The 144,179-nt window shown below is 39.6% G+C and overlaps 1 protein-coding gene across 1 annotated transcript; it reads right to left on the bottom strand.

Moving 5' to 3' along the window:
- Positions 1–76,476: 76,476 nt before the first annotated feature.
- rtn4r (reticulon 4 receptor) lies at positions 76,477–131,705 on the bottom strand. The gene is made up of 2 exons (XM_042488215.2): positions 131,121–131,705; positions 76,477–78,549 (listed from the first exon to the last, which is right to left on the bottom strand). Exons 1-2 carry the CDS (start codon positions 131,140–131,142, stop codon positions 77,168–77,170), a joined length of 1,404 nt encoding a protein of 467 aa, XP_042344149.1. The 5' UTR covers positions 131,143–131,705; the 3' UTR covers positions 76,477–77,167.
- Between the last annotated feature and the right edge of the window lie 12,474 nt (positions 131,706–144,179).

Here is a 144,179-nt window from a genome sequence, read left to right as displayed (position 1 = left end):
GATTACATGGGTTATATACGAATTGTGGTGCATTACTTTTTCGTAGATATACTTACAAACAGTACATAAAAATAGCCTGATACTGTTTAATGCAGTTTCTTAGATATATCTCAACAGACTTGACTATGTCTTGTAATAATGTTCTAAACATTTACCAAACACTGGAATTATTGACCTTACCACAAGCAAAGTCTACTTGTACTTCACAGTGTAAATCTCCTCTTTTTCAAAACTTTAGTCCTGACTGCAGCTCCATAGCAGCAGTGAAGTGACACTCAATCATGATTGTTATGATCTGAGTTTCTGCACCATTCGCTGAACCCTTTAGATCATATCAACCAGTGGAACTGCGGCTTCTGATTTCTGGCCGCCCCAAATTGACAGTGAGAGATAACCGTTGAAAAACTGCTTGAACTTCAATATCCAGAAATCCTGGAACGTAATGTCTGTAAACTGCCGGGTACACCGCATACTCCATTTTACCAACGATGTGAGACCGCATGATATCAAAGGACTAAAGGGCTTTAAGAAGAAAGGGAGCTCTTCTGTTGGAAGCTAGCTGTCCTGAATGCTGCTTAAAGCAGAGTTGGCTTTTTAAGTTTCAATGTGTTATTCCTGTGCAGAGATATGAACTATCAACATCAGAATTTCATTTTGGCAAATAAAGTAAGTCTATAGTGTCTCAAAATGGAAGGAGACGAGTCTGCAGCCCTAGGCTTGTTGCTTGAGGCTGATAAGGTGTATGCATTTTTAAATAAAGTGATGCCTAAAGCCAGAGGTCCACTCGCCACAGTTGCTTTGGACGTCATACTTGTATCATATTTTCAGACTGTAGATTTGGTCCTTAGGTAAGCACAGCCAAAGATGAATCAATGCAGCACAAAAAAAAGTAAAAAACAGATGAAAAGATAAAGCATGTTTGATAATGACTTAAATGTACCAGACAGGGTCAGGAGCAAGGGAAGAAAATTTAATAGGATTGCGCCTAGACTCTCTCAGCAGGGGGTGAGCAGGCTTCTAATAAACTGCGGATATGCAGACTCTCAAAATTCATCAGCGATTCATGTGGGACTAGTCCCATCATCTAATGAAGCCTTCATGTGGCAAAAATCTGAAGTCGATTGCTGTCCGTCAAATGTTCAGGGATACACTCCCATACGCTGTCTGGCGTTGTGTTGATTTTTTTTTTTTGGATAAAAATCAACACTCCAGACGCTCTGTGTTGTAATGCTGAGTGTGTTTGCTGTGATATAGTGCTGCAGTCAGCAACTACAGACATCTGAGAAACAAGGAGGCTGCTTCTGGACTCAGGGTTTAGACAGGTTTCACGCAATTTTACACATTTCATGCATTATTAATGTTTCTCTAGCAGAGAAACTTTTGGGTTCGTTTTGTTAACAGTTGCTGAATGTATGTTGCTCTTGTTGAATTCCAAAAGCAAGTTTACAAAACCTTGGAGCTGGCTGAAACACATAAAAAATTCAGTTAGGTACCCTTGATCGGAGGCATATTGGAAGCAGTGGGAGCCAGGGTCTGAAGCAGAAAGTCATCACTTAAGAGTTGGCCCACGTCACCACCCTGCCAAAGTAGCTTGAGTTCATAAGGTCAATTTTCTGCATCAACGCCATATTTGTTTGCACGTTGACAAAAATATCATGATCCCAAGCCTTGAGGCAAGGTAGATCACATGACCCAGTTTCTCCAGTTTATAGTGCAGGTCATTACAACCACCTAAGACTTTCTTCATGAAGCCTTGTCTTATCAAACATTCATGCTCCATTTTCCTCGCCCAGGTCCCCGGGCACAAAACGTCTAGACAACATGCTTCATCTGCAGCTTTGCTATGTGATTAATTATTACATAGATTTTAAGGATGCTCTGCAGTGCTTCTGTCATACCACATTCTTCAATTTTGAGCACTTAAGATTTTTTCTATATTACATTTTCTCTTTATTGGGCCTGCAGATTTTTTTTTTTATCCAGTTCCTTTGATTTGTAAATCCACAAAAAAAACTGACACCTCATTTATGTAGTCCAGTCCAACCTCAGCTACAGGACACTGTCAAAGAAAATGACTTTTCTTCAAGAGGAAGGAGAGTGCTTTAATTTCAAAGAAGTTGTTATTTGCCCTCCATCAATGAGTCGTCCTTGAACCAAAACATCATTCCTCCAAAGCTGTTTATCTATGTGGGTCATTGCCTCCTTTTTCATACCTCCCTGTGTTTATAGCCAGATTTCGCTCGGACAGATAACAGTCATGGCTAAAAGATGTTTGGGCTCTTTTTGAAGGCAGATTTGAGAGTTAAAGTGTGTGTATCTCAGAGTCCAAAAAATGCATGTGGCAGCAGTGATGTTGTTGACTCCTGTTTTAATGCCTAGAGTACGACATTTTGGCTGTACAACTTATTCTTTTGTTTGTTTGTTTTGTTTTTATTTGAGGCAAAAGTGACCATATTTGGACAAGCGGCTGGATCTGACTCATAGGCTGTGGTGATGCCTCACAGCCTGTCACTCAAAGCCACCGGCATACGCCCTCAGTTATTTGTAACTTTAAGTGTAAATTGTTTGGTTGGATAAAGTAGCTGTTAAGACCAAAACCCTTTTTTTTGTACCAGGCTGTTAACATGTTGATTTCTACTGTAAAATTGTATATTTTAATATGGGGGTCTGTGGGAATTGACTCACTTTCTGAACCAGTCCCAAGAAGCCCTTTGAGGAACTACAGTTTTTGGCACTTTGGTGTCGGCTTAATTTTTTTTAGCGGCCGAGATTGCAGCTTGATGTATCCAACTGACTAGCTTATCACCGTTATGTCCAGATGACAGATACTGCTGATAACACCATTGTCACAGAAACAAGCCAGTGTGGTCCCAAAGCAGTAGTCTCATAACAACCACAGAAAGAGAGAGGGGCTGACCGAATCAATACACTGTGTGCAGGTCTCCAATGAAACAAGGTTTTACCTGTTTTAAATAATAAAATTTGCGATAAAGTTGTGGTGATTGGACAAAATTGCAAGGTCACCTGGAATTCACGTGGATTGGCTAATTTTGTGTGAACTGTTGCAATAGCAACATTGCGACATCCTGGACCAACTGATTAGCACCGTTTGTATTGGTAGCACCCCGAGATGTATAATAACTAATTACCCAACCCCAAGAGTATAAAACTCATAAAAAAATCATAATCAAAAGAATCAGAATTGACCATGCAGTTGGAGATGTCCTGTTCCACAGACATCTCATTTAAAATTGTGGTCTATGGGGGAAATGCTTTTTGGCCCACAGGGGATATTTGTGTTGCAATACCACAAGTGGCCAATGGGCAAAATTGGGCCGAAGGTTTAGGTACTTTCTTCTGGGCCTGCGTTAGCTGCCAATTTGCCAGCTCAGCCACCTCATGTTGAAAAGCATGTGCAGACAATCCTGTCCCAGACTCTGGGTCATAAATATGCTCTAAATGTGGCACACAGCTTCTTTGATGCACGACCAACAAGAAATCACATCAACTGGCAGCAAGAGATAAATATAGGGACATAAAGATAGACAGACTCACTCTTGGCCTATCATCAACTTCCCCTTTTTCTACCATGATCATTTCCTGGTAAAAGAGCTAATATCTCCTCAATCATTGGATGACTATTATAGGCCTTCCTATCAGTAGGTTTTTATTTGAAGGGGAACAAATTACCTGAGAAAATGTGAAGATAAAAGTCAACGAGCTTGAAGGACCACCTGAAGATAATGATTTGTGTCAAGGGGAACATATTGTTTCACTGCGGTCTTGGAAAATTACTTCACTCATCAGGTAGGCGGACACAACACTGATAAAAGAACAAAAGTGCTTTACAGCAGTGCTCACATCTCTCATCTGTAAAGAATCTCATTAATACCTCCGGACGCCTCCTGCACTGTGTCATCACAGCCTCAGACCCAACTCTTCATCAAAATTCATCAGTAAATATTCATGACAGCATGAGCAAACAGGTCTTGATTACTCCAACATGAGAATGACCTCTATCAATATGTAAATCACTTAAATGAAGGAATTTGCCATGGAGTGGTACGAGGACGTGTGCAGTGTTCTGGCTCACAGGCGGGGTGATCCTGTTTGGCGAAGCCTAAAGTCCCCTCTGTCTCTCTCTGTCTGCCTCACTACAACAAGCCCTCTCAGCCAGAGTGCCTTGCATTATTTACATGTTTATGATTAGTTAAGCCTCACATGGAGCCGCCATCTGCTGGAAAGTGGCATGTAGAATTGGAGTGCCATTAGGCCTATTTATTTTTACTGAAGGAAAGAGAAAAATAAGGAGGATGTGCCATGTGGCCTCCAATACACACTCTCACAGAGGTCCATTGCCACGAGTACCCTAAAGTCCTAAAATGTGGTATTTATGCCTCATTAAGTGTTCGACTGCTCAACATTAGTGTTTAAAAATTAACCCCAAAACTAGAATAAACTACACAGATGGCGCTCAACAACCAGTGCCCCATCTAATGAACACCTAGCACAGCAATACTTACCTGGTATTGGCTGCTTAGACTAAAGAATATTAAGCACAAGAGGCCTATAAGTTGAATTGTGGCCATGTGTTTAAAGAACCATAGTGTTTAAAGTTTTAAGCTCTTGATTTCAGTAATTACTTTGCACTCAATAATGGACAACAAAAAATTAAGCTGTAGATGTGTAGGTGTTTTTTCTAACTCTAGACTCCATTCAATGTATCACTAAAGAAATGAGGGGTTGGTAGGATTTGGTTGCACCTACTTGTGAGGATTGCAGATTAAAACCGCAGCTTAAATTGCTCTTTCAGTGTTCATTGCTCAGGAGGTTTTAACCAGGAGCTGTATCATATGCAGAGGTCTCTTCATATTCAAAACAAATGGATCAGGTTTAAATTGGTAAATACACAGTAAAAAACACAGTTTTATGTTACACATCAGTGTTTCTCCGGCACCGATTGGCTCGTTGCAAATGTGCAGCTAGCCGGCACCGTGCTAAGGTGTGCTTGCCTTTTCTCTCTGATAACTTTAGAAAAAAACATTCAGGAAGTTTTTACCAAAGGCCGAATTATCTGCAGAGGTCTCATCCTCTCCAAAACAAACAGCCCAGGGATTTAATCAGAAAACAGAATCAGAGACACTTTATTGATCCTGGATGGAAAATTGTGTTTAAACTGGTTTAAACACTGAATGAAGTAATTTCACATTAAACATAGATGTTTTTGGCAATGCTGTTTACCAGCCCTGCACCTGGTAATGTGAGTTTACCTATTTTCTCTGAGTACATCCAATGTGAACTTTTGATGGGGAGCTGAATTATCTCCAAAACAAACAGACCCGTTGATTTAAACAAGTAGAACATGCTGAATAAAGTAGTTTCATGTTAAAATCCATGTTTTTTTTTTAAGCTGTTTGGCTCTTTGTTGAGGTACAGCTAACTGCAGCTATTGAAATAACATGAATGGTCTTATTTAGAATTAATGTTTGGTTTGTCCATTCTGGGCTACTGTAGAAAGATGGCGGGGCAACATGGCAGACTCACTGAACTAGAATCTGCTCCCTATGTAGATGTAAACAGCTAACTCTTAATTTAGAAAAGCATGACAGCTCTTGATTTCAGGTGATTACACACTAAAGAAAACACTTATTAAATTCTATATCTGTCAATATATCCTCCTAAATCCAACATACTGGACCATCACAGTTTACTTGAATTTAGTAATGAATACAGTGAACATGGAGTTCATTGGTAATGTTCCATTATCATTGTGTGCTAAAGCAGACTGAACTTGAAGTCTGCACAGCATTCCTCAGCCACTGGAGCAGTGTGTGAAAAGCCATTTGTTTTTGGCAGCCATATTGGTTTAAAACTCACGGGGTCAAAATCAATTGAGCACTTGGCCTCTGCATATATTTGCAAAATTTTGAATAATGTAACTTTGACAGACAGATGACTGCAATGAATTATATAATTTTAGCTTGAAGACCATGACCATGAGCCTTAACTGTATTTTGATTTGCAGAGATATGCCTGTAATGTTCCAAAATACCTGCCGGTGTTTATTGCACTGCTGCAACAGCCAATTCTACCTTCACCACTGACATATTCTAACATAAATAGAGGGCAGAACAACAAGGTCACTTTGGCTGGGGAAAGTTCTTCGCTTTGGAGCGCCACTACAACTTACTTTATCAGACTTTAGAAGTGCATTGCAGACAGAAAAAAGTTAATACTCAAGGGACTTGAACACTTAACATTTTGTAAAATGTTTGCAGATTCATATGAGACCACAGCTGAAGAACAACCCAGGTAGCATTAAAGTTGCTTAGGTGACATCGCCAGTCTGACTTGGCAAGTGGCCCGCCTGGCTGCCGTCCTGCTAGCCGAGCTGGAGCTGACAGGTACAGAGGACTGGTAGCATTTGTATGAAAGGGTTTATATGCTTTGGGATGATTCAGCTATTTTTTGTTGTATTCTTTGGCCTACAACAATGAAGAGGAGGTGTTGTATGAGTAGTATGAAGGGCTGGAACTTTAAAATTGTTCACTAGAAAGTGATTATATTTAGCTTCTTCTAATTGCTTGCTAAGAGACTCTTCGCTTTTTTTTTTTTGACCATCCTAAACATTTTTCCTTTAGCCTCCCTAAGTGACTGCAGTAAAATGCATGTCCCCTTTTAAGTAACTTTTTTTTTTGCTTTTACACCAAATAGGTAGTATTAGAGCCAATGCAGCAGGCAAACAGCACAGAGAGATTTATCAGTAACACAAACCAAATTTCTTAAGACAAATGCAAATCCTCCTCAAAATTGCATCATCCCACATGCTGTGTGCACTTCAGCAGAAAATGTGTGCATGACAGCCACCCGTCCTACCACACAAAACATTCAAGAAGCCCACACAGCACACACATCACAGCATGCATACATCCAGCATTAGCGACATGTGCATATTAATGACTGTTTTCCCAAATAAACTGTAACAACGGTGGCAACAGCAGCCAGAATAACAGCAGTAACTTGGCAAGGCTGCTATATTGATTTAAAGTTACTTTAAAACTTGGACTTGAAAAAAGCCTTGGTTCTCTGCACCAAATAAGTTGTGGTGTAGGTCTCCAGTTATGTCCAATTTTTCATTAAAGGTTCATCCTAAACAGCATGATTGTCATTAGCCATTGTCTTACTGCTAGTTTGTGATTCACAGTGCAAGATATGATTATGATTGGTTAGTTATACTGTCATCTGAAATTACTCGGCTCTCTAAAACAATAGCTAGACCACTAATCAAAGAGCTGAAAATGGCATTTTCTTTCCTGCAATTATAATACTTCAAACATTTTTGACAGAGCGTCTTTCATTTAATTTTTGGCATTCCAACACAAACTAAATATGTACTGTTGAAGGGTTTTTTTCCTCACAAATGTTTTGTTAAAGGAAGGGGTGGAAGATAGCAAAATGAACGTACCACCATACAGCAGTAAAATGCTTATTTTGAAAAGAAAGAAAGAAATAGAAAAAAAGTTGCTTAGTTGGTGGAGACCAATCTAGAGCTAAATGTTGGACTTGTATTGGACATGACTACAAATTAATGATAATATTACTGTTTTCTTGATGTTAAATAGACAACTTTTGATAATGTTAACTGATTGGATTTGTGTGATAAATATATATGCAAGTAAGGACAACTGAGGCTCTTCGAATTTATTTTATCATTCATCAAGAGTACAACATTCTCTGCAATACTGTGATGTATATGTGTGCGTGTGCATGGAGCCGGATGTCATGGGGTGATGGGCCCCTGTAGCACACTGTCATTAATAAAAGGGTGTCTTTAGACATGACGGTGTATGGTTACTGCATGTCACACTGTCAGATATGGTTCCAATAAATTATTAGTTGCATGTCTCACTATATGATATCAGTTTGAGGCATGTAAGACTGTTGAATGACTGAATGGTGAATCATAGCACTGACATGTATTATATATAGAAATAAGTGTATGAGAGGCGGAGGTAGGTCATCAGCTTGCGTCATCCACCTTATGTTTTGAAAGTGCAGCCTCCATTGTGTGTTTCAAAAAAAGTGATTTTTATATATATTTTTTTCCTTTTAAATGTTATCCAAAAACACCTCTTACAAAATATTGCATCAGCGGGTGTGTTCTGTGTCTTTATACATATTGTATTCTGATTGTTTGGTTTGTGGACATGGGTTGTAGAAGCAGTCATACTGGGAGACTTTAGTCATAAATTTCTGACACCATCAGAATTTTGCCTCTGGCGTGCCTCACAGTGCGATCTAACACCATTGGTTTTGGATTGATGACCAAAGATTTTTAACAAGTCTCTTTCTTGATTGTTAACTTTTGTCTCAGACAGACTGAAACTGCACAATGCAACTTGAGTCATAGGTCACTGCTGAAATAGGCCCAATATCGAAGCCCGTGTGTCCGAAAAAAACAAACACCTTATCCTTGATGACACCCCAGGAGGCAGACAAAAGCAGTGACAGACAGAGAGCCATCCTCGCTGCTCCCTGTGTATTTTTCTTAGTTGCTGTCACTCTGCAACATGCTTGACTAAAACCAGTTGTCAGTGCATGGGGATGGCAGCGTGCCTCCTGTAAGTGAATCAGATCAGATTGTTCCAGCACTTTGTCTTTGCATCGCAGGGGGTGGAGCTCCTTCTGTCAGACACAGGTGCACTATCAGAATGATGTAATCAGCTGTAGACGATACGCTTCAATCGCCCACCGAGGTAGATAACCCCAGTAATACATTTGTTCGTTCCTTGTGTTTTTGACAAGGGGGAGTAATACAGCCAAAATGAAGCAGTTGACAGAAACTCAAGAGTAGACAGATTGCACTTCCACACATTCTCAAAGAGGGATGTGTTCTGTTGGCAAGTGTTGTTCCTTATGCACAGCAGGTAAAAGTGAAAACAGTGGGATACCTGTAACTGTATTTTAGTGTGAACCACATCTACAGGAAGTTCTTCTAAGCAATATAAAATCTCACAGTGGGGCACAACAGCACACATTTTAATGTCTTTGGGATTCAATCATAAAACTTCTATTTATCTACTTCCTAAAGTTTGCACATATTGCATGATTTCTTTTTCTCAATAATAGGTACTATTTGAATAAATATTTGAGTTACCTTGGAGATTAAAGAAAGAAAATCTGGATACAAAATCCATTTATTTCAACTCTAAAGGTGTCAAATTTTAAAGGGTTTTATCCTAAGTGTCGGAAACTATACTTTTAACAGCATGATAACCATTAACCCTTTGAAATCTGAGCCAATATGCATGATTTCTTTGAAAAACATGGGGAAAAGGCAATGCGAAGACAGAAGAAATGACCAAAAATAATTGAAAGAAATTAGTTAAATACAAGAAAATTACCAGAAAACTGAAAAAGAGAGCTAATAAAAGAAGAAAGTGATCTGGAAGAGGTGATTTAAAAATAATAAGCCTGCAACATCATTTTAAATATGTAATTTTGATAATTAGAAATGTAATTTTTCCCTAGCTTTTCTATATTTTTCCTTAGCTTCTTAAAATACTGTTTTAAAAAATGACTAATTTCTTACAAAGCTGCTCATTACCTTTTCCCCCCATGTTTTTCAAAGAAATCACACCAGTTTTCTTAGGGTTCAAAGGTTTAAATACCTGTGAAAGGCTGAAAGCAGCACATGAAGAGTGATGTTGTTTCGGTTTAAATTACAAAAATTGATGTTGTGCAACAATAATGTGTGAAAAAGTGTGAGACAAAACACTTTTCTTCTCCTCTCCCATGCTCCATCACTGGTTGGAAATAGTTTGGTCGACTACAGCCGATCCATTAAAAGTCAAAGATTGGCTCAACCTCTCAGACGACGACAGAATCCTTCAAAAAGCCGTTAGGGTGAAATGTGACGCAGCCTCAACTCCACTCCTTTGAGTGTCATCGGGGAGCTGTACACATTGATTAGTAATTTGCCTTCCTCCTTCCCTGAGAGGCTGTTTGTCCCACAGGGAGGCAGCCATTACACCACAGCTGGCCACAGGGACCATTCAAGGGCAATCAGAGCAAGAAGACTCAGGCTAACCACTTAGTTGAGAGTGCATTGGCCTGGATTGGTAACGAGTAAAAAGCAAGAAAGTCTGCAACTGGATGGAGAGGTTTCACTGTGGGAATGTCACAGAGAGCAGCAGTGGCGCTGCATTGAAGGGCTTTTAAAAAGCTCTCTGGTAAGTAAGAGGGGTTTGGTTGCTTTTAGAGTACAGTGGATATAGTGGCTCAGTCCTCTGACCCTTCATCCTCTTCGGATGAAATGAGTTTTCAGGACAAATACTTCCCAGTATTGTCTCTGTTACCAAAGCTATAGCTTAGTCCTCTGTGCCACAGACTTCCAGAACTATTAAAAGGCAGATCATTGAACCACACGATTGGGCACGGTACTTCTGAGTCGATCCCACATACACTATCCTTGTTCCATTAATGCACAGTGATGCACTGAATCTGCAGCTCTAAACCGTGTTTGCTAAAAACCTACAGTGCCCAGCTTTATAAGGAAATGATTTAGCCTTTTTTTTTAATCTAAATTTTGTATCAGGGACTCATTTTTAAATACTATGTCATGCTTTTGTTTTTGTCTTTCCTTAAGATGAACTTTACCCCTTTCTTTCACAAATGAACATAATCAAAGTTGTAGTGTTAGTGCTGTGAGGTTCCTCTGCTTCAGAATTAACGAGTGCAATCAGTGTCATGAGACACAGCTGGGCCCGCTGTGCCACATACACATAAATGAGAGCAGCAGCAGTCACTTCTTGGCTGGCAGCACTCTTCACCACACCTTTTGCTTTCTTTGTTTTTGCAGTACAACATTCCTACAGGACTTTTTTTTTTCACTCATGCACTACTCAGCCCTATTTGCTCCTGTGTGACTCCCTCGTTTTGTCCAACCTAAGAGCTGGGATGTGACAAATTCTTAAGCAGCTATGGTCAACCCAGTCTTACCTATAGCTCATAAAATATCGATGCTTGGTCAGTGACCCTCAGTGTCAGACTCTTATGCACCCTGCAGTGGCAGTGTAAGACACATCAAAAAAACAATCAGATTTATCAGTAATAAAGTAATAAACTAGTGTGCAAGTATGTGTGGCATACTATGCCAGTGTCACATGTCACAATGTTACATTACATGATTAAAAACCGTGATGTTTTTTTCTAAACCGAAACCACATATTTTTGTTGCCTCAATCTAAGTCAGAACATAGGAAAAACACTCTGTCTTTAGATTAAGTATATTTTGAAAAGTGAGTGTATGAATTGGCCCCCAAGAAGTGCACCACGCTTTTTTACAATGGGGGGGGGGTCTAATATGTCATATTTTGATAAAGATCCAGTTGGCCATCAGCATCGCTAAATGTTTATTTGGTTGAATTTAGGCTGTGATGTAAGGTGACCAAAGTTCAATCTCAGGACAAGGAAAAATGCCAACATCAATTTGACAGAGTACTGATGACTGATGATGATTATTTTGTTGGTTTCAAGTTATGTTATATAACTGAATATCTCATGCCAATGTCATCTTGATATAGAACAACATTTGGTTATAATGTATAGACAGCGAAACCCAGTGCCTGCAAAACATTGGTCAACAGCCACACAATGTGAAATTCTAACATCATTAGATGTTTAATTTTGGTTGGAATGAACATCAGCATGATATTTTAATAACTGTCTGATGTAAGACCTCAGTGGCTCTCTGATGACATTTTGCTCTCTGGTGCCAGGTGGAAGGGACCACTGACCAAGTGTCTTTATTAGAAGAGTTAGGAGTAATAATGTTATGGTTGGTGTCCCAGAAACTAATGTTATGACCGTTTCTGCTCTCAAATGGATCTCATTAATCAGTTAATTAGCACAGAGTTCATTGCATGGTGGCTGTAATTATATTTGGTTGTGTGGCATGTGTGTTGAAACAGACTGTTACTGTGTTAGTAAAGTAATATGGCAGCACACCAAACTTTTAATTTCTTTTTCATTTTTCTTCTACTGTGAATTAACATCTTGGGGGACATTTACAGTAGTTATATACTTTAAGAATTCATAACCATACCAGAAGCTGTTCATTACTGATTTGTATGCCATGCTTGTTAGTGTGTGTACCATAAATCATATTAATGCAGTGTGCAAGCTTTATGATACAGCCAAAGACAGTGATTCCCCTGCATGCTTTTACTCTGCCATCCACCATTTATACTGCACTACACTGCTGCAGGATTCTTTTTCTGAACTGTTATGCAGTAGTATTGCACTATTACACTGTAACATAAAACTCTCCTGACTACGTTCTGATCAGCCCAAGCAAAGGATAAAAAGAGTATTACATGAATCTCTGAGATTATTTGTTTGGGGATGGAGCAAAAGTACAAGAATGTAGTAAAATGTGAATGAGCTGTGCCTACATCTGTGTATTCAGAATACTATATTTGTATGTATACTATTTTATGTCATGGGACATCAACTTCAGTGGCAGAAGGACAGAAGCCTTTGATGGCATTAAGATCATCAGGGTTGACAAATTAAGGCTGTAGTTCAGGGTGAACCATATATTGATAATTCCAGCATCAGTTTTTTTTTTTTTGTTTTTTTTTTTGGTGCACATTTCTTTTACTTTCCACCTTCCTCCTGTTGTAAAATATTAGAGAATTAGATGCATTTTTAGAAAGTGACATATTACAGATTCCCCAGCCTGTATTTTGAAGGCTGTAGCATTGCTGGTTGATGATTTATGGGTCCTTCACAACACAAAGTTGTAAATGAATATCTGTTATTTCCTCATAACAAATCATCTTGTGGGACTACCATGAAACCAAACCAAGACCTGAGAAAAACAACAAAGCAAAGAGTTGCAGATTTTTAATCCATTTTCATGTGAAGTACCTCCACTAGCAGGAAGAAATATTGCAAGCCTGTTGCAGTAATAAGCCATAATATATCCATGGGAAATCAATAAAATTACATTATATCCATTTTCATTGTGATCAAGTAGCAATGCTGACATTAGTTGGAGCCAGGAGTATCTGTCTGTTTCCCTGTATTTCTTATTTTTCTGTCCGTCTGTCCATTCATTCATCCCCACTGGGGCCAATATTCTGTAGGTGACCTGCTGTGGGTGATCTGCCCTCCCCAGAGGGAGGAAATGAGCTGAAAAATTTCCCCATGTAATTATTCAAGTATCAAACGATCATTAAAAGGCAGAGTCAGGACCAGGTGCCGATGAGTAGGTTAGTAATGTGAGCCTGGTTCATCACAATCTGGTCTTACTCTGAAGTCATGACATGGTGACGGTCGGTCAGTCACTTTCGTCCAGGAGGCTGGAGTTTGCGTCCCGTGATGGATGTGTGTGTGTTTTCTACACCTTACCATGTGTCTCCTTTCCCTTAAAACCTAACCATCTGTGGTAGCATGCACTTTTGTTGATGTTCCAGTGTTAGTTTCCATGTGCTTGTGCTTGTGTTGTCTAAACATAACCACATGCCAAGTCATCCCACCATGTTCATTTTATGACATCATGGCAACACTATCCCGGAACATAAAGAGCAGACAGAAAAATACCCAAAACATAATATGTAGATGCAGAAGTCTATAGCAAAGTGGCTTGTTGAATATATTTGGCATCAAATGCCTGTGAACCAACCTACATGTCAGTTTTACATTTTTTGCAGAACCAGAACTAAAATTATGACAAATTATGTCCTCAGAATCACCTTTTATTTCAACCCTATAATCTCTAACTCTAACCTTACCCATGGATACCCGACCCAGTGCACGACTTTGCACCATAGTTCTTCCAGAGAATCTCTCTACATGCACATTGTGGTGGTCCTTTATCATTTTTCCACAAACACACCATATTTCCCACACATCTACTCACTTACACCACTGACTTAACTGTCATCCACATCTCATCTCTTTCTGCAATTTAATGAGTTTGTATAAACAAACCATTTAATTTAAGTCCATTTTTTGGTGTCTCCCCCTTTATGTGCCATGGCCCTTCGAATTGGTCACAACAACTCATTATGATGCACTGTTTTGGACCATACTGCAGAAAGCTAAAATACCACAGAAACATCTCAGAAGTCTTGTCGTGACTCAGGCTAAAAAAATGTTGAAAAACTGCTATAACACTGTAGAGTTGTGGGAAACCAGCCCTGCTTGAGCAGTATATTGATCATCTTTCTGCGTAGTGTTGACACAATGTAACTCCACAGAGCGGGTTCACCTGCTCTGCACCAAACCAAATCATCGGAGACCCTTCATGTTTACTGCCCCTCGGCAACAAAACAATGAGACAAAAACAACAGCTCATCGGAGGAAAAAGACAGGGAGACGGCGACTGTTTGGGAACATCGTGAGGATTTATTTTAAATGAAGTACAATGGCTTAATTTCCCTTCACTCGTAGCCGGAAAAACTGACACATCTAGCCCTTTAGATTTTCTTCTCTGTGCTGTTGCAGATGAAAGCAGGGCAGGAATCACGCAGCTTCAACATTCTCACTTGCAAATTCAGGGATGACAGGGTTCCTCCGCCAGCTTCAATTATGAATGACAGCCTTTTATCTCCTGCCTGCTAATTAGGTGAGATGATGCTATATGCTCACACCAAGTTCTATTCCCTACTTTTTTTTGTTCTCTTAGCTACCTGAATCCAGCCTATTCTAGTGAAATGGATAAGTGAGGAGAGAAATGGGTCAGGAAGTATTATCTTGGAGTTCAAAAGAGTGAAGTCTGTAGTCATATAGGGGGAGGAACACGAAGAGAAACTATTTCACTGTAAATCAAGCTCACTGTATATCAAAGATCAAGTGAAACATTTTAAATGCAGCTCCTATATGGAAAATTGACAGTTGCTGCGCGTTCTAAGGGGAAGTTGATAGCGGTGTTTCAATAATTTGGCTTTATGGTGAATACATGAATATGAAACAATGCTCAAGTACCCTTGATCCTCAACTCGCTGTCTTTTTTGCGCACACTTAACTGCTGGGACATCCTTGTCCAACGTCACAGGGGCTGATTTGGAGCGGGTATCCACAACTTTAACAAGTCGTTTTTAGAGTTATATAGTAGCGTAGCATTTAAATACACGTCAAAGGGGTCCACTCAGAGGGATTAGGTCACAGTTGAGATAGGAAAAGGATCTAGGGTCAATCCGACTGGATCCAATTAGCTGCCTCTGACAGGAGGCCATGACAAGCCTAACACTGCAGCGACATCTCATTCTCTGAGCCGGGGTCTTCACTTGCAGAGGGATGGAGGGATGGAGGGATGGAGGGATGGAGGACTCAGGGAATAATAGAAGAACAAACAAGTCACGACTCCAAGAGAACACCCACCAGATACTCATTAGAAGAGAATCGCTGCCTCATCCCCTCCCCTCTTCTCTTCTGAATGTGTGCTCTTCAGATTGGACGAGATAAGAGGAATATATTTTTTTTTTTTCCGGGCTCTTGGACACTGACAGCATTTTTTTTCCCACTTTGCAGAATACACAGTGAGCAGTATTGACATCACTTTTGATAGCATTCAATTAAAGTTTTTTGAAATCTGCCTGAGGTGACAGCATTTTCTGTTTCAAAGAAATAACTCGAAGAGTTTTTTTGTTCTGTAGAAGAATCACTTCCGTGGAGTTTTGTGCTTTTTTTTTTTCTTTTTTTAAGTGATGTCAATTATTCATTTTTAAACTTTAAAAGTTGTCTATTTGATGTGGGTCATTAAAAGGAAAACAGTGTGAATGTTTAATGAGTGGTGTCACTGCTGGCAAAGAGCTTAGCAGATTACAAAACTGACTGAGTAAGACACTGGATTTGAAATAAGCCAACCTCCATTTGAGAAAAGTTTGGCTTATTTTATTGCATCCAGGCTTTGTAGAGCAGATCATCCTACATTTATACATATTAAACAGTTGCTTAATGAAGTGTTGTTTGCCCAAAACTGCACATAGTAATCCACGGCCCCCTTAAGACCTAAATAGTTCATTTCCAATGCATGAATCTAAACCTCAGAGAAAAGCAAGGTGATCAAAATGCAATCTTTTCAATATGGCATGTTCATTATTGAGCTGGAGAAAAAAAAAAAAAAGACAAACCATTTTCAACAGATAAAAGCAATTACTCACACAGAACACCGCTCCCAGGGACTAAACTCTTTTTAGTTGTCAAGACAGTAAACAAGTGGTGGAAATGGGGCTGAGGGGATCAGTGGTCCTTTGAAGTGTTCTCTCCTTGTTTAAAATAAGCACAGTAGCTTGTCTATTCCCCTTCACGGCCGTGGATAGAAGCAGCAGCTCAGACAGGAAGCTCTCCGGCCTTGGCACCCCATATCAGCGACCCTGGACAGCAGCCTTGGAGCAGGAAGCACCGCGCGATGGACTAATCGTATTCAGGTCCCTGAACAAGTGCCTTCTAGGCCAACTCCCGCACAGCTGTGTGTGCCTCTGAACCATCACCAGCTGGGCTGAACAGGCCATCCAGCTAGGGTTATACAAAGGGCAGGAGAGAAGCGGCTAAGATAGTGATTTAGATTCAAGGTTTGATAAAGGGAAGAGCATGTCCTCCATCATAAACAACGACAACCATCAAATTCACAATAAATAACCTTGTGTAAGGAATAGAAAGTTGTCTGATAGCAGCAAGAAAATGTTTGCCGGGTATATTTTGGAAAACTATGTCCATGTTGAATTTGTATGTTTATAAAGTGGCGAAGTATATAAGCTGACTTTGTCACCAGGAGGTGAGGAAGATGGTGGATGGCGTGACACCTCAGCCCGTTCTCTTTCCGAACTCATAAATTACTGCCACTTTAACAGTGCTTTTGGCGTGAGAACACAATGCCAAAAGGAGCCTTTGACGTGCTTGAAACGCCACTGGAGAGCGTCGGATGAGTGGCTTGACTGAACTATTTACCGTGTTATATGCCGCCAGACAGCCGGACGGCACCTGCTGCATCTGCAAAATACACGATAGGATGGTGTCAGGAGTCATCATAAGTAACATGGTGGAGGGGTGGTAGATGGGTCCAAGAAACCCTGGACTTTTACGCTGGAGTCCAGTGTTCAGTTCCCATCTGAATGTGATGTTTTTCTGCACCTTCATCACCTTACCATGTGCCTCCCTCCACTAATCCTTACCACCTGTGCCAACATATGAGTTTGTTGGTGATCCAGCGTTTGTTGCCATGTGCTTGTGTTTTCAACATAAGTACTTGCCGTGTCATTCCACCATGTGCATTTGTTGACATCACTGCAGTGCCATACAGGAACATAAACAGCAGATGCAGAAGGATATCTAAAATCTAATAGGTAGATGCGGATGCCCACTGCAAGGTGGCAACATGAGATGAATTGCAAAGTGGCAACATGTGACGACTGGGTTAAAACTGTGTTGGACACCAAGGTGAGATGCCTTCCAAGCTAGCAAGGGTCAGTGTCTTTAAGAAACCTATTTTTATTTTTCCTGCAGTTTTTTGGCCAAAAAACACGGGTGCTTCTTGGCATCCTATCACTGTTTTTTTCACTGGAGATAGTGGCATGAAGAGCAATCTAGTAAAGCACTTTCTGATTCTTTGGTACTGGCTGTAATTTCTCTCTTTCCAATTTGTTTTAACTGAATGTCACACTTCCCTTGAGTTGATTGGAGGGTGATTCAGATGACCTGTTGCACAGGGTGTGGAGACTGAGTCGTAAGTATGTATTGACAGCAGCTTTGTGCATTTTTTTCTGAGACAATCAGGGTGTGACAACACCCTTTCTGAGAGCTTCAGAGAGGTGGAAAAAGGCACACTCACGGCATTCTGATCCTTCCTTGACCCAATGCACACCAGAAACTCTGCACTCTAGGCCCTTTTGACACATCTTTGCTGTCTTTTGCTGTTCTGTTTGAAGGTGATGTTCATACTTAAGTTGAGGGAATATTAAAGAACGCATTTCCACGAGGTCACCTGCATCAGGACAGTTACCAAGAAGAAAGGAAAATTCAAAATCAAATCCTTTTTTGTTGAGCCTATGTCTCCTAGACATATCTGACATATCTGATCTGTATCTCATTATACACATCAGTATGAGATTTTGACCATTTTGTCATACCTCTTAAATTCAAATAAGAAGTTTTACTTCTCAGAGACAAAGACATATTGTTGTGAGAATAAACATTTTTCAAGTTTTGTGGAAGAGGCATTTGTTTTCTTGATATTATTATCAAGGAGGGATTCTTTGTGAAAGCTCTTGAAATATTTGTTTCTACCATTGAATAATTTTTGTATATCATGTAGTTAGGAACTGGCTCTCGTGCTTCTTTCAGACCAGCTGTAATCTGGAATCAGTGTTGTTACAGCAGTATATGAGCTGATCTTGTCACCTTGGTGAGATACAACCGCAGACTGCTGTTGAAGACCAACAAACAAAAAAGTGTTGTTCTTTAGTCATCATGTGGGGTTTTTTTTTTTGGGGGGGGGGGTGCAACCTGTTTTCTGCTGGGATAGTTCCACAAAAAGCTATTCTTTTCTACCAGAGCATCGCTGCATTTCTAGCAGGGATTGTGCCACCAAAGTTGGGGTTTTCAAGCCAAAACACAATCTTTTCCTGACCATTATTCAGTCTGTTTTGTGCCTAAACATTCACACAGCTTCTGTAGTTTCAGCATATAAAACCTACAATGCTACATTTATTCTGGTACTTGGGTTGCACATCAAGCATAGGCCTTTTATGGCCATGAATGCAGTCAATCACATGTTCCATTATGTTGACATTAAGTATTTGTGGGCAAGGCCATGCAAGATGAAACTGTATCAAATTCACTTTTATACCTCCCCTATATACCACATTCTATATATATGAAAGGTCACATACATTCTTTGCTAATAGGGATTTGCCATTCAATGGGACTGCCATTGGCAGATTAAAGCTGAGGCACATCATTTGCGCTTGTAATTACTCTCTGAAAGGGCTATTTGCTTGTGCAGTGCTCTTCTTGAGTGCTTATTTGTGACACAGCTTGATTTGAAGGAAATTCTTAGCGCATAGGACTAAAATATTATGCTTTGAGGTTAAGCAACTGAAGCACAAAAATGCTCAAGCGCCCCCGGAAAGCAATGCAGTGAAACTGAACCTTGGTGGGAGAGAATTAAAATAAAAAAAAAAACAAAAAAACATCAAAAACATAGATAAAAAGGAATATACGGGTTTTCTTGGCATGGTGACTTTAAAAATACATTTTTAAATCACTGAGAAAACACCGCAATCCTGAGGATAGCTGTCTTTATTATCCTCAGACACCTCTGTTTGAATTCATTTCCTCTTACAAGGTCTTCAGCTTTACCAAAACAAATAGTCTCTGATGAAAAGTACTCAGGGTCATAACTTAGATTAAAAAAAAGGAACTGAGAACAACAAAGTTGCCTGATATCCCTTTTTTTTTTTACAGGCCTAAGTATAAAAAAACATTGCAATGAAACGCATCTGTTCAAATTATTTTTATGAAGATAAAAGAAATAACTTTATACATTATTTAACTAACCTCATTATGAAGTCCAGAAGACATAAAGCATATTTGGAATTCAACTGATGACTTTTCAACACATTGCGAAACTTATTAGTCTTGAGCAAAAACTGACTCCTTTAAAGTTGTGCATAACATGTCATGTTCAACTTAAGAAGTACACAACCTTGGAATGTTATGTTATATATATTTTTTTTAACCATTTATCTGATGACAATTAGCCTGTGGGGGCAATGGCCAAATTTCAAAGATTCCAGTGCACCCAGCTGATATCCAGTCCAAGACTTCTCTTCTGTTAGTCGGTCATTTCAGTTAATCTCTATGAACAGATATCTGTATAAAAATGCAGATATTTTTCAAAAAAAGCTGACAGGCTTTTAAAAGCTGAATCACCCATAGACAATGGGTTCTAAGATTCATTCGAGCCAACACGTTCTGCCTCTCCACACAGACTGTTTATCATCTGCTCAAACTCAAAACTACTCAGACTATTAACGGAAACCAGAAAACTTACGCAGAGACCACTGTCAGGAGTGGCAAAATCATGAAGAAGGGGTCCCCGATGGCCGCTCATGGGCACATTTATGAAACCATGGGACCAGGCCCCCAGAAAAGCTGCTCAGCCTTGCTTCCAATTTTTTCCCAGTGGCCACTCACAGTATTGCAGCAAAAAATCTGATGCAGCCCAAAAAACATTTTTCCCCAAAGAAAACCATTTTAGAGGAGACATCTGTTAAACTGCTGACAGGACACCTCAATCTACAAATGAGGTCAGTTGTGACACAGTTATGAATGTTCAGCAGCCTGTTCTCATTCCAAACCCATCAAATATGGCTGCTCTCAGTGCTTTTGGTGTAGAAGCGTGACGCAAAAACCCACTTTCTGCATCCAGCCAGAACGAAGCTGGATAGGTCAATGAGAATGCGTTTGGACAGAACCCATGGTGTTGTTTTAAGTCAGCAGACTGCTGGACGGCACTAGGTGCGTCCACATGCAACATGCACTAACGGTGTCACTTGAGAACACAGCAACCGGTTGCATGCACATGCAGCGCTGAAAAAAAGCTGCAAGTAATGATGGGTGGGAAGGGAGGTGGATGGATCCAAAAACAACTGACTTCCATGCGGGAGTCCGAAGTTCGCTTCCAGTGTGGATGTGAATTTTATTTAGTTTTTTAACACCTTACTATCTGCCTCTTTTGCGTAAACCTAACCTCCATAACTAACCTAATCCTAGCCATGATGACAGTCCACATTGGTTGCCATGTGGAAACATGACTATACAGGGTCATCTCACTATGTGCATTTGTTGACATGATGGTAATGACATCTCAGAGTATAAAGAGCTGCTGCATTGGGATACCTAAAACGTCATATGTAGACGTGGAAGGTCACTGACAGAGTGGCATCATGTGACGAGTTGGGATGAGGACGTGATGGAATATTTGATCCATGGTGGTTTTATATTTGTAAAACTTTACTAAAGGTGAGAAAAGCGATTCAAAAATCTGTGATATGATCACAATTTGAAGTCTATGAGTGAAATAGGAACCCCTGGGCAGGGCCAGTGGGAGAAATAAGAATTTGCATATTTTGTGGGCCACACTCCGGAAGTAAATGGGTTTACCTGAAACCCATTCAGTTTTCAAAATTACACATTTAATGAGACAAACTCCAGAGTAACAGACAGAAGCTGTGATACTAACATGAAAAGAATGAGGGAAGAGCGCTGCGAGTCTGAAGTGAGTTGTAACCCGCTTAGCTCCCACTGACAGCAGAACGTCTCCCCATAACAAGGATGGGGCTTGTTATGCTAATTGTGGCGTATATATCCAAGTGAAGAATGAAGAGCTGGAGTCAAAGCTAGAGTTTGTCTGAGTAAAGTCGATTCAAATCTTCATTATACTCTTTGTCACATTTATTGAATTACAATGATGCACATCTGAATAGAAAACTGACATTTCCAGAAAAAGATTAATGCTGGATCTGGGCATGGGACCAATGTTATGGCTTTAGAGGTCTGAAAATTTTTAATTTAAGGAGGTAGTGTGGGGGTGGGGGAGTCACTGCTGATGGACACCATTTTCTGTGTCCAGGCCGAGGATTGCCGAGCCTTCAGAGGAGGAGATTGGAACAGTGTTCTCATCATCCCTGAGCCACTGGGTCATGGTTTAAACACTAATCCTGAAGGATGAGCGAGGTAGAAACATCCAGCACAGCATGCTCCAAAGATTGCACCCCTTCTGTCTGATCGCATGCTTGCAAAAAAAAAAAAAAATACTCGTGGTAGGGAAAAGGGCAGCTGCAGCTGTCAGGCACTCTCGCTCTGCCACTCTCAGTAGGGGACCAAACAGAACAGTTTATCCAACCGCTCTGACAAATATGTGACAGGGGTTGTAGGTGAACGTTGGTTAAATCTTGCAGTCGGGGCACGACTCACTCTGACATTAAGTTGCAACCAAAACAGATTTCCTCCACTATGTTCCATCACAGCAATCAATAACACACTTGCGGACAAACCACGGGCATTTGCTTGACATTCACAGCGCGGTGATACTGTACGACACTTAGAAATAAAAACCCAACAGGTGTAGTTGTCAATAGGAATTGAAAAAGCATTACAACAAAGACTACCACCAGTTCTGCCTGCCTGGAGGCATCACTGCCTGTTTAATTATTGTTTTGCTGTCACAGAGATAATTCATTGAAATTACAGCACTGTTGTGAAACATTCAGAGGCCTGCCAGCTTGTCTTGCTGGGCAGTACAAACAGGTACAGTGCTGCTTTGATTAAAAGAAGTGCACCCTGTTGTTGGCTGAACCCTTCCGTCTGTATCGTAGCCGCCATTATTACTGGAGTCGCAGTTAATGGTTCAATTACAGAACAACCGCTGTCTTTGTACTTAATTGCCAAGGAATCAATTAAGGTGTATTTTCCCCCACACAAGGAAAAAGATCCTTGATAAAAAATGTGGCCAATCTGGGATGCAGTAACTGGAGTATTGAGCAGACATTCGCCCATAAAACCTCAAGGCATGGATGCACCCCGAAAGAAAATTTCGACCCAGTTCAAACCTTACTGAGGCAATTATAGCAGCAAACCATAAACTCAATATCTTATTCTTGATATGATTAAATATCAGAATCTGTTTAAAGGCGTATTCATTATTGAATTTTAAGGTGAGGAGAAATGAAAACAGAATCAGAGATTTTACTCAGTTATTGCATTAAACATTTAAATATCAATACTTCCATTTTCTTTTTGAATAGTTTCTCAGACAATAGGGCTGAATCCCGCCACATTAAAACATCTGCTGTGATCCAAAAAACTGTCATGATCAAGAGCAATTCTCATTCTGTGAGAGCATGTCTTTGCATTTTTGTCAGCAACTAAGATCCTAATGTATACAGCAGAGAAAGACAGTATAAGACTTGAATTGATCTTTCGCTGCTGCTGCATAAGAAAAAGAGCATTTACATCACAGAGCTGCGAGCACAACTACACTGATGCATTGTGGGAGATATCCCCAGCCCTGGTGCACCTTGGACCTGTGAGAAAGGCATGAGTCACTTACTGCCAGGCATGCTGCCGCCGATCCCTGGAGGACCAATTATTCTGTATGTTTGCCCTAAAGCCTCATCATTAAACACACAGAATGTTTGAATAAAATATCAGGTGAAGCAAAAGATGTGGTTCACTCTATCGATGGCCTCACAGCTGCATCAAGGTGTAGGATGACAGTATTGTTTTTTTCTGTGTAAACACAATGGGAAGGGAATATTGTAGAAGCTAGGTAATAGATAAAAACTCAGTTTCAAGGGTAAGAATAAATATATTCTATTCATTATCAACAAACCCCATTAAATGATATGCATGAGTCAATTTGTTCAATATGAACTTAATGACCTAGTGTGTAGGATATAGGGGCATCTTTTGGCAGAAATGGAATACATTCATTCATAACTGTTTACATCAGTTTATAATCACATGAAAATAAGAATCATTTTGTTTTTGTAACCTAAGAATAAAGACTTTACCCCCTGGGATGAGGGGGCCCATAGAGAGAGTAGGCCCCCCAAAACAATAAGTTGATCAGAAAAACAGGCCTTGGTAAGTAATTCAGACGGCCATCTAAGAAATGTCTTTTCAAAGAAGAACTTGCATTGAACTAAAAATGATGCTATTTGAAAAATAATGCCATTCAAAAGGTAAACCCACCTCCATGTTTTTTCTCCCTGACTATGCTACATCTTATGTGATTGCATCTCTTATTTTTGTATTCAAGATGACCAAAGCCAGTTTTGTTTAGTCTCAGTAAGTGCAAGAACACAAAAACTCTCAGAAAAAAACCCCAATTTGTCTCAAAATGTGGAACTATAAAATTTTTACACTAGATTATTTTTTAAATCGAATTCACATACCGTAATTTTAAAATCATATCACGTTTCATTTAGGCCTAGTTGTTCTCAGGTAGATGACTTCAGTGCTGTCTATACTCAACTCCAAATGTGGCATTTGTATGTTTTGTACATAGACAGTATATAAAGATAAATAAACACTCTGGTTTATGTAAATTGTGTTAGTAAATTATTAACTTTTCAGATCTGGGATTTCATGTTTATTTTTACGCATTTTAAACATATACAGATAACCCTATTTTTAACCATGTTACAACAAATACGATATTAACTATGCAATTTGTCAAACAAATTTTATTGGGGACTCACTACATTGAAAATCTATCAAAATGACAGCATTCATATATGCAATCAAGAGTTCTGGATAATATGTATGTTGGTCTCATCCACTGTCAAGTCTCTATTTGATCATGCGACGAGACAATAAAAATGTATGATAGATAGTTTAGGCACATAGCTAGCCACTAACACAAAAGCGAGTCAGTAGTGTGTAAAGGGCCTCCATTGTCACTACCTTATGCCACTGCAATTACCCAAAGAGTAAGTATAGGGCTTCTGTGAAACATCATCGCTAGATGCCACTAAGACCTACATACAGGACCTTTACGCACAACGAGAATCCCAAAACCTTTTATATATGATAATAAAATCGAAAATATCCCATACACCATCCCAAGCTTGCCAAAATTTGTCTATTTTTCGATTGCCCACAGATTCTGCCTCATTGCATCAATTCAGCTTGTGGACAGATTGCAAACAAACTCTAATTCCCATCAAGTTAAGACAGGTGTGTGCATTTGCTCGAGGTAAAATGCCGTGATAATCCTCTGGAGTCAAAGCTGTCTGGCCCTTGGCAACCTCACAGCCTTGAAGGTCAGCATCTCAAAGGCAACTGATACCCCTGACTGCAGCTCTTTCTGCTCATCATCCAAATGGCAAGACTAGGCTGATCAATCAAGTGCCGTCAAAAGGCCAAATAGAAAAAAAGGCCAAACCGTAGCCCTGATCCTCTGTATCGACTGCTCAGATTATAGAGATCACCCTCTGGGCTCTCTACATGATTTGGCCATAACTCCAATGTTATCTTATGATGATAACAGCCAACTTAAAAAAACTAACCGTGTGCATCTGTCCTCCTACTTGTCTGCCAATCTGCAAAACAATTGATCTGTTTGAATGAAATAATGCATCTGTTCTGCATTATAGCAGTAGGGAAAATTTTGTCGAAGGTTCCAGCATCAAGCAAAATCGATGTATTCCAACATCAAACACATATTCAAAGAATTTGCTCTGGCAGACGGAGCAATAGCTGGAGTACTTAAACATGCATTCAATGATGGCTAATCTGTACCATCTAAATATTTTAAATCAACTAGTGTGCATCTGTCTGCAAATCTCTTCATTCATCTACCCCGAGGAGGTACCAAGATGGTGATGCACTTAGTAGATCATTAAATCAACCCCAGTATAAAAACACTCATTATTATCAGTCATGAGCCAATAGTTGTTATGTCAGTTGCTAAAATCTGCACACTTCCAAAATTATTACACACCTATCAATCATAGATTGTTTAAAGGTAGCCTGGCATTTTTGACCACTGGTGGCACTATGGAGTAAAGTTTCCATGGAGACGTTCCTGTTTTGTTTGTACCTCATTCTAATTAATGCTATCAACCAGTTGCTACAACCTGAATTTGATAAGAAATGGTGATTAACTATTGGAAACCTCTAAATGATAGGTGTAGTCTTACCTTTAGCATCTTTTTCCCCAAGCTATTTGCTCCAAATACTGGATGTCCTGATGGATTGCAACTTGTTAAGATAAAAAAAAAAAAATGAAATGCTATGAAAAGTGCAGCACAGCAAGATCAATTTCTCTAGAGAAAAGTTAGAACCTTGTTGGCCTTGTGGAAATATAAAATCTTACAGTTCACTTACAATCAGTTTTACAGAGTGTTTTTCCAGTTCAACATATCTTAGGCTAAGTAGAATCAAGAAAAGTAATTTTACTCTTTACTGTCACAAAATTAATGTGAATTAGCAATAGCCTATGTTATTTGATGCAAGAGATGTTTGTCATTTTAACTGTTGAAAGCAATGTTTAGTACTAGCTAAAGATAAGGATCCACAAGAAATTTTATACATCACTCTTGGCCACCAATGCAAACAAAGTTAGCTGCAAACTATTATTTTTCATGTCCCAACTGACTAGCCATGGCTGCCAATCTGCATGGCACAGTACTGGACAGGGCATGCACGAGATCAGTGCTTATATTGAGGTGCTTTTACAGGACAGTATGAGCATCTTCATATAATCAAAGTTAGCTCTGTCAGCACTTTGTTGTTGTTATTGTTATTACTGTTAGGCCCTTAGCACCACTGAAAACGCTCGTAGTTTTTCTGACAAACAAATGTTCAAAGAGACAAATGCAGAATACCTGACCTCCTTGGCAGAGGTAAAATTAATTAAAAGGACATCAGTTTTAGGCTATTCCACATATGTATATGAAAACAAAATCGACTTTGCAAATATTTTTAAGGAAAATTAATTTTGTATGTTTTTAACACTGATACAATCCACAAGGTACCTTCAATATTCCATATAAACACAGCACAACTATCTAGAATTCATAGATCTCAAATGTTGGATATGGATAATGATTGCATTTGCACAAAGGGCCATACATATTTAAAGTGGAAAATCATTCTGGCAAACATGAGTATAAATGTGCCAGTTCAGAATCACCCCACTGTTCCATCAAGTATTGCTTTTCACTCTTTGTTGGCTGAAGTATCACTACAGTCGCCTCCCCTAAAAGGAGCTGTCATCAGAGATTACAATAGAGTGCCAGTAACTTGTCAGCTGAGAGGCAATTTCATAATCTAATGATAATAATTTCACCTCAGCATTCAGCATCAACAATTTATAATCTGCAGTGGGAGTTCTGGGTCTGTTGAAGATGAATGCATAGAGGATTTTTGCAATAGTTACCACTGTACTTTGACATTTTGGAAATCCTTAAGATCAAACGTTGTGCTAACTCTTCATAGTGTCAGTCCTCTCTGGATCTTTCAGCAGTGTCGTGTAAGAGCTTTGTGATCAATACAGTCAAGAATTCTCCTTGAAACAAAAAAATTCTGTTTTAGTGAATAGGTTTCATAACGTTACATCATGGATCAAGACTGTACACGGGGAGAAACATGTCAAGTCTTCACAGTAAATCACCACATTCATTCCGAAGGCATTTAATACAGCTCATGCATTTTCCAATTACACTTCAGTGTCAGGCTGCTGAATTGTAAATGCATAGTTAGCAGTCATCCATTTTGTTTCTCGAAGGTTTAATGAAGTAATGAATCAACATAGGACTTCATTATTTTTCTGCCTACAGTAAATTCCACAAAGTACTACATACTGTGAGCTTTTGGCACAGGTTAAATTATTGAAGCTGAGACGGCCAATGATTTTACTCCATAACAATTCCTCCAAAGGCTTTTTGGATATGTGATATTAATGAAAACAAATAAACATGACAAATATATTTATAGACAATAATCAACACTAGTTGGCCAACCTGAAATACAGTTATGGAAAAACACAAGCCGAAAGGAACTGCTTTGAAATAGACATTACATTTGTCAACGCTCTGAAAGAAAAGTTCACCCCTGAATCAAAAGTACATATTTAATCCTCTTACTGCCAAAATACATTTGAACAGCTCAACAGCAATATGGCTTTTCGTAGAAATTATATGGTCACTCAAGATAATTCACAGACCTTGTTTTGAGCAGTTTTAAACTATTTTGTTTCTACTGAACTACTCCTGCCGACTGTATCACCCTGCAGACAGAAGCCAGCATCTTACTCATGGATGAAAGGCATGTGCTCGTCACATAGATTTTAAAATATAGACCAGGCCAAATATGGCATCTATTCATTCCAATAGAGTTCCCTGCCTGGTGAATACACCAAGTTTTACAGCTTTAGGGTTCACTTCCGAGGCATGACTGACTATACACAGTAGTTTTCTTCTTGCTGGCCTCACCAGCAAGCAAGAATATAATATGCAATAATAAAAAATTTTAAAAAATCATAACTGACCTTGTTTGAAGTTCAGTTTTACAGACGTCTCTTTTACAATGGTGGCCTATGGGAAAAATGCTTTCTGGGCCGATTTTTACTGCAATACCACGCGTGGCCACTGGGAAAAATTTGCTGCAAGGCTGAGCAGGTTTTCCTAGGGCCTAGCTTGTGACAATGACAGATGTAATAAATGGCATCCTTTTTGCCTCAGTTCTAACATTAGCTAGTCTCCAATACTCTGCAACTCACACCTAAACAATATAGATTGATATATAGCAATACAGGTAAAAGGGAATTGCATTTTTTATTCTAGAGTGAACTGTCTCTTTAATTTTTTGTCATCAGAAAAACATCTTCCTGCTCTAGCAGTAGGTTGGTATGATTGCAAAGAGCACCTTGTGGATTAAACTTGAAGTCTTTTTGCACAACTTAAGGCGTGCATGAAATATTAAGTGTTTTACCCAGACATGTTCAGCACAAGGAATGTCTAAATATGCTTCCATGCGTACATGCATGTATTGATGGGAACATACAGTAAAAGTAACATATATTATATGCATGATGCCAAAAAGGTATTTGCTGTGCTGTAAGCATACAGTTTGTGCTAGTTTTAAAACTGTGCTTTCTTAAAAGCTGCTTATCATATAATATCCCATGTTTGGAAATACGCATAATTACATCAGAGCGCTTTGTGGACACAGTCCGACTTCTATACTAAGAAATCTGGGGATGCTGCATTATTTATGAGGGTTTAAATTCCTAAGATGTAAGCCTCAGTGCTTGATTCAGAAAACAGGGATATTTCCTGAGAACGAGGCTGTGTTGCAGTATTGATCCAAATGCTGGATAACTACAGGCAATTTGTGTAATGAAGAACTTCTCCTGCCACAGTCTGTAGTGCTATAATCACAACTCCATTCATTGACATACCATTTCCCTCCATCAACCAAACAGCACTCAAATGCACCGATACACTAACCCCTTTGCTCAGCTTTGAGATTTCTTGGCATTTGCCAAGCTTCGGCCGGGCCTTGTCTGAGCAAACTTACAATCAATTTCACCTTCTTGTCTCCTGTTTCTAATCCCTCCAGCTGCCTTGGTTCCTTGCTCGATACAGTTCGGGTTTGGTACACTCACTCTGCTCATTGGTTTTTGCCCTATCAGGTGCGCTGGGAATCGAATGTCGGCACTGTCAGGCGGCTTGTCTCAGCTGCCTGAAGATGAATACCAGACAGTTACTCCTTCTCTTCATCCTGCCTTATTATCCTTGACCTCGTCTTACATTTGCTGATTGCTGCCTTACCTTTATGCAGCGCTCTGAAATTAATAGAAATCATAGCTATTACACACAAATCCAATTCCAAAGGCTTAATCATGCATAAAAGGCCCGATTACATTATTTTTAAACTCATTATCAGTTGAACACAAAGCCATATAAGAGGCCTTAGCCCTTTTATGATTAATCAAAAGCTCCTGAGGGTAAAAGCTTTATATCTGATACCTTTGAACAAATGTGTCCTATTTCACACAGATTAGAGTTATTAATTTTGATAGCTGGTGGAATATCTTACTCATTCTCCTCTTAAGATTCTGCCACAATGTCTCCTGTGATGCTTTTGCATAGGCTGTGAGTCCCCAACTGTGATGAAGGTATTTCACAGTTGGGAGTCAGGATCTCTGAAATCATACTCCAGGTCTGAATAAATATAGCCTCGTCAATCATCGCCAAGCTGACACATTGTAAAATGCCTCATTAATGGCTTAATGAATCACAATATAAAGGTGTTGCCATCTCTCCCGCCTGGCTATAGCTATATACGTGCATGTCACTTTTATTGATCTGGCCTGTACGTGTTGATATATAGTCTCAATCTAATTGCACTCAGTGAGGGTTTTTATTGGTGTTTGTAGGGAACGACATTTATACGGGGTTTGCTCGAGCTCACCTCTAGCCATGTGATTTTGTCATCAGGTTTCCGGAGACAAAACTGCACCTCTGTCATTAAAAATAATCACTGGTTAGGGAGAAAGATAGAAAAATGAAAGGGCACTGTATGTTTTATTAAAAAATCCTGCAACAATCACTCCAAAGCTGCAAGAGAGGTAACAGAGAGAGCAGTTTTAGAGCTGGAATACAGATGAGACAATTTACGAGTTTGTACTGATAGTTGCAGACAAAATCACTGTGACTATGATATAACTTCTTATGCGCTGAAAAAGCTATTTTTTTTCCTCTTTTGAGTTTACCTCACGTGAGTTTGCTGTAATGTAAAAAAGATCAATACTTCATCCCACAGGGAAGTACCAAGAAAATTGATGGTACAATGTACTGTATGTGAAATGCTCTCCCAGAGCAAACAGCTAGGGGTAAAATACAATCCCCAAAGTGGTACTGCCAAACATAACCTTCCCAAGGTCATCCATAGAATAACAGGATACTCTCAGGGACACAATGAAGATATCAGGTAGTTGTGGGTTAAATGACCTGCCTCGTTCTTACAGTCATTACTCCCCTGTCAGTCAGGCTCCCCACAGAAACTGTAGACAATAATGACTTTATTACTGATAAGAACTGCCAGTAATGTGAATGTACTCCATTCTTTGTACAAAGCCACTTATCACATTCAGTTATCAGTAATCTCCTTAGACCAATGTATGTGGCTATTACAGCAATACATATGAAATAAAGTTCTTATCTCAAGTGCATTAAGTGTGACAGGTGTGAGTGTGCACATATGTACAGTAAGAGTGTTCAGAACATTGTACCACAGTCTTAAGTGTAAATGAGCAAGTTATTATCAGTTTCTTTAAATTACCCTTTAAAAGGTAATGGACAATTTACCCTTTTCATTGCTGAGTAATTAGTCCAGAGGGATTAATTTTTTATGCGTCAGTTTTAAATGTCTGGATGACAACCCCATTTTATGTTCACCTTTTCTCACCACAAAGTAAAGGAAAAGTGCAACTGATGTGTTAAATTGATGTTCCAAAAGTAGCAAAATGAGGAAATATTCAAGTGATTAGCCTCAGGGAATAATAATATAATCACCTAACTTTCACAGACAGGTTTTCCACTTTTATTTTTTATGCATATTTCCATTGCAGGAAGATTAGCAGGTATGTACAGTGTTTGCCTGGAAGCTCTGATATACTGCCATTTTCTTTACTTTTGTAGAGATTGCAATGTCCATAGAGTGAATTGTGACCTTGTCCTTAAGGTCACATATGTTCCTAAGACATAAAATGCAAATGTAAGTCCTAATTTATGAGTAACAAGTTTTTCAAAAATATATATCAACTCTCCTCACTGAAATTCACTTTTGTATTGTAGCAAGCGTTTCAATGCATTGACTAGAGCTGTCAGTTTGTATAGACAATGCAATGTTTGAAAAGTTAACAATATGGCCCCTTGTTTGATTGATGTTCATATAAATGCAGGGTAAAGTTGATATATAAGCCGCTGAATTGAAAATGATGGCCATTACTTGGTGTTATTCCATTTAAACTTTTATTTTCTCTGGTTGTGTCCAGGGCATTGCACTCATCCTGACTTTTCAAATACACTTTGCTGCTCCTTTATGTCACTACATTACTATAAGATGGATGGACACACATACATACACACGCACTTCTATCTTTGAGAGGACCCTCTTTAATATCATGCATTCCCTAGCCCCCTACCCCAAACTAAACCATCCCAACTAAACCCAAACATTACCTTACACTTTGTTCTGAGCAAATGTTCTTAACATTTTATTAGAATTGAATTACAATGTTATTGATTTTACTCTTTTAGCCCTTATTTCCTATGGCTAACCTTCAGCGTGTTTTAGTGTGCAGTGTGTTTTAACACTGCTAATTCAATTAATGTACCAAGCCTACAGTGAGCCATACAACCAGTAGAGTTCTCAGTCTGAACCTGAGCCCAACCACTGCTTGTACCTGCTGTGTGGTGGTGCATAAGAAGCAGGCTAGGGCTTATTATGGGGGTTGGGCTTGGATCGGCTGGGGCTCAGTATTTCTTGTGATGACATCAGAGGGGCTGGGTTTAGGCTTCAGCTCACATGGGTTGGTTCAGGTTGTAATTTTTTTCCCCCATTGAGAACACTAACAACCCGGCCTTCCTCTGCCCCTCTTGTGAGTGGACCAAAAACGCTTTAATGGATAATAGACAACTACATAGGGTTGTTATATTCTTCCAGTACTCTTACTCACCTGGTTCTCATGTCCCTGTGACCTTCAGTCTCATTAGTGTTGCGTTTTGATCCAAACCTAACCCTAATTCTAAACATGAACCTTAATCCAAGTCTTAACCCTTGAATAGGTCTATGTAAAAGTGACTGGCTGAAATGTCCTCACTTTCCAAAAATGTCCTCACTCTGTTGGTTAAAGACACGGTCCTCACTACGTGGCAAGTGCAAGTACACCCACACACACACACACACACTCTAGTGGAGTTCAACGGTTTTCAATAACATCTGATACTGACAATTTAACACAGACCCAGCCATCTTTCTGCAAAGGTGACCAGGCAGGTCACCAACACAGAATATCAGGATCATGGACAGTTACATCACGGCTCTAAATGGAGGAGCATGTTTTTCACTCACACGGGAACACTCAGAGACACACAAGGGGAAAACTGTGCTAAATCCCCCCCAAACAGATAGTCATACGGGTTATGGCAAAAAATTGGAGTACAGAGTTGCACACAAAAAATACATATTTCCTGACATTTTTATACTTCCATGGATTTTTTTGTTTGAACTAAAAAGACATGGCATTTCATTAACATATATTGTCATTGTATTAGGTGGTTACTCCATTGAGGCTGAAACTATAACTGGTATAAGGCCAATTTTGTGACTTCTTTTTCCGGTTTTAAGTGAAATATGTTCAACTGCTGTAGAAACTGCTGTAGAATTAGTTAATGAGCCTGCCGCAGTGTGAAGTAACATTAACACTGCTCTCTTATTAGGACTTGAAACAGGAGCCTTTAATGGCAGGTATTTCCACACATTCATTTGTGACCAACACACTATGATATCATCTGTAGCCACGATTGATTTTGTATTTTTGGAGCTGGACTGTGCATTAGGAGTGCTATTAGAATATGTACGTCATTCCATTAATCAAAGCACCACACTCTCGGAGCCCAGAGTGTACTCTGGGAACAGACGGAGTAGCAGAATGTCAGGCGCAGTGGCAATGACACCTAATTGTTCATTTTGCTGGTTCTTAAAAGTTGCATTCACTTGCCACTGCAGCAGCTTCTCCTTTTGTTCATTTCATTGACTGACCAGTTAACACTAACACTAAATTTAGAATTCCGATGTGTCTGGTCACTCAAGTTTTTTTTTAAATTATATAACCAATGTGTGTTAATGATTCGACTGTAACTAATATACATTTTAATTGCAACTGTTCACTAACTTGCTGCAGCTGTGTTAAGCTCTGTCTGGATTTGGTTGTTGGCCAACAAACCACTGAGTCATTTGGCAATCAGGCCTCACTCCGGACATGTGGTAAAAATTCACACCATAAATGGATTTCCTCCAGTACTGTACATTCAATCAAGGTAGGAGGATATACAGTACACTTAAAATAGATCACAATATTATACCCCGTTTCAACCATCCTCTCTCCCCGTCTCAGCCCATCTCCGCCTCCTCCAGGGATGAGTAGGAGGCTGCTGCCTCTGCCCTACACTGAGCCAACACATAATGTACTCTTCTTAATGTTGTTCCATCATTTCATAACATGTTGTGAAATCGGAAGATGATGGATACTGACCAGCTAATGTTAGACACCGGACAAGCGTCAGTCGTGAGTGAGGCAGCCCTCTCCTGAGGAAACTGAGGTCACAGACAATTTAAGCTCTATGTAGCTTTTTAAATACAACATCCTTTTGTGTTGTGGCATGGGTATTAGGCGGTCAACAAAGCTATATTATTATAAAACGATAAGAAAATAGTAAAATACGGTGAGCTTTATTACAGTGTCCCTGATGAGCACCTATCACTGTCTCAACTGCCCTTTCTAAGTAAAAACTGGAAAAAACTGCTTACAATTGGCTAACGGGAGAGCTGTAAACAACTATTGACAGCTTACAAATGGACATCTCCCCCTCCTACACACTACAATCTCCAAATATCTTAATCCAGATCTACAAAGATATGTTTATGTCTAAAATCCATAAACACATTTGATTTTCACAGAAGCAGCATGGCTTATCTCACTGCACTGAAAGTGATTTTAGGCAGACCTTATTCAATGATTATTTGGTGGCAACATAGTGACTGGATGTCAGATACTGTGCTGTATCAGTGTGCCATTTAAAAAAAGTAATCACCAGGGCATTGCAAAGGAGAATGCCCGACACCTGAGGAATGGCTTTTTTGTTTGAGCATTTTTTAGTATGTAAGAAGGACACAGATGATAGAGCTGCTGGGTGATTTCCTTTAGTTTCCTGTCATTATACATTATATTATTACAAGATTAGTTAGTTTAAAGGAATTCCTTCAGGTCTAAAAACTTTCAGCCATTTCTATACCTCTCAAAAGTTATCTGTAGGTTTTGTAAATAGTTATTGCAAACTACCATCAGTTCTGAGGGGTAGTGAACTACATGTAATTAATTTAGTAGTTTAACTACATTTTACAGAGGCTTCCACTTTTTGCCACAAATGAGTTGAGTGGCATTTCTTGCATATGTGACACTAGTGTGACACTAGTGTGACACTAGTGTCACATTGTCATAATTTTGCAGGGGGGACAAATAGCTGAAGTTAACCAAACTTAGGATAGCTTGTTCAACTTCTTCCAGTCTGAAGTAATAGGTAGCTTGCAAAGCAACATGCTTCTGTTGTAGCTTCCAACACTAACATGATGATGCATATATTTTAGTTTTTGCCCTTATTCAAAAAAAGGCAGGTATTCCTGCTAAGGAAGTGGAATAACTGTTTGTACCAGGATTTTGTCAAAGTTTTCCCACTGGTGGCGGACTCATATCGCTGTGCAAACACAGCCTACCTCTTACATTCCGCCACATACCACCTTCTTGAAAAGGTTGGTGTGGCGCTATCTGTGATTTCCAAAAACCTGTTTATATCCAAGTGTTTCACCATGTTTAAAAGTAGACGTTTCTCCTTCCAACCAAAAATGTGGACTTCTCTTTAGGGCATGCATCTCTACCCCAAAGCCTTGCAAACTGTTGGCCACTTGGTTTGTGTACATTTGAGTACATTTGCATACACAAAATAGTCCAGTTTTTGCCTTTATTCCATAAGAGACTATTTTTTGTAGGCAGTTTACCTGGCAAATGAAACTGACTATTCCATCAGTATTTCATTTATGTGGAGCTGTGCATACTCCAATTAAGGACCCTAAACATGCTTTATATCACATGAAAATATGGAAAAAATGGAATAACTGTCAGTATAACTGGTGGCGAAATTCTTGGACGGTGGGAACACAGCCTCCTTCTTTCATTCATTCAGCCCCCTTCTTGAAAAGGCCGGCATTGCAATATTTGCACATATCCAAAGTCCTGTTGATATCCAAGGCTTTCGTAAATTTTTAAAAGCAGGTGTTTCTCCTTCCAGCCAAAAATATGTTTTTTTCTTTTGGGCATTTATGTCTTTCCCCTAGTCTTGAAAACTGTTGGCAAGTTGATTTGTGTACAATGTATCCATGACAATGCACAGATAAAGGCTATTAAAACCTGAATAATACTGGCATATCTCACATCTCTTAAAATGCTACATCTGGAATAAGGTATTATTCAGAATATTGAATTAAATATGCTTTTAAAATGACTTATTTTCATATTCAAAATGATAGTGGGAGTTGAGTGCATGTACACGTACCCACTGACAAATCATGAAAGCAATTTTCATTAAATTATTATTGGCACTCCATGGAATAGTTAGGATAGAATAGGATCCAGCTCAACTGTAAAGTGTTGAATTCTAATTTCCTCCCTCTGTCTTATGAAATGCACAACAGAGATTTATCAAAGCCTAATAAATTGCAGAGGTAGCACATAACATCTTGGAATCATATCAAAGATGAGGTCGGCACCCAGTGTGCAGAAATATAAACTAATCACATTGCATATGCTTTGTAATAAGCACAGCAGTTTAGCTACAGTTGTATGTCTGGCATGTACCATCCTCATTAATTTATTTTAAAGTAAAAAAGTAGAAAGAAAAAAAAGTAGGACGTGAGTATCCATTGCAGCAGGCATCTCTTGGAAAAGGAATCAGTTCAATGTAAATGGCTTCCGATCAATGGCACTCAGGGTGGTAATTACAGTATGAGAAGTGGGTATGTACACCCTGAGACCACTAATAAGGTGTTAGAGCTGCTCTTTTTGTCACTGGATTGTGCACAAACCTAAACTTAAACCTTTGATGCATGGAATAAATTAAGCCACCAAGACTTATTTTAGCATTATTTGATTATTTTATGCATGAAAACTAAGTCATGTGCATTGTTTTGATTGGCCAAACTGCACAGAATTTAATGAGTCATGCTTGTGCTCAGCATTTTCCGATTCAAATCGCTCAGCTGCCTTTTATTAGGCTTCACAAGCTCACCTTCTTGGTTTGAATATTCCGACAAAACTTTCAAAACCTACGTGTGTTCATGCTGAGCTAAATGACAGCAGTTTTCAGAATACTTTTGTCACATTTCTTGAGCGTATTGGGGGAACGATATGTGCCAGTGTGGTTGTCACATGTTTGTCACACTTTTACAGGCAGTGCTGAAATGTGACAACATGACTCTTCTGTCCCTTGGAGCATATTGTAGAAACCCAGAATGGCAAGTTTTTTTTTCAAACCATCAGACAGAGATATGGAACATATGCTTTAAATGATATGGGAAATGATTCAGTTACATGGGACACTGCATGAAGATGAACCCAGTAAAAATAACGAGGAGGGTCACAAGGCTTTTATAACTAATTGCAAGAATAACTTTATTATGACATATGTTAAAAAAGTGGAGATTATGAAATCAAATGGAACAATCTTCTTGCATGAGCACAACATTGATAATTATTTTCATGTTCCATTTTTAATTTTTTTTTAGTGAAGACAACTTTTAAAATTTGTGGTGGTATGTTAAGCCATGGACAATATTGCAAAAAAAATAAATAATTATTGCATCTACCCATAGAAACAATACATTTGCAAATTATTATATAGGATACATTGAAAGTTACATGTCAGCGCTTTGGTTAACATGTGGTTAGGTTTAGGCACAAAAACTATTTTGCTGTGGGTAGGAATAAGTCATCTTTTGGCGTAGCATACCCTGTTTAGGTGGCACAATCCCACACTCTTGGCTCCAAGAGTGTTGTGCAATAAATGACAGAATGTATCTATTCCAATAAAGCTCCACGTGACCAATCCAGCTCCAAAACTAAAATCACCATGTGATGGCAGATGTTTTAATTGTGCCAGACTGTCAAAAATAAGTGTAGGAAACCCTGTGGTATAAAAAATGCTTTTCACGTCCAAGAACCAGCTGGAAACACTGCAAGGTGACTTCAAAGAATCCATTTTTAGGGCCTTAAAAGGTTGTTGACTTGTCTGTTTATCATTTGACTTGCCTAGGGGTCATGCCATCCACCATCCCCTTTGCAGTCAGAAGACAGATATTTCCTATATTATATCACTTTGCATCAATGCTATGCAGGTATTGCAGATTGCTGGGATTTTACAAACCAATGCATTTCAGTTCAACAATTTACGATTTACGATAGCATCACCAAAACTAATAAAGAAGAATCTTTTCAAAGTTTTAAAAATGCTGTGTTTGGCAGATTGCTAGACTCTGACCAAAGACAAATAATGTGTTGGTAAAATCATGTCATGGCGATGCTGCTGTGAAGTGCACAGTGGAACACTTATGAAAGTAAATTGGGAAATGAATGCAGCAAAATGGAAAACTTCTGGAGAGCAATCTCTGCAGCTTGCAAAAGAACTGTAGTTTGGGAGTAATTTTATTTTACAGCAAAACAAAAACGGAAACTTCATGGCTTCAGAGGAAGACCATCCCCTCGTGTCCTCCATACAATGAGTTTAATAACATCAGTTGTTTTGCAAAGAATCGGGGGAAAAAATTTAATTCTTCAGATATGCAAAGTTAATTTAAAAGATGATAACTCTGAAGCAATGAAACATTCCTTGGTTTTTAATTTTACTTAATTTCAATCACTTTGTGTTCACTTTGACATAAACATCTTTTTATCTCTCAATGTCAAAAAGGCCTAATTGCACCCATTGCGAATTAATAATGTAAAAGAATAAAACATGAAGTCCAGCCTGGATGAAAAATGTACTATTTTCTATGCACTGTGAGACAAACAGAACCACGATGGTCTCATAGGGTCTGATGAGACGTCTGGAGAAACATTCACCCTAAAACACATTAGCACTATTTGAATCAGCTTTCGACCATACATGCTTCACTTCTGGGTCCATTTTGTAGGTTTCTAGTGCATTTCCCTTCTCACTGTGAAAAATTGGTTACAGTATCACAGCTGAGTTTAATTAAGTTGTTGCTGCAACCACTGATATCCAATTCTCTAGTCCCTTTGCACCAGAGATCTTTCCAGCGGAAAGTACCTAACTAGTCTAGAGTTGCAACAAATGTAATAAGATTTTTATCAGCATGGAGCTGAAGCACTTAAATTGTTTTAGTTGCAACGCATTTATTTAGATGTTGCTAGTGTATTTGTTAAAGTGCGTATATTTTAGAATATAAAAAGGTATCACCTCTAGAATATCTGGCAGTGAGACAGAAATCAAAGTTGTTGTGCATCCGGTGATGTGAACCCCTACAGTTGATGAAATTATTTGGATAAAATCATGAATCCATATCATGTAAAGAATATCTGAGAAGGGTCAGTTCCTTCAAGGCATAACTGGGAGATCTGGGAGGTTCAGGCATGGAGCCCAGGATGGGCCTGGATATCGATTTAAATGCAACAGCTCCTCCGATCCTTCTCACGTTAATGCCAACATAGCCTCACCGTTTTATCCCTCAGTTAATGACTCGTGACATCAAGATGTGAAAAAGCCCCTGGAGTCTGGGACCCCCCCTAATTGAACTGATGGAAGGCTCTAAAAAACAGTAGTGAGAAATCTGCAAGACAAAACAGAAGCTCACAGTGGGTATGGTTACATTCATTTTAATATTTAACTATCATTCCAAATATGATTCAGGTCATGTAAACAGCATATTGTGTTTGTGTATTCAGAAGTAGGACTCATTCAGATTGTAGCATTATCTGATAAAGACATGTGGGATGTTCATATTGTCTGCGATTTAAGAGCATTCTTTGGACCTGTATTCAGTGCACTCTGAATCAGCATCTTATTTGAGGGTTTTTAGTGCAGTTAGTGACGTATGGCATCCTGCTTTTTCATTGTCACCTTTGTGCATTGTACACAAACCAACTAGCCAACAGTTTGCAAGACTAAGGTAGAAATGAATACCAAAAAGAAAAGCCGATATTTGTGTTTCCAAGGAGAAACACCTTTTTTTTAACCATTAAGTCTTGGATATCAACAGGGTTTGGATATGTGCAAAATATCGCAATGCAAACCTTTACAAGAAGGGGGTTTAAAGAGGAAGGCTGTGTTCGCACAGTCAAACGAGTTTGCCATTTTATGAAAACATCCAAAAATCTCAGCAAAATGGCACAGGAGACTGCCATTTCACTTTTCCATCGTTTGATGTTGACATATTAGGGCACAGCAAATTGGAACATCAGTGGAGTGCTTTTTTTCTTAGTGGGAATGTCTTTTTTTTTTAGAATAAGGTTTAAAAAAATGTTTTGCACATGTAAATATTGTCATAGCTCAGGCATAGTTTTTTTATACCTTCTCAGAGAATTTTGGACTTGCTTCACATGACTAGAAATCACGTTTCACAAACTCCCTGCACAACAGCTTATTTTGAAACTTTTGGGTCTTGGGTGCAAAAGGGATGAATTTACCTTCATGTGAAGAAGCTGTCAAACAAAATAAGAGTGAAATGTCAAGGAAAAAGAGACCATTTTAATCCAAAGACCAAGTGTCAGCTCAATTGTAATCTCTAAACTGCTTGAAGCCATTGTTTGTTCAAGCCTCCATCAAACTGCTGAAGTCCAAAGCTAAATCTTTGTGCAATAGAGTCATGAACAAAAAAATACACAAGCACTTTAGCACTTAATTCTTCTTTAAGCTGTGGTGTTACCAGTGTTAGTTGTATAGTCTAATGTCTCTAATGTTTCAATATGTTTTCATGTTGTTTCTGTAAAGCAACAGACTGCAGCACAGAAGAATGCAATAATATATAATATAATTATAATATATATAATCATCATAGTGGGTGTGGCCAAGAGAGTCTCAGCAGATAAAAGTGACCTCAGTTCCCATTTTTCAGATGGAGGTGGACTGAGCAGGTAGTTCTTTTGCTTCTGAAGAGCATGCTTCTTTGTTTCCAAAAAGCCCTTTAAAAAAGAAACTTCAGCTTATCTTGTCTTGAAGATGTTGAGAAAACACCCACTACTGCCTAGATATAATTTTTCAATGTGGGAAAGATGTTAAGAACAAAAAATTCAGTTGCCTGTCATGAATTGTCAGACCATTTATCACCATTTTCAGAAAATGGATGCAGTGGCAACTATCTGAGCTTATCTTACTGCACAAAGTCAATGTGCTTCTTTCTCAGTTGTCTCAATAAACTGTTGTAACTGATCTGAAATATACTGACAACCATCTGCTGTGGCTATGTAATACCCTGAGAGGAAAAAGCTTAGCTTTTAACATTTGAGTATTTTCTTTAAAGGTAACCGGCATTTAATCAGTAAATCTAATCAGCGACCTCCTAATGGGCTGCGTGCAGCTAATTTCAACAAGATCAGTTGGAGAAAGTTATTTATAGGTATGAAAAATATGAGTCACAGTCTAACCATGGCAGAGTCCAAGACACTGACTGGATCCAAGTACCATACGACAGCCCTGCTGCTGACTATAATGATGTGTATTCCGCAAAAGCAACTGCTGTTAAAAGGATGAGATGAACCAGTTTAGTACAAGGCCCTGCATTAAATGCCAACCCAGTTTGTGAGCCTGAAAATGGCTGAGATTTAAAAGATCTATTTGTGGCCCATTACTTGCTTAAATAAGATACTGGAAGAGCTTTGTGTTGGCGATCAAGTAAAAACGGATAAAAATAAAAGTGTGGGACCAACAAGGATTCATTTTTGAAGTCAATGAAATCATGTTTTAACTTTAAATCATATTGCATCAAACTTTAAGCTCCAGCAAAAAACATGATCCAATATTACCTTTAAAATTACACTTGAGGATATTTAACTTTTAAAATCGCTGCCTTTTTGAAATGGATTGAGTAAAAATAAATAGGTTCCGAGAAGGAAGTTAAGGGACAGACTCAGCTCAATTGAATTTTATTTTGATACTGATTTTCTCCCAAGATACCATATCAGCAAGTGTTATGAAGCTGAACAGGATGATTGGGCCAACTGTCAAACATGGCAGTGCAAGACAGAAAAGTTAAATCTCTCTGCAAGTTGCTGCCAGACTGTCTTTTCTTCATGGCAGTGCTGTTGTCCATTGTTTAATCTTCTATTTCACTATATCGCTTCATTAATTTGTTAATTAGTTTGTCCACAAAAAAGGAGAAATTAGAGCTTCTCCAATAAGGCCCGTTTCACACAGCACGCGTCAGCATTGTGTTAGCAGCGCCGAGCGTGTTGTTTTTTATTTTGGTGCCCATGTTAACAAGTTAGAGCAGTAGAGAGTTAGTGTTTTTGTGTTTTTTGATTATATTGACTCTATACCACTTTTTACTGCAGTTTAAAAGTCTTTTTACCACAGAGATGATTAAATAAAAAGATGCCTGTTTTACTCCAACTGACCTTTCAAAACAAAAGCCCCCTGACTGCCCATTGACTCTGTGACCAGAATCCCACCAGTTGCTGATACAAGGCATTTTATTTTAAAACATTTACAGGACCGTGTTGTCGGTAATGCAAGGGCTTGCACGACTTCATAAATTAGTGGAATTTGGGCTAATAAATGTGAAATTGCAGTACTTACAGCAGCAGCAGCAACACTGCAACAATGCTGTGTGTGTGACCACCAACAGCATGAAACACGATCACAATCATGAGCAGTTAAAGTTAGGCTAGCTAACCGAGTTTGTAGCTAGTTAGCAAACCATGTAACATTTTTAAAAATGCAGAGCAGCTGAAAGTGTCCCCCAAAATATGACAACAGGGCAATTTTGCAAGCAGAAATTACAACCCAGGTATAGTTTGTTTGGTGGGGACCATAGTACTTACCCCCCGACAATCCCCGGACCCACGTATGTCACATGAAATATTTTAGGTTACCTTAGTAACAAATAAGCCAAGCAATGTTTTTTTTTTTTTTTCTAAACCTAACTAAGGACTTCTGTTGCCTAAACCCAGCCACATAGTTTTGGTGCAACTGCTTCTGTTTGATGATGTTACCCACATGTTTAAAACCACAACTACTGTCATACAGGCTATCATGTCAGTATGAACATACAACTTATGTGGACAATAAGGGTTGGAGAACTTTTTGGCAAGTTAAGTTTCTGCCACTTCTTTTGTAACCAGCTCACTAGATCCCAGCACACTATTTATTCATTTTTCAAAATTAATTTTAATTTGAGAAAGCATCTACACTGAATCAACTCACTTTAATTTTGGTTTACATCAATTAACATGAATTTTCCACAGGGAGATTAGTTTTTAATTGCCCAAAATAGCTCTACTTAATTTAAGTCTGGATTCATTTTAAAAGTAGGGTTTGCTAAACTCAATTGAAATCTAACCATCTATTAAACTAATTCTTGTCAATGCAACCCATCATCTGCATCATACACATTTCTCAAATACAACAATGCACCCTGGGACTTCTTTTGGCTTTTATAACTAAAAAACATTTTGGCCAAACAGCAAGAAGATTGGATGCAAATAATCCAATGCTCAGTAGCCTGCAGCTGTGTTGCACTGATTTCATTTGTACCAACAGGTGTGCTTAATAGCAAATCAAGGGACAGAGCAAATGACTTCTTACTGGCAAACAGCAGTCGGCACACAAAACACCTGATAGTCAATAGGCAGGCAAATAGTTATACGAGCCAGGCTATGTATTTACACAAATAGGATACACAACCACATTGTACGACACATGCTGGTGTTTGCAAAAATGCAAAATAAGGTTTACATTATAGACAGCATGACGGGTCTAAACTTTTTTTTAAACCTCTACGATGTAGTGCTTTTAAGGGACAAAAATAGATCTGAAGATTTAAGTTATCTCAGTTCCACAGCCCCTCATCAACAAACAGTTCTGTTATGGCATAAGAGTCAACTGGATTATAAATGAAAGCACTTTTGATGCTTATCTCTTTTAAATTACGATGAGAAAAAAGGACAGTTTTCACAACAAAGGAACTTGTGCATTAATTTTCTTGGTCCAGGACAATTTGGCGCATGGACACGTTTACATACAAATACAATACAATCTCATTATCTCAGAGAAAACCAATTGACTGGCTAAAATGTCTTGATTTTCCTTTGGTGTGGGACAATTTTTTGCTTTGCTTCTCATTGCACTTTCCCTCCTTGTAGCACATTGGATTAAAGACTGCTTTCCAAGTCCTGTGAGGCTCCCACTAATATGTCAAATTGATCTGTCAGCCAGAGGCCCTCTGAATCTGGGACACGCTTCCCATCCCAAAGGCACGATTAGTGATTAAAATGCAGCGCTACATCCATGGTAGCAACTGGTGGCTGCTGCTGGTTGATCTTGGGGGAAAAGAAATGACATTAGGGGTTGACTGGTCAGTGCACTGCTCCAATATTGTCCTACTTTTGTTCTCACACAATCCAACTCTTTGTACCTCTGAACTAGGCATGAACCCGTTCATCTGTAAACTAACAATTGAGCTGTAAACCTCATTCTTAATTTTCAGAATAAGTGCCGCCCTGCCCTTAAAAGGTATAACTCTGGCAACATTCATGAATGTTAAATCGCTCTCCCCTCAGCTATAACAGCGTAGCATTTATCTTGTGTGAATGCTACCAACAGATGAAGCGTGTTCATCATTTTGATGCAGTTACTTGACAGAGAAAGGTATTGTGGTCTAAAGTGTGTGGCAGGAATGTGACACGCATCCCCCGCAAGCACCCGATATGACTGTCAGTGGTAACATAACAACGCTTGTAGGTCTGACAAAGATGCGAATCAACTGACGCCTCTGAGTGCATCCCATGAGCCTTCTCATATCCTGTGCTGCTGCATGCATTTCCACTCACAAAGGCCAGAGGGAGAGAGAGAACTTCACAGACCTGAGAGGTGATCATTGGGAACGTCAAGAGTGATGGATTCAGAGACATGCCTTGGCACATTTATGCACTCAGGGAGAGTCGGCTAATGATCTGTGGCATATGGACAATTTCTCTTATGGCATTGATCATTTCCTAATCAGAGTAGTGCCCCTTAAGGCAGCCATGCTGGATGGCTTTCAATTGCTTGCAGAGATGTCAATGGGGAATGATCATCTGCAAAAAAAAAAAAAAAAGCCCAAGATGGACAGGTGAATACAGAGCACCACAAGGTCATAGACATTGTCTTTTAATAAGTAATAATTGTCAGTTATAGCAAAGTATAGTCAAAATCAATGCATGTGAAATTCTTAATGGTGTTTTTATAACACTTGCATCGTCATGGGTAATTTACACTCAGCTAGCTGCACACATCAGCGATTCTCTCCCACGAGCGCAAGCACATAAACACAGCTTCCTGTGGCCCGCCGTGCTGACATTCACATAATATACTTGGTGTGCTCAAAGAACTATGGGTAAAAATGATCAATTAAAAAAAGACAAAACCATCATTTACCTCAATTATTGCAGAAATTTGTCAGTTTTCCTTCAAGGCAAAACATGGTGGGATCATAAATCAGAGGCACACAAAATATTCCCCAGAGAGAGGTGCACTCTTAGAATGGAGAACGGCTCTTCACTGATATAAAGACATGCCTCCAGGAGGAACAACACACAGCTACTCCCACACAGAAGAAAGTGGAATTTATATAACATTTATGTGAATATGAATAGACGTATAAAAAAAGGTTTATAGTTTTAAAGAGCCCTTTGTCACTGGAGTAGCTCGTTTATCAAAAGAGCAGCTACAGTTGTGTTTACTGCGTACTGTAAAATCAAAATACTCCACTAGTGCATTTGTTTTGTTTACTATCAAAATGTTATACATATTAGACTTAGAAATATGGTTAATTTTAACAAGATCAACATTACATTTCTGCCAAATGATAGCGTTTATTAGACCAAACAAAAACTGAACAAAGCCAGTTCTTTGACACAATTTAACAAAGGCAGAACTGAATTAAATTAATGTCCAGGAACTTTAGAAAAATGAAAATGTATGCAAATATGCCTGCAGTGGAAAAATGTGATTTATCAATCTACTTCAAAGAATTTTCAAACAAAACCTTTACGTACTCTGAACTAATTTTCGTTTGCTTTCTGACGAGTGTGCAGTTTGTATCATACTCAACACTATCTAATCTGCTGTCTCACATTTCTGTAAAAATTGTTATTGTGTCTGTTCTTTAAATTACTATGATCTTAACACCATTTAACGTGATGATTGCTTGTAATGTGCTGGCACCACAAACTATACCAATGGAAAGTCAATTAGGATCCTTTGTTGTGTGTCACACAGCAGGAAGTGGTCAACGTTACAACCCCATAGGTAGTATACAGAGTGACAAAATACACATAGGGCAGAGACAAGGCCAAACAAACACAGGACTTTCACCCACGAGACAACTGTTGGCGTACCCTGTAAAATCAAAAGTCAGTGTTTACTTACTTTAACTTAACGTACTTAGGAGACAAAACGAAACATGTTGCATCATTGTTTCCCATTCATAACAAACCAAACCAAAACCCTAGGTTAGCCTAGCTGTAGTGCTTCAACCTAACAAAGATGCAACCATTTCACAACATTAACCACATGTTTGAAACTGCAACCATTCCAGTACGCAATTCTGCCACCACCACCACTTAATGCAGCTGATCATTTTATGTAGCTATCGCTGTAAGACTTAATATGAAACAATGATTTTACAAAATGCATGAAGACACACTGAATTAAATAAACTACACTCAGCTCAGTCTTCACTGATGAAGGGTGACTATGCTCTTGGGGTAAATTACTTCATTAGCTGGTTAGTAAATAAAAGAAAACAAAGTCTTGTATCAGGGTGAGCGGCTCTTTTTCAGATGAGGTAAGCAGCTTATCTGCCTTGCAATTAAAGGGATTTTCTTTTTCATGGGCCACATTATTAAGCACACTTAATAAGCAACTTTGGAGTGCCATCAGAGGAGTGATTTGGATTAATAAAAATTGATGAAAAGTCAATCTATTATGGTTGCAATGCAGAAATTACTTTAGTAGTGAGAAGGTGTAGGTAATTCAGTGGGATCTGATCTTCAAAGGTCCATTTCAAGTACATTAGTGATTTGAATCAACCCATCTATTGCTCCCAAACCTCACCACCCACCCTAAATCAATATTAGTCTCATTCAACAAGTTAAAGCCCCTGTTAAAGGATTTAGTGGGTAATGGAACTGGTAACTCCTGACAGCTCCTCCTGTGTGTTGGCTTGCAGTATAATGAATCCTGGGAATACAGCAGAAGGGCAAGGTATTTACCAGAGCTGCAAGGCAACTGCCGTCCATCCTGCAAACAGCTCTGCTACCACACTGAAGCCCCAGTAATGAGCTGACAGGTGCAATGTTTACACTCCGATTGCCACTCAAGTTTGAGGGGCTGATTCTCGGTTTAGTCTCTTTTGACATTAATGATGCCAACCAAAATGGCTCACCTTTCCATTGATTGTCACATACTTGAAAGGAGCCTCACGCACTTTGATTCTGATACACAAAACACAAATTATCCTACGTATTTGCAAAAAAGTCATATGCCTTGTACTCACTTGGCCAATAAAGGTGATTCTGATATCTCTCTGTTTGTGAAGAACATTTGACGCTGTGCTCAAATGTAGCTGTCTTAACAGTGTAAATCTCAAAGTACCTCTGCAGAAACAAGAACAATCCTATTCCCACTGAGACCTTGTAGATTTGCACAACTCACTCTTCTATTGTGCATGTACCCTTCAAAGCCTACAAAAAAGGACAAAGGTTTAGAGTGGTGTCCAAGGCCCTGTCCCCAAGTAAATTGGTATTTTTGAAAACAGGTTTCCTTCCTTTTGTTCTTAAAGAGAAAGAGGGAGAGAGAGAAAAACCCTCATGCATTTACAAACCGTAATATAACCATTACCCCAAAGCAAAGTAGAAAAGGATTTACTGGAAGGTCCCTGAAGCAGTGACCTCTGTAGAACATTCTGACGGTAGATTGTTAAACGACAATCAACGTAGCCATTGTGATATCACCCATTGGTTTGAGGAATCCCATTGTGAAGCCTCAAGTTTGTCATGATGGCCTTACTGTCTTCAGATTTTAGGAGCCATATTTAGTCAAGGATGAAGGTTGTTTTTGTTATATAAATGGGTGGTAAACATGTTTATTTATACTATAAAGTTCAGCACTTTGACATGATTGTCTATGATGATGTGGCCATTCAAGGAACTGCAGTTTTTTGGCTTAATTTTCACCACCAGAGGTTGCCACATGACTGATGCTTCACTTCTTTAATAAAGTAAGAGTAACTGTACATTTATGTGTAAACATGTAAAAGTCCTGGTAGCAAGGTGAGAGTCAGGACTATTTTGGTAATGCTTGCCACTGCGTGAAATGTGACCTCATTTGTGAAGCCTCACAAAGGAGATAACAGAGCTCAAGCTGAAAACTCAGTTTTCCCTTTCTATACGTCATCGCTGACAAGAGTTTCTAAAAATATTAACCTTGTATGGAGTTTCTCAAAAGAATATATATTTTCAGTGACCTACAGTATAAACTTGGCAAAAGTCATTGGAATATATAGGACAGTATACCCATTTCCGCTTTCGTAACCTTACCATCAACACAGTAGTACACCCACCTTGCCAATGATCACTAAACCACTGAGTATAATGCAGTTTCTGTGTGGACAAAAGGCATAGAAAAGCTATGTTTTTAAATGTACCCTTGTACCTGTGGACTGGGCCTAAGACTATAACAGTTGTATGTATGGATTATTGTGCTTGCCTCTCATATCTATACAGTTAAACAGCAAATTGGGGATTAGTAAATGTGTGTAGTTTATAGGTGCCGTGTTACAAGAGTTGTGAATCTCAAAGCAAAAAAAAGGTGTAAAACATCTCCCCTGATGGTTTGGTGATGAAAAGCTTTGCTTTTTCGTTCTATTCTTACACCTATTTTTGCAGAGCTTTTCTTGGCTTTCTAACATCCTAACATTGTTTTAGTAGTGCAATGATATTCTTATAATAGGTGAGTTGTGATGTGAAAAAGACCTTGATAGTTTTTCTGAAATACAGTCATCAGCCTTGTGAACTATTTTTCATTATGTATAGGCTCAAACATTTACCTTGAGATTTACAGAGTGGACGTTACCCCGTGTCTGGTCTACAAACGTGACCACAGAGTCATGCTCACATTAAATACAGCATTCACACGACACGGAAGTGACTGTCTGTATCAGTTCCATCTTGTCTGCAGATTTCAAAGCTGCAAAGGATCAGAAAAACTTTCTGTTTAGTGGGCAGTACTGGCAGAAGATGTACAATGTAGTTTACTTTGCCCCTTAACAAAAACTCCAACTCGTCAATACCCAAGAAATTTAAAAAATGAAGGTTGCCCAGGTTGCAAAATGCAGATAAATATATCTAATAGCTTTTATTGGGTGTCAACCCAGCATTCACATGTTTTGTTGAAAAACATAGACGTTTGCACCCCTGAAACATAAGCCTTTACATAGTCGAGGCAGACAGCATATACTGAAATGAGTGTATGTGTTGTGTGAAACCTGCAGCTAAAAGGACGCCTCCGATACACTTGCAGTCCAGACACGGGTTAGGCCAAAGCACATTAATCGCCTTGAAAAATCCTTCATTATCCATTCTGTTGCCCTTTTCTGAGGTCAGCTCGGGCGATGGTTAACCCACAGGAAGAAATCACCTGAAAAGCTTGCATCTTGTAGGCACCTCAGCCGCCAGCCCCCACGTGCTCGTGTGCCACAAAATGGTTATCAGCTTCTCTGTGGCTGGTGAGTGGGCTAATGCTCCTCATTAGAGAGGTGACCTTTCCGGAAATTGCCGCTGTGCACTCCTCACCACCCTCTGATTACCTCAGTTACTGTGGCTAAAATCAAATACTCCGGTCATTCTCACAAGTCAGAGAAACACATTTCATTGATGCTTCTCTTGGCAGTCTTGCCAGAAAGAAGAGAAGGGGGGTTGAAGAATGGTCTGAACATGGTGATTGTGCTCATGTGTTTGGAAGGAAACTCTAGTAATAAAGGTATACAGTAGAATGTGAATGCTTCCTGGGTTTACTCTGACAGTAACTGATAATAATAGCTTCACCCACTGGTTTCAATGGTTGTGTATTGTGGAGAAAAACAGTCCAACATCCAAAATGATATCAGTTTTTCTGTGCACCTTATAACATGTTTCAAATCTACAACATGATTTGTTTAGGATTTGGCTGGACATCTCAAAATCTAGCAAAAAAAAGCATCAGACAAATTTGAAAAGTTTAGCCTAGGGCCAGTGAACAGTGATTACTTTTGGTGTGGATTCAGGATTCTTTTTTCTTAACATAGTGGGATATGGCATTTGAACATCAACTTTTTTTTTCTCATGAATTGCTGCTCTTACTTCAATGGAAGAAATTCTGGCAAGTATCCCATTAATTCTTTTTTTTTATATTTTATGCAGATCTGGATGCGGATGAAACATTTCTCCACCATTTTGATCATTTCTATAGTATCTATCACCATTTTTTCCCTGTTATTAAAGATAGTGCAGCAGCCTTGGTAGAGCTGTGCTCCCAGTGAATGTTTTCCATTTAATTGATGGTGTTTTTTTTTTGTTTGTTAGTGGCATATTCTGTAACATAATTTCAATAGAATTGGGTGGCCAATTAGGCTATAGTCCAAGGAATTGCTGTCTTGAGTTCTTTGTAGTTCTGTTTTTTTATATGCTATAGAAGTTGAGTTTGGGTGTTTAATGTGACCTGAATGTGCAACTCATCTCTGTATATGGAAATGTAGTTGGCCAGTAAAACACATTCTGCATTACTCCTTGAGGCGAAGGGATTTGTCTACAGTAAATGCAATTGTTCAGTGATGCTGTTCTAACTGAAAGCATATACATAGCACAAATAACACATCAACAAAATCCAGATTCAATGAGGTCCTCAGAGGAATGGCAATACTGTCATGGATTCATTAACTCATCACTGACCAACTATTTTCTCTGGAATGAAATCTGAAAACTGAACTGCATCTGTGACTAAACTGTAGAGATGAACTGTAGTGCTAAACACAGACAATATCTTAGGTTTGGCAGAAAGTGTACAGGAGTGCAGTGCTTTTAGTATAAGGCTTCTGAGGAGCAGGTAAAGAGCAGAGTTTATCCTGCTTCCTGCTTGAGAGAATCATCAAATATCAGGCTGTTCTTTTGCTACTCCATGGTCATCCATGCTCGTATCTCTTCCTCTTGACACTTAAACAACTTTTGTTGTCAAAATTGTTTTCCTTCTGAAAACACTATTTTTTATTGATCAAATTTGTGTCATACCATAATTCCAATGGCCCAAAATTCATCCCTATAGTCTAAAAATGGTTTAAGATACTGAACCCAGGTGTTTCGACCATACCTTTGGGGTGTTTTTGATGGCACTGGAGCCATAGGTCCAGGATTTTTCAATTTACCCTTCGCAATTGAGCAGCAATTAAGCCACTTCTCTCGTGCTTCTCTACTGACCCTTTCCCAGCCTTTTCTTTGTGGCATTTGAGCCACCAATTCCTGGTGTTTGTATCAAACTTTTGAAGCATTTCTTAGTGGCATATAATCCAAGGATTCTACCAAACCTCCATGGGATTTCTTGACAGCATTTCAGTCAACACTCCCAGGTGTTTCCACGGACCCTTTGTAGCATTGCTTAGTGGCATTAGAGCCACCGATCCCAGGTTTCTACCAAATCTTTGCAGCATTTCCTGATAGTATTTCAGCTACCAAACCCAGGTGTTCCTACTGACCCTTTGTAGTGTTCTTCATCAGCATTTTAGCCCCTAATCCAGAGTTTCTCTCGAAGCTCATGATGTTACTTTGCAACCATTCAGCCACCAGTCCTGGGTGTTTAAGTGCAGTGTTTGTCAGCAGCATTAGAGCCACCGACCACAGGTTTTTAGGTCTTAACCTTTGCAGTTTTTAGGTCTTAACCTTTGCAGCTGTTCTTGGTGTCCTTTCAGCCACCGGTCCAGGGTGTTTCTACTAACTCTTTGCAGTGTTTCTCTGTGACTCTTGAGCCATAGATCCAGGGTGTTTCTACTGAGTTATACCAGTATTTCCCTGTCACTTTTATGCCACCAAGCCTGGGTGTTTTAAGTCAAAACAGGATCTTTACTAACCATATCCAAGTGTTTTTTATGCCTAAACTAAACCACACATTCGCCACAGCATTGTTTACAAATGTAACATATCTGTGGTTTACAGAAATGTACAATGCAAATATTTCATCTTGCAACTGGGCTTAACTCAACACAGGGAGTGTATTTTCGGAGCAATGGGCATTTTTTTTTGGGATGGTGGGCTGTCGGAGAAATGAGCCCTTACTCCAATGGGACATTTTTCAGAATCTGAATTTTGGGTTCTCAGAACAATGGGCAGTCCCCATCAAATCATCCGGAAAATGCAAATAAATGAAGGAATATATTTAGTTTCAAGCCAATATGCTGAAGGAGACAGTGCAGCGGGACATATTGGAGACACTTCTTTTGAAAGTGGCATAAAATGAGGTTTCATAACAATATGCTGAGGGAGAAGGTAGCTGCAGTACCTGGCAGCTTTCACAGCTTTCTCCATAATCACACAAGGCTCCCTGTTCCAGGTGGCATTTCTGGCAACACACCTTGCATTCCTGGAGGTGCCAAAACAAATTGACGCTAAACACAGTGTTAATCTTCATATTCTGTACTAAGAATGCCTTTTTTAACCACACATACCTTCTATGTGAGCACACAATATAAATAAGCATAAAGGTTCTGCATTGGGTAATGTTCCAGAGCTATACCCACTTATGGGTTTTATCTGCACTGAGGCACAGCTCGACATCAGTATCCTGCCTGTCATCACTGGAGGAAGCTTTCATCAGACTCCTCCAGGAAGTCATTTGGAGCCTTCAAAATGCAGATTCTCAAACAGATTGCAGTAATCAGGATACATTATAAATGCTGAATGATTGCAAAAATGGGAGATTGTGTGGAATGGCAACAACCAGTCGGGTACGGCAGAGTGTTCTATAAGCAGCAGAGATGATATTAGCACTAAAGGAAACTCAGCTTGAATCTGTTATTCTAGTGTGATGTGATGATGCATCTGAAGAAGCACTGGAACTACATAATGGTTTTGTTTTTTTTTTCCTCTTCTTTTTTTGCCACTCTGATATTTAATGTGGCTCTAAGCTTTTCAAAAAAAAAGCTCTGCCTGCATGTAAAAGCTTTTTATTTTTATCATTGATGCATATCTTTATGGATCTTCTGCTGTAAGATGTGCTAACAAAATTACTTTGGTTAAAATATTGCAGAGATAGAGCCGTAAATAGCCTATTTTCATAACCATTTGGTGCCTTACAGGTTCGGCTTAAATTTTTATGTGACTTAGTAACTTCATAAGCCATAGTCACAAAGAGCCTTGGAGGCATTCAGTGACTTTAACACAACAGTTTTACATTTGGCACAGAAATGTTTTATTCTATTGGCCTGCATGGTAAAAAAAAAAAAAAAAAAAAAAAAAGAAAATGAAACAGCAAAGCCTAAAAAGAGTGAGACTACATTCGATTTAATCACTTACATGTTTCAGTGAAGCTGCAAAAAACGTTACATGCACTCTTATATAGTGCCCATATGCCATAATTAGCATTCCTGAATATAAACCAGTAATTCCATTAGGCTAAACAGACTGTGAAAAATGTGCTGTCACAAAAATAGAAAAAGCAAAGCATTAACCAATGTAGACATGTTCAGCTACCACTGACAGGATTTGAAATTAATATTCTCATATAATATGAAAAATGTAATTATTATGTGTAATGTCAGAGATGATTCTTGTGATGAACCCACAACTTTGTAACTCGAGTCAGTGTTTAAGTCTTTTAGCAGAGGTATACCATAATTTTATGTGATGTGACAGACAGCTTGTTTCTCTGTACCCAATAGGCCAGAAAAATCAATAAATGCACCCTTAAAGCTGTAGTCGGTACCTCTTGTAAAAATAACTTTTTGTCATGTCTGTTCAAACTGTCACTGTATCGACACAGTGGTACATCAGATGGATGATCTGTGAAAAAGATCATTTTACTCTGACCCCTCATAGTGCTTTTAATGACATTAGCAAGAATCCACTAACACAATCAGTCATGTCAGACTGTTATCATGCACTGCTAATACAGATACAGTGCCTATGAAAAGTAATGCACCAGAATTTGTATATCCTATGTAATAATAAGTCAGTAATTTGTGTGTAACCCACATATTTGGGAAGTCCGAAACAAGGCAGGCTGAAGTAGTGAATGGGTCAAAAAGCACAAGACTTTACCTCAGTATACCGATGTTCAGAACTAAGTGAAACCATGTACACTTTGAGCTACTTTAAGGCATATCATCACCATGTTTCTTTCCCCAAACCTAAGTTATGTAGTTTTAAAAATGTAACTTTGGGTGAAGTGCATAAGATCATTTGTGGGACGCTAATTTGTACAACCTGTTACATGAAGATAGGTTCATAATGTCAATCACTGCTGAACTGATGAAAACAGATGAGCCAAAATGAAGCTTCACCCACTGGCCACTGCAAACTCTAATTTTACAGCTAAACAATACACTAAAATATGTTTCTGAAGGCATCTAAGGTGAGAAAAAAGCTATTCAGAAACAGAATCTTGATTTATATTTGAGCAGTGCTGCTTAGTTTGACTGCAGTTTACGAGGAGTGTGTGACAGCTCCATGAAAGCCTCCTAGGTTCTGACTGTTTTTTTTTCCGTCAGCCATGGCCACGGTTACCAACGACAGCTTTAAACTAATATTTGGTTTTCATTATGTCTGTTAGTGTTTGGATATGGAATTCTGGATCAGTATGCCAGATTGGTGGTCCTTAATATTTCTCAACTATGAGAATATTTTCTAGAAAAAAAAGAGAGAGGAAATGTAGTTAATTTGCAGAAACTGTATGCATTTCCAGTTTCTGACATACAGACGTGAAGGGCACCTCGCATAATTAATGCTGTTGTACAGCAAAGTGTTGAGTGACTGACAGAAAGTGGCTCAAAGATAATGTTTTATTCGTTAAGAATTAATATTTTGTCATATCTGGATAAAACACCGACCGATCACAGTTGTGCTGACACGAAGTGATATTTCAGCCTGCAGTATGAAAACAGAAAATCTCTTTCCTGAGTGGCGGCTCATCCCTCTTATGTGTTCTATTCCAAGAAGGGCTTGTCGGGTGAATGCCTCTCGGGTGACCTTCGCCAGCTGATGAATTCTTCCATGAAAATACCTTGTGGTATTGCGACAGCATTCGGAGCAGTCGTATTGAGAACTCATGTTCTGTCAGGTGCAAGTTAAGCCATCATCCATTTGGTTTTTCATAAAAAACGGCCTCTCTGTCTTGAGTTTAATAGGAATCTGCACCAATTATATGATGCTTTCTCTCTCTTTGAAGGAGTGGATTGTTGATTCCTGCTTTTTAAGGGGCAACCATCATTTACGCTTTGCATCATATGCAGTGGGGCATGCCAAAAGAATAACTCTAACCCAAGCTTTACATAAAGCATACAGGATGCAGAAAACACATAATAGACTTCTTACAGTGGATCAGGGATGCAAGCTTACTCAGATACCTATGAAAATGGAATTTTCCAGAGCCTGACACCCTGATAGACACACTGTTGGAAGCATTTGCAGGTATATATGCTACAGTAAGCCACTCATGGGGAAAGCTCAGCCAATCTGATATGACATGCGTGGCATTGATGCGGCGCATGCATCCACATGGTTTGTTTTTATCAGCGTACCGAGGTGGTAGATGGAGCTTGGCGGAGTGTAATGGAACTCCCACTGTACCCCTCATCCCAGGGGCTGAGCTCTGTCTGATACTATTAATAATGACATTCTGCTCTGAAGCCAATTAATCAGCTGCTGCAACAGAAAATAGATGTACTTCAGTGAAACATAGGGTGGAGGAGAGGAGTTGCTTATGTTGCACAATGCACTCATAGATTCAATATGGAACTGGCAGTGTGGATGAGGAGGAGACAAGAGGAGGCTGTATAGCCCCATAGTGCCATTGTTAGAAAGTTAAAACCAGGACAAGAGGAACTATTGCTGAAGTAGGAAAATGCCTTTTACAGTATAGAAGTGTTAGAAAATGTACAAAGGTATGATCATTAAGTGTACATGCAGTATATAATATTTTCTGTTTACTTATCTAAGTAATTGATAAAACATTTGGTTTATGCAATTTCCCAAGGTGATAGCTTCAGATTGTTGGTTTTGTGCGATCAACATGCAGGCAGTGGTGCCCCTTGACAGTGTCACCAGGGTGGCCAGATGGGACAATCTCGGGGTGTCAAAACAAAAGAAAAAGCGATAACTGGATTTCAGGAATTGAGGAATGATTATGCTGTTGAAGGATATAACCAAGCTGAGAACATTTAATATGAAGATACTGGTTCCAAGACTCAAAGATACTCAATTTTAAGAAGACATAAAACAAAGAGAAGCAGAACCAGCTATACGTTGTCATTTTTGCTTGAAAAATGGCTTGAGCTATGCATTAATTATCATTGACCAATCATTTAAACATTTATGCGGTATACAGTATGTGCTGTAAATATTCATGGGCAGACCCTAAAGATTTAATCAAAAATAACTTTGAAGCTGCTAAATCACCATTTCAAACACTAAAACAAAGGTGGGTGGTAAAGGCATTAATGAATCCCTTTATACGGTATACTAACACCTCTCACAGCATATTAATATCGTCTGAAGTTAACTTACAGCATGTCCAGCTACTCACCAGAAAATCCTGTGCATTTTGGCAAACAGTTTCTGCATTTTAATATCTTTGCCATAATGAAAAATGAGTGAAGAGAATTAAAAATAAAAACAAAATTTGCTTGTTAGCTTCTTTAACAGCAGCGTGCCTGTAGCAGCTGTGGCCACAGCTGTGAACGCAGCTGTTTCTATGGTTACCACATGTGGACTTTTGGTTGTCTTTCTCCTTATATGAGATGCAGAGAAAACAATCTTTCGACAGCACCTCAGACACAAAGTTTCTTGTAACCATTTATTCTAATTGCTATAATGTCTGTTGGTTACAGAGATACACGATTCGCCTAATTGCTGAGTTGAGGCGAGACGACAAAGTTCAACTTTTCAAAAGTCTTCCATGTGCAGGAACTTTATTTCCTGACTTCCAGCTTCGTATCATTATTTCTTAACCAAAATTAAAATTACAATAAACTCTTAAAAGACGGGTGCTCTGTTTTTATTGACCTATTTGACAGCTAGCAGGATTTACCATATCTGTGCAATTTATCTCCAACTACACAATGCTCTGACGTGGCATCTTCAGACCCATCACATCCTCTACAATGTAACTGACAGAAACAACAATGATTTTCCAATGCTTTCTCTCTCGAAACTAATTTAATACTGATGCCCTCCCTGCACATCAAAATATGACACCAAAGTACCCCTCCTGGGTCAGTTTTGGATGCTTGAGGATGGTGCGTCAATTTGAGTTTGTCACTTGCATTGTGTTTTCAAAATAAACTTCAGATTGAGGAAATGTATAGTTTCTGCTCATTAAATAAAATAATCAATAAAATTGAATTTTCACAGAAAATGTGACCCCATTCTCATTCTGAAGTTGGCAAATACTACAGCTTGGTCACCAAAGCCACCCTCTGCAGTATGATACACATGTCGAGAGTGTCAGTTTGAATCGCTGCCAATAACAATGTAATATAAGCAGCTGGAAAGTCCTTAAAGGATGAGCAGGAGTTGTGGCGGATGGCTCCATCAAACCGCAGACTTTCACCCAAGAGCCCGCTCTTTGCTTCGTTTATGAATGTTGAGCCAAACCATGTTTGTTTGTTTGTTTTTAAACCTAACTATGTGCTTTTGTTCCCTGTAACCACACACTTGTGTTGCATGAGGAAATAAACATAAATGCAAAGTGTTTTATTGACATAACTTTACTTTGATGAAATGTTGCATCTAACAAGCACCTTCTGTATATTTCCTGTGAAAATACGAAGTATTTTAAAAGACACAGGATATTTAATAGGCGTTAATTGACACGCCTCGCTGGAACATTAACAACAAAGGCAGTAAGATACTTTGCATGTAATATGTAGGTGTGAACAGCACTGACCAAGCGGCACAAACTGCAGTTTCCTGGTTTCCACCTCCACTCCCACCCACCCTATTAAGATGTTTTAGCTCATTTTACTACCAAAGTTGCCCCTACTTTAGAAACATGCCACCTAGTAAATCTCATACCACCACTAAAGGGTGGTTCGGTCCAGCTGTGTCCGATGCCAGGGCCACTGATCAAGCATTGGTATTTGCCAACTTGGAACTGCATTATTACAACAGAACAGTCCAAAAGAAAAATGCAGTACAATGGTACATTAAAATGCTCAAGAATGAGGCTTTAAAATCCATGTAAATGAAATGAGCAGTTAAAATGTGTGTGTGGGAGTGCAGCTGAGAGTAGGGGGGTTGAAGTGCCTTGAAATCCCACTGGGCACAGACTTTTTATTCCTGTTTTTGAAGGCCCGAAATCTCAGCACCTGGTAATCATTGAGTCATTGGTATTGATCAACAACCCCATTAACGGCGTCCCCTTCAACATACATTACGAACATTTGGTGCAATGGGGCAGTAAAAATCGCACTTATCGCCACTTAAAGGAGTTTCCACTTGTCTGAAAGGGGACTTTTGCCGGTGACAAAGCTTGCAAATTAAATAACCTCACTGGGACTGTGTTCTCTGCAAAATGAAGATCTCAAATGCAGCCTCAGTCTTAGTGGAGAGTTGGTGAACTACTTAGGTGTTTCTTATGCGAACTGCATAAATATTAAGTTTCTTGTCCTCAGAAGTGTGTGGCAAAATGTTGTGAATTCGGCCTTTCAACACCCCCTGCACGGTATTATTAAAGATGCTTTTTTTTCTCCCTCTGAACTCTGAGGTCATGTTAAAGGATGGAGATGATGATGGCTGTGGTATTTTGAGTCTGTTCTTAATATTTTTCAGTATTTTGCTGTCAGCTATTGCCAGTAACATTTATGATGAAAAGAGAACATGACAGCTGTTCTTTTTGTTCTGGCCCCTGACGAACTCTTCTGTCATGCATATTGTTTGAGCAGGACTCAAGACATTTAACATCATGTCTGTCATGTATCAAGGCTTAAGCATTTTGTAAGACATGCCTCTCAATGCTTTCACTTGCATAAAGAAATCCACTGATCTTGCTATGTTTTTCTGCAGAATCCCTTCAATATGAGTCTGGCTTATATTCCCTTAGCTGTCTGTGTGTAATAGCTCAGGCTCAAATAGGGGTAATATATGCATGCCTCTGAAACAATCAGTCTTGTTTATCCAGAGCCCTTGAACCTCCAGGATCAGAAAGTTTCTGCAATGAATTCTGATTCGCTAAATCCCTGTCCAATTTATTGCCTCAACTCTACACAAACATCAAAACAAACTCTCTCCCTTTTTGTGCCACCAGCTGTTAGATTTGGGCGAGAACACCAGAAAGAAAGGGTTGGATGATGGAGACATGGAGGATTCACAATTTGTTTATTAATGTCTCCTTCCTCCTTGCCCTGTGTCTACCTCCCTCCTCTTCATATCCTCTTTTCCTGAAAAATCTTTGCATCTGCACTGCAGTGCTTGCTAACTGAGAGGGAACAGTAAAAATTTGATAGAGACCTTGCGGGGTGCCTAAGCAGGTGGATTCATTTGAAAGTTTTCTTGGCTTGTGTCTCCTGCCACACTCGAGAGTTATATTTGGTGTTAGTGAAATCCTGTTTCCTGAATGTCTATGAAGTTGTTATAAGGAGACCGAGCAGTGTGGGTTGAGAGCAGGGATGCATAATTTGTATCTCAGGTGCTCATTGAAGTACACTCGCTTGGCTGGAGTCACAGCTTTGCCCAATGTGTAAAATCTCAGTTTATGGTGCATCTGTCCTCTTTCAGCCTCGATGAAAGTAGATGGAAAATGGAATTAAAAGAGTCAGATTTAGTACTCGGAGAATGATTGATTGCTCAAAGCCACAGTTGCTGTTTGGACATCTGCTTACTTGTTATTGTCTGTAATTAAAATGATAAACAATTAGTAATGCAAATCTGTATCCTTTTGCATTTTTAGGGCAATGAACAAATATTCTGCTGGACATGTAGGCTGATCCTGATCTGCATACACTGCTGAATAAGATGAATTATTCTCCACACTGGGATGGTTGATTCTTATATTTCAAGTTGTTTAGTTTCTCTGTTTTAATGATTTGACCCATCAACACCTATGCTCACAGTGACAGTGTCATACTAATGCTATGCAGATAACCACCAACCAATGGGTAACATCATGTTGGCTACTTTTATTATATTTATACAGTGCACTAAAAAATCCATCTCTAACAATTGTTGAGATATTTCAGTTTAGACAGGAGTCACGAACAGATCGACCATCAGACCAACATTATCATCTCAAAGCCCTTAGCATGGATAAAGAAGATTTTGTGTACTTGCAGTCATAGGGTCCAGGATTAAGATTAAAATGTTAACAGTTAGCACACAAGCTGTGATGTAAACTCTGATAATTCTCTCTCTAACAGTCAATAACAGCCCAGCCCTGTGACAACTTTCTAACAAGCTTCAATTCTCCATTTGGTGCTCGGTTTGATCTTTTGCCAGATCGTGCATGTCAGATTTTTTGGACGGGATTCAACAGCCTTTTTGATCTGAAGACAGAAATGGCTGCATGTAGACTCGGAAATTCAGGAGGTGCATGTAATTTTCCTCTCATCACAATTTCAGTGTTTTCTCTTAACATCCAGAGAGAATTTAGCATATTTCTCATTTTCTACATCTTTTTTTTTTTTTACTCCCACCAACACCGTCAAGATACATTTGACACCCAGACTAGATAACACTGAAGAAAAACGCAGCTAAGAGGAGAAAGTCTGGCAGTGAAGTGATATACTGTGTATCAGTCTATACAAACCTCTCAGATTACGCTTTTTAATCACATATCCACACCAGCAGGGCATTAGTTGGTGGATCTCATTGCAATGACGAAGCATTGCATTAGGACTTTGGTTACATGGGATATTCCATCACTAAATTTTCCCGTGGCTTTCCAGAAGCCCTCTCTGCTGCAGAGTTTATCATAACAGCTGAGAGTCGATGACCCGCCAGATGTTTGTAATCTCACACCGAGAAGCTTGTGACTGGGGCTGCAATCAGATAAGGGAACATAGGAAGGGATTATAAATGGTGACAGTGGGGAAAAGGCTATAGATCCCATCATAATCGCTGATGGATGACGAGTGTCCTCTTTCACCCCCATCCCAGGCTACTCAGAGCGTAAACCAAACAGATATCTGTTTGTTTCCCAGTGTATCTTAACAGAGACCTCATGATGATGTTCGTGCAGCTGTGAATAAAGTGAGTGAATTTAGAGCGTGCACACAAGGAGCAAGCTCATTTCTTCTTGCTAGTTTGTAAGGCCCCATTGAGAGTGTATGGTTGTGTGGGCAGGTTAATGATATCAGCTTGAGAGTAGTTTTTAATCACGAACAGACTAATGAGATAGGTTGGGCTGGAGTTACTCCAGCAATAAACAGCATCACAAGTCGCTCCCCCTTGCTTCCCTCCCTCCATTTCTTTCTTTCTCTTTCTGCTTCCTTCACTGTCTAAACCCAAGAATAGAGAGATTTAGGACAACCTGAGCGACGAATGAGTACACAATGGTGCAGATTAAAAGGAATCAGTCATATTTACAGGAGTGAACAGCAGGACACATTCACCCTGTGGCGAAGCAACAGCGGGTTATTGGCAGTGCAGGAGCGGCATTGTGAGCCAATCCGGGTGGAAAAGTAAGAAAAAACATCCCAAACATGTCCTGACTGCTTCTGACAGAAAGAGGTCTTTGTTTGTTTACATCTCCTCAACGTGCATAAATAAATATTAATGATGGCATTAACAGGATTTAAGAGCGAAAAAAAGCTGAAGGAAAGCTCCGGTCAAATGGCTTTAGAGGGACGTTGTCATTTATTCATAGTATTTTTCATAGTAAATCAACAGAAGAAAATGGATCCATTTATGTTTTTACTGTTTTGTGACTCCACAGTCCTGCAGTGCTGTAGGGAGCAGGAGCTCCCTCTTTTTTTTTGAACTCCTTAGTACTGAAACATGTTTCACTCCATTAGAGAGTGAAAATTGGAGCCATGGAAGTGTAAAGAATTGGACATCAGTCCCCCTAGGCCCCTGAGGTACATCAAGAAACGTTGGCTTGCCAAGCTCTCCCAGTTAAGAGCATGTTCTGTCCGTGAAGATGGCTTCGCAGTGGAAAGTACATTAATGCAACATGTTACTCTGTGCCGGCTGAGTCCTGCGGTTACATTTCATCCTGGAACTTATGGGTTTGGATGGTGGCTGCTCATGATGAAAAGACTTACACTTTCCAATCTTGTAGTCCTATTTAAAGAGATGACATTTTCATATAAATAAATTACAGAGATAACGCTTACTGATTCAACCTACACTCCGTTTATGAATGCTGCAGCTTATGCTTTTTTAAACATCCAGTGATGGTAGTCAGTAGGGGTGGGAATTACTCGAGGCTCCAGGATACAATATTATGATATTAAAGTCGCAGATAGGGTTAGGTACTGGTTCTGGTACCTGGAATTCAGTACAATATCATTTTTAATACTTTACTTTATCTGTAAAAGCACTTTTCATTTTTTCTACAAGCTGCAGGTGTGACATGTAGACCATATGGGTCTACATCTCTCCATTTTTCTAATCACTATAGAACTAACCTTCTGTCTGTCTGCTTGTGTGTTCATGTTTCTGTGTTTGCTCATCTAGCTGTGATACTAGGCCATTACTGAAGTAATATAAAAAAGAAAATGAAGCAGAGGCTGAAACTATCCCAGCAGATCAGTGCTGCATTGTAGCTTTGACTTGCTGGGAAGCCAACTGAGCAGCCGCAGAGCTCGGTGGCTGACTCCACAGCTTACGAACGCTGTGGCCTCTAGTCTAAAATTGAACCTGGTGGCTCTGTTGCAAGCCTCAAAGCTCTGTGGCTGGCCTCCAGGTGCTTTGTGACAGTTCTGATCCAATCTGGGTGTTCTCACTCCGATGCGCTCTTAGGTACTGACATTTAGCAATTCTGGATTTAACACTGATCGATACTTGGTAGTAGTGACGTAATTTGGTCAGTACCCGTAGAAGTATCGAGTTGGGCAGCCTGTTCTCATTCCAAACTTGTAAAATAGTGCCACTATGTCATTGCTTTCAGCATACAAGCACAACACCAAAAACCACCTTCCACGTCCAACTGAAACATGGCTGGACGGCGTAAGATGAGAACACACTTGGACACAAACGTTGTTATCATATGCTGGCGGACTGCCAGATGGCACTGGCTATGTCCACATGCTAAGTGCAGACTGCCAGAATCGGTCACGTGTGCATGAAACGCAGAAGGACAGCATCAGATAATAACGCTGCCGGTGTACACCTTACCATGTGCTTTTTTTGCCTAAACCTAACCATCTGAGACACCGTTGTGTCGTCCTAAGCAGTACAACAGTCTGCGCTGTTGTGTAAACATAAAGATCATGCTGCTTCATCCGTCAATGTGCATTTGTTGACATCCCAGAGTGTAAACAGCTGATGCAGAAGGATACCTGAAATGTCATAGAGGAGTCTGTTACTGTCAGTCACTTGCCCTGCATGACTGACTTGTCTCTGTAACCTCATGAATGCTCCAGATTTAATTAATGTTTATTATAAATCAAGTGGTTTTGTATCTAAACCAGCATATTGTTCTGACAGCTGCTCCATTTCCTATATGCCTCCATCCATCTGCCGGTTTGGTTCTCAACTGTTTTTAATAGCTGTGGATGCTAAAAAAAAAAAAAGGAAAAAAAGACGCTACCCACAGAAATTACAATTTTCTTAACACAAAGCATAAGGAAGTGGTACAGTCAACAGGAAATGGAGATTTCATGGATGTAATCTTTGGCTCCTGTGGACAATACAATTACCCTGACTGTTGCAGAGACATGCACCATCACAGATAGAGCTTTGCCTTTAATTCCTGAAAAAAAAGGGAGTAAAGAGGCACCACTTCCGGGAACTGAATCTGCAACAACAGACAATACAAAGAAAAACACATTATAGTACTGGCCACATCAAACGTCATTTGACACCAAAGACATTGCATAAGGAAATTCATTAAGAAACAACAACAACAAAAAAAAGAATGAATTCATGAATAAGAACATGAATTTGCAGATTATCACTTCACATTCATCCCGGCTGGTTTGTGTATGTGTGTTACGTCACAGTGGATTAGCCGCTCAGAGTGCTGGTGGGTGTTTTTCAGTAGGCGTGGTGTGAGTCCTGCTCTGGGATTGTGGACATTTGGTTTGGAGCAGATTATGGGTCTCTGCTTGTGCTGTTGGCCTTGTGAGGATAACCACACATCAGCACAGATCACCGCACAAACTGGCGTACAACTGGGTAATGTGAAGGGCCCCGGGTAATGCAGTGTGTGTGTGTGTTTGTGCATGTGTGTGTGATGGAAAAAGAGAGAGAGAGCATGTGTATATGGGGTAGCTTTATTCTTTTTAATCATATTAAGTTGGATCATTAGATGGACCCATTTACACAGTGCTTTCATGAGGCGTATGGGACCAAATCCTATTGGATATCAGCCTAATCTACTGCAAAAGCTCTGCAGCATCCAGTTGCAGCTTTGGTGGGGACTCTGTGTCCCTCGGAGCACGCCTGGGTATGAACATACGTGCGTCATTAATTTGGCCGAATTAGGATTGAGAACAAATTGCCACTCTACATTCCCAAATCCAGGCGTGATTGAGAAATAATGAGCAGCTCAGCCTACATAAATGGTTCACGAGATTATCCCCCTCTGAATTATACAGCTCACCCCTTTCCTGGCCAGGAAGTCAGATGATTTTAGAATGCACTGACTTATCATGGACATTAACAAGCCTAGATAAAGCCTCGTTTCTCATCTGATAGGAATGTCCTCATCAGTCGAAGGTCTTCAGAATTGATGTCAATCTAACTATAATTCTCCTGCTCTGTAATGAATCTTGTGATATTTGGGGAATGTTTTTGTGTCCGATGCATCAGATTCTGCTTCATTTCCAGTGTGATGCAAATATTGTGATCACCCCGACTTTGACCTTCCCTGGATGGTGAAAACGTCATTTGTAATACACTCCAATCTAAAACGGTCAAAGATTATCCCTCAGCAGCATTTCATGCTATGATAGCACTAATGGCAAAAATAGATTCATGATCCTCATCGTTTAAAAGAGGATCAGGATGAAGGTCCTGCTGATGCGACCTTTAGAGTGGGCTCCGGGGGATGAAGCCAATACAGTCGCCGTTCTGGAGTCTGCTCAAGAGACCACTGAAACTGGTGATGGTCTGTGGAATTAGAAGATTTTTGCCTCCTTTAGTCATAATGTGAGCGAACCACTCAGTTTGTGAAACGATGCATGAAATTCCTGGATCATGTGAACCACTTTTTCACTTTATTACACAAAGTTCCAGTTCTGTGGTTGTGATAGAGGTTGGTGTAAATCAGGTCATCTACAGACAGTAATATGGCAAAAGTATTAGTGTCACCCTTTTATAATGACATGTTTTGTTTGTTTTTGCAACAATTTTGCCAAACAGGCCGTAAAAACACCAATCGATATCAGTTCAGTGAGAAAAAAAAGAATATTAACACTTACACAGAAAATGCACCGATCATAACCCCTTCAGAACCTATTACAGAAAACCTCCAGAGATAAAATTTCTGAAATTTCTGTGAACAAAATCAATAAGATGCGTTCAAAGCTGATTGTATCATTAGAAAATCTAATCTGAACAGTATTCCCCCGTTTAAACAGTATTTCCCTTGTTCATTTGCTGATGAAATTCAGATCCATCCATTCCAATGGACAGGTATTTTTGAAGAAATTCCAAGTAAAATCTATAAATCTTTCATGAAGTTTTGGCTCCACTGCAGTCCACTTTAGATGATGTGGAACACTGTGATTGGCTTACAGACATCCACTTAAATAGGTTTGTCCGTTCATCTGCAACATTTGCTGTGTTGTGGTCTTAGAATGATGAAGACAGCTGGAGTTAGATATGTTGTTGCTCAGAGTTTTAGGCATTCAATAGTACATAAATTCCTGTAAATGGTGGAAAAAAATCTCTCCGGGGGAGCATGCCCCTGTTTGGTTTGTGCTCCAAGCGTCTGCAACATCTGGCTTTGCCCCTGTGCTTGACATCCTCCAGGATACGTTCTTCACATTTTTGCACAATTTATCTAATTTTGTGATCCTGATTGTCCTCATTGTAATTTTAATAAGTTGGTCTATTCTGTACACAGGGCATCTAATTCAGCTCTGTCTGCCATTGAGCAGGGATCCCCCCTCTCTTGCTTTTCCTTTGGTTTCTTCCATTTTTCCTCCCAATAAAGGTTTTTTTTTATATGTTTTGTCTTATCTACATTGAGGGTCTCAGGATAGAGAGTGTTGTACAGATTACAAAACCCATTGAGGTGTACCATTTCAATTAAAATTTCAAAGAAATTATAGAAGACACACTGTGTGCTTAATATCTTTTTGGGTGGGGTTATTTACTTGTATCACAGTTGGAATGGCTGACTCAGTCTGCCTAAAACACTTAACTTGCAGATGATAATTATACATTTTCAACTTTTCCGACCTCTTGGATAATTTTCATGCAGTGTTTACAAAAGCTCTAAATGTTCAACAGCCTCAAAACACATCAAACACTTGTTTGAGTGGCTGATCCTTATAGATACTACTCAAAGAGATTTTTGAAGCATGAATTATAGAATGCTGGTGGAGAAAGGTGGGTAAAAGGAGGAGAGTTTGAGAGTGACAGAAATAAATAGACAGAGATAGAGAGCGAATTGGAGTGAGATGTGATAGAAAAAGAGCGTGATAGCTTCGGAGCGTTTAGTATGCAGAACGGAAAGCAAACACTTTTAGCCCTTCTGTCGAAGTCTGGGACTCCTCTGCAGTGAGCGGTCTAAACTTTCTCATATAAGCCTTCGCCTCGAGCCATGAACTCAAATATTTCAGTCACATTCACTGAAGCTAAGGAAAAAAAAAATGCCTTATTACTTATGATCAAAGGTTGGTGTTTTCTGGAGGAGACATGGAGCGTCTGCTAGAATTTGCATTAGGAGTTGAAGGCGGGTCATTTTCAGTGAATAGAGAGACATCCAGAAACAGGCGGGGATTCGTTGTTTTTCCTGCTTTTAAGCTCACTTCCTTTGAAGGCTGTTTACATGGGTAAACAGAATTACATGAAATCTAAATATGAGTATTAGAAACGAACAGTTAGATCTCTTTCTCGCATGGAAGTCACATGATCCTGTAACCTGTAAAAGAAATCTAAAAAAATTTAAAAAGTCTGGCTGACCTTTTATTTCTTTTCTCTTTTCAGTAAATTCCAGGAGACACAAGCTTCATTGTAACATCTTTGATTGCTGCACTCAGTGTTGCCTTTAGCAGGGCCTTGTGAGAATACATAACACGACATAAACTTGCTAAAAAAAATATAAAAATCATGAAATATTCATGTCCTTACCTGTTATATTATTAAATAAATGGTGGCCATATTTAGAAAATAATGAGATTTCATGACAAGTACAGAAGTCTGAAGAGGCCATTATTACACAAATAAATTAGGGTGTCATTAAGCAAAATGTGAATAAATACTGATAAATAATGAATTTAAAGAACAAATTAAGTGATTTCATAGACAACAGAAAAAATACAACTCAGATGCAGGACAATTGAGGGTTAAATACATTTGCATAACAAGGGTTATTGTTGCTGTTGTATGCGAATCAGGCTGGGGCGGTAATGAGGTATTCTGTTGATTTAGTGTTTATGTGTGTGTACGTGTTTGATTCAGTCTGCCAGTTAATGTGGATGTGCTGAGAGTGAAGAGAAGAGGGAAAGAAGAATGAATGTAAGTATGAGACAGAAAAAAAGACATCAAAATACAATCAAATATTGATAATAGTAGTAATGATGAAATAAGTGAGGCCAAGGAAGCAAGGAATTTGAGCATCACTGGAAGACACTCAGGCTGGACACTGTCCAAGACCAGGTTGGTCAATAATGTTGTTATTAATTTTTTTCTTAATCACCACTAAGCATGACCTCCTGTTCTACAATTATTTATAATCCTCCCGTAACAGTACTAAATTGTGCCTAAAATTGGTCCTGTTTTGGGACTCTCAAGACCCCAAGGAGCAGAGATTGTACTTCCCCAAAGCACACTTTTGAAGCTCATGTACTCCCCTGAAGTACACATATAAAGTATGTGTACTCCCCTGAAGTACATGTATTATTAATTTTAATATTGTTCTTGATAAGATTACTGTAAAAATGACAACAAAGGTGCAATAACCTTGACGAAGCAGTCCTTTTAATCCAGAGACTGTTGTCTGACAACTAAGGACTTATTTTGATCCAAACAAAGCCCTTTCCCTGATTCTAACTAAATCAAAATTTCACCAAATCATAACCATAGCAATGTTACATAATAAAAAAAAAAAAATTCAAGCATTGATTTGGTGAAGGTACTGACAAAAAATCCCAGTCACTAGTAGAAAATGTTGGCATTGTTGTGCAAACCACATATATATTACATTTATGCCTTTTTAAATATATATATCATATCAACATTTCTGAAGCAAAGTAGTTCTGATTTCACATGTATAAGAGCTGAACATGTCTCAAGATCAACAAACAACAGAAGTAGTTGTTTTTGTGTGAGACATCAGCAATATATTCAGCTTTTCTCCTGCCTCCAAAACGAGGTATTTCAAACCAAAACATGATTGTTTCCAAACCATTACCACATAGATTTCAGGGGAGGGGATGTAGAGGACACGTCCCACTCAATATTTACAACATGTACATTTGTCTCTCAAAATAAAAATATTAAAGTAGCAGGGGACTTGTTATGGTTATGCAGTACTTTGTCTTTTCCCCTTGTTTCTCCAGTGCTCCCTTCTTGATAAATGTTTGTCCCCAGGTTGTTTCCCCTGCCTGTCTGTGTCTCAGGCTAGGCGTGGCTCAGCTGCATTCTGCTGTCCAGCTGAACTCCTTACACTCCTGCACATTATCTACTCTGATTGCAAGCCACCTGATTTAAGCCTGACTTTCCTTACCAGTCTTCGGCAGTTTGTTGTGAACCCTTCTGTGGTAACATCTCGGCCTTCATCTCAATCAGTTTTTTTTTTTTTGGTTTGTTTGTTTTGTTTTGTTTTGTGAAGATTCTAGGAGGCCTTGTTTTTGGAACCTGCCTGAAACTGTCTTCTTATCTGTGCTTCAAATATGCCAAACTCTGTCTGCATTGTAGATCCTAACAACAACTGCTAGATCATAACAGGACCTTTTTTGACAAAATTAAACACATTTCAACCATAAAAGTGATGCAGATTTTTGCATTAATGCATTGTTTTGTGCTCAATGTTTCTGTGCAGAAGGCCCCCAAATTATCTGTTCCATTTATCAACCCTAATGTTGAAATGAAACCTATGCCTTTAACCATAGTCGAGTGGTTTTTGTACCTAAATATAACCACAAGTTTACCACAGCGTTGTTGAAACAAGATTCAACATAATAACGTGCAACCGTGGTCTGCAGAAGATTACAATGTTAATATATGTTCTGCTGATTGGGTTTCACTAAAGATGTCATCCTCATGATACGGGTGTCAGAACGCTTATGTGACGTTCTGGAGGGGGTTACAAATGAAGTACTCTGGGTTTTAATGGTGAGCTGGCACATCAGGAGCATAGATCAGGACAAATTTAATTCCATGTCACTTATCATGAGTTTGTCATCACCAATCTCCATCTCCTCGCCCTTCAGCCAATACCTCCAGCCTTTCCACAACCATTGGCTCCCTTGTTTTAACTTGAGTTAACCAAAGAGAAACTCTTTCTTTATGCCCTTCTTGTTACACTGAAGATAATAAAGAAATAAAATCTGAGCTGAGTGTTAATAATTCACTGAATAATTTCACAAGGTATTGGTTAATTTTTAAAGATATTTCTGTATTAATATGATTATTTTATCATGTTTTATTTATGCATTTAATATTTGCTATTTTGGAGCTTCAGCGGCCAAGCTGTGCACTCTGGAAATATTACTACATGGTGTCTGAGCAAATTCCAATGAAAGGCTTACATTTGCTGCAGCTGGTTCACATCTCCTTGACTTTTCAGTTTAAAATCAGTCGGTGTTACTCAGTGTGCTTCACAAGTGGCAGTTAGTAACACCTGCCTCATTCCTGCTAAAAAGCTTAGGATTTTTAATAGTTTTTTAAAGCTTTTTTGAGTTTGATGGAGAGCTTTTGTGCGTCATGATGAGGTCCATCATTTCTAAAAACTATACTCTGCAGCAATTACAATAATGGGGAGAAAACTGGCAATTTTCTAGCAATAAAACAGTTTGTTGAAAAAGACTAAATGGTGAGTTATTCCATCCAAAAATATCCTCACCCAAACTCATGCCTGTTGAATTATAGATTTAACTACGATATTCAAAATACACCTGTCACTGATGTTGTTAAAATATGACAAGTGGCTTGTGGTGAATGTTAAAAGCATGATTCACATGGATGCCAGCTGCAGAGTGCAGAATAACAGCTTAATGCAACATTTTGCTATGCTGATTATTTTCCTTAACCAGAGTTTCTTCCATTGCCTGTAGTTATTTTGATTCCCTGCCAAGATGCTAATCCATGTTGCATCCGGACCCTCACTGCAGATGGAGTGCCCATAATTAGCTTCATTTCCCTTCATCAGTGCAAGAGGAGGGTAAAACTGTTACTGAGAGACCGAGAAATACACTCTGACTGAGGGGTGGGTTTCAGTTGTTCACCGTCTGATGAGAAAGTTCTTGACGTCCAGCAGGCGCCTGCAGGCTAAGGTCATAGTGTTTCCAGGCACTGTTAAATGGAGCTGTGGCCCCAGCGTGACACTGCTGTCAGACCTCACAGCCTCCGCACACAACTTTGGGGGCTTGTAAAGAGGCCAGGGCTGATGGGTTTTAAGTCTCCTTGGGCGGTCAGCTGGAAGAAAATTGGAATGATCCCGCAGTGTTGGTGTGTGTTAGTATGTGTGTGGCAGCAAGACAAACTTTGAAGGTCCAGAAATAAGTCTATAAGTGTTATATACCTACTTCTAGCTTGGTTGAGAATCCAACTGGTGGGAAGCAAGTGAGGAAGCGTGTCCATATCACTAAAAAAGTGACCCCAAAGGCTGGTCGGAGCACCTGAGGAGAGAGAGACATCTGGGGAAGAATTGTATTAACCTCCATGGGCATTACACTTTTTTTTGGACCGAAAACTGATACTTTAATTAAACAAAGTTGTGTAAGTGTGGGTGGAAAGTATAGTTTGAGTTCATAACCCTAACCTCCTCAACCCAAAAGTTTGCAGTTATTACAATGAGACAGTTGCAGAACTTTGGGAAAACCAACACAGTCATCTGCAAGATTTTGTGTTGTGGCAGACACTGTGCATGGTTCAACCTTTTACTGGATGACCCTGCATTATCTTGCCAGAGCTTTTGGCATTTCAGAGTTCTGCCATGGCAACACAGTGGTCTGTTTTTGGAAACTGCACACAGTCACACTCTCCCAAATATCAGGTGAAAAGAAATGGTTGCTGGCATGACTATCTATGTTAAAGAATAGGTTCCGTATTTTACTTTGGCCTTACTTTTCCATGTTTTTGTATCTAATTGACTATGGGACCACCAACATTTGAAACTGGTCCATTATTGAGCAAGACCACTGCAGCTGGCAATGGTAAACAGGGTGCAATGTAACTTCCTATGACATTTTTTCACTTTTTATTCGTGTCTATTAAACATGCTTTTTTGCAAGTGTCTGAAAACCTTATGATATATAAAAAAAACTAAACAAACCCAAAATGGCCATGGTCAGTTCCACCAAACTAAATTTAAATAAAAATGAACATGCAGACTGACCTGCATGCAGTTTCATAAGGGGACATGTTCACACATTTTTGCCCTACAGTGAGGTAAAAAAGTGGGATAAGAGTTCATTTATGACAGCACCTTGGAATAGTGACTAATAACCTTTCACAATCCCCTTATTCATAAAATGTAGCCCTCTGCCTGTTCGTGGCTAGTTCTGTACTGTTGGGACATCCTTTTATTTGTACCATCATTTGCTTGCTTGATTCAAATTCCCTACTAACAAAGTCACATTTCTGTTTTCAAAATATTGCCAAAATAGAAGACAATTTAAAGTCTCACTGGAAAATCAACAGAGAGCTGCATGAAAACCAGGAATCTGCAGAGAGAACGAAGAGATACAATTAGAGAGAAGTTCAGAGAGGCTGTGAAATCTAATTACAGTATGTATGTGTGAATGTAGAGGGGAAATATATCATCCATTGTGAATGAGATGTGATGTACTTGTGAGGGCGGATCCTTGTATCTTGCCAAATGTTCCAAATGTTAATGCCAGGAAGAACTCTAGCTTCCACTCAGCATGAGTCTCTTTTTCAAAGTCTCAGATCCACAGGCCTTGTGTTTGCCAGCATGGAAATGCTTCTGATGATCAAGCTAATTTAAAGGGTGCTCTTGAAGTCAAGACACTTCATAATATTTTCATCAGAGAAGTGCCTTTTAAGTAAAAAATCCAGGACAAGGACATCTATCACACAACCCAGTGGTGATTCCTTTCAGGGCACTCAATATGTTTTTTTTAAGATTGCAGCAGCATCAGCAGTGATTTCTAAACGGAAAAGCAGCAGCAGTTATTCAAAATAAACAGAGGGATATACAGAAGCATCAGCAGTGATAGCCACCAAAGCTGAATCACTGACAGCAGAAAAACATGGAAACAGCATCAGTGATTGTACTCTTTACTTTCCAGAGGGACATTTGCAGACCAGAATTAGGTTCAGCACTTGCTGTCTTCTTTTGGTGACAGAAAAACAAAATTTTGGGAAAAATCAATGCATTAGAAGTAGATAACAATTGTGATAAGTATACTGGTCAATCAACACACTGTTTCGTAACCCTTATTGGAATAACAGAAGGTGTAAAATAGGCAGTTCAAAAGTTATTATAATAGATGATGCTGAGTCACATGTGTAGACTTTTATCATTCAGGTGCAGAAATTCTTGACAAATTGGAAAAATATGGATCTGGGGCCCCACCAAAAAAATGCTTGTTGTTTCATGATGCCTCAACTTTCTACCAAATTTTAGTTATTTTATCCAAATCTGTTTTGCATACAATTGAGCAGCCCAGTCACCAGAAGAAAATGTTTGCATTTGACATTTCTGCAAACGGATGTTACATTTGTTTTCATATGTAGCTTATCAAAGGTTTTAAAGTAGCTGCTGCAGGCGAGATGGCTGCCAAGCTGCAGACCAATGCAGACTACCGTTGGAGACAAACAACAACACCAGTTGTTTTTTGACAAACCTTCACAATGTTTCCACCAGTGTTCGTGGCACTGAACCTTGGTGTTTTGTTGTTTTTCTGGAGTGTTTTTAGCAGCCCATCACACCGTTTTCTAGCAATGCTTGTGGCACCAAACCTGAATGGTTTTTTTTGGGTGAAACTGGGTGATTTTAGTGGCACATCGTGACAATTCCCAGTGATTGTTGTGGTGCTTTTCACCAACAACCCACTGCATTTTCTTGCAGTGTTTTAGCCACCTGGGTGTTTTTAACCATCAACTGATTTTCCAGCGGCTTTTGTACCACCAAACGTGGGTGTGTAAAGCCAAAACATGACCTTTTCAGACCATAACAATGTGTTTTTTGTTTTGTTTGTCTTAACCAAACCACAGCTTCACTACAGTGTTGCTGATTTGGTTCAGTGTATCTGCTCTAATATTCTGTACAAATAAAATATCTGTGTTTTGCAGAAATATGCAATGCAAACATTTTTTTATGGTGGTTAGGTTGCTATCAAGCTATCCTGCTAAATGACAAACTAAAAGGAAAACTTCATTAAAATGAAGAAGAAGTAATAACAGTCATGCATAAGCTATATGTATTTAAAATACATGTAAAATATGAAGGGATACCTAAAAAAAGAGGTAAAGACTTTTTCTGCAGCATACTGAAAATATTTTTTTGACTAGATATTGTGTAAATATGTACATGCATGGAAAATACAGTTAAAAATAAATAGATTAAAGGTTCAAATACTAGCCTTTTCTGAAACTTTTAACCACATCAGAAACATCTCTCATATTTGATGTGAGGGCAGGTTTTACATGAAAACATTATTTGTCCATTTATCATTTATCACAACACAAGACTCGTCAAACTCTTTTACACATCACCATAATGAAATTTGTAGAATTGAGGAGCAACAGGCCCTGATACACAACAGTCATTTTAACAGTTTAACATATGAATGGGACTCAGATAGGGAGCGCTTTTTTTATGATTGCCTGAGCAGATATACAAGAGAGGTTTGACTGAGTCACACACAATTACTTGCATCCTCTCAGCCGGCAGCTGCTTGTGTATCAGCAGAGGGTAGTTGGAGGGGCCCTGTTGATTTTCCCTGATTCCCACTTGAGATCAATATCTTCTCAGGTCCCCTTCAGTCCTCTTACTTTCCAGGGTTAATCGACGACAATGGAAAGCTCCAGGGATTTGTGGAGACCCTGCCTTCTAATCTTTTCACTTTGTGTGAGATAAATTGAGGGCTGTTGACAAGATCTTGATATAATTTGGTATAGTTTATAAGTCTATATAATCCCTGCTTGTGGACATGACGGCATGGACCCACCACAGGCAACTCACATCTGAAGAACTGTAGGACAAGTGACATTTGAGATCCTCAATAATTCTGTATTCAAACGTTTCATACTGTTTTTTTCCATGTCAAAGAACACTACTTAATGTGATGCCTTGAGGGTCTCTTCTGCTCTCAACGTCAAGGTTTTGATGTGAGGAGTCACTTTTTGAATATTCCCACAGTATTTCCATACACTGTTTAATAACTCACTCCAAGTTGTATGAGATGTGGCAGTGTTTGTAATATACATAACTAGGTTTAATCATATGCTGAATTTTGTTAAGCTGCCTGAGGCATTTCATTCAACATCATCATACTGCATGTGCAGCAGTCACTTAAGACTTGTAAATATACTTCATGGTTGGATGTTGACCTTGTTTTAAATTGCATATCATGGCATAATCATTGATTTTTTTGATCTTTCAGAGAGCCTTAGGAGATTGTACCATGAACAGAGGTTGCCACGAATAAAGATCAAACAGATGCCTGATCATTTCATTTCAATATGACTTATTCTTGGTTCCTTGACCGAATACCAAAGATAAAAAGGTGGTTATATCAGTTGAAAAGTACAGGTGAAAAGTTCAAAATGCATATCACTAAAAGTAATTTGTTTTCCCTCTATTTCCGCTCTTCATTACACCACAACTGCCCTCACACAGCTCTTATCTGGAGTGTCTTACGCACTGCAATGCCAATGTCCTGAAGAGGCTGTGGAGAAAACAAACAAAATCTGGACGCCTGAGGTTTGGGACAAGGCCAGATTCGACAAAGCAGTCGGCCATTGAGCTCCCAACAATCCTGAAAACAATGAACACGCCACAGTAGGCCCACCATCTGTTTGGGAGGAGGAATGCTGTTTGGCTCTCGATGTGGTTAGTGAGACATAATATGAGCTGCTGTTATTTGCTAAATTCAAAATGCATTTTGTAAATTCAAATGCATTTTGGTCCTCATTTAGAGCAGTTTTGCTGACACAATCTTAAAATACAGTCCCGTCTAAAGTAGCTTTTCTTCACCTCATTAAAACAGTACATCAGCAGTAGAGCACAAAAGATCTTCATGAGCTGCAAGTACAAGAGGTACAGTAATTAACCAATTTCTCTTGAGGTACTGGAGCGGTAACAAATGATTTTGTTTTTTTAGTTTGTTTTTTTATTATTGACTAATTTATTGATTCTTTTTGTGATTATTAAGTTAGTTAAATTGTGGGAAAATGCCCATTAAATGTTGCAATATTCCAGTGTCTTGAATTACTTTTTTTTTTTTTAATCAACCCAACAGTTCAGAAACAATAATTTTGCACAACCTGATCTTATCGCTACTAGTCATATTTGCTGCTTGGGCAGAACCATGGCATTTGTAAAATGTTGCCAGGGGCAGCTTTTTGCTTTGTATTTTGACACAGAAGTAGTCTGCTGTAAGGGGTAGGGGGTTAGGTTTAGGTAACAAAACTACTTGGTGTGGTTAGGAAGGAAATACCCTGCTTTTAGTGGTTTAAACACCACTGGAAAGGCAGTGAATTATTGCTACAAAACAATTAGCTTTGAGTAACTCAAATGTGGCTGGAAAGGCAGTGATATATAGCTAAAAACAACCACAACCAACGTTTTTGTTTTTTTACTCTCGAACACCTGTCTACTTAGCCAAAGTCCTGTGTTCATTAGACTCAACTCCCCTCCTGGCCATCCTGAGTGGACTTTCACTCTGTACACCTATTGCTCTGAGTGTCTAATAATGATATAGATGGGTTTCCATTGGTGTTGGTGGAAAGTCTGATGTGTCTCACATAGATTTTAAACAGGGCATTGTCCAAGCAGCAAATTTTGAAGCTCTGACAGTGAGATCAGGCTGCTTTGCAATACTATAAAAGACTAATAATAATAATCAGCAAATCCTCACATGGGGAAGCATAAATCCACTTGCCCTGTTGTACTGAAAAGTATCACACAATATCAAAAGATCTACGAAATAAGAACTTTTATTCATAATATATTCATACTTGTACACAAGTAAAATAAAATGCATATCTATGGTTCCATTGCAATCTCCATAAACAAATCGACAGCATTCTTTCGATAAATGCTACCCTTAAACCCTTTCTTTCATGAAAATAGAACTAAAATCAGGGGAGGTAAAACATTTGTTTTTATAAACATAAAAAAACATAACATTACCCAACAAATGCATCACTTTGAATAAATAATGGTGGGGAGATCGTTTATCCTCATTAAATGGACCCAACATTCTTTGTGTGCGCTCTGTCTCTGATTTCCTGTTTGATTTTTTGTTTTGTTTTGTCTTCACTTTTCGTCTTCTGGTGGTCTGTCTAAGCAGTAAAAGCTTTTGAGAGGGAAAGAGGGAGGAAGTCTCCGAAGTGTAGCTTAGACACAGTACAGTTAAGTACATAGAGAACAAACAATTTTGGGCACCAATTCATTATATACATTAGATCTGTAGTGTTCTGTAAAGGCATCCATTTTGTTAAATGTACTCTAACGTCTTCATCATCATTGTGTCCTCGCCCGCATTGGATCAACGCGTCTCCTCACTTTTCAGTCACTGTCTGTTGTAGATGCCACTGCATCTTCTGTTATCATTGTCATGAGCATCAACAATCTTGAGTCCTGTTTTTTTCAGAATGAGATCATGAGTCCTAAGACATGGCTAGAGATATCCAGATCATGGGAATGAAGAGAAAGCGCAGCACTTGCAAATTTGAACCCCGGCCCTTGATGCAGTGGGCGTCTGATTTGGGCTTTTTGGAACACTTCTTTTTCTTTTTGTTTGACGCTGTAGATGATTCCAGATTGTCTATGAGGTCAGGGTTTAGATTTTCCAAAGACTTGTCCAGGTTGTTGGACAACGTTCCCAGTGGTCCATCATTCTGCTTGTTCTGGGTCTCATTTTTCGTTCGTTCCGGCTCCTTATATTTAGTCTTAGACATGTTCTCCTTTTCCTTGAGGGGGTTGTTAGTAATTTGGCGGCTCTTGCCTGACAGAATGGAGGACTTGTCATTATCTCCAAGACAACACCTGGGAATGGTGTCCCCGAGAGGATTTTCAGTGGAAGAGAATTTTCCAGACTGTCCCTTGGAGCTAAAAAGATTGGTCTGGATTTGAGGCGTTTCCACACACCCCTCCAAGTCTTCACTTTTCAGTCGTTTCAGGTCCTTCCCTGCCAGGAATTCAGGAACATTGCACTCCAACTCAGAGCTGGAACCTTTGAAACGTTTGAACCACTCCCACAAGGTCCTCGCCCGGCAGTCACAGATCCACTGGTTCCCGTTCAAACGCAAATACTGGAGAGACACCAGTGCGTCCATGGTCTCCCCTGTTAAGACGGTGAGATTGTTGAAGAACAAGAACAAGGATTTCAGCTTACCAAGATCACTAAAAGCCCTTGGCTGGACATAGATAACCCGGTTCTGGTGTAGCAGCAGCCGATCCAGATTGATTAAGCCTCGAAACATGTTGTCTGTCACTATCTTGATCTTGTTATTGTGCAGATACAGGTAAGTGAGGTTGGCAAGGTCCAGAAAGGTGTCATCATGCAGGGTTAGAATGTTATTGTCCTGCAGGTAAAGGTACTGTAGGGAGAACATTCCTCGGAAAACTCCAACGGGGAGCTCTGACAGGCCACACCTGTGCAGGTGGAGGGTGTGTAACTTAGTTAAGCCCCTGAAAGCTGTAGGGTTGATGGTACGGAGGTTGCTGTTATCTCCAATATCCAGTTCCTCCAGTCTTTCCAAGCCATAAAAGGCTCCAGCCTCAATGTAGCTGATGTTGTTGGAGTAGAGCCAGAGAACGGTGAGATTGTGGCAAGAGCTGAAGCTTGTGGATCTAACCACCGTTAGCTTGTTGCTCTGGAGAAATATCCGCTGGCTCCGCACGGGGATCTCAGTAGGGATGGAAAACAGTCCTTGTTGTTGGCAGGCCACGGTGGGCCTGGGCTCACTGTAGCACACACACTTGGCAGGGCAGCTGTCAGTTTGAGGCACAAGGTGCAGCCACATCACCAGAAACAGGAGTCGCCCCCCTACAGAGACAGAAAAAAAAGAGAGTGGGTTCGTAAATAATGTATGTAAACATTACAAGTCACAGTTCTAAAATAGTTGCAGAAATCTGTAGATGAATTCAGGTCAGGATGTAATATGCATAAACCCTTGAAAGAACACATTTTAATCAGACAACATAATTTGAGAATCAGCCGAAAATAAATGTGTAGTTCTTGACAGTTTTTAGGATGCGTGAGCAATATTCAATTTGCACAGTTAAGGCCAATGACTGCACTCTCCATAAAATCACACAAGTAACACAAGACAAAACATTTTATGTAACCTTCAGCACGTTACAGCAGAAAGGGGAATCCTCCACATAACGGTGATTCAGCACGTATTCTAACAGTGATGTTATTCGGATCTAGGGACACATCTCCCTGCTGCCTCTGCTGACGCAAGGACCTAAACAGCTGTAGAGAGCCCTGTGACGGCAAGCTCATTTAAAATTGGGTGGGTGGCTTTTATGTGGAATTAGCTTGCTCTATTAGGGCGGACATAACTAATGGTGTTTCAGCATTCCTGAGGTTGACATTTAGCCTGACGCTGGGAGATAAGCTTTCATGCCAGGCTAAGAGATTGATGCCTGGGGCCAAGGTGGAAAGAGCGCTACAGAGGCCCCGCTAGACTTTCGACTGTGCAGCCATGACTGAAGCATTTTTTCTGAGTGCAGCATGAAGATGAGATATATGGGGGGTGTGGTACCACTCAGGGCGAAGCTTGTAAAGATCCTTGTATGTGTTTGCCCTGAAGGCATCCATGTTTAAAATGAGGCGTATTCCGCATTTGCTCGCATTAATTATTTCTGCATGTCCTCCACCGTGGATCATCTTGCTTCACAGTGCCCCGGTGAATGAAATAGACTGAATTACTACATATGAATGATCACTTCTGACATTGCACTGTTGTAGGTACAACTGTGGTTAAAAAAAATTTAAAAAATGAAGTGCATCCACAGGGGCTTGAACAATACTTCATGTAGAGATGATGGTGTCAAAGTGTCTCAGGCATGTCTAGCAGCAGCATATAATGGCAGGTATTCCTCCAAATCTCTGAATCCTCTTCAACTCCTGTCCTTACTGAGGGTTTCCAATCTCTGCTCCCATGCACATGTGAGGAATCCCAGGCTTGCGGGCATGACAGGTAGCTCTGGAAAATGCATGAGCCTTACTCAGCCCTCCCTCCGCCCGCCCCCCTCTCCCTCTTCTCATTCCCCTGCAATGTGTTGCGGTGCAGCTCATCTCTGGACCTTGTTAAACGGAGCTCTGGTGTGGCCTGACAGCAGCCCTCTGCTGCACTTTCCTTCCAATCTCCCTGCTCAGCCGTCAGACTGCCACCGGAAAGCTGTCAAGACTTTCCACTCTTTCTGCATCGCAGCACTTTTCCCTCAGCACCGCCTAACAATAGCCATATTTTATCGCACAGCACGCTTCATGTATCTCCTCTGCCATCTTCATTTTTTCCCCCCTCTGCTGTCTATTCATTAACAGGCTATTTCCACCCACGCGTTGCATGTCAAAGCCTGGTTTCCTCAGCTCTCGGCATAATATGTCTTGTCTTTGTTAGCATCTGTTGAATGACAGCGTAAGCCCCGCAATGTCATCAACTCCGTCCCAATTATTTTTTTGCTCACTATCTGCATCTTCTCATCTGCGCCGCACTGATTGCATTACCAGATGTTACAAACAAGTATCTGCTAGTCACGGCTTCCAGACATCTTTGTGCTATGTCTCTTACATTAGCACATTGCTGAATAACCTCTGCCTGACTTCACAGTTGTAGCTCCCACCTTAGACTCTAGAGATTTGTATCTATGTACAGCCGATGTTGTGTTCACACCATTGATTGGTCAACAATGTTGGTCTTTCCCCTTTCGTTTTCATCACTGCTGTGTTATCTTTGCTCCAAATCTAAATCGTAGAGGAAATTACACAAAAAGGAACTAGTGCTTAGCTGTTTGTCCTCACAGCTGTTGTTTACACAAACTTAAATATCTTAAAATACAGCAACAAGGTTGTGGGTGAAAAAAAAAATCCATTCCTTATCGTCTTCTGCCAGCTTTGGTTTCAACACTTAATCTTCCCCTATCTGCTGTGTCAAAACATGGCTCTGAGCACCGCCTTCCTGTTTCAGACCCTGCCAGTGGCCTCTCTTTTGAGAGCTATATTATTGTACAGTACCAATCATCACTCTGTTTAAGAGCAGACAAGCCTCTTTGTTTCCTCTCAACTGACACTGTAGCCACTTCAGCTTTGAGTAGAGTACATCACATTACCCCTTCCTCTCTTCTAGGACAACCACTTCTTTTTACAATAGGAGCCCGACATTATATGGCAGGTTAAAGAATTGTGGGCAACCAGTACTCTGTGGTGATACAGCTGCCACAGCTTCCCTGCTGGACTAATTGAATTGTCTGTCAAAACAAATTCCTCAAAATCATATGATGCCACTGAGGACAGTCTGGTTAGGACATCAAATTGGGCTGATTTCAGTCTTCTACCAAAAAAAAAGGATATTGGCCTCTCAGTGTCCCTTGCTTGGATTGTGAAGGTGAAGATTTTACTCTGCCAGCTTCAGGCAGGACAACCTAAAAGACCTGCAATAAAACCTGCCTTGTCCTTCTTTAACACCTCACCGTAAAGAAGTGTATTAGTATATATTTTTGTTGAGTTTTGTTCCATGGTCAGAAAGAGATTAAATACTAAGAGAAAAACATCAGGCTTAAAGTAAATAAATACAGATAGGTAACATCAGCTGACTGCAACTTAATCAAAAACTACTGGTATGAATTCTCTAGCAGCAGTGTAATGACCCTAAATCCAGTGTTGTAGTCAAGACCACCATAACCGAGGCTGAGTAATGATGAAGACCAGGAGGAGACCAAGACTTTTAGACCAAGTCAAGACCAGACCAGTGCAAATCCAACATTACATGCCGCACTTATGATAAAATGTGAGTCATGCAAACTAGGCATTCCTCAAACTGATCTGAAAGATCCATATTTCCTTAAAAACACCCATATAAATTAAAGATTCCTCCTCATTTACCTCTTATATTGCCATGTATGTATATGTGTGTATGTAAGTGTACCATGAGAAATGCCTAGATAAAATTATCAGAAGGCACTGCAGAGACGAACTTTATGGATTTTATATCCTTTGTTGTCTGTGAGCAAACAAATACAAACAAACAGTAAGGAGCTGAAATCAATTTAATCATCTTTCAGGGCACCACTGAGAGCAATTCTGGACATATATTCGGTGCCCTGGACAACCTCCCCCTGGCGCCCCCCTCCGACCAAATATTTTATTATTATCTTATATATTTATTACTAACAAGAACAGGAGGTAAACAGAAATGAACAGAAATAACTAAATTTATATAACATAGCTAACGATCAATAAAAATAAACATTGAACAATTAGAGTATATGGTATGTGCAAATTTGCAAATTTTTGTCTTTGATATGCATCCCAGCTGGCTTTTGCCCATTTCCTCTTATGTTAATGCTCTCTTGATGAGACATGAAAACACGATTTCTGAAATTTTGGGATGTCTCTGAAATATTGACAATGTGCTGCTTTTGCCATACATTTCTGTTTCTCCATATCTTCATTATAATTGAACGTGTAAAATCAGGCAAATATTGATGTATGACTCATGCATGCTAATTCATTTCAATGAAGATGTCATCATGCATGCTATTCCTACCATCACAACTGAAGTGTGGTGGCTCAGTAATATTAACTTCACTTGCTTTATCTCAAATATCACAAAAAAACCTATTTTCTTCAAAACTTTTGTGCTGCAGTCTCTCCTGTTTAAAGGGCCATTACCATTCAAGAGTTTTATTTATTGGTGGCACTGTGATAGGTGTTGATGAAGATGGGATTCCTTGCCAGCCTGGCTTATCTTATTTTGTTCATGCATGCGTGTGTTGTTATAGGCTGGTTTGTTGATATGTGTCCCTTGCACCTGATGATGATTGTACAGAGAAATTGTTCTTTTTTAATTTGATGTTCATAGATTTGTGTGTTCATTGACTATTTTGCTATTTGATCTGTGTCTTATTTGTGCAGATAACTACAGAAATAGTGTACATGACTCTGCAAAATATATTGTGTCCTGCTTTAGTTGACTGCATTGCATCATGTTTGGTTTTCAAACCCATCTGGAGGTTTTATGTGGCCATTAGGGTTATTTATTGATTATTATATACCCAATTTACAGACACTAAGCAAGTAGGATTACTTGCTTACAGCTATGACTGTTTCCTTGCAGCAACAGTCAAAGTCAATACTATTTCAGGCACGCACAAGCACCCCATCCCCCTTTTAAAAAAAAAAACAACAAAAAACGAGCTTTCCCGAAAGTCATGGTACAATTCACAAACTAAAACTCAGACTTTATTTAACATTTTTGTTTTTGTACAGGCACTGTAATGATATACCCTCTGGTGTGATCATGATGGGTCTCAAATTAAAATATAGAGTCCTCTTTGTCTGAGAATGAGATAAGACAAAGTAACAATACAGTCAAGACAGACACAAGACAGAGACATTTACAAAGTGGTCTAGAGACCAGAGCAATCTGGAGTACTACAGTACTGCCACATTCAGTAGCAAAAGCAAAAGATGCCCACAGGAGTCTTATGAGTGGGCACAGACAGCTTTGTTTACTTATTTTATGAGTGCATCACTTAGCCAGACTCCTCGCTCATTTGCATGTGTCCCTGGCATGTTTTGAAGCTCTAACGAAACTCTCAGCGCTCCTTTGTCTTTTTGTGAAACTACAACACAAATTTAAACCCTTCCTCATGCTCTAAAACCCTGCGACGAACACAGAGGGCATGTCGGGACAACACATTGAGAAGGCCTCCCGATTCATCACGGTGGCTTTATTTTGAAGGGCTGGGGATTGGGCAGGGACGGCAAACATGACAGTCTTATCCCCTCGGCCTGAAGTGGAAGTGATGTCTCTGTCAGAGATGAATCACAGTGGTTCTCCAGAGGGACCTCCTGGCCTCTTTCTGAAATCATACATTATTGTGTTGCTCAGAGGCGGGCCTGCATTTATTATAGTCATGATCCTCTCTCTGAGGTCATGTATCTTGTGTGAATTTATCCATGCATACATAAATTGTTTTTATATCCCGCTGAAAGGAATTACTTGGTGAGACTGTATATGATATGACAGTTGTATGAAGCCCAATTTTAGCACAGCCAATGCAGCTATAAATGACTTTGTGAACTGAGAGTAATAAAGGGCAATAACTCAGTGCCGACTCGCAGACTCACAAACACTAGTTTCTTATGAGCAGTGAACACACAAATGTGAAGATTGCACTCTTCTCAGAGAAAAAATATATATAATTTTTTTACGTATTTATTTCTTGTTTTAGAGAGACCACATCTTGACGCTATGCTTCATTATTTTCAGGGGTTAGAGTTTGAGTTTTCCAAATTTGACTTTTATACTTTAGGTAAACAGACAGGCAGACTGGGACTCTACCATTTCTTGTATCAATTATTATCACACTGTTTTTGTCTGTGTTGAATTTGTTGATTTCTGTTTTCTCTCTCGAGCCCGTCATCAATGGCTGACTGTTCTGCTTCCCTCTGCTCTCCCTTCTGGTACTCCAGAATGGCCAGTTTTTTCCTGAACAAACAAATATGACATGTGGTCAATCTGACTATCTCGCCATGATAAATCCTTTTTAAATTGTGCAAAAGCAGATAGTTATGTAAAAAAGGTTCCTTAATCACATTTACCCAGAATATCAGCAGTTTTATCAACCTTGATGATTATGGTTGGTTTTGACAAATAATCCTGAACATTTCTTGTGGGATTAGTCAGACACTTCTCCTGAGATTTAAAGGGACAGTTCACCCCCCAAATCAAAAACCCATTTTTTACCCTCAACTGTTGTGCTCTTTATAGTGTTGGAGATATCAACTGCAGAGATTTCTGCATTCTCTTGAATATATAAAACTAGATGGCACTCAGCTTTTGGAACTCGAATCTTCAAAAAGTACAATGCAAAAGGAAGTGTGAATCTACTGCTAGCTCACCTAGCACCACTGACTTCGCTAAAGTTTCAGCTCAGCCAAGCCGGACGCCATAAATATTTCAATCTTGCGCTATCATGACCATCTAATCCATGAGTGGATGCAGACTTCCCAGCAAGCACCTGAAGTCAATATGATGTCTGAGAGATGCTGGACGCTTAAGTCACACAGACATTAAATTTTGGTTTAAATAAAAATGGGGTTGCCAATATTTTTAAATCAATAACAACGAGACAACAATAATTCTGTGTGGAAATTAGCATTATGACGTTTTGCAGATGTTGGGTTTTGTTCTCTGTAACATACAACAAAATGTTTGTATTCTATGTCAAATTGATGTTGGCACGAGATGTTGAAGAGATGATGAGATGATGAAGATTTTGGTTTCTTAAGTGCACAACTTAAAACCAAAGAAATATCAATCTGTTTTCAGTGTTCTGCGTCAAATTAACTTTGGTATTAGATTCTAACATTCAATTCTGGTCATCTGACAGCACAACTTCAATCAAATATCACTGTCTAACAACACTGGTGGTCAGTTGGGTTCCTTCTGCACAGTAATACGGTTGGTTGGTGTACTTTGGTGGAAAGAAAATAGATCTGCAGATTATCTTGAGTAGCTGGGTTGTGATTTCTGGACAAAGACATTGCTGCTGAATTTTTCAACTGTATCTTTTTGGTGCTTTGAGCATCACAAGCCAAGTGCCATCTAATTCCATTATATTAAGGAGAAGGAATACATCTCTATGGCAATATCTCCAAATCTCACACAAAAACTATTGAGGTTTGTTAGCACTACAGGTAAGAGGGGAAAATATGCATTTTTGGTTTAGGGGTGAAATGTCCCTTTAATTAGTGGTAGAAATTGACACACTGAAAGTTCAGCACTCTTTTATGAGCCACAAAGTGGACCATTCACTTCAACAATATGAAACTATGAGGAAATTGGACAAAAATTAATATATTTAACTCCTGAGGGACTCACTTTTCGCCCTCATGGGCTTTAAGTGATGGCATCCTGGATGTAAAGCAACTATTATGCACTTTTATTGCCATAAATTAATCCTTTTTGGTCTACTTAAACTTTTTGGAGTACATACCAAAATCAGAGCTTCTACTTTCACTCAACTAGAGTACTACTTTTGAAGGGCGAGAATTACAGAGTCGCCTGAAGTTACACTGTCATGGCAGACCAGGAGAATATTCCATTTAAGTTTGCTTTGAACCTCTTTTCACCTCATAAGCCTGTGAAAAAAAGTTTTATTAAAGAGAAGAAATGGTCTTCACTTTCAAGAGCATCACTGAATTGCACTGGGATTGGTGGGTAGGGCATATTCATATGGAAAAGGTTGTGATCAGAAAGCAGCATTGGCCCTTTTATGGCCACCACATTCACCCTTTCACAGTGTTCAAAAGGGCTACTTTTCTTCTTTGACTCGATTTCCAACACAATTATTCTTACTTCAAGGTCAAAGATTTCTTCACTTGCACATTCCAGTAATTTTTCAACCTCTCTTTGTCCGATTTCACTTCCTTATGGTGTCTAAGCAACAACGATGTGATTCTGGTTATAATGAAAGTGCACAACCACAATGATTGCCATTGAAAAGTTTTCCTATATTTCTGCATCTCAATGGAAATTTGAGTCATCCGTAACTCGCTTTCTAATTAACGCACAAAACGAACATACAGACAAGCACACAATGACAGATTTGTGCTTGCCTTTACAACATTGATGAACCAGATGCTGTGATCTTAAATAAAGATGCACACATCAGATCAAACAGGTTATTTAGGACATGATGGACCAGAGAGTGGAGTCGGAGTCCCTCGACTAACCGTTGAGTGTTGCAGGGGCATCAGTGGCAGCTTCAGCATGCAGACGAGGACACAATTAGAAGACGAACAGGGGGGACAGATGAGGTCCTGTTTGACACACATCTGACACAGCACTTGCCCAAGCAGATGGCTCATGAATAACTGAGGAAACCGGAGGTCGGCAGGCAGGAGGAAAAACTAAGCCAGACAAGAGTGTTTGTTTGGAAAAAGAGCATCTATATGGATCCGCAAGCATGTATGTGCACATATATTCTTGTCAGATAAAGACAGGCAGGGGGCTGGTGATGTCACAGTGAGAAAATGAGCTTGCAATCAGACGGCTGTCGGATCGAATCCCTGCACAACTGGCAGACAATTGGAGTCGAAAGTGGAAGCGAAGAGTTCTCCCTTTCAACAACTGACATCAAATTACCATCGACCCTTGAGTGATGCACTGACCTCCCAGCTGCTCAAATCCTCACTCAGCGGGATATAAGTCAAGACTGTGTGGTCTCAACATTTACAAAGTGGTGGAAAAATACCTTACTACACCTAGATATGAATTTGTGTACTGTACATGTACTTCCATATACCATTCTATAGTTGTATTTCACAACATCTCATAGCCAAATATTGTTCTTTCATAGAATACCATAAATTGTTAAGGATGAAATTACCTAATGGTAAAGATTAAAGTTAAAAATTCAGACTTGCTCCCCATTAACTGGCTGCAACTTTAAAATTCTGCCTGCACTTAAACTCTCCAGTAATTATAATTTAACACTGACACTCTGTCTGAATGCAAAAACAGTACTTTCGACAAAAGTGCAGTTATAACCTTTGAAATAATATCTGGGTTGTTGATTCTCACTTGAATTGTAGTATTTTATTTTGGGTATTGCTTAAAGGTTCTGCATACCACATTTTGAGCATTAATATAGGAGCAAACCACTATTTGCTATTTTGGAGTAATGGCGTCCTAAAGAGAAAATGAAGTCACGTTTCCTCTCTGCTTGTTGTTCGTACTGCTGTGCTGTTTGTTGTGATGTGCATGCTAGCGCACGTGAGTTCCAATAAGTGTGACTATGCAAAAGCTCAAATATTAATTGATCCCACAACTGCATCTGTTAATAAATCACCAGGTGGAAAGGGTCTACTTAGGAAGAATAATGTCCATGACTTTCAAACCCTGTGATAGCTTCTATTGCAGGTTCTTCATTACAAATTTGTAGTCTACAAGCCACGGTTCAGCATCGTCACTTGAAAAAATTCTTAGACCCGACAAAGCTCCCCCAAAGCCACAGGAAACATTATTCAACTGTTTTCACAGGCTGTAGAACTCCCCATGACGATTACTACTCTATGACATGTACACTTGGTGTGAGTAAAGGATGGATACTTTTCACATGTCTGACTGTATATATGAGCAGCACTCCTACAACTATCAGTCCACTTAGGTGCTAAAATTACGATGCTTTATCTTCTTAGGTGCATTTAAAGATAGCTAAAATGGAGTTAGGTATGCTTAAATGCCACTACAGAGGATTAATTGCTGCGTGGTGGCAAAGTGCCACTGGATTAGGGGGCAAAAATGGCACATTCCTCACAACTCTATTGTATAGTTGGCTGCAAACCAAGTCGCCCTCAGTACTGCTACAGCTCACTATGAAATGTACCACAGAAAGCGTTGGGAGTCAAGTCTACCCGTGAGGTTTTGCAGAATGGCTCAAATCCAGCTTTGTGCCCGCCTCCACATGTCACAGACATGGGCAATTTCCACATATGAAACCATGTAAAATGCATAATTCAAGTATCGTAAGCTGAAAATAATGCAGGCATCCACCGAGCATGAGTGCATGGGGGTGTCCAGATGCACTTTTCAGGCCACAGAGGAGGGAAAATTCGGAATGGCCTACTTTGGGTTTTGTACCGTGCGGGCTGCCAGTAGTGCAGCCAAGCATTTTTGCTTAACAGAGTGTATAAGGCTTTATCTTATCTACACATGGCTGGAGAGAAAATAAATGAGGGTAGCTGCTACAGTACATGCCCCATGTGTCTTGGTGTTGCTTTGCTCTCAGGCAGACTTTAGCACAGGTGTTAACAACATTTAAGGAGGCATCCTTTTTTTGTTTAAAACAGAACGTGTCATCCTCCTCAAGTGCTTAAGAGGATTTGTGTGAGAATCTATCCAGCAAAGAAATACACACAAATGAGGAAACAGCAATATTTCAGTTGGGACTTAAACTCATACAGTATAATATTAAGCACTCCAACAGAGTACTTTAACTGAACTATGAGCTGTGTTTGCTTGGTCCTATATGTCATTCTATATGTTATGCAGTTCTGCCAGGGGGTATGTGATAGCTTATGCTTTGAAATGCCATTGTTTTGTATGTGAATGGTACTGTATGTGTTGTGCATGTTTACAGAAAGGTTTTTTTGCTTTCCCAACAGCACAGATAAAGGCAAATGTCAGTCCTCCCTTTATATGAGAATATAAGGACAGTTATTGCCTTAATTCTGTAAAAAAGATCACAAAAGCTAATAGTGTCAGAAGCTCTTTTTGTGGGATTTCTTTCTATTAATGTTCTTTTCTTTTGTTTCCATTTGAATGGGCTATGTTCTGAGTTTTATCATTACAGTTCCCAAAATGTGCAATTCAAAGAGGAAGTATGTTGCTCTGGAGTCAGTAAATGGCATAGGTCAGACAGACACCTCAGACTTTGAAATAGTTTAATTTTAAAATTAAACCCCCACTGTGAAAGGAGTACAGTAACAACATTCAGTATAAGAGGAGTATGGCAACTTTAAAACATTAAACTTTTTAATACATTTCAAGTTATAATAAGTTTGATTGTTTTTGGCCATGGACAACAGTGCTGGGCTATCCCACAGATGAATTATTCAATTAACATATCAGTCAGTCATTTTCTGTAACCGCCTGTCCTCGTAAGGGTCGCGGGGGGGCTGGAGCCAATCCCAGCTGTCATTGGGCGGAAGGGTTACACCCTGGACAGTTCGCCAGACCATATAGACAAACAACCATACACACTCACAGTCACACCTAAGGGCAATTTAGAGTCACCAATTAACCTGATTAACCCCATTAACCATGTCTTTGGACTGTGGGAGGAAGCCGGAGACCCCGGGGAGAACCCACGCAGACACGGGGAGAACATGCAAACTCTGCACAGAAGGGCCCCCGCCACCAGGGACCCTCTCGCTGTGAGGCAACAGTGCTAACCACAAAGCCACTGTGCCACCCCTCAATCAACATATCAAATTTTAATTTTGCTCATATTTGTGAATGTCGGGGGGTGGGAGGGGGGCAAACTGCTTTGAGGATGTAAGAATGACTGTGCTCTGATAATTTTAGCTGCAATCTTCCACAAATTTGAGATTCAGCATGATTAGGTGGGGTGGGATATGGGGATAATAATGTTGGTAAAATTTTATGAACTGATGCTTCATACGTTTTTTAATCAAATTCTGTCATTAATTTATTTGTTCAACCATGGTATCTTTTCTTAAACCTAGTACAATAAAAGTAGTCAGCTCAACTTATGCTAATGATGCATGAGCAAGCTTATGTGACTGACTTGTGGATATTTTTATGAGAATCATATAACATAACAGGATTAAATGTAACATGATTCAGTCTGAATTGCATCTAATAGACTTTCATGATTGATCAAATACTACTTCACAAAATCATTAAAGCCTGTCTTGTGTTATAGTTATTATTGTAACAGTCTGCCGTTTCCTAAATTTTTTTAGATTTTTGAGAAGGCTGGTCTAAGTGTATAGAACTCATTTAAGTTGCCTTTATTTGTAAGTTTGTCTTTGTTGTCACTTGGTTGGTTTATTATTAAGAAGATTGCGTTTTCTTACTTTTGGGGATTCTGTTTACTGTGTTTTTCCTCTCCTGTGTTCCTAGGCTGCTTCTCCTATCATTCACTCACAGCCTTGTTAGCTCCCTGCCTGCTCATCTGCCTAATCACCTTATTCCCCTCACCTGAGCTTCTCCACCCTTTTTCTCCACCTGCATTCAATCCCCTCGTCAGACTAGTTTGTATTTAAGTCCTGGTTTTTAGTTCAGTCTCTGTTTGATCCTTGATGCGTTCGTGTGATGTTCAGTTACTGTGTCCTTGAAATAAAGAGTGATCCTTTTGAGTTGCTATAGCCTGCTGTTGCCTGCATTTTGGGTCAACCCGCTCTGCATTATGTAACATTTATTTAGAAAAAACAAAAATTACATAGGCCTACCATGCATTTAAAACATGATTCACCACTCATAAAAATGGTCTCTCATGCAATTCAGGGGCTCTTGTGTCAACAATTTGAAATTGCTGAGGATTGCGAGCCCTCACAGTTAATGCACTGCACTGGCATGAAAACAAATGAGCCCTAATGAATCACTGCTGTATTATCAAAAAAGGATAACAGCCCCAGTAAATATTGGATGATAGCTTCAGATAATGCTAGCACCTCCTCATGTGAAGTGTCAGCTGGATAGAGAGCGAGAGCAGTGACAGTGCCCACAGGCAGCCGTGTATATTTGGGCATGTGAAGATGAGAAAACACATTGAGGTGGTCTGAGCAGAGAACATGCTGTAATGAGTGGTTACGCAGTTTGATGTCATTGTAGCCTGTCTTTGCTGTAGGCATAGTTGAGCTCTCAAACAATGGTCTATTCTGTTTTTCCAGGCCTGGAAGTGAAGCGGGTGCGAACATTATCCACTCCACATCTTTCTGACAGCTTCATTACTACGAAATTCCTGTGTTTGGCAGCAGGCCCTCTTAGACTGGCACTTGTTGTGCTTGTCGAAGAGAAACTAGGTCCTGATGAAGTGTTGTGTTTGTGTGAGTTACAATTGGGGAAAAAATACATCAAACGAGCACTTAATCTTTGACCGGCCTAGACTAAACCAAAGTCATTCGGTGAATAATCCATTTAGTTGTTTGGAGAATCGCTGTGTAGCAAAGTGTAGCTCCAGGGGAAACCAAAAAGGATTTCTAAATTGCCAACACCTCTGCTGCTTTGTTCTTGACATAGACGCTCTACTTAACCTTGCAGAGCCCTTGCGCCCAGGATAGAAACATTTGCAAGCATGTACATTAGTCATTCCAAGGGTATATGTATAGGTGAATGTATTGTACAGCACAAAGAGGCATTCTGAGTGGGCTGATTTCTCATTAATGTGAAAAGGCAATGAATGATAAAAGTAGATCCACTGCCTGAGGCGAGAGGCAGCAAAAATGTGCCTGAGAATTCCTCACAAGACAAACCATTATTGACACCTCTTTTTGCTGCCATAATGTGTCATCTAACCTTCATCAGTCTTCTCCAGTTTCGCAATATTGCACTCTGCTGGGTTGACCAGCTGACTATGCAGACTGGCTGCGAATGTGTCATCTGCAATCACCTCAGACTGACTGAGACGGGGCAAGCCCAGAAAGACAAGCTTTTGCCGGCAAGTGCGGCTTCAAAGAACCGCAAACATCACTGAGCTCATCCTCACTGAGGGGGATACAATGCATTCTGTAACCATGTGTCATGGCAAGCACGAACACACATATACAGGTATACACGTGTACATGCATCCCCAATATCCACACATGCAATTCAACATGTGAGCTGTTTCTGAAAATTTGCAATTAATATGATTTAAAAAATAAATACAAATCAGAACTAATTGATAAAAGGACACCCATGTCAACACATGGGCCAAATCACTATGTAACTAACTGTAATGGGTTGTTTGTTGTGACAAACCCAAAGAGTGTATCACCTGATGCATCAGTTCTGAGCAGTTTTAAGAGAAAAAGCTCTAAAATCCACTGTGAGCTACTTGCACTGCACCAAACAGGAGATGGGCAAAGTTAGCATCTCACAGTTATAACCAAGAGTAAATACTGGACCTACATTAATAAGACACAAACAACAACATTCTTAAGAATGCGAATATGGAGATATCTGCTGGATTTAATAGCAAAAATGTGAAATAATTGCTTACAAGTTTGCCAAATCTACTCATAATTTATAAATATTCAAAAAATGAGTTTATAGCTTCAGTCATGGGCAGTATTGATAACAAAAAATCCAAATGTAATCTGTAATAAACCAAGGAAACCAAATGTAGTCTGCACTTTTTCCAGCTAATGTGTTTTGGCACATGATTTCAAACAACATGATCTTATCCCTTCTGTTCATATTTTGTTGCTTGGACAAAAGCCTCCAGCATCACTCTAACAACATCAGGGATAGCCTTTAACATTGACAGCTGACATAATAAACTCAACATTTTTTAATTTTACATGGGACACAAACACTGGTGTCCTGTATCAAAGTTCTGTGCTTATTGGGCCCATCCCCTCCCACTTGCCCAAAGTGGCCTTTTGTGCTCCATACATTATGTCCTCTAAATGTCTAATAATGATTCAGGCGTGAAAGTGTGCATTTTGCGCCCATATCTGATGCTGCGGGCCACTACCCAAAGTCACATTTTTGACGCCCTTGGAGTGAGATCAGTGCTACGTTCAGCCCCCCAAAAATACAGCATAATGTTCACTTAAACAGGAAAGGTGATGCATTTAATACCTTGTTACACAAGTGCACTGCCTTTTAATTAAGCAGGGTTGAATTCAATTTCAAGGTGGCTTTTTTTTGGCATGGGACACATACATCCACATTGCCAAAGCATGCTTGAAATAAAAATGAAAACTGCATGTACAATAAGTAAAGATCTACCAGAATTTGGTTTATATAGGCTACACATTGCAGCTCGAGGTGTAGGAAAACAGCACACACAGTTTTCAGATTGAATGCACCCTAGGCTGCATTAAGTCAATTGAAGGATTAATTATAAATTTCAAGAGCAGATAGTTTTTAAAAGTTATTTAATAAAGTTTTGTAGTCTACAAGAGTTTTGAAAAACATTTTAACATTTACATAATTCCTCCTCCCGCTCTGTCTATTACCACTCTGTGACTGTGTAGTAATTATATAACATTTTGTAATGGCCCTTTATTTGGGAATGTAAAATGTTAAAGGTGGAACATCCTTGAAGATGGCCATCTGTGTCTAGTTCTCACAGGAAAACTGATAAAAAGAAAAAGAAATAAGTATTCATTAGTTCACCCTGTATCAAAATGCGTGGGTTGAATGCAGTTTAGAAGTCAGATGTTGTTGCAGTTCTTTTTCACACTAAAAGTGCAGACACAATGAAATTAAAGATGAATAACAGAAAGCTTGGATGAGGTGGGCAGGTTTGTGGTGACTGACCGGCTTGTTGGTGTTGTGCGGGTGGTATTTACATGACCTATTTCATCACATCACAATGTCAGCATGTTTAATCTCTCAACTCATTTTTATAGCACATTCAATTTTTCAATCTCACACAACACATGCTCTCAAACACCATCTCATATGGTGGCCATTAGTTATCCATTATCTCGAACAATGACTGTTTAATTCCTTTCTGGTCCCTGTGCATGACTCATCAGACGTGCGGTGGAAGGAATACAGAGACACAATGTGCCCACAAGCATCTGTAAGAAATCGCCAGAGGAAGAAAGATGTCCTGAGACTAGCAGAAAATGAAAAGAATCAAATAAATAAATATATTAGGTAGATCATTGTGCAAGCATTAACTAATTCTGGCCAGCTTTCTTGTAGATCCATCTATTTTGGATGTGTAGGCAGCCCTGGAGGCATGTTGACCTGAAAAAGACTAACTTCTCCCTTCCTTTCATCTTTTGAGTCAGTTCCTGCAAGCAAATGTATTAGGGCCAATAACATGAGGCCTACTTCTGCTGTTCTGCCCTGTAACAAGAGCAGTGTTCTCAGCAGTATTTTGCTCCCGTCACATTGGATTTTTTTTTCACAGGTCTTGCTTTTTCAAAATAGTGTTGTCAAAGGGATGTGCTGGGATTTGTTGCGCAATGGAAACTCTTGAAAATCCGGTAAATATTTGTGGAGGCTACAATACTCTCTGTGAGTGTACGTGGGTGGATATTTTGACATTAGGGAGGTATAGGATCTCATGTCTTCCCCTGCCTCCGCATGCATCTGATTCATTCTCTATGCTAGACCTTCCACTTAAACCCAAAGCATGTGAAAACTGCAGCTTTGAAAGTGAATTCGGCCGGCTGCTGTTGGCTCATATATACAGTATTTACCATATATATCAAAGCACAGCGGAGAAAAGAGACCTTCAAGCACACTAGAAGGTCTCTATTCCCTGCTACGCTTTAAAGAGAAATGACAACCGTTGCGGCATCTTTACTGAAAATGAAACAGCACTGGAAAGGAGTTACAGAAATGGGTGAAAACAGGAGGTGAATAAAAAAACATTGTTATTTGTAGTGCAAATGGGAAAAAAATAGATCAAAAATGAAATAAGGTAAAAGAAAATCTATGATGATACTCACAGGAGGGAGGGAGGGCTAAAAAGGGACATGCCAGAGTAAGTCATCACTTTCAAGTCAAGGTTACAGCGCTGCTTGTCAAGAAAGGTGAGCACGCTTTGCAAACTTGAATTTTATCAGCCATTGCTTTGAATTCTGTCCAGAGGACGACAGCCATCTGCTCCTCTTTCTCACCACCAAAACTTACACCATCTGAGAATCCACCAGGACGTCGGCAATCTTATCTTCCGGCAAGGGATCAGGCACATACTGACTGCAGAATCTCTGCAGTGCACCACAGCAAAGGCACACTTGGTGATTTTGGGAGCTGCATTTCCCATTTGGATTCATTTTTTTTAGTTTCAATGGGGAAAAGTTGAGGGAATGGGATAATGGGCCCTTGCAGCAAAAATTTTCTTTAGGGAAATTCTCACTTCATCCTCACCTTGCCCCCCTCCAAAAAAGGAAAAGCAACGTCTGCGGCCTGGTTGGTTTAATAAGCCCACTTCAGAGAGGGTCTTAGTGAGTGCTCCCTCCTTTGGAAGAATGAAAGGAGAAAGACTTGTGCATTATTTACCACCCGCCTCAGTCCCACCGCACCCTGCACAGACAAAGCGGCCTACTGCAGGAAAATGGATTTTTCTGCAGAGGAGCTCAGATAAGGAGAATAGAGGGAGGAAAAGATAGAAAGTAGAAAAGAGAGGGATGAAGCTTGAAAGACATTAGGAATATTCCCACCTAGCCAAGCTATGAGCCGGTTAAATTTCTTCACACAAGCCTGTCTGCTATCTCCTCCTCTTCCTCCCTGTCGGCCTGATAAGGGCAGTTCTTTACATCAGAGGCCTCCACGGATCAGTCACCTTTTTCACTGGAAAGGTCGGACATTGGCCCAAAGCTCAGCTCAAGCTGGGAAGTCATCACTCCTGCCCTTTATCTCCCAGGTGAGGGATGATCCGGGGCTGAGTGCCATGCCACTCTGCCCCCAATATGCCCTCCAACCCCTTCAACATCTCCCCTCGCTACTCCTTGGGCTGCATCCAGGGAGATAGGAGGAGAGCTGGTGACGTGTGAGCACCGGTTTCACAACACCTCATGGCAGAGCGGCCATCAGATAAGAGCAGAGTAAAGATCCAATAGTGGCAAGTCGTCACACTGGCGCTGCAGTAAGTGAGCGATGGGTTGGTCAGGCTATCTCCCAACACCCCTCACATCTGAACAAGTGAGCCACGAGATGAGAAGAAGGGATAAACACGTCAGCATTTAGCAGCCGCCTGAGACTTTACCCTACCTCCCAGAAAATCTCCCCCAATCTGCACACATCACCTTCCTGGATTCCAACACAGGTGTTTGTGCATATATAAGAAGTTGAGTACAAGCGTATGTGTGTATTGTCACAGTCCCAAAACGACTGTAGCACTGTAAGTGATGCGCCGGCGCAATTTGCGCGTCACTGTACTGTGGGACGACCCAACTGACAAGACTCCCTGCTTTGCTGCCTGGGTAATGAGTCATTCCAGCCCTGGAGAAAAACAATCTGGTATTTTTAAACTGCATCCTTCAGCTGTTCCTTTCTCCCTGGAGCTCTGGCTTGTAAGCTCTTGGTGGCTTGTAAAATGAATACCATTTCTAGTGCTTGTGCTAATGGGCCTGATATGTCTAAATAATACAAATGCATTACAGTGTTTTAATGGTACTTTTGGTCCATCCAAGCCCTACTGATGCAACAAAACATCATATACATGAGTTCAAAGCCTAATTAGTAGACCGGTGCTATTAGTCTGTGTTCAGGTTAAAACACTTGATTGTTTCTGAATGCTGAAAAGAGGGGGGCGCTCTTTGTATAACTAAAGTGTGAGAGAGCATTTTCCCATCAATTCAAGTGTCTAAATCTCAGGAGAAAACAGTGAAGGACAAGCATGTGAATATTGATTCAAACAAATGTGGGCAGCAAGAGCAATAAAAAGCACATCATGACTACAACAAATCTTGGCCCTATTTAAAGATTCTGTATGCAGCATTCAGAGCATTAGCATAGCAGCAAACAATGATACAGTGCAGTAAAGGTGTCCTAAGCATAGAATGAAGTCATGCTTCTTCTATGTGTTCTGTAGTACGAGCTTCTCTGTGGTTTGTTGTAGTAAGCCACATGTGTGTATCCCAGCTCATTGCCACCACTGTGCTCCTACAGTGGTTACCGTGGATATCAGGATGGCGCCTCCACGCAAGTGTAGGGCCCATCTTCATGTTCTCTCCTGGTTAACACCGTTAGCTCCATCAGTTTACGGAGCTAGCACTGTTAGCTGCTAGTGTTCTGGTTTATGATATTTTCTTATTTATATAGAAAAATCATCCTCAAACCCTTGCCATACCTCACACCAGATGTCCTATGAGCCAATGCCACCATCTTCATTAAGTGCGATTACATGGACAGGAGTAACCTGATCATGAGCTTATCCTGGTTATGATCATGTTTGAGTTATAGTGTTACATAAGCACAGAGAAATTGGGTCATTCATATTCAGTATGTACATGCGGGTATCGTTCCGAGCACTCCTGCTAGCATGGTTTCTCATAAATGGAATTGGTGTTTACAAGGTGAAACATATAAACAGGCTTCTACAAAAACCTTATCATAAATGGGTTCTTCAAGTCCATGTAAACACACACTGTAGTTCTTTCACTAGTATTAGGATATCAGCCTAAGTTAAAGCAACCATTTATAATCAGCAAAATTACTGGATGTAAATGTGTAATATTTACTGGATTGTTATTACTGATTCCATCCAATGTAAACAGCATTTCGATGTTGTAGCTGGTTTAAGTGCAGCGATATTAACATATTGATTGAAATCCATTTATTTCCATGCGTCCATGATCAGCTTCCACCCTTTGAAAAGGTTTTATTTTGTTTGCTCAGTAGTCCACATATGTTGTTCTATGCTAACACATCAAATATATTGCTCACTCTGCATGTACATATCCAAGGGTTGCATCAAGTCTTTCAAATTAGTCCACTTTTCTACTTAACATCCTTTGATTGATTGTTTGCGTTAACATATTTGTCAGAATGTGTACTCTCCTGTCCCTTGGATGCATTTGTATTACCTAGTGGTTTGTACATGTGCCTCTTCACATTATGCATATGTTTGCCAGCTGCATGTGACACGCTGCCCTGACAATAAACAAGAAAGAAACAGACAGCACAGGACCAAATCCCTCCTGATCCCCTCTCGAATGAAAAACCTCTAAAGTCTTCTCTCTGCGTCTGCATTCTGCTTAGAGAGGCGCCAGCGTTGTGCCGCATCACCTGAGCAGCCATCACCTGACAGCAGGGATTTCAATCATTCTGCTGAGCTCGTAACCCACGTCCTCACCACCGCCTCCCACTTACTCCCAATGCTGCCACCCGCCACTGTCATGCTAATTTACTAGTCCATACTGATGCGAGCACTCACGTTTTAGAGCTTTCTCATAGACCCCATCATGGGCTGGCAATTAAATTTATGCATGATTTCAAACAGGAGCACAAGAGACGATCATTTTTTTCTCTCTCTTGGGGAAAATCCGCTCAATCAAAGGTCATAAGACATGGTTATACACACACATATTCCAAAGAGGAAAAATAGCTCCTAGGCAGAACGCAGTGAGCGTTAGTTACAGTATATGTAGCTTCACAGGTACACCAGTGCATTTCTACAGGGCATCTAGAAATAGCTGTGCAGCAACTGAAGTGGTTAACAATAGATTATGTTTGCTCTTCCACTTTTGTTGGCTATATCTATGGTAAACCGCCTCCGGTAAAGAAGAGTAAACAAGAAAATAGAGGCTCTGTGTCTGCTCCCAGCAACAAATCATGCTCCCACAGATTATCATTAGTTTCACCAGCCAGGAGAAAGCAAGACAAGAGGTTTGTGCCGCAATGAATCGAGCACAAATGTGGTCATATAGAAGAGCAACAAATCACAGCATGTTTGTATTACCTTTCTGTATGAGTCCGAGTTAACCAACAGAACACCCTGAAAGGATAGTCTTCACACAATATCCACAAGGCTCTGCATGGGCTTTTGAAAACAAAGCACTCCGCACTTTCAGAGCTCATCAGCAGCTTATGGCGCTTCCGCACTTTTTCTCGAACATGACATGCCATTTATGATTAATGGCATTACCGGCTGGGCCAAGATAAGAGCTCAATTAGCTGTGTGGGCAAGGACCTTGACTCTATCTCCAATGACTAATCCCATGGCTTTTGTTATGATTAGCAAGAGCAGAGTTTTAATCTTGGCTTCTGAGTGCCTGGCATTGGCCCAAACCCAGCTGATTCATTAGCAGTTAAAAATGCACTTCTGCTGTGAGTGGCACAATTCAGCACGGCATGATGGTGGATGTTGAAATCACCCAAATCTACCAGTCGCTGCCATTTATGTGCTTTGGCAGTATCGGTGGCAACACTCATTGGCAGGAAATTAAATTCAGTCTTTTAAGCCAAATTAATTCATCCACCTTGTTAATATTTTAGCAAGAGGGGCCTCTTGAGGGTTCTCATCTGTATAAGCCCACTTGCTCTCCCAGGGAGATGGTCCTGCCTGCATGCTTGAACCGATTCTTACAAATGTATTTCTAGCAACAGCAGCATTGCCCAGGGAGTTCTGCACAAGCTGATAATCACTACAGAATTCGGGAACTGTCAAACAACTGTGGATCTCAGAGTACTGTAGCACAAAGAGGTCCCCTAACGAAGCTCTTAATAATTCACCAATTATCCATTGAAAACAGTCAAGGACAATACTTTCAATCTTGCCGCTTTAATTTGGTGAGAAACTTTTAGCGAGGCATTATGAGTATTAAATATTTAGCGAATAAAAAAGTAATATGAGGATAAACCTTTCAAGGAACAACAGGGAATGCTATTGCAAAGAGATGTTTTGCTCAGAGCATGATATAGTGGTATTTATCTGTGCTGTTAGGACGCACAAAGTATGAGAGATCTACTGTGGTACTCCTTTCTGCAGTAAAACCCATCTTGCATGATGCTGCACTTTGTAGCACTCACACTCTGCAGGGGGAAACGTAGCGCACCATCTGTTCGCCGATCCCCAGCAACAAACAACAGACAGACCGACGCAGCAGACAGACCAGCAGACACAGGCGGGCACCACTCCCCGCACCAGCAAAGAATTGTGGGAAACAGCGAGGGCAGATACACACGGATGCAAGGCAACTAAATGTGGGATGAAAGCAGTCATCAGCTGCAAGGATTTGATCAGGAGGCCCTGGCTGACACTGCACACCGAGGAATGATGCAAATTGAGGCAGACACCGCAAAGGAGCCGCCGTGCAATGAGAGAGACTCTCGAAAGCAAGGGAGCAGGGGAAAGGGAGACAATGGGCTGGGGTAAGAGAGGAAGGAGAAAGAGATAGAAAGCGAGTGTAGTAGAGCTTCAACACAGAGTATTAACAGCTTGAGAGCATAGAGAGAGAGAGAGGGAACAGCTAGTATATCTTATGAGACAGCTTGCAACATCAGACTTGACAGTGTGTGTAGGGGTTGCACAGAGAGAGAGAAAGACGGAGGGGAAGAAAGAGAGAATAAGATTTGGGGGATGCAATCCATTTTTAATCTGAGATGCCAGAAGTCCACACAATTTGACTCAATCGGAATAGCACACAGCTCAATGAATGTTATCTCTGGGTTAAGATTAATGTGGGTGGCTCACCACATGCAAGCCCACACCCAAACAAATATGAACAAACGTGCGACTTCACAGTCTGTCACATGCATATACCACGGTGAAACGACTGCACAATCTAAAGTGGAAAAGGATGGGAAAGGAAAGAGGAGATATAACTGCCTAAATATAATATGGATATGTGAGAAAGGCTTAAGCTTGCCCCCTAGTGTTCATTCCAGTCCCTTATGGCAGCAGAATAACACAGTGCAAAAGCAATCTCCATCTAAACAAGGCATTAGACCTGTTATTACATTCTGAAATCTCATTTTCTTGCAACATGTATCAGAGAACTATTTGGCATGTTTTCAGAACTTTTGTTTCAAGATTTTAAACTGTCCTTTTCTTGTTTTCAGGGCAGCTATTTCTGGCTTTTCCAGTCTGGAAAAGATGATGATTATTTTTAAGGCTAGGATTAGGGTTAGGGTTGTGATTCAAACAAGGAAAGCCACACTGGGAACAATGGGAGTTATCTTGGCCTCCCTAAGGTTTAAATATGTGCTTGCTTGCTGTTAATGGTTAACAATCATTTTGAGGTCATCAGTATTAGTATTAATGTTTGGTTTTGATAGGACAATTTGTACTTTTGGATCTGATCAAGCAGCGTTTGCCCTCTTGTAATAATTTGTGTAACTGGCAAAAAAAACCCACATTATGCCACATACAGGGCCTGATCTGGGAAAGTAGGTGCCCTTGTGAAGCCCCCACCACGCATTACCATACCCCACAAAAGTATTATTATCATCAAAATAGTATACAATAAAAGAATAAAGTATGTTAAAATTCTTGTTTTCTTTATTTTTTAAACTTCGTTTGCCTTTTCATTTTCTCTTACTCTGATGTTCTTCACATAGACTCAACTCCTTATATTTCATTTTTAAATGTTGAAAATATAAATAAATAAATAAAATTAATAATTGTGCCCTACATGGCTGCCTATAGGATGATCCCTGGCCATATATTTAAAAATAACAAAATAACACAGGATGCACTGCAGTTTGGCCAGTGTTTGACCACTTTCTCCACGTACGTACGTCGTAAATGGCCACTGTACATAGATGGACAGATGATAGAAAGAGAGAGGGATAGATGTGGAAATGCGATTCCAACATATGAATATTTTCTGTTTCTGGATTTACAAGTATGTAGATGAATAATAAAGTGGTCTGGCATCAAAGGCCATGAAAAAAGTATGTCCTACAGTGGGGGAGAAAAACAAAATACAGTGAGAAGTAGACAGCTTCATAACTAATGGTGTGTAAGCCTGTGAATCAACATCAAAGTCAGCAGTACATTAATAGAAAGATTCATTATTTGGAAGATAAAAAAGAACGCGATCCATTAACTAGACCTTCTTCCGCTCAGCTCTGGAAATTCTCCATTTTGTATTGCCAGCAGCAGATTTGATTTAATAATGTGCAATGATTCAACAGTGAAATGCCAGCACCAGGCTTTCCAAACGAGGAAAACACAAAAGACTGTTTACATTCAACATGCTTGCATAAAGAAAATGACATAAAGTTATTTAATGAAAATGAAATTGGATGGCGATACTGTAAGATTAATATGACCGCAATAATAATAAAGTTCAAGATGAACAGCGCAATACTAAATTCAGAGGTACAGAAGTTTAATTAAACCACAGTCATACTACATATAAGCATAAACTATGATCATTCCCGGTGCAGAGTTGCCCGAAGTCCTTTTTGTCTTGCTTACAGTTTATTTCCATATTTGTTAACCTTTTTCCAGCTGCCAAGCCAACATCCATCTGTGCATGCAAAAAGGCATATTCATGAGAGACGCTGTCCTCGTGTCCATGCTGTATACCAGAGGGAGTTTCTAAAATGTTTTTGTCTCTTACATCTCTTTGTTTAGAGCTAAGCTTTGCAGTTTGACAGCTCAAATCCCAGTAGCCAGTGTGGTATAAAAGGCAAATCACACCAAAGTGACTGTAGCAGCTTAGCTGTCATTGGCTTAACATGGTTATCAATGGCACTTTAAAAAAATATATCAACAAACTGTGTCAATAGCCCTAGTCAAGGTAAATGTCTATAATCAATGCATTGTCAAGAAAGGATTTATCCTCTGATTAGGTGATTAAATTAGCAGACAAGAGGACAAAAGACCAATCAATAATCAATTTGTAAACAAAACAGTTGTTAGAAACAGTAAGCAAAGCCTTGAATTGGCATGGATTTTATTCATTTTTTAAAGGTGATCCTCAAATGAAAGTACAGTTAAACCATTTTGGTTCAGTCCTTGAAACTAAAAGCATGGCAGAAAATGCATCAACAAAAAAACAAGAATTTGTTAGCTATGGACTGATGTAGGGTTGCAAGTATAACTTATCATTAATCAATCTGTCTATTAGCTGTGTTTTTCATTTGTTGATAAATAGCTTCACCTAAAATGCAAAAGAAATAGGAAACCATGCCCATTTCAAGCTCCCAGAGCTAACATCATTAGATTACTTGTTCAGCAGTCCTGAACCCAAGGATATCCCAGGCCCCCAGGAAGTGCACCAGGCTTTGAAGCCAATTTCCATGGTAGCCAAACAGTGGAATTACATCTGTTATGTGATGCCCTATGGCCCAAAAAATACTTTTTCTCATAGGCTTATGTAGCAAAAAAGACATCTGTGAATCAATTGAAATATTTTTTAAGCAAAGCACTAAAGCAGAAGTCTCGAGTGCTATGGTTCCCAACTGGTCCAGCCATGGGGTCCAGATTTCTCCATAGTCAGTAGTTCAAGGTCCAAACAGTTCGATATGTTCAGAGCAATACGTGAGTAGTTGAGCTAGTTTGCTGTCTCTGTAAAGTAGCCATCCATTAGGTATTGACTACACCCAGAATTGGGACTTCGAAATAAAAGCTCTGTGCAAGGAATTCACTGCTCTTCAAAATGCGGTGTTTTTTTTACAAACTTGACACGTTCGCAAGTCACTTTGGATGGCAACCCACCAGTTGGGAACCACTGCCTTAGTGTACCTACCATATGGGCCACACAATATGGAAACATTATCTAAGTAATTTTACACACAGCAGCTTTTTTTGCTTAATGCGCAGAACTTTTATAGGAATGAAAGTGGCCCCGCCACCAGGGTGTACCCAGTTCTTCTTTTATACATCCATCGAATATCTAATTATTAATGGTAAATAGTATGTAGTATGTAGCACTTTACAATTTAACCATTCACACGTACACATCAATGATTGTGGCCTAACTTGCAAGGCACTGGCTTAACAATCGGGAAATATTTGCAGAGCAGCATCTTGCCCGAGGACACACGTGTGTAAAGGAGGAACTAGGTATCGAACTGCTGAGATTAGTGGACTACTAATCCCAGGTCTTGAACCACACACGCGAAAACGGGTAAAAGAACCAATCCTCACATTTGAGATGGCGCAAGGTGGCATTTCTGCTTGATAAATGACCCGAGCAATTAGTTTTTGGCAATAAACTAATAAATTACTTGACTAATTGTTTGAGCACTAGGACAGTGCATACCACGAGTGTCAGCCGCTAATACAGAGCCTCATATTTTTATTATGTATGATTCTATATTAACACATAGTGCTGTAGTGTTATCAAAGTGTTACTCTACTCTGTGGTGTTTTTAATCCCAGGCTCTGCAGTCTGGGAATCCTAACACTGGAAACCCTGACTGTCTACGATGCTGGCTCCCAGTCAAATTTCTCGCTTGTTGAGGGCCAATTCTTGGTTGGGGCAGGAAACGCCTACATGCAACAACAGTCTGTTTTGAAACAAGCTGCTTATTTTTGTTGTATGATTTCACAATTAAAATTCTACTATTCAGAGCTGTGTAAGACTATATATGGGAATGAAAGGCATTTTTTTAAAAAGTCTACTAAAGGTAGTGCCATAAAGACAGTAACAATGTGATAGACGGCAATAATAACAAAGCAACGGACAGCCTCGGTAGCATAATATGCTTGAAGGCCATGACTTAGTAAATCCTATTCAAAAGTTGCATTTCTACCTCACTCTTTTAACTTTTAGTCCCTTGCCTTGTCTCCTCATTATGATTTAACAGGGCATAGAAAAACAACGCTGACAACCCCCTGATACTTAGACCTATTATCTAAGCATTTCTGCTTCCCTTAGTGGAACAAATTGGTTGTCTTAACCAAGACTCCCTTACTGAGTGCAAGATACAAAGGGGTAAAGGGGCATGGGAAGAAAAGTACATGTTTCTTGCAAAAGAAAGCATCTCATTCAGTGGATTTTTCCACAGTATTTCCTCTGGTTTTTCACCTTAGAGCTTGTTCTTCCGCAAGAGATGTTCGCTCGACACAGAACTGGACGTGAAGGTTGTGATCTTATGTGTCCAAACAAGATCCGTCTGACCAAAGAATCCTATATGGACAAGATAAGCACCTGGCCTTTATAAGTGAAGCAGCTTATTACAAGGGGTCGTGCAATCTCCTCTGTGAAGGCTGCCCTCTGATACAGCCGGCGGAGCTTAGGAGGGAAAATGCAAAGCCATCACCTTATTGCAAGAGAGGGAAAAGAGACTTTATGAATTACGTTTTTTTAATATATTTTTTCCCTAAACTGAATATCACAGCACAAAGCAGAGATAAGCAACAACGGCAAGAAATCCGCTTGTACTTTTAAATGCACTATCAAGTCTGTTTGAAATACTTTCTTGTTTGGCATTTCCATATGTGTTCGCAAAGGGATTTGTTTCTCTAAGAAGCTTGCAGGATTGATGTTCACTGCAAGCTGACCAGCTAGACATTATTGGCAGCCGAATGGAGCCAATAGTTGGGCTGAAAAAAGACTCTGGATCAAAAGCCAACATCAATTGGTTGTTGTCACCTTAGCTAATGCCGTTATTCAAACTCCAGTATTTCCTGTTCTGTCAATAGGATCAGGCACCGAGCGCCAACAGTCTGCTGGATTCTGCCCTCTCCTCAAGACTAATATCCTACGAATAGAACTTATCTGATGGGACCTTACACTTAAATCGACATTTTGAAGATCAGGGCCTAGGTCACTATTTGGAGTCTGTTCCTTAAAAGAGCTTATAGCAGTGAGACTAGACACACTCCCCAAAACGGAGTCGATAAAGTATCTGCTCATCAGGAGAGCGTGACAGCCTGAGAGATGAGACGACATCAATCATGTGGACTCCAATAGTCGCTCTGTGGCTTAGATAAAATAGGGAGCGCAGACGGGCGGCTCCTTAAATAGGCACCAAAGGAGCCACGTGGAGACCTTCTTCATCTCTCTTATTTGAAGAGGGGTCAAGAGGTCATTATATCCTCAAGAACTTCTGGGTCTTTCACCGCTGTTGTGATTGAGAACCAAACACTTACTGAATACCAAAACCGAGCTCTCCTTCTTTTTGGCTTTATTGTTTCACTGGCACTAACGTCAGGTTGATTTTTCTGATGTTATTGCTTTATGCAAGATTCACCCATACCTTCAGGAAATATAAAGAAAGGTGTTAAAAGACCAGTTCACACCGCCCGCCCGTAACTTAACTTTTACTTCCCCTAAGCCTTTTCTCTGTCACGTCTCATTTCTGCCACAACAAACTTTGCAGAAATGCAAAACGGGATGCGTGATGAACCCAAACCAGCTCTGGCATCAGGCTCCCCAGGGCAACTTCAGAGCGGGCGAGTCACAGCAGCAGCAGCTGTTGTGCTCTGGCACCTGTTGACTACGGATGTCACCCGGAATCTGAACATGTGTCTGTGAGCTACTTAAAAGTGTGCTGCCTTTACACTGCAGGGGAATCCTGTAACTAGTTTCCAGGCATTCTGTTGGTGGTGTGAATGTATTTAGACAGAGGTTCCACGCCGACTTCTGACCTAGTTTTTCTTTCAGATCTGTATTTTGACATGGGCTGTCTTACATTGAACCCTGCAGTTAAACATTGCCATTTGGTATTTTACACAAGTCAAGTCAAATCTTTTCACTTTGCACATTTAGTTGCAAAATACCATCCAACTGTTGTGTGCCACATTCTTTGAGGCTTTAAAACACCCCCTAAATTATTTCAAGATGAACAAGAGTTACTAAATGTGGGGAATAATATCTAGTATTTATTTGGTCCCTTGCCATTGTTCCAACGAATGATTATTTTGAAACTCCAACATTCTGAAAAATGTCCCTGTGGACCAAAAGCCCATTTGTTTGACAGCCCATTATCCCCAAAAACAAATGGCCATCACTTATAAAACACACACTTTTTCTGTAGTTGGAAATATGTATGGCCTGTATTCAGTTCTCCCTGCCATGAAATTGATTTTCCACCTTTAACTGTTTACCAAAAACCCCAACCCTAACCTTGACTCCTTAACCCTAACCCTTCTCATTCCTCATGCGTAAACATAACTAATACAACCAACCAATGCAACAATGAATAGCCAATCAGAGGCAGAATAAGGCAGGAAAGCCTTCGCCATAGTAGGACAAAAACTGGCACCCAGGTTCGATGATCTCTTTGGGAGAATGTGTTTCTTTCAGAGCACAGGGCTTTTTGAGCAATGGGCCTTTGTTGTTGGGATAACAGACTGTCAGACAAGTGGCCTTCGGTCCAATTTTTCTGAATGTTAGAGTTTTGAAATAATGGGCCATAACAACAATGGGCAGTCCCCATTTACACAAAGTGACCTCTTCTTCTTGTGAATCCAACAGCACTACAGAAAATGAATCGTAGAAAAGTAAGGCTTTGTAGACTCAAAGATGCACTAATGTTTTCTGTAGCTCTAAAGGAGTTTAGTTTCCTATGATTGTACATTTTTTAAAAAAAGTTATTATATTCAATTTCTGCCAATAGATCCCCCTAAATCCTGCACAATGAACCTTTAAACTGCAGAGCACTGGAAAATGGCAAAGCTTGAAAAAGGGACAGAAATGAATGGTCATCAGATCAGACAGGTTGTAAACAAGTCATCAGTTTATTTGAAAGTAAAAGTGGATGTGTTCACACCAGGAATGTTATTAATACATCATTGTTGCACAGGAAAATGTGTGCATGTAAAAGGTAACAGTTAGCATGGTGGGTGAAAACAGAACCAGGAAGCTGCAAACTGTGATGGATGCTTGCAAAACAATTTGGATAATAGTATTTATTGTGTTTCTTCCAAATAAATTCAGATAATCTGCAGGTTTGTTTCGTTCCCATGTAACTATCTCATCTTTTGAAGTATTTGACCCTTTGAAACCTGGTCAAATTGGTGAAATTATTTTTTTTAATAAAAAAAATGAAAGGGGAAATAAAAGGGTAAAATGTAGAGAGGAAAATGGGGAAAAAAGCTTGGGAAAATAAAAAGAACAAAATCGAGGAAAATGTCTAGGGAAAAACAGGATAAGGCTATTTTTCCTTGTTTCTTTTTTCTTTTTTTCTTGTTTGTTTGTTTTGTTGTTTTTTTTCTAAATGTCTTCATTTCTTCTTTCAAATCCATTCTTTAGATTTCAAAGGGTTAAATCTGCAGTGCAGATCCTTTGTCTCCCCACTCTGGTAGTGAGAATAATTACATAAACACTGTTTAGGTGTGCTTATGACATATGCCTGCAGGTGAGCTTGCTGCACCTCCTCCACCCCCAGGAGCTTTCTCTTCAAGTCTTCCCATGCAAACAAACTGGGACTTACTATATCATTCCAGTGAATGCAGAGTTTCTTTATTATCTGGAGTATTTTCCTCAGAAACATTTTGTGGACACTTTTTTAGATTTTCTGCCATAACTTTCACCATATGCTGCTCTATAGCTATTGTCTCTCCCCTCTTCCTGCCACCTTTAGCTCTTGCTGGTTGACACAGAACACATTACTTGATACAACTGCACAGGAAAGTCACCAGAGACACTACCTATTCCAGTGCACTAAAATACAGTAAAATATAGAGGGCGTTCAATGGTGGCAATAGGCTTAATCAGCATAATATAAACTCATATTGAGGGGCTGGAATATCATGGACGTTCATTATATGTCAAGTCCCACATGAGTGCAATGTTATGATTGATGACCAAAACTGCATGAAATCAAAACGTCCCCTTGCAGTGTATCCTAACATATGACCGGGGCTAAGTATGGCCATATGGCCCTTTGAAAATCACCTCTTATATCTCTGCTCTTGCTGAGAGGGCGCCGGCATCAGTCACTTTCATCTGTTTTCATCACCTCCTCTCAGACAGATAACCCACTTGAGCACCTCCTCGGGTATTCACGGTGGTACAGTATGCGGCTAATGACACAAATATACTACACACACCCCGTCATTTATCTTCTTACCACCATCATTTCTAAGTCAATTAGCCCAGTCAATATGCTGTGTCAGTTATTACCCGCAATATACCATAGGTAAATGACTTCTACGCAGTGCAGACACCTCTATCAGGTTGACACCAAGGTAAAGGCAGTTGGAGGGGAATCGGGATGACAGATTGACGGCACAGAATGAAAACAACCTCAGCTCGGTGATTCATGAACGCTTCAGTGGGGAAGTTATATGGAAACAGGAATATTTTGTAGGAGGCGTCATTACACAAAAATAGTGAATTTGAAAGTTGAAGCAAAGACCCCTATGCAAAATAGCATAAGAGAGACAAGAATCCAGAGGGCGGCATTAGTATGCATGCTTCCCCTCTCCTTCTCTGTCTTCCTCAGTTCCCAGAGTTCTCTACTGCAGTCTGATCTTCTGTGCCATCACCAGCCCTGCTACACCATCTTCCAAGATCCTTTACTCCCCGTTTTATCTTAAACATGCTATGTCGGTGACAGCGATGTCGCATGGGGAAAGAGCAGCTGAAATCTTCTTTTGAGAAGCTGGGGAAGCAGTTGTGACACTCGATCTCTAACATTGTGCTGCCGACTGACTCTGCAGAGAGGGAAGAGGGATGTATACTCCTGCCGAGGGGACACGGTAAAAATTTACTACAAGTTTAGAGATACAAACAAAAAACTTTCAAAGAAACTCAAGGCCAATGAAATATATACAGTATGCGTGTGGCTGTGGTGACAGAGAGAGGGAGGTTTTGTTTGCCTGTCACCACTAGATGTATTGCATGGTGGCAGTTGATCCGAAATTCACTCTCTCCATTTCCCTGCCGATTCCAGCAGCCTATAGGAAGCCTGTGCTGACTTATAAGGACTTTATTTAAACGCCCTATTTGTTATTCAGAACAAGTTGCACTTGGCTTAACTCTTTTTAATTTCCACACCACATTTGGGAGGCAGCATTGCCTCATCAGAAGCTCATTTTTTAACAAACTGAGAGGGGAACAGCTGCAAGTCTGGAGATTTTGTTGCCGACACGGAAAACAGTCATTAAAGCAGTTACTTGGAGTGTTTGTGGAGCCCGTTTTGCGTACCAATGAAATAGCACTGTCACCTGGGAATCGAAAGAATTCACAAACCCGCTTGCCCCGCTAAATATTGAAATTCAGTGTTATTGGTGTTATTAGGTTTGCTGCCTGATGCCATTGCCAAAAATTCAAGTAATTATTTCTTTAAACAAGTATAAAAATAACAATACGACTCTGTGTGTCCTGTTTAGCATTGCTCACATTCACTGCAGATCTAATCTGAATGTTAATGAAGCTGACAGTTCAGTGATTAAATTATTAAACCTGCAACTAACTTGTATGAATTCAAAATATCTTCTCCGTAATCAGAGTAATTTCAGGAGTCCATTCGCATTAACCCTTTGAAACCTGAGCAAATTCACAATGAGCAGTGAAAGAAGAAATGACCTAAAAATGAGCAAGTAAAAGTAAAAAAGAAAAATTTGTGAAGAAAAAAAAATACAATTTTTAGAAAAAATTAAATTGAATAAAAAACAAGCCAATCATATCTTATCTTGGAAAACTTGATTTAAACATCATAATAGCATAATTTTATGTAATTATTATAGTTAGAAATATATTTTTCCCTTATCTTTTCTTTATTTCCATAAAGATTTTTCCATAGCGTTTTAAATTTTAAAAAAAGTTGCAAGTTGTGAAAACTTTATTGCCAAGTTGCTCATTGCCTTTTCCCCCATGTTTTGAAAGGAACTCACACAAATCTGCTCAGGGTTCAAAGGTTTAAATACTTGTGAGCGGCATACGAAAGCAGCATACGAAAGTAATGTCACTCCAGGTTTCAAAGGGTTAATATATAAAAAACTGGAGCATAAACCCACATAAATGTCAACAGTACCACAATGAATTAATGAGGAAATATGACCTGAGATGCTGCAGTTAATGAGTGAGATGTTTTCTGTCTTTCGGATCAATGTTTCCAACCTGTATATCTTCTTTTTTTTATTGTCCTTCCTCCTCTCCTTCCTTTGTGTGTCTGATATTTTAGGTTCATTTCAGTCGCACTGCATTTTAATTTGGGCTGGCATCCTTGAAATTAAAGGGAAGATAAAAGGGAAACTGGCGCTATGTTAATATCTCTTTGAAGATGGAGTCAATCTGGCAACAGAATGCCTAGCCCTTATTTTCCCTTCCCTTTCCCCTCTTCCTGTATTCAGCGCGGTGGATAAGAGATAACTGCAGACTCAGCTTAGCAACAGCTTACCTTAGGTGGAGGAACTCTTAAAGCCCTCTGCTTTCATCTTGCTCCTTGTGGCAGGAACCACGCTTTGTTTTGTCTTTTTAATCTACATCTGGACACTGAATATTTATCTATGTAATTTCTGCTTATTCCTACATCCTTCCCTGCAGAGAGACACAGACTGCGGCGGGCTGGCTGGTTTTCCGAGGGTACACACAGTGCTCAGAGAAGTGTTCAGATCTTTAGTAAAAGTATATAGTGATCACAGAAAAATATACTTTATGTATCAAAAGTAAAAGTGTAGATGCATTGCTGTTTATGCAGCAGTCTGTGCTGTTGCTGTTTAAAGATACCGTTTATCTAAAAAATAACTTTCTGTCATATTTGCTGAAACTGTCACTAGATCCTGACAGTACACGAGGCAGAAGATCATTTAAAAAATGTGTCTTTCTCTAGCTCCTGTTATTGCCCCAAGTGGCATTTGAAAGAATCGGCCGTACCTGGACAAAAACAACCAATCAGGGTTGGGGGGGTGGGGGTTCCCACCAAAACATCGGTCTGACCAATCACGAGCAGTCCCATTGTATGCGAGCGCGTGGATTAGCTGTCACAGCTGTCAATAATGGTGGAAAATCCCCTTTTTGTAGAATTGAATAACTCATTAAAACTGAACTTATCACAAAAGCGAACACTTCAACAAACATCAGGCAAAAATGTATTTAGTGTGTACTTTGAGTTTTTATTTTAGCCTATGTCCATTTACTAACATGGAGGGGAGGGCTTAATGACCTATACTGCAGTCATACACCAGGGGGCGATCAAGATTAAAAAGTTATACTGTGGGGAAACTGTCATGCTGTCCATCTTTATATACAGTCTATGATCTATACACATGTCAATCACTGCTAGTGCGTGCACTGCGCTGCCAATAACGATATTGTGACAGTTACAGAAAATGGGAGAAGCACAGAAATTATTTTTCATAACATTTACCTAAGCTCTTAAGTAATTTATGTATATAGGCCACTGCTAGCTAGTTAAATGTATAAGACATTTTATAAACCTGTCATATAGTTTGTATGTAAAACCTTCATCTTCAAAGTAAGTCGTAACTCTAGCTGTCATACAGAAGCTGAGAGAGAAGTATGATATCCTCTGGAGAGTTGTGGAGTGGACATATAAAGTAGCATTAAATAAAATACTTAAGTAAAGTGCAAGTACCTCAAAATTGGAAAATAGGACAGTGCATGAGTACTGTTACTTTCCACCACTGGGTATAGATTAACCTCCTTCATGGTTTGTATGATGGGAATGTGCATATATGAAGTGGCAAAAATGAAACACTTTTTGATCATACACTGCAGACTGTTGTCTGCTGCTGTTACTGCAATAACAGCCGCCTGCACAGTAACGACAATGTGTTGCACACTTGTGTAGCCATTATGCAAGTCCTTCATGCATTTAACCTGCATAATCCTCCATTAGAATTGCAGATAATGCAAGTGTCATAAAGTGGAAACAACTCGGTACATTGCGGTACAAAACTCAGTTAATCGGCAGACAATTTTATGTAAATTCTGATGATGTAACCTGTAATTTTTCTCAAGAGGTGCTCTTGAGAATTTCTCCAAAGTGAGGCAGAGTTTCAGAAAACACTGCAATAAAATCCAGTGTCTATAAATGCAGCATCTGTAGTTGGAAACTGCTTTTTCATCACATCCAAAACCACCTATTTTTTTTGTTTCTTTTCCCCTCTTTACCCACTTCGGGCTTTATATGTAGATCATACATCACTGTCCTGTTTTAAACAAAGTATGAATGCAGGTGTTTTGATGCTGATCCATGATTTAAATTAGAAAATCACAGCCCTACTCATCTAATGCTCATTAGCAAAACATTTGATGCACGTGATTTTATTTTTTTTTCCCAAGGATCCTCGAGGACAGCTTTTGAACTAAAAAAGTGTGAAGTGCAAGAAGCAATCTGCCAGAGTTTTGACAACCCGTATCAGGGCTCTGCACCCGAGCCTCCATCTTGTCTCATCTGAGAGCCGGCGTACGCGTCACGCTGCGACTTAAATACCCAGTTAATTACTCTCAACTTGACCTGCCGGTAAAATGAGCCCGGCTGCCACTGCCGCCCATGTTTCTGTTATCTGTGCAAAAATGCATTAGCGTGTGCCCCCTTTAATGGCTTTAATTAGTCGTAAACGGAGCTGATTCTTCAGTTAAGTGGACGAGGAGTCGATACTGTAATACAGTCCCAATATGCACAGCTCTGACTCTATCTCATTGAGAAGGTGGCGCACAGGAGGATAGTTTTCACGGCAATGGCAGAGGGCGGGCCGGATAAACCCATTCAGTAATAAAGAAGGTATCAAACACTCCAGAAGCATATCAGGCAGTGCTCACTCACTGCTCTGATATGAAAAGGACATAATTAGAGCGCTGCTGTATTGACAGAGGGATCCTTATAGAGGAGCAGTTTCAATGTCAGTTACATAATGTCGAATAAGTTTCCAGTAGAGGAGATGAAACATAAGCAGCGCCTATTGTCAGCACAGGGAAAGGGACTTTATTGTGACATCTTCCTGTCAAAATAAAGTAAACATATCCTTGGGATAAGTGAATATGGGTTCAGTAAAATTGTAAAAAATAACAAAAGCTGCAATAAGAGTTCTATTTTTTCCAGTCTATCAAGAGTGAAAGCTGTCTAAAAAAAATGCTGCCAACACAAACACATCATTATTTCAGCTTTAGTCAACATCGTTTGCCCAATAAATGCTTCCCCACATAAAAAACCCTGCAGATTCAGTAAATGAGGCTACTTTGAGGAAGAGAGACCCATAAAGTCCATGTCAGTAAACCATATCTCCTTTCATCCGCTCATCCGCAAGAAAGTTTCCAGTCTCCAGTCCCTCCATTTGCTGAGTAATGCCTTGCCCGGCCGGGGGTGAGGTGCACTGCTCTCACACTGGTGGAAGCTAATGGCTGGTTAGCTTTTGAAATAACAGGCCTCTATTACGACTTTGTGTGGAGATAGAGTCCATTGACGGGAAATACTGCGATACCGCAAGTGACCTCCTAGATTTTCTCAACGTACATATATGACTCTGCCTATATAGCTGAGCATTTTTAATGGACACAGTCCTCTTTATGGAGTTGGCAGATGGGAATACTCTGCTTAAAGCTGAAAGACATTCTCTTCTCCTTAGACCAGCTTCCTATGTAGCTGTCGACAACAAAGACAATCTTTAAAAAGCTGCAGATGTCAACTCTTATGTAAAGTAATATTCAGGCCAGGAGACTACTTAAATACACAGATTACCAGTGCTGTGGGGAAAAGCTAAAGTAGATCAAGATCTTGACATTTTCCATTACAAAGAAAAACACTGTAATATGCAAACCATCCTTTTGTGGACATTTTAACCATTTGAAACCTGAGCAGATTGCTGACCCCAAAATTAGCAAGAAATTGGAAGAAACTTACCTGAAATTAGCACAAAAGAAAAGAAAAGTAAAATAACAAACAGTAACAATAGTAAATGATCCAAAAAAGTGATAAAATAGAAATGAATAATGATAATAATGATTATGTTTTTTTGTTTGTGTAGCATCATTTTAAATATATTATTATAATAATTATACTTTTGTTGATATTTCTCCTAGTTATTTGATCATTTTCTCTTTTTCTCTCTTTTAAAGCTAATTTTTGGGTCATTTTCTCGTCACTGTCACGATTTCTTTTAGCAATTTGAGGGACATTACATGCAAAGTTGATGATTACTTTTTTCCACTGTTTTTAAAAAAATAAAATCAAAGCACTGTCTTCACATTTCAAAGGTTTAAATGCTTGTGAGAGGCATCGAATGCAGCACATCTGTGCAGGTTTCAAGGGGTTAAGGCATTCAAACTGTGTTTTAGTTGTGAATAGTTTCTATCTTCAAACTCAATGAATAAAAATGTTCATAGCGAAGTCTTAGGATCATCCTGAACCTGAGTAACAAGGACCAGAATTCACATCAGCAAACGGACAGTTCACCCCAGAATCAAAACGACATTTTTCCTCTTACCTGCAGAACTATGTTTCAGTCTAGATTGTTGTGGTGTGAGTTGCAGAGTGTTGGAGATACCAGCTGTAAAATAGTTTGTCTTCTCTTGAATATAATAAAACTAGATGACACTTGGCTTGTGGTGCTCAAGGTGCCTAAAAAATACATGTGAAAATCTCAACAGCATTGTGTCTCTTTCCAGAGATCATGTTACATGAGATAATAAAGAAAGCGTGCTTCTACTCATATATGAGAGGCTCATGCCTGTGACTGTCCTTTTAAGACTTCTTCAAGTATGCAGTCCCAATGGAAATCAATTACTGCACTCAGATTTTCTATTCAATTAATTTGCACATTTACTTAAAGGACAACTAAAGCAAATGTTTTTTTTTGTTGTTGTTTTTTCCTTTCTTCTGCTTTCTAGTCACTTAACTTTAAATACTGTACTTTGTGTCTTTGTGATCTTGATTGTGATGCATACTTGTATTCTCTTGTTACTTATTTAATCTATTTAAATGTATGCACCCATGTGTTTTTTTATACTATCCCATCTTTGTGTAAATCTTTTCATCTGCTGGCTCAGAGAATAATTAATGCCGATATATGGATGTTAGCTGCCTCTCTTCACCTCTACATTCGATTCACAAATGCTCATGTTGAATGCTCTGTGGCTCAAGTGATTCAAAAATCCCTTTTTAATTAAATAGCCCATAAACAGTACCCTATGTAAGTCTTGTGAAGTTTGGCTTTATGTTGAAAATGATGTTACTTTAATATTAATAATAATAAAAAAGTGATGGATCAAAAGGTTGCATTGAAGGAAAGAGGGATTTTGGGTCCTCTGTCAGAAATTTTGAGCATCAAACACTCAATTCCTGCATTCTGGTGAATATTTATACAATCATTTGTACCTTTTCTGCATCAATTTATTGTGTAAATGTCTTCAACATTTTGGTTGAGCACATATCGAGTCACTATATCTCTTGGTTTAGGAATGTTAAGCAAAAAAAAAGATGTCACTGGTATTTTATACATTAAAATAGAGTGCCTTTCCAGTTCACCTCCTATATGGGAAGTGAATTATTTTTAAAAAGTTACACCATGTGGACTCTGTGTAGTGGGACTTTTAAATGTAGGCATATTTTTTTTCCACGTTATAGTTTCAAAAAGCTTACTGAACTGATTTACTTTACGCACACAAAAAAAATAAATAAATAAATAAAACACTACCAAGGGTCAAATATTACGTTTTAAAAAAGCTCTAAAGCTAAAAGCTCAAATGGTTGATTTGGCCTTTTAAGAAGCTAAGCTAATGTAACTTTCTGATTATTCATTGTTGTTAAATAATACATTTAATGTTTTCCATTATATATACACTGATATTAGTTTGTACATATGTTTTTTTTTCTGTCTAAATCCATGAATAATTAAATTGTCAATTCAGTAATAATATTAAGACAATACATTTTGCATTTTTATGAAAAAAAATGTGGATGAATATTTACTGTTACTGTTAATACCATATATTTAGTGTTATCACATTACAGATGTGTCCTTTTTGTCCCTCCTAAAATCTACACCTATGAATGGTACATTAGGTACTTGACACTTAATTCAAACTCTAACTTCTGGAGTAAAAGTACTCTGCACTTTGATTTATGTTTTTACGGTTGTCGAGTAGATGATTTCCTAGGTGTGATTTTAAAGTGCTTGTGATTCTGTAGAGTTTCCAGCCCTAATTTCAGTGTCACGGTACAGTGGACAACAATAAACAAGGGGAAAACCATGGGGGGGCTCAGGTGTCTTAAACTTGGAAAGGAAGGTGTACCTATTTCATGGCTGTTTCTCCAGAGTTAACTGTGGGAGATGGGAATGTAACATGTACTCCTCACCCCACCTAAAATACAGTCCGCCTCCTAAACCTTATGTGAGTCAGCAAGCAGCAGGGGGTTCTCGCAGCAGGAATGTGTGTGGGTATGTGCACGAGCGCGTGCACGTCGTGCTCATCCCGCTGAAGTGTGTATGAGCTGAGAGGAAAAGTGGAGGAAGAGTGCGCTCTCTCTCCTGTCTCATATTTCTCTGCGGTGTAATGTGCCGCCTATTCATGCGATGCCTTTTAAAGGCATGGTGGGAATCGCTTCACAGTCGGGCACGAAACTCAATATGCTAATGCCTTCCAAGGGAGCGATGGAGGGGGAGAAAACATAACCTGTCAATTACCCACGGCAAAACCACTGAAAGATTTATTGAAAACCACCAGAAATTTCCACAAGACAAAAGAGCTCGAACATGCAATAGATCAAAACACAAGCCAACAGTCGTTTGACTAATTAGAAAATCATGTCAGTAAAATTAACCTCCTCTGACTTAATGGCATCTAGTTGAATTATATTACGTTTAAGGGTGCATATGGCAGTTGTATCTTCATCAATTACTTCTTGAAAGTGCCAGGTGGAGATTTCGGGCTTTGATTTATGCTAACAGAGAAAAAGCTGGATCTGTCAAAACTCATTATCCAAACAAGTGGAGCGGGGTCTGTGTTTTTGATGAGAGATGCAAAACAAGTAAATACAGCTTGGGAAGACAAAAAAAAATAACAAAGACTGCCTCATAGATACCGTACACATCTGGAACGCACTACTGTAACAGCCAGCTTCCTTCCAGTGGCGGCACAGCTTCACCCCCATGAGTGTCTGCTGGCTGAGGACCCAAGAAGGCACAGCGGGACCATCAGCGTCGGTTTCAGATTATTTCGTTCCTCACACAGACATCATCAAGACCCCTCAGCATAATTTGTTTACAGCTCAGAGATGGAGTGTTGGCAGTGCTCATCTCCCTCACTGGAATAATTGCTGTGATGATCGGCTTTGCTGGGAACACGGACAGGCATGTGAAAACAAGCACCATTTCTGATTAGAGGTTTTTGGAAACGGAACCATGCTGACACGCCCGCAACAGCGACATATCCCCAAAACAATCTTCTCGCTCATCAGATCAATCTTTCCTTTGTGCACCCCGATCCCAGATGTCAAAGGGATTTCACTGGAACGTTTTTTGTTTTTTTTCCCATGCAGGTCTCCCGCCCGCTCTAATGCCTTGAGAGTCGTGTCAAAATGTTGCACTGCAGGATCTAAACGCTGACTGATAACATATGAAGAAAGAAAAAGCATCAATATTTGTTTTTCCTGACACCCACTGTAGACCTCTCTTGGGGAAAATCGATATGTTTTGCAATTTTACACACAAAAAACAGGTAGTTATCATAATCACTGATTGCTACCATATTGTGATCAGATGAAGATCATCATACCCCCCGAAACTAATACTTAACAAGGGAATTACAAGGATAATGAAAGCTTCAAGCAGCATTGTAGTAGCCCTCACACTTACCCACTCATCAGGGGTGCTGAAGGTACACCAGTTGACTGTTTTTGCAACTGTTAGATACTTGGTGCACAGCATGACTTAGATGTTGCATGGAATGCATGCTCCTGAAAATATTGGATTGCAAACGTGTACCACTCTCTGTGTGTCACTGTGAGGTATGAAAAAAACACAAACTAGTTATGCAATATGCTGCTGTATATCGCAGAGTAGATCACATTGTGTGAATTTCATGAATGACTTGATCTTTGTCATATAAGGCTGACTTCCTATTGTCAGTGGGTGGCCCTACAACAATTACTCAATTTGAATTTGTCAGTGTCTTCTGTCCTGGACTCCTATGTAGCATTTGAAATTTGGAGCAGACAGAGCTATGTAAAGTCAAGTTACAACAGTTGTAACACTGTTTGATGAAAATTAAATGCCTTCACAATAAATGTCATCAAGGTCTTAAAGCTTTTCAAAACCAATCTGAGATGAATCTGGTGAATGTGCTTTTATACTTTGTACACCAAAGTGTATAGGGGACCGTTTACAGTGAGGTTACAAACCCCTTCCTGTTTTGTGGATAAACATGGTAATATGACAGGTCGCTACAGCCACACAGTTCAACAAAAACTGAAGCATTTAGAAACTACAAAATCCTTAGATTACACAGACAAAATCTGTAGTCGATCGGGTGAAATCTGTAGGAGGAGTTGGTCTGCTGGAAGTAGATGTCCTCAAGGCAGGAAAATGTTAAGTTTGCAGCAGATTGGACCATGTACGGTCAAGATACAAATCACTTCACATTAAAATTGTTCACTCATAATGGCTGACTTCCTGTTGAGTTTAGGTTTTACCTACAAGTGCCTTTTTAAGTCTTGGAATGCTACATGTGGCTCACAATTTTCATACATCTAAGTGACACGTACCATGGGGACTACTTCTTTTAAGCTTTGTAGGAGGTGCTATAGAGCAATTTTGTCACAAAAACAAGTAAAATATAATTTTTTTTCAGTAGTACTGATGCATGTGCAAAGTATGAGTTTTCAAGCACCTTTTAGCCCCTCAAAATGGCATTTATTTCTCACAATAATGATTCCTTTGGTTTAAAAAGGTTCTTAGGTCTGCGCATTGGTCAGTGCTCAGGCTGTAAAGATGTCAAACCAACATTTCTGAAACTCAGCCAGCAAGCATTGCTTCGTATTTCAAGAGTTGTAATGGAAAAAGAAAAAAGGCTAGAACAAGAGAGAAAGAAAAAACAGCTTTCCACTAACACAACATACTGTATACAATGGTTCATGACCTCAGCTTTGGATGTCGCTTCAGCCTTTGATGGTGCTCTGGTTCATCGGACTTAAACCCATGGATGACATATGGTCCTGCAGTCCACACGAACCTCATCAGAGGAGGAAAATCCATGTCCACTATCCAATGCCAGCCACCAGATACATACTGAATCCCCCTCCATCATCATCCCTCTATCTTCCCACCCCTCCCCACTGCTTCCCCTGAGCCCAGCAGATTACAGATATCATTATAATGGACGTCCTGGCAGGCTAGCTGCGGTCACATTTAATTTGCTGTGGCCTGATATCTACACAAGATAATCAGCATTTACACCTGAGAGTGAAGACAGAAAGATGAGCGACAGTGTGTATGTGGGTGAGACAGTAATATAATTAAAGAGAGAAGAATGACCAACACAGTGTAGAGGGGGGTAGCAGAAAGTGAGAGTAAAGGAAGGATTGCAAAGAACTGGACGAAATATGTATTCGGCACAAAATCCACTGGGACAAAAGGAGAGTAACGATGAAGCGCACTTGTCAGATTTGCATTCTAATAAGAATGACCTACTTTGGGCCCCTGAGATGACTGAGAGCGAAACCTGATTCAAATGAACATCCCTGAACACAGACGTTACATCTTAGCTTGGAGGGAGTTACCGTCTTTTTACACTGTATTTTGCTTTGCGAGGGCTGCCCTGTCCAATTACATTCAGATAAACAATAGGGTTGTTCTTTCAAAGTTAAGGTTATAGGGCACTCATATCGTAGCAAATGAGTGGGATCTTCATTGATTCCACTTTTATGCTTGTGAGTATGTTTGGAAAGTCTTACTTTACTCCTGCAGCCGTTGCAGGATTATGCATTTCCTGCTCAACAAATCCTTTTACTCCCACCTGCCATTGAGGGCATTGATTTGTGTATGAAAGAAAGTTACATCTGCCACCTATAATTTGTGGAATTCTTGTGTAAAGCCACCAGAACAGGTATATATTATATATGATTAGCACCTACGGAATGAGCTTTCACATCTATAACAGATCAATTTCCCCTGAGCAAGAGGAGTGATGACCTATTTCCTTTGAAGGGCTCCCCATACATATTTCAGCTGTGAACTACCTACCAGGCTCACAGGGAGACACATTGCTGTTGTGAATGTATTGCAGTGTGATTGTATGAAAGCACAATCTTACACTGAGTTTCTGAAAGGCTTTCTTCTATTTCAAATTTAAATAAAAGTATGGAACAATGCAAAGTTCAGTTCTCTATCTATCTATCTATCTATCTATCTATAAAACATCCATTGTAACAATTCATTTTGAATCAAATTATATCCGAAACAAGAAAAAAAAAATCAGACTTACTTCTAGGTCAGGCCTCTGCCCAAAGAACTTGTGTAACTCTACTTGCTCCAAAATACATTCAGTAATTATCTCTCTGCATAAAAGTTTATTAGTAGTGACAGGGCCCTCTATTACCATGCAAGGATGTGATTCCCTCATGCCTACCTGAGCATGACGAGGAAATCACCGAATTCCTTTGAAACGAGGCACGCATGTAATCCAGAGAAATTTTATCTTATTGGTGACAGCCTCGCAGTTTACTGTTCAATTTCTTTATAGCATGTTAGAGCTTTATTTATCTACAACTAATGCAAACAGAAAACCATTTACTGCAGCTTCACACTGAAGATGTTTATTGCGAAGCCACCATTCTTCGTTCTGTGACAAACAGAAAATCTGTTTGTTATAGAAGTTAGCACTGACTAACATTGTTTGCAAAAATGCATCTCAAAAACAAGCCAATGGCTATTTTTTTGTGAATTTTGCTGCATGGGACTGGCTTTACATCTCCAAAGTCTCAGCAAGTTAATGAACTTTATTGTGCCTTACTTGCTGAAAAAGAGATCATGGTCGCAATTTAAACTTTCGGCTGCACTATAAACAAACCTTATAAACCTTCAAATCATGTTTGTATATTACTACACTGTTTTTAGAATTATGTTTTGGTAAGAGTGCAATGTTGCCGGGATTCAGAGATGTGTATTTGAGTTAATGAAACACTACATTTATGTACCACACTGGATTCGCAGGGATTCAGTGGACATACAAAGTGCAGTACTGTGAAACCAGCGTCCAGAGTTTGTGTCCAGACTCCTTTCTGTAGTTATGTTTAAGCAACAAAATCACTTTAGTTGAGGTTGGTAAAGGCTGTGATTTTGGTTGTGTTGGTTTGTTTGGTACATGCTACTGAAAAAGGTTATGAAAAAAAAATGCTGTAGTCATTACAGGTGGATACTGTATTGCAAAATTCCCTATTTTAGCAGAACCACACTTTGCTGATACATTCATTATCAACAATTTTGCTACTTAATTAGGTACCTTAATTAACAACATTTTCTCATTATGTTAAAATAAATGCAATTTTCTGAACATTCCTTCAAAAATGTATTTGCAGTTTGAAATTAGTTGTGTACAAACATAATTTCTTAAAACATCTGTTGCTCTTCTATCATACTTATTGTTGTATTCTGTTCAATGTTTTCTGTAGTAGCCTGTTAGAACACATTTTCTGTTACCATCGGCTTAGGGAGTATTCATTTTATCATACTTTCCTACCTACCTGAAATTAAACACTGTCTGTATTTTGGAAAACCATAGTATAACATAATACCATTACACTGCCCAAGCCATGGTAACCATGAGTGTCACCTAACCAACCACGACTGAATGCCTTTTAAAACCTTTTAGATCACACCCCCAGACATATTGTGTACTTATTTAACAATATATGCCAAAAAATATATAAATTAGAAATTAATTTTTGGTATTCTGATATCAAAATCCAAAAATATTTTCTTCTGAAGAGCAAAATATGATGTACACTTCCGAAAACTAGTACCAACCGATTTAACCAAGATTACCATGTTGTCATGATCCTGGGTTTATGTTTATAGCGTTGTGTTTTTTCTTGTTTCATGTATTCATTTGTTTAGTTTATATCCTATTTTACTTTGAAAGTTAAGGTCTTCATGTATCATGTCTTGTGTTACTTCCTTCCTTTGTCTGTTTCCTGCCTTTTTTCTGTCACACCTGTCTTAAATTAGACTCGTTTGCCCCTCCCTGATCCCAGAGTCTTCCCTGCACACCTGTTCTTTTTTAGTCTTATTTGCTTCACCCTAGTGTTCCCTGCCACTCCCTTGTTGTTAGCGTTTGCCTCATTTTGCCGATCTCCACCTTCTTCAGCTGTGTCTTGTTCTTGTGATTAGTTTCCTGTCTATATATACCTGTGTCTTTGTGGTTTTGGCTTTTCTTTCCTTTTGTACATTTAGTTTTGCTCCTTACCTGTTTTTACGAGCCTTACAGCTCACTTTTTCTTCAAGCCTTTTGTCTGTCTATTGTTCTGCATTTGGGTTCTCATTCTCATCTGAAGCATAACACATGACATCCATTCATCAATCAATCTGTAACCTCTAGCCACATAGGGCTAAGACTAAGTTAGTCAGCTCACAACAGTAGGTTTTGTCAGTGAGTCTTTGTTACCCCAAATACTGTGGATATGGGCCCACTGTGTAGCATTTATTAACTATGAGAAAAGTGGTATCTGTGAAAGCTCAAGAGGATGCAAAAGGCATTTTAGACTGGACAGCTTGAGCAACTAACATTACATGTTGCATAACATGGACTTTGTCTTCTCTCTCCCTGGCTGATTCTAGTGTTATCCTATCTGTAACCTCACTGTTATGACAAGCACACCTTTCAACAATCAATTCAAATTTCTCCCAACATTATCTCCCACCTGCCTATCCTGTCTCACTTGAAAATAATACAGAAGCTAGATACTCTTGGAATAACATTTCAACTAGAATTCAAAGGAAATTAATAACAATGAGCATCACTTTCTTGAAACAAGGTTGGAAATCTCAAATGCTGCAAAACAATTAAAAAAAATACAGTTGCTTATAGAAAAAGCTTGACACAATATAATTTATGTTGGAAAAAAATGGGTCACATTGGAAGTCTTTAATGAACTTGTTTCATGAAAATTAGATTTTAGGATGTAAGAAGTTATGACTTTCTTTCAGTGTGTTGTTCTGATGCCACAGATAGATACACTATCTAATTTATGGTTTGTCTAGCCTGGCTGTCTGAATACGCCGCCCTCTCTGTCATTAAGTGTGCGCCGTGATCTCAAGGTGCTTTTTTCTTTCACCCCACGCTGTCTAACTACCCTTTGAAAGCTTGCTGAAATATGCAGTCTGTAAATTCAGCTTACAGTATTTGTCCTTCACATAAAAAAACAACCATATATGCAGCTATTTATGCAAGTCACAGTCTTTCTGAAGCAGTCTTTTAGAACTTTGCCTTGAATGAAGATAAATAATTAGAAGAATATGATCCAATAATGCATACAGTAGAAAAAAGGTGACCCCCCTTGGCTGAAGCGCCTCAACGATAGGATGCCAGGGATTGAGTAAGACGCAGCATCAAAACACCAACTCCCATCTGTCGAGTTTGCATGCTAATCACAACAACAGGCAGACTCACAAAGGATGATCACAAGCATTGGAAGGGAGTCCATTTCACGTCACGAACGCTAATGAGATCAATGCGGCTAAAAATACCAGAGAATATTTATATATCCATGGGGGTAAAAAAAAAAAAGGTTCTTCTTTAGGATATTGTCCCTCTAAAATATTCAGCTGAACATTTGGCAGTCCGGCTGTTAAAAGCGCAGCAGCCGATACTGCATGAGTGCAGACTTCAGATCAGGTCATATGTCAGCAAAATGTGGGTAATTATATCAAAATGTCCTCCCTGTTTACTGCAGCCAAGTATTGATGGACCTGCCTCTTTGCTATCATCAGTTTTTGTAATACACACATTCTATCCATTGCCCAGACAATCTTGCTTTACGTTGTTAAAATATTTCGTTTTGTGCTTATCTGTCAGGGTTTGACAGATAAGGCAGGAGACACCGTTTCTGATATTTCTGTATTCATTGTTGTTTGATTCTCTAGCTTTAAATATGACAACTTTTATGCCTTTTTTCTATAACAAGTTGTCACTTTTTTATATTCTGTGTCAGCAATGATACTCAACACTTCTATTCAAACCAAATGAAATCAGCAGTTTCAGGTGTGAATAAAAAAAGATATCCTTCTTCTCAACAGCTTCCTTTAGCGGCATCTATCTCTTAGGGAAGTCAACCATTAATTGGCTGAACCACAAAGAATATTTTTAACCGGTTACGCATGCCGGTCTTTTAATGCGTTCTCATTCCCATGTTGTCAAATACCGCTGCTTGGTCAGTGATTTCTATGAAGCAAAATAACTTTATTTGTCATCATATGAACCATACAATGAAACTGCAAACTCCTTGTGGTGCAAAATACACATTAGTAAATTATTTATTCAAAAATGTTTAAAAAGTTGCCAAGTAAAGACAAGGTACTAATGGTTAAATACACACAATAAGAATAAATAATGTAGTATGAAGTGTGCCATAAGACACCAGCGTCAAAAGCCACCTTTTACAGCCGTATGATACAGCACCCATCGGCCAAACGGCACCTCTCTGTTCTTATGATATGCCACTGGGCGGCATCAGTTGGTGGGACGGCAACTGTTGTGGTGGTACAATATGTCACCAGAGGGCATCAGTTTGAAATGCTGCCAGTAACGATGTAATATAAGGAGCCGGAAAGTCTTTATTGGGTGGTTGGGAGGAGCAGTGAATGGGTCCAACAAACCCTGGACTTTCACCCAGGAGTGCTCTCTTCTGTATGAATGTTGAGCCATTTCATATTTTTTTTGTTCTAAACCTAACCATGTTCTTCTGTTTCACAAGGAAATAAATATAGATAAGGGGTGTTTTACCAATGTTTATTTTGAAAAAGACTGTATGCAACTAACGAGCAGAAACTGAAATGCCACGATAAAGCTCACTGAGTCAATGGATATTGTTTTTTGTTTTTCTTTTAATACCAGTTTATTAGGTGTTGAGCTATCAACAGCAAATTATTACACAATTAACTTACAATATCTGTCTATATATTGATGTATCTATCTATCTATCTGTCTGGTATGTGTGTTGGTAGATCAATGTGTGATCAATGTGTGATCAATGACATTGTACTTGTGCTCACATCTTGGATCAGCCAGCCACTTTATCTATCTGAGTGGCACTGCAGCTTGCAGAAAGAAGAGCGGAGCAGGGTTGACGTATAAGGCTGACAACGGCTCCATTCATGCGTCTAATTTAAGAGCGGCTTCTGCTCTGTCTAATTAACAATTTACTAGGCCATCAGTCAGCCTCCCCATTGTGGTATAATCAGCGTCACCGGCGTTCAGGCAGCTCGGTGCACACTTTCGCATCTGCAGTGGGATTACAACGACCATGCAACTTTCATGGATACACGCAGAAAAGTGGGCACGGCGTGTTCCAAGGACAAATGCGAAACCCCAGATTGAAAGATGACACTGTGCAGTGGAGTGAGATGGGCAACGTGTTCAACAAATTAGCCAGCTCTGTTTGTGCATCTATGTGCTGCAGCTGTATAATGTTATTGCCGTGTTAAAGGAATCAGCAGATGCATATTTGCTTCCCTGTGGAGGGGCTTTCATGTTGCTTGCTGGTTGAGACGGGTCAGCACGTGTCACGACTTTGGTGTGAACGCAACTCTGATGCAACTACATCTGCACACATTTCACTTTCCTGTTATTTAAGGGTTAGGCTTAGGCACACGGGGGTTTTGATCTGCTTGGTCATGCATAGGCACCTTTAAAGGATTATGATACAGTGTCAGAGTGGATTTTTGTAAGAAATGACACAAATAAATCCTTCCATAAAGGTTCCATCCGCCTCACCACCCTAAAGTTGCATAACACTAATTCTTGTCGTCCTCCCTCTTCTCACAAACCCTCCTCAAGACAAAAGCCATCACATATTTCTTTTTTTTCATTTGTTTTCTTTGAGGAGAGTAATGCAAGGAGTAGAGGGCTAGCATCTACAGTTTTATGCTCATTGTCCCCCCCAAATATTCTGACAGAAGAATAATAACCCACAGAGAGGATTAAGGGCTGGTAATCTGGGGGAATAGTGTATTCCATTTCCACTGCTTTCTGTATTATTTCGCCCCTTAGCTTCCTCTGTATAAACAAATAGAATTTCACTCGTTTATCCACTTAGTTCCTCTGTCTTGCTGATTAGCAGTGAAGGGCTGGGAGGCTGGGATAACCTAGAGCGGATAGTTCCAAGGATATCTAAGGCCAGCATGCCTGTGTGTGTGTGTGTATGTGTATCAGTGGGAAATCTGCGTGTGTGTTTGTGTGTGTGTGCATGTATTGTATAAACAAATGCAGTGCTACTTGAAGGGCGCGGCCAATTAAAAGAAGCCCCTGAAGGAGTGTGCTCATCAGGATGCAGTGAACATAACAGATCCACTCTAAGATAGCCTGCTGCAGTCTGTCACTGTAACTGAGGCATTAATACCACCAAGACTATGTAGCTCAAAATATTGACATCTTCATCCTTTAGACACAGAGCAATCGATAAGAAATATGAATACAATGGCTCACGGGATCACAAACAGACACAAACCGACCATGAGATGCAAAGGACCTGCAACGAGACACAAAATAATGTCAAAAAGGGGCAAAAACACCACAAAGAGACACAATCGCCCAATAGAAGACACAAAATTATCTCAGACACAAAACAACCACAAAGAGACACAAATAGATGACAAGGGCAAATCAAGCACAAAGAGACACTAAACAACCAAAGAGTACACAAAATTATCTCAGAGAGAAGTTAAACACAAAAAATGACTATGAAGAGACACAAAATTACCAAATAGACACAAAAAGATGCATAACAACTACAGAGCAAGGCAGAACAACAAAAAGGAGACTTTGTGGTGGTTTTGCCTGTGTGTCTTGCTCATAAGTAGCAGAGGTGGTGGGTTTTGCATATCTGTGCCTAGGGCCCCATTGTCTCATAATCCGCCCATGCATGAGGAGAACAATTCAATTTTGGACATATTTAGATGGATTAAATCTCTTTTTGGTAAGTTTTAGATACTATTATCAAACAATTATGACTCTGTTGCTAGGAGACTTTAATTATGAATCTGGGTGTGCAGGTACATCAGTGGATGGGAATGGTATTGGCAAACAAAGAGATTCTGTTGTGATAAAGCTGGAAAAAAAGTGTTGTGCAGATAAGACAAAGACAGGTGGAACAAAGGCTGGATGTCTGCATTGGACTGCACTGGAGCCAATTATCCTCAAACTGCCCTCTGTATTTACACTCATTGTCTGCTGGATCTACTGCCAATACAGACAACAATGCTGATATGTTTTGTGAAAGAACACCAAGCCAAACCTTCTGTTTACCTCCCTCGGTGTGGTTCGGTCTTAGTTGCCACCAAACCACATGTTGCACTCATATTGACTCCCATTGACCCCCAAAATTTCCTCACAGAAGGACAATAGGCATTCTGTGACCTTTATCGACCTCTATTGGTGACCAGAAGGAATTGCAACAACATTAGCAGAACTTATTATCTCCACTTCTTGGAGCTGCTCAGGTTTCTGCATCAGGTAATGAGGCTTATTAGTCTTCATAGCTGAAAGGTATTAGCTCATAGCAGCGTCCTCAATTGTTAAAGAGTTGGGAAAAGTGAATAAATGAGACCGGGGAGACTGGGAGTGTCTTGAAAATTCAGGCCAAAAAAAAAAAAAAAAGCCAGAAATGAAAGCCAGAAATCTCAGGACCTGGCAGAGTAATCAATGAGTCAGTTGTATTGATCAACAACCTTTCCAGCTACGGATATATCGTAGTCATTTCTGTACCGTGGGGACTTAAAAGTCCTGCATACGTAGTTCCCCTTGAATGCCTCAAGAGAAGAGTTGTGCTTTTTATTGGCGTCCTTGGCCAATTAGGAGAATAAGAGAAACTCCAAAACAAGTAACACATTCCAAACTGAAAAAAAATGCAGAGTTGCTAATTCTCTTTTTTCTCTTGCTTTTGCTAACATCCATAGAGATGGCACACTGACAGATGATGAAAAATAACTTGAAAATGCACGGTGGCACACATGATAAGTCGTACAACCTTCACACTTCTTAATTTCACATGCATCCTCTCTTCCTTTCTGCCTCTCCCTTCCTCACACCTCCCCATGCACTCATAGAACACTACACCCACACACACATTATTCTTCCCAGCCCTCCCTCTGTGCTCATACACACACCCATACAAACACAAAGATGGATCAATTTCACGTTCCCTTTCAGGATGCGGAAGATGCCATGTCTCTGTCACTTTATGACTGAATGTTTGATCTCACCTAATGCCTCTATGCAAATCAGCTATTGTTATTATTTTTTCTTTTTTTTTTGCCATCCTTTTCTTTACAGCTTGATACGTTGTATTATCGCGCCAACACAGATGCTTCATCTTGTGGCCTATTTTTTTAAAAATAGGCCAGAGTTTTTTGGCAAGCCATGTCCAAAACAATAACAAAGTTAACTAATTGGGGAAAAAAATGCCCTCATTGTGTAGTGGTTTAAAACTCCCGAAGAGAAAGCTTTCGGTTCCACCATAATGGTTTTATCCATTCATTTGGGCTTTATTGGCTTTGCTTGGCAGTAGACAGGGAGCAATGGCACCCCCGAGCAACAGTTTTCCCACAGAGTCATTTGATCATATGCTGACTGGGTGAAAAAGAGTGTAAATTAAAGTCCCTACTCACTCCGACGCTTTTAACACAAGACACGACAGGCCATATTTTCTCAGCCAAATCACAAGCCTTGACAGATGGATACCAATTATAATTGCAGACGTAAAAAAAAAAAAAATTAAAAATCAGACATAGGTGTATGTCAGAACCCTGGTGCTAAATCACACCAGCAGTCAGATGATGAAAACCTGCCTGAAGGGTCTGTGGGACCCAGAGCCATTCTGTGCCAATGAAGGGGGTTGTACACTTGAATTTGCATCACCCTGTGACATATCAAAGAGAATGCACAAGTAGACGTGCCCCTTTGATTCTGCTAGTTGTGAAATGCAAAGTTACTCTGCAGGCCCACAATAATCTGCGGCTTTCTTACCGTAATCCTGCAGTTTTAGCCAAGTAATGAACAACGTGAGGAAGAGAGTGTACAGCGTGTTGCATAAGCGCCCCTGTGTGTGCGTGTGTGTGTGTGTGTGTGCAGGGGTGGGGCAGGGTGGAGATGAGGGTTTTCCAGCAGCTCTTGATGGAACAAATTGGATGTTGCATACATGCACTTATCTCATCGTGGTGCTGCTTTTCGAACATTGCACGCCACGCTGGTGTTATTCTCTGCGCACTGCATTAAACATATTTACACAACACAGGCACGGGTACATTCAGGCGTGCAGGGAACACACGCACTGACATGCCAGGTGCTTCCCCCTTCTCCCCCTCCTCCTCCTCCCTCCCTTCTTCTACCTATCTGCGCACAAATACACACACACACACACACACACGCACACACACACAGCCTACAGCATGCTTCTGCCAAGAACTGAAATTCTTAGCCATTTCCGGCGGGAATGAGGGAGCATTTTCTGTCCTCATTAGAATAGCTCCACGTCCAGTCGGTAAAAGCTACAAGGCCCCAATTTCCTGTCTTTTTGGCGGCACCCTGAGTGGGACGATGCCTCAAAAACACCAATTATAAGCCAAGGAGCTGGAGAGAAAAGCGGTATTATTGGGCCGCCAAGCGGACCATCTGCAGATTTCATCAAAAGCTCAGCCCACAGCGGCCAGACGGGCTGATCGGATGCCCGGGTTAAGTTGCGATATCATGCGGAGCATATTGACCACCACAAACACTACACTGCCTCTCACTCACTCGCGCGCACGCTCTCTTGCGCACTCACACACGCACGCATGCAAAAGAGCGGAAAAAAGCACAAAATCTGTTTTGAATTATGACTCAATTAAGAGCCACTGAGTCAAGGTCGTTTACAGCCGCAATATCCATAACTGATACTGTAGCTTGCTTCTTTTACGCACCAACAGACAAGAGCATAATGTGTTACTGTGCAGATTAGATGTGATTTTGCGCACATTATCAGTCATGTACCAGTTTAACCTAACCCCGGAGGAGACAGCAGAGTAAACTCCAATTAGGACTTCTGATTTATCTGTGCTTGTCTCCACAGACAAGCGACCGATGTGGATTTTATCACTGCGCAGTAACCGAGCAGGATCCTCCTGTCTGCTTTATGTGAAAACTTTAAGAAGACGTCCTATCGTCTAATGCGTACTCACCATCGATAATAACGGTCTTCATGATTTAGATGGGGTTGAAATCCAGAAGCTGTATAAATCCCAGTCGAATGAATCCCAGCCTGCGCGGAGACAGATAGGATATCCGCTGTTTATTGCAATTTATGGGGTAATTGCAAATCCAGTGCAAGGTGGGGGAGACGGACAGCCTAACGCACCCCTGCACCCTTCAAACTTTAGCCGTAGGTCTTCCCGAGTGGGGAGCCACGTCTCCGGCTGCACCCGAGCTCAGTCATTTGGACGAGGGATTAAGGAAAAAATAGTCAGCAATAAACATCCAAATTGGGATCAGCAGACTCGACAAACCAGTCGACACCTCCCCAAAATATAGGGCGCGCAAACAGCTTCGGAGAAGAGCTCTCAAAGTGTTAAAGTGGAAAATCAGCGACACAGGCGAAAAATCAGTATTGAATCCATGTTTTTATTAATAGAAATCGCAGCACATATCCAGTCCGATCACTTGCTCCCCGCTGTATATTTCCCAAGTACACGGAGAAAAGTGTGGTGGATGCGCACGGATGTCGGCCGCACTGGTGAGCGTCAGTGTGCGTTTACCGCGGGGAGGTGGGAAGCGAGGGCGGGGCAGCGAGGTGCGTTTGGCAGAAAGAGGGAGTGAGAGAATTCAGAGATGAATGTTTTATGGGGATGTATCACGCTGCAAAAAATATTCATCTTAAATTAAAAAAAGTGGATTTTTCTTATCAGTCAAGGCTTTACGCATTTATTCCATTTGGTGTTTCCTGCCTGGTTTCACAACAGTTATTCATAGATCCACTCCACAAATAAAATGTATCAGAAAAATAAGTTATTTTACTTAACTGGCGGACTTTAAAGATTTCAAGAGTGAATCTGAGACTTAATGACTTATTCAGACGGACATTTCTTGCAGCGCAGGGCTGCGCTCTAATGAATGTTTTATGTGCAGAGGGGGGTGGTGTGGTGGTGGTGGGTAGGAAGGTGACGTGAGGCGAATCTATTTGGATCGGCCACGGCCAGGCACGCACATGCATACGAAAACACCACCCCCACCACCCCAAAAAAAGACAGACGAAGAGCCTGGCTTGCCGGTGGGACAAGCGCTTCCTCTTGGGGACTGGACAATTTGGCTGCTCTGAAGTCGTAGGCGGAGTTGTTAAAACCGGCAGGGGAAAAAAAAAAAAAGATTTCAGTTTTGCTTGGTTAACTGGACAGACAGAAAAACATTCTAAATCATCAAACTTACCTGGGACCACAGACTGTTGAGGAAATATTTTTCTAATTTATTTGAATTTTTCCCATTCTTATTTATTGCTCATATTGTGAAATTGTTTACAAAATAACTTAGCATTTTGTATATTTATTATTATTATTATTATTATTATTATTATTATTTTCAACTCAGGCTGACATTTTCCCTGTTCAAATGGAAAATGAAAGTGCCTGCAAGCATAGCATGGCCTTGCAGAGAATCTATCATTATACATCCCTTTTCCACGCATGTGATATGATAATGGCTGCTTTTACAAAGTGATTAGACCATTGAGCAGCACAGACACACTCTGACAGTGCTGATTGGACCGAAGACCAGTTCCACTCTGCAGTAATGCCTGGTTTGCTGAAACCCAGGGGAATTAGATTCACAGTAGCGGTGCTATTATCTTTAGGTAGCACACGCCCCCTACCGACCAACATGAAAACAGATCTTCAGCATCATGGACAGAGACAGAGAAGTCTCATCTGTGGAAGATGATTCCCGGCTCGCCCATAGAGACAGCAAGGGATCATAGTGAGTGTGTGTGTGTGTGCTCAGGGAGGGAAATTTATTGGATAAGCAGTGGAGACAATGTTGTTTATATTTATTACACTTTCCATTAGGGAATGTGGATTATTTCTATCTGTGCGTGCCATGTCAAAGTGAAATATGGGAAACTTTTCAAACTGCACATTCAGTCTTTCACTTATTTTTGAATTGTTGTTGAAAAAAAGGTTGTGTGTATTATGAGGCCCACTGGCACAGGATCAAATGCTTGTGTTAATTATACTTTAGTATGTCGCCCGAGACAGAAAAAAGCCAACAGATTACCACAGGGAGCAGGTGAATGGAAACCACAGCCAGGTGGGTGGTGTAGTCAACTGAAATGTGGCTATGTGCAGCAGGCTAATCCCCAAGCTTACAACTACCACCAATATTGAATCACACCATCAGAATATGTCAGTGAGCCACTCGCCTGGTATTTGCTCACAGTGGAGACCGGCAGGGCCAGATGGCCAGTAGAGACAGAGTCCAAAGCCGCCACAGCGACCCGCTGGGAACGAGGTCACCCCGCGAGAATAGGAAATGCTGTCACCTTTCACGGTCGTCTCTGTCTCTCCTGCTTTATCTGGATGCACCCGTGTGGGCAAACACATGTGTGTGTGCATAATCCTGTCATGCATTTGTTCCCTGCCTGTTTGTATGCCCGGCGGTGTACTGTAACAGGAAGAGTGCCATTTCTTGTGTTGGATTTTATAAGGCTTTTCTCAAGAGAAAAAAATAATAATAACATTGCAGTTATCACCACTACTAACAAGGCCGGCGGGCAGCAGATGGAATACACATGCAAATGCTGCATTTTCTGAACCAACATTCATATATTTGCTATAATCTATATGCAGAAGTGTAGCTAACAGAAAATATATTCTGGAGTAACCCAGTTCTGTAGTTTACATACTTGCTGTGGAAAAAAAACAACTTTTTGTATATGGTAACTCTTGCATTTTTAAAAAAGGATCTTTTTTAAGCCACAGTGCACATTACAGTTGTGCCCCTAACGCACACATAACACGTCATCAAAACACACCCGTTCTGCCAATGGTCCCATCTAACCAGCTGTCCTTTTTATACTGTTATAGTGCCATTACGAACTCCTGTGGTGGCTTAAAGGTGAGACAACTCTGCTCTCCTAAAATAGGAATGTTGTAGCATTTAAGATGTAAACTGTACCAATATTAGTCTATGCACACCAGATAATTAGTCAAAATAACTGTAAAATAAGAATACAATATCAGCATGTGATTCATTTATTTTTCTGTATTGACATTGCATTCAGCTAGTCTTTATACTTTAAAAGCATGACCAAATTCTGGAAATTCAGTCACTGGTTTTGGTTTTGGTGTGCCACCCTAAGATCTTCAGTGGCTCCCTTTTGGAAAACAGTATGAAAAATTGACTGGAACAGTGTTGACATGATTGCAAAAGAATCGACCAAAGTGAAATATATCCAAAGTATAAGCTTTCCTAAATATATCCCCAGCTACATAAACACTCATTTGGCTCACTGGTTAAGATGTTTTCTTGCGCCAGGAAGTGAAAGGTGTACTGTAACTGATTACTATACCTCCCCCAGCTTATTATACAACATGCCCACTCACTGCCAAGTCCTCCGCTCATTCCATTATAGTATATCACAATGATATGCGCCAGCAAGTGAAAAGGACACAGGTAAATTGTCATGGGAGCTTTGAGGCTGGAGGCCTTTGCACAACGAGCGACTGTAAATTAACTAAGGGTGGATCATTGCCATGCGAATGGAAAAAAGGAGATTGGGGATCTTTAATTCATGACAGTAATGAAATGAGTCAAGCTGTAGAGTCTCAAAGGCTGCAGATCCTAGACTGAGGCTCCTCTATTCTTTTCATCACCAGTCTGATGGATCAAAAAGAGAACGGGGGCATAAATGACTTCCTTTGGTAATGGGAAAGTTAGTTGTGTCCTACTGCCAAGGGAGCTACAGTAAGACCAGTGTTAATTACAGTGTATGAATGAAGCTAAAACTAAAGGTTTTGACTCACTTTACATTATAGAATGAAAAGAGTGGTGGTTCATGTTATGTGCATGTAAGAGATCATACATTCCTCATACACTGACACTAAGCGCGACTCTGGCGTATTCATTTATCTTCTTGACTGAGCATTTGTCTCTTTATGGATGGATTACTGGATGGGCCTCCTGGGCTCGGGCTCCGGGGCCTAAAGTGCCACCCCCTCTAAAAATAAATAAATAAATACATAAGAAATACAAACACGAACAAAGACAAAATTACTACAAAGAGACACAAAATTACCCAAAAGAGACACAAACTTACCACAAAAACACACAGACACAAAATAACTATTTAGAGACACAAAATTACCACAAAGAAACACAAAACAACCAGAGACACAAAATGTCAACAAAGAGACAAAAAACAACCAAGAAAGCCAAAAATTTACCATAAGAGAAAATTACCACAAAGAGACACAAAAAAATCACAAGGAGACATAAAATGTCCTCAAAGAGACACAAAAAGGCTACAGAAACACAAAATTACCACAAAAGACACATAACAACTGAAAAGTTACACAATTACCAAAACAGGGCACAAAACAACCACAAAGAGACACACAATAACACAAAAAGACAACAGAACTACAAAGATTTGCAAAACAATAACAAAAAGAGGCAAAGTCACCACAAAGTCTGTGTCTCCTCCTGTGGAGGGGTGGTGGGGCCTTATGCATGTCAGTGCCCAGTGGCCCATTATCTCAAAATCCACCCGTGCATCTCTACCTTAATCCCTCAAAATATGTTAATATTTAAAAATAGTACAAGAGATGCACGTGTTTTCTTCCATATCACATCCTCTGCTTTATTCGACTATTGCTGGGCCATAACTGCGCCGGAATAGTACATTTGTCACTCAGGCAATATCACTCTTTTACAATTTTTCCCCCCAAACCCACAGCATGGGGTGACTAGAATGAAAAATAAAAAAAATAAAAAAAGCTTGAATTTAATAAAAGGAACAGAAAAAATGAAAAATCTGTGTAAGGAAAAGGCGAGGAAATGGAAATCCTCCTCGGGCAGGGAAACCCTGCTGGCTGACTTTCACAGTATGTGTTTGTGAAATATGATAGGTAAAAACCAGTTCAGAGCATTGCTGTTATTTTTTATACTAATCACCGGGATACAAGTTATTTTTATTGGTCTCATAACTCGTAACTTGTAACTCTGCACATAATAAAGAAATTGGTGGATTGTTCCTGTAGGCAACATTTAAAAAACATGCACACAAAAAAGTGGTATATAAAATGCATCACAAGATACAAAAGATGCAAAACACATTTAAAGAATATGTTTGTACAGAGAGCACTGATGGGAAATTATGTAAAATCAAAACAAACAAAATATGGATAAACAGAGGAACAGGTATAAATGAATTGTGTGTGTCATTGTTAATTAGCCTGTGTCTTCAGTTTGTTTTCTCATAATTTGGGGTCTCACGCTATCACTACACTATTGCAAAATCAACATTAGTTTCTTTTTCTATGTTTGTTTTCTTTTCTTCTGGCCTTATTAATACCCATGCACTTTGTCACGAAAACTGCAATGTTAAGATTAATACGTACAGTACTCCATGCTTTGTTCATCATATGGACTATGCATGAACACATATTTATATTATTTTTTGGCCAAGACATGATTCACTGGCAAAATCATGTGCAGCATGTTGTTTTACATAATGATGCTAATTATCTCTGGAGGTCAATTAGGCTACAGGGGGCTCTAATTTCTGTCTAGGTCTCTTTATGAAACTCCAATAACAAACATTTGAATAGACTTTTCTGGAAATTGGGAGAAGTATGCTGCATAAATCTCAGGACCCATCTGCTATTGGTCTATGCAGATATCTGTTTACAGAGATTACATTAACACTACTATCAACACCAGTGACAGACGAGGTCCGTATGGAATCCATTGTATTTAATCATGTTCTGAAACATGTCATCACTTGAAATCGTGTTTATGAGAAATAATCACAAAATTATGAAACATTGTGAGTACTGAGCTAATAAAACAATGTTAAGAATGTTTTAGAGTTTATAAGATATCTGCAGGACCCCATACATAACGTTAGGTTTAGGACACATAGAAGAAAAGCACTCCCCTGCTTAAACTAGAAACATTTTAAATGAAATATATTTCTCCCCAAATAGTGGAAAACAAACAAAAAATGTATGAATAAGCGGTTGAGACAAATATATATTTCTATAAATCACAATACAGGGAGAAAAAGAAAAAAAATACTACAGGTCAATATCTATGCAGATTACAATCCACACATGCTGAATCACTTTAAACAGAAAACAGCTGTCTACGTTGTGACAATGTGAAGCCAGTGTGTAATATATATATGTGCATATATTTTCTTTTGCAATAATGAGTCCCCAGGCATGCAAATATGGAATAAATCACTTGAAGTAGTACATGGACAGGGCTCTATAAGAAGACATTTAGAAATAATATGGTCTGGTGTATTTCATATACCTGTAACACATATTTACTGAAAACTGTATATTTTGACATGAAGGAATGGTTTTAAATTCATCTCCACACTGTTAGGAATGAAATTCTGGTGGGAAACCCTGAATATTTATTTTAGTTGGTCTAAAAAGTAATAACATTTGAATACATCAGCTCAGTCATTGGAAGAAAATGTTGGCATTGTATTTTTCTGGGGGTTTTCTGCACCTAAACATAGTCACACATTAAAAATAGCATTATTAAAATGTAAAGAAATGTTTCAATAGCTAAATTTATAACATACAAATGTTACAAATCTGTGGTTTACCAAAACATAAAATGCCAACATTTATTTTGGAAATTTAGTTGAATATACTGAGTCTAGAAATGCTGGAATCATCATGTAAAATACAATTACTTTTGAAAGTTTTGAAATGTACAATGTAAACTCCCTGCATGTTGCAAATAATCCCCAAATTCCAATGTAAAAGGAACAAACAAGGACATGAATTAAGTATCCTCAGTGGTAGATAAAGCCCTGTGCACTAGGTTCCATTTTATGAGTATGTATATAACTGCACTGTAAATTTTGGGTTTGCTATAGACACTTGACTATGGGATAGTAGGTGCAACTCTGCAATTAGCTGTAATCAACTTGACTACTACTAACTGATTATATCTTTGTATATTTCAGTATATAGCAACACACTTTGAGAACACTGTTAATTTTCTGATTGTCACGCTGATAAGACTTTGAATTGAAATAGCCCTTGAGGAGCAGAATCCAATCAGAGCGATGTATTCCCTCCTAAGTGCCATCACTCTCTGTGCCATCCATTTCTTATTTTTATTTTCTTGCATTTCCTCTGCTTTCTTCACCAAACTCGCAGGACAAAGAGTTCACACTTGGCTCTCCCAGCTCCTGCTCATTAGGCCTGGGAGTCAGATATTAATTCTGGCCTGGGTGAAAACCCTGTCGCCATTAAGATCGTGTGACAGCTCATTTTCCTTGGTGGCCTGCAGAAGACAATAGCAGTGATGGAATTGTTTTTTCCAGTCTGTAACCTCATTAACTCATTGGAATAAAGACAATGTGGAGTTGTTTGCATTAAGCTGTAATTATGCTGATTTACTCACTTTCTTTCTCTCTCGCTCACTCTCTCTCTTCTCTTTCCATTTGCCATTTTAATTAGATTCTCCTCTACTCAAACATTGGCAATGTGGACTTGTGGCTTTTGACTCATGAATCAAGCACCCACCGACCCACCCATCACTTTCTATATGAATTTGAGTGTTGTGTGTTTGAGGAGAGAGAGGAGATAGGGGGAGGGAAGGTAGACTGTAACAAAGGGTCTCATGCAAACATGCCATATGTCTTCACTAGTCATATATTACCTGGCTTGACAAGGCTACATTCCTTGAGACTGTCAATGGGTCGGAAAGGACAAGTATGTGGAAATTTATTCTCCTGCAACGTCATGTGATTGGTGGCCTGACCTTGATTTTCTCTTGCTTTTCAAGTGAGAGTTGGGGGGGGGAGATGACAGAGAGAGAGTGATGCTTGGATGAACACAGGCTTTGTGCATCTGTCTTATGTGGATTTGATTTGGTCTTGTCTGCTGGGTGATAGGGGCACAGATAGCAGATGTCAGCCACAACTTCTTCCTTCTTCTATTCACAGCAGTATATACTTACAATTTAGCGAAAAATCTTTTGGCTATTTGAGAAACATGGCTTTGTATTGGACAACAAGAAGATCTGGGGTCGTATGCTTAAAGTTTCCTAGTGTAAAGAGTTGCTCCTAGTGACAAATTCTAAGAAAATTCTGAGAATTACGACACTTTCTAAGAATTTCCCCTTAAAGTTAAGATCCTGGTAATGTTTAAAGTTATTCGCAAAGCATCTTAGCACTTAAGAGAACTCCTAAGGTAAAAAAAAAACTGTTAGGAGTAGGGAGGAGGACTTTTAAGAGGCTTTAGATTTACTTGAGCCATCCAGAGGTACCTGTTTTTGTTTAAACATTTAATTCTGAATTTAATGTGGATTGCACAATGCAATGGCTATAGAACAATGAAAAAATTGTTTTGCTTTTATCTTAGCTTTCACTATGCAATTCTGCCTGCCTCCGGGTACATTCTCCTGAGAAAAATGAAGGATTGATTTACGGCACAAAAGGAAGTGCTTCAACCATAGCGCAACAAAAGCAGTGAGAGAACTGTGCTGTTTGTTTTCCCAGGTCCAGTGCTAAATGTCCACAGCAAAGGAGTAATTTTGTGGTGAACAATAGATTTTACAGTTGTCATTATTGTCTACAGTAGTAGTGGAAATGGCAGAGGGTAGAAAATGTAAAGTAACTGTGGAAATTCTGCATAGAAAAAGATAAAGAACCCTGTTAACAGAGGCCATAATTATTATTATGCATGCCGTGAATGTTGGCAAAGTTAGGTGAAAAGCTGCCACATAGCTGCAATCAACCACCTAGCGTAAAACCTCTACCCTGCAATTCAAATCTATATTTTGGCTGGTTCATTTCACAAAGCAGTTGAATGTAGATGATTCGCAAAGAATGGAGTCCATGGCAATGGTCAAAATCGATAGGTTCCAGAAGCTATCTGTGTCTTTCACTTAAAAACAAATAAAATATAATTAAAATAATTAGAAAATTGCTCACCTCTCAGAGTTCCTCTAAGAACTTTTATAAAAATATTTTTACTATTTTTTTATATTTATAAATCACTCCTCAGCTTGAACCTCTTACTGGAAATGTTTAGGCTAAGTTAGGGACTCTCTAGAGAAGAGTATTCTCAAAGGCATTGTGAATACGGCCCCAGGATTTCAAATTTGCTCCTGTCTGTCTTAAATCTAAAAAAGAAAAACTTGAAAACTGGTGCACCAATCAAGCCTTTGGGCCCTGGAAAATATAATCAGATCTCTTATTTCCACTGATTTATAACAAACCCTTGGCTCAAACCTTTAAATCCATCAACTTCAACAGGAAACAGCAAATTTAAATACATTAAATGTGAAGATCAAATCTCCAGCCGCACGATTGAATATAATCCACTGTTGGCAGACTTTTGAAGTCTCTGGCTGGCTTGCAGTGGGTAAGTCATTACTTAATGAGGCATATTTGAGTTCCTGAAATGAATTTCAAACAAGTTCAAAAAGTTTTTAGGAACTTGTGAAAACCTGTTGGCAACCAAGCACACTTTTTCATTTTTTATTCGACCGAAAGAGGGTTAAGGTCTAGCAGCTCCCAGAGGCTACAGTATTCTTTACACCTCCTGCAAAAGTGTTAGAAAGGTTAGAACAACATACTGACAATTTTGCTATTCTTACCTTGCCCTAGGGCTGGAATTATGACGATTTGTCACGAGAGTTAAAGACTATGGGAGGCCATTAAAAGCACCAGTGTGTTACCTGGAGAGCATTAATGTTCTTAGCAAATTGCATAGCACTGGCATACAAGATGCTGTATGTTATACTTGATTGAACAAGACAAATGGCGTGTTATGAATCCATATTACATACTCATTCTTAGCTGATTTTGAGTATGCAAAGTGTTCATGCTGGAGAACTGGTAGTATGAAATATACTCAAACTTTGCAGTTTGAACACTAATTAAGGTTGATTTTTGAGTGTGCTGTCAATGGAGACCAGTCTCCACATTGCACAATAGAAATTGAGGCACTGCTCTCAGTTGAGAAGAAAATGTGGGTGGTTGTGAGACAGCTCAAGAAATATGCCCCTATGAAAAAAAAATCCTAATTAAGAAATTTTGTTTTCTCCTTCTAAATTTTTATTGTCAACAGCATTCCTAAGTTGCAGTTTGATTGATGCCTGTTGTAGAAATGGTGGAAGTGGAACGAATTTGGGACATGCCCTTAGAGTCTACGGCCATGCAAGCAGCTCTGTGAGGCCAGCCCAAAGCGAATACTTCGGTTGACTTTGCAAGGACCTTATTTGGTGGCTCCCTCTACTGGCTAAAGTAATAATTACAGGAGCAGAGAGGGAGGTGATGTGACATAACATGCAAAGTCTGTGTAATATTGTACAAATATCAAAGAAGTCTCTATGTGGATGGGTCAAACAAACCTAAGACTTTCACCTAGGATACTGTTTGCATCCAAAAGTCAACATCAAATGTTTTAATAATAACATAGCTATATGTACTAGTATGTGTATCGTGTTAAGCTAGTGCCATTTGTGACATGCTGTATATGACGTGCTGTGATGAGACAAACCTTGTTTTGAGAAAAAAAGTATTAAGTTGATGCCAAATTATGATATTTTTCCTAAACCTAACCTGACAGTTTACTGCTTTTACCCTAACCAGGTATTTTTTTTGACACTGTGTCATGACATAAAGCTGCTATGCTATGCTGATATTTACGAGCTAGCACTACACACAACCCACCTCGCAGGTTAACTGGAATATTGTTCACAAACAAAACTATAAGAGATGTAACATTTTGACCTGATGGTGGCACTAGATGAAGATCATTGGGATTTATTGTCTCTAAAGCATGAATGTATTTTCATTTTTTTTTTTTTTAAATGGTGCAAATTAAAAGTTTAGATGTTGTGATATTTCACTGCATAAGTGAGGACCTTGACATGCTTGTTGCACTATAAGTGAAAATTCAAAAGATACAAATTTACATGGCAATCCATCCACTCATTTTTGAGATATTTCTGTCTCTAACAAAGTGGTGGACTGATTGTGTCACAGCCAAAGCCGTGTCCCTATCTTTCTCTTGTCTTTCGCTGTGTCCCTACTTCTCATGTGTTTTCCGTGTCTCAGTGTCCCCAGTTTGCCCTCTGTGTCTGTGTCTGTGTGTGTGTGTGTGTGTGTGTGTGTGTGCATGTTTGTGTGCGTATTTGTGTATGTGTTTGTGTGTGTGTCGTTTCAGTCATGCTGCTCGCCTGGACACTGCCTACCAACACACCTGCATGCATTCTGCTCATCACCTAACGCAGCTCCAGTTCACCACACACCTGGCTACAATCAGCTGTCATGTATACCATTCCTGGCTCTTTTACCACTCGTCGGCAGAATGTTATCTCAACTTCTGTGGTAGCTGTGCTCAGGCAAAGCTCAGTATCTTAGTGCATAGTTTCCCTTGTGCACTTGTAACCTCTATTAATGCTTGTCTTTTTCCTGTGCATCAGGATTGGTGTTGGCCTGCCTGTCTGCCTGCCAGTTTGAGCTCTGAGCTCATCATTTAGACACTGTCACTTTACATTATGTAGTCACTTTACATTTTATGCAGACTTCTAAGCTGTTCTACCTCTGTACATATGTATTTCTACTCCTCATTATGCATACACATTTTACATTTCTATTTACATTTTGTTTATACATTTAAAACAACTGTCTTTTTTGTACATTATTAGCATTTTTAGAGACTAAAACCCATGGTTTTCAGTGGCAGCAACTGGATGAATAAATAACATGAACTCGCCTGCCTGCCAACCTACTCCTGCTTGTTTCTTCTGCCTTCATCTGCTCTACAAGTCTTTATTCCTCCCCTCTGCTCCATTGTCACTGGCCATCCCCTCTCTTCAACCAATGTCTGTCTACTGTGACATTACAGTAACCTTTCAGTTAATCTTTTAACCTTCAGTTTCATCCTGGTCTTCGTTCTTTCTTTGGTTCCCACTATCTACACCACAAAAGACCATCTTGCCATCTCGGAGCACGCAGCAAGTGTGGCTAAAAATTCAAATGTTTACCTCACTGTGGCAAAAAGATTCCTTTCTGTTCAAAATGCTGCTGGCAGTCATCAAGACAACTCCGTCTGGAGTGACTGACAGAAATAAGGGATACATCCTGATGGCTCATTTATGCTTAACCTTATACATCCATGGATGGAGCCATCAGTTTGTACTTTGTGTTCATTTGATCTGTATTTGTTCACATTTTCTGAGAGCTTATGGATATGGAAAAAAACAGAGCAGTATCACTAGAAATTGTGGAGGCAGTGTAGCAAAGTTCAAGAAAAATACTATACAACCATATGATATGGCAAAGACGTTTTGAAAATGGTGCAGTAGAATGAATTGCAAATATAGTGAAAAGAGATTTCCATTCACATAACAGACCACTGCCGTCTAAAACACCTTGAAAGACACATTAATACTACCTCGTCCATTGTCGCCATGTTTGTTGATATCAAGAACTTGACTCTCTAGTGGCATCTACAGGTATTGCATGTATCTATTGCTGTATTCAAATAAGTTCGAGTTAATCATTTTTATGAGAAGAGTCCATATGAACACCAACCCTATTGTGGTATTTACGAACTCACAAGAGGAAATTTTCAGAGAGCTCCGAGTTCAAGACTTTGTGTACATGGCTTTCTACACCGCAAACATGAGCTTACAAGTTCCCTTTGACTGTAGCATGTGCCAGCATAAGGGAAAAATGGAAGTATGTGGGCAGTTATGGTCGAAATGTTTGATATAAACATTTTTATTTTCACATGCAACAGAGTATTAATGAGCCTTTAGGGCCCCCTGCAGGGCAACAATTGAATACCATTTTGTAATGGCCTAATCCACAGCTTCTTGATCTTCTAATTTACACATATTATTGTCTGCTATTCTCTGAGCACTTTATCATTTGAAAGACTTTCTTTAAGCCAACATTATTTATTCATAAAGGACAAGGATTTATGGTTCTTATTTAGGAGCATGGGTCACTGCATTTTAAAAACAAGTTACTCAACGACTCTTAA

The sequence above is a fragment of the Plectropomus leopardus genome, chromosome 4 (genome assembly GCF_026936395.1).
Source record: "Plectropomus leopardus strain MGB_pleo_1.0 chromosome 4, ASM2693639v1, whole genome shotgun sequence".
Taxonomy (NCBI): domain Eukaryota; kingdom Metazoa; phylum Chordata; class Actinopteri; order Perciformes; family Serranidae; genus Plectropomus; species Plectropomus leopardus.
This window is presented reverse-complemented; position numbering and strand designations above follow the sequence as displayed.

Excerpts from the sequence above, each read along its gene's own strand:
- rtn4r (XM_042488215.2), bottom strand. The coding sequence starts at position 131,142 with ATGAAGACCGTTATTATCGATG. Across the intron at positions 78,550-131,120 it reads GAAGACCGTTATTATCGATG|GGGGGCGACTCCTGTTTCTG; the intron begins GTGAGTACGCAT and ends CTGTCTCTGTAG.